The sequence below is a fragment of the Scyliorhinus torazame genome, chromosome 12 (genome assembly GCF_047496885.1).
Source record: "Scyliorhinus torazame isolate Kashiwa2021f chromosome 12, sScyTor2.1, whole genome shotgun sequence".
Taxonomy (NCBI): domain Eukaryota; kingdom Metazoa; phylum Chordata; class Chondrichthyes; order Carcharhiniformes; family Scyliorhinidae; genus Scyliorhinus; species Scyliorhinus torazame.
The window spans coordinates 25,437,782-25,581,960 of NC_092718.1; the positions used below are offsets into that span (position 1 = coordinate 25,437,782).

Below are 144,179 nucleotides of genomic sequence, written 5' to 3' on the forward strand. Positions count from 1 at the left end.
CAGAGTTTAAGAATTACATAATAACAGTTCTAAAAATGTTTTGCATTTTTCATCAACCTATAACATTCTAACGGGACTGTACAGGGTAGATGCAGGAAGGATGTTCCCGATGGTGGGTGTTTCCAGAACCAGGGGGCACAGTCTGAGGATGCGGAGTAGACTATTTAGGACGGTGTTGAGGAGAAATTTCTTCACCCAGAGTGTGGTCGGCCTGTGGAATTTGTTATTACAGGAAATAGTTGAGTCCAAAATATTGTATGGTTTAAAGAAGCAGTTAGAAGTAGCACTTGGGGCAAGGGGAATCAAAGGAGATGGGGGAAAGCGGGAATCGGCTATTGAGTTGGATGTTCAGCCATAATCATAATGAATGGTGGAGCGGGCTTGAAGGGCTAAATGGACTCCTCCTGCTCCTATATTTTCTATGTTTCTAAGTGTCTATAAAAGATGAGTCTTCCTCTAATTTTCTCTTCTCCTTTACTCTACTGGAATGATTGGCTCCACAAGGAGCACCTGCTAACTGACATCATGTAGACTGATTGTCGACGGTCTGTTTGAATAGGCCGAGCTCTCCGACTATGGCGGGGATCTTCAGCTCCCGTTTTCAGGGGATGAGAAGGGTGGAGGGGGTGGAAAATTGCATGGGCGTCCCAAAATGGCGTTTACACTAGTGGGATATCTCCGATCAATTGTCTCCACACCCCACACCCCCTCCCCCCCGTCAATGATGTAACAGGAATCCCAACTTTAAAAGTGAGGATCCTCATTTCACCCTCATTACATTTAAATATCAGTATCAGGCCTTCACACCTGATAGTCCCCATGTTAAATTGCCCATTCGTGTTGGGGTGAGGGCTCGACGATGGGAATCACGACAGAGCCCCTGTGACATGCACCTGGCGAGCAGAATCGACCGGAGGTGCACAGGTAAGTACAGCCTCCAGGGGGAGATGTTCATTCCCGGGCACTGCCCTCTAGCACTTCCCGGCAACTGACCCGGCACCCTTTTAAAAACCAAAGTTGCTGGCGGGATGGGCTCAATCAGTGCCCACCCTATCGGCATTGTGTCAGGGGACCCGCGCCTTCACTTTTTTGTTCGCAAAATGTTTTTTGAAAAACAGTGGGAAAATCTGACAATGCCACCGGTGGGCTACCCTCTGCTTTTCCCACCCAAGATGACACTTTGGCAAAAAATGGGAAAATCCCAACCGATGTGTTCTGCTCTCCTTGGCTGCGATCCAATAATTCTGCACAATTCTTTTCTAGAGCCTCCCTGTGCCCTGCTCTAACGTATCCATTCTCTTGACTGGATTCTTTATCAGTGCGTAAGTGGCACTGATAAAGTGTATACATATGGGTGGGCGCGGGTACATAGATACATAGAAGATAGGAGCAGGAGGAGGCCTTTTGGCCCTTCGTGCCTGCTCCGCCATTTATAACGATCATGGCTGATCATCCAACTCAATAGCCTAATCCTGCTTTTTCCCCATAACCTTTGATCCCATTCTCCCCAAGTGCTATATCCAGCCGCCTCTTGAATATATTCAAAGTTTTAGCATCAACTACTTCCTGTGGTAATGAATTCCACAGGCTCACCACTCTTTGTGTTAAGAAGTGTCTCCTTATCTCTGTCCGAAATGGTTTACCCTGACTCCTCAGGCTGTGACCCCTGGTTCCGGACACACCTATCATTGGTAACATCTTCCCTGCATCTACCCTGTCTAGTCCTGTTAGAATTTTATAAATTTCTATGACCCCCCTCACTCTTCTGAACTCCAGCGAGAACAATCCCAACCTAGTCAATCTCTCCTCATACGACAGTCCCGCTATCCCTGGAATCAGTCTGGTAAACCTTCGCTGCACTTCCTCGAGAGCAAGAACATCCTTCCTCAGAGAAGGAGACCAAAACTGCACACAATATTTCAAGTGCAGCCTCACCAAGGCCCTGTACAATTGCAGCAACACACCCCTGCTTCTATACTCGAAACCTCTTGCAATGAAGGCCAACATACCATTAGCCTTCTTTACCATCTGCTGCACCTGCATGCTTACCTTCAGCGAATGATGCACAAGGACACCCAGGTCCCACTGCACACTCCCCTCTCCCAATTTACAACCATTCAGGTAGTAATCTGCCATCCTGTTTTTGCTTCCAAAATGAATAACCTTGCACTTATTGTTACTTTTGCATCTTTCTTTGGGAGAAGAACCTGTGTCTTCAGTCAGTAACAGGATATGCTGTATGTATGAAGTCATTTCAGTGAGGTACCATGGCTACCTGGATGACATTTCATGTGATACCCATGATACTTCAAAAATCTGTCCAAGAACAATAGCTTTTTTTAATGTTTCATCCAAGGTCACTCCAATGGACATCCTTCCTGTCACTCTAAAATCTAGTTAGCATCAGCAAACTATTCATCCATTAGCGTATCACACTAAACCCAATCCTGGTTTCTCCAGATACCCATACAATGACCAAGAGCAGGAACTCTGGCTGATTTTCCCCTCCTTACAAAGGCGTAATGGGCAGCACAGTAGCATTGTGGATAGCACAATTGCTTCACAGCTCCAGGGTCCCAGGTTCGATTCCGGCTTGGGTCACTGTCTGTGCGGAGTCAGCACATCCTCCCCGTGTGTGCGTGGGTTTCCTCCGGGTGCTCCGGTTTCCTCCCACAGTCCAAAGATGTGCAGGTTAGGTGGATTGGCCATGAAAAATTGCCCTTAGTGTCCAAAATTGCCCTTAGTGTTGGGTGGGGTTACTTGGTTACGGGGATAGGGTGGAGGTGTTGACCTTGGGTAGGGTGCTCTTTCCAAGAGCCGGTGCAGACTCGATGGGCCGAATGGCCTCCTTCTGCACTGTAAATTCTATGTAAAAAAATACCAACTACTAGAACATAGAACATAGAACATAGAACAATACAGCGCAGTACAGGCCCTTCGGCCCACGATGTTGCACCGAAACAAAAGCCATCTAACCTACACTATGCCATTATCATCCATATGTTTATCCAATAAACTTTTAAATGCCCTCAATGTTGGCGAGTTCACTACTGTAGCAGGTAGGGCATTCCACGGCCTCACTACTCTTTGCGTAAAGAACCTACCTCTGACCTCTGTCCTATATCTATTACCCCTCAGTTTAAAGTTATGTCCCCTCGTGCCAGCCATATCCATCCGTGGGAGAAGGCTCTCACTGTCCACCCTATCCAACCCCCTGATCATTTTGTATGCCTCTATTAAGTCTCCTCTTAACCTTCTTCTCTCCAACGAAAACAACCTCAAGTCCATCAGCCTTTCCTCATAAGATTTTCCCTCCATACCAGGCAACATCCTGGTGAATCTCCTCTGCACCCGCTCCAAAGCCTCCACGTCCTTCCTATAATGCGGTGACCAGAACTGTACGCAATACTCCAAATGCGGCCGTACCAGAGTTCTGTACAGCTGCAACATGACCTCCCGACTCCGGAACTCAATCCCTCTACCAATAAAGGCCAACACTCCATAGGCCTTCTTCACAACCCTATCAACCTGGGTGGCAACTTTCAGGGATCTATGTACATGGACACCTAGATCCCTCTGCTCATCCACACTTTCAAGAATTTTACCATTAGCCAAATATTCCGCATTCCTGTTATTCCTTCCAAAGTGAATCACCTCACACTTCTCTACATTAAACTCCATTTGCCACCTCTCAGCCCAGCTCTGCAGCTTATCTATATCCCTCTGTAACCTGCTACATCCTTCCACACTATCGACAACACCACCGACTTTAGTATCGTCTGCAAATTTACTCACCCACCCTTCTGCGCCTTCCTCTAGGTCATTGATAAAAATGACAAACAGCAACGGCCCCAGAACAGATCCTTGTGGTACTCCACTTGTGACTGTACTCCATTCTGAACATTTCCCATCAACCGCCACCCTCTGTCTTCTTTCAGCTAGCCAATTTCTGATCCACATCTCTAAATCTCCCTCAATCCCCAGCCTCCGTATTTTTTGCAATAGCCTACCGTGGGGAACCTTATCAAACGCTTTGCTGAAATCCATATACACCACATCAACTGCTCTACCCTCGTCTACCTGTTCAGTCACCTTCTCAAAGAACTCAATAAGGTTTGTGAGGCATGACCTACCCTTCACAAAGCCATGCTGACTATCCCTGATCATATTATTCCTATCTAGATGATTATAAATCTTGTCTCTTATAATCCCCTCCAAGACTTTACCCACTACAGACGTGAGGCTCACCGGTCTATAGTTGCCGGGGTTGTCTCTGCTCCCCTTTTTGAACAAAGGGACCACATTTGCTGTCCTCCAGTCCTCTGGCACTATTCCTGTAGCCAATGATGACATAAAAATCAAAGCCAAAGGTCCAGCAATCTCTTCCCTGGCCTCCCAGAGAATCCTAGGATAAATCCCATCAGGTCCCGGGGACTTATCTATTTTCAGCCTGTCCAGAATTGCCAACACCTCTTCCCTACGTACCTCAATGCCATTTATTCTATTAGCCTGGGGCTCAGCATTCTCCTCCACAACATTATATTTTTCCTGAGTGAATACTGACGAAAAATATTCATTTAGTATCGCGCCTATCTCTTCAGACTCTACACACAATTTCCCATCCCTGTCCTTGACTGGTCCTACTCTTTCCCTAGTCATTCGCTTATTCCTGACATACCTATAGAAAGCTTTTGGGTTTTCCTTGATCCTTCCTGCCAAATACTTCTCATGTCCCCTCCTTGCTCGTCTTAGCTCTCTCTTTAGATCCTTCCTCGCTACCTTGTAACTATCCATCGCCCCAACCGAAACTTCACACTTCATCTTCACATAGGCCTCCTTCTTCCTCTTAACAAGAGATTCCACTTCCTTGGTAAACCACGGTTCCCTCGTTCGACGCCTTCCTCCCTGCCTGACCGGTACATACTTATCAAGAACACGCAGTAGCTGATCCTTGAATAAGCCCCACTTATCCAGTGTGCCCAACACTTGCAGCCTACTTCTCCACCTTATCCCCCCCAAGTCACGCCTAATGGCATCATAATTGCCCTTCCCCCAGCTATAACTCTTGCCCTGCGGTGTATACTTATCCCTTTCCATCATTAACGTAAACGTCACCGAATTGTGGTCACTGTCCCCAAAGTGCTCTCCTACCTCCAAATCCAACACCTGGCCTGGTTTATTACCCAAAACCAAATCCAACGTGGCCTCGCCTCTTGTTGGCCTGTCAACATATTGTTTCAGGAAACCCTCCTGCACACACTGTACAAAAAACGACCCATCTATTGTACTCGAACTATATCTTTTCCAGTCAATATTTGGAAAGTTAAAGTCTCCCATAATAACTACCCTGTTACTTTCGCTCATATCCAGAATCATCTTCGCCATCCTTTCCTCTACATCCCTAGAACTATTAGGAGGCCTATAAAAAACTCCCAACAGGGTGACCTCTCCTTTCCTGTTTCTAACTTCAGCCCATACTACCTAGGAAGAAGAGTCCCCATCTAGCATCCTCTCTGCCACCGTAATACTGCTCTTGACTAGCAGCGCCACACCTCCCCCTCTTTTGCCTCCTTCTCTGAGCTTACTAAAACACCTAAACCCCGGAACCTGCAACATCCATTCCTGTCCCTGCTCTATCCATGTCTCCGAAATGGCCACAACATCGAAGTCCCAGGTACCAACCCATGCTGCCAGTTCCCCTACCTTGTTTCGTATACTCCTGGCATTGAAGTAGACACACTTCAAACCACCTACCTGAACACTGGCCCCCTCCTGCGACGTCAAATCTGTGCTCCTGACCTCTATACTCTCATTCTCCCTTACCCTAAAACTACAATCCAGGTTCCCGTGCCCCTGCTGCATTAGTTTAAACCCCCCCAAAGAGCACTAACAAATCTCCCCCCCAGGATATTTGTGCCCCTCAGGTTCAGATGTAGACCATCCTGTCTGTAGAGGTCCCACCTTCCCCAGAAAGAGCCCCAGTTATCCAAAAATCTGAATCCCTCCCGCCTGCACCATCCCTGTAGCCACGTGTTTAATTGCTCTCTCTCCCTATTCCTCATCTCACTATCACGTGGCACGGGCAACAACCCAGAGATAACAACTCTGTTTGTTCTAGTTCTGAGCTTCCATCCTAGCTCCCTGAAAGCCTGCCTGACATCCTTGTCCCCTTTCCTACCTATGTCGTTAGTGCCAATGTGGACCACGACTTGGGGCTGCTCCCCCTCCCCCTAAGGACCCGGAAAACACGATACTGTGCCCTCTACTGTTACTCCAACCGAGATCTGTAAACTCTAACACTGCCATCGCGTTCTTTAATACAAGAAAATACTAAAAGAGTCATGTGTTCTTCCAAAAGTTAATCAGAAAATATCTGGGACGGGATTCTCCGCCCCGCTGCGCCACATTTCTGCCCCTACCGGCCGGCGGGATTCTCCGTTACACCGGCCGGTCAATGGGGTTTCAAATTGTGGGGCAGCCCCACGCCGTCGGGAAACCCCGGGCGGCAGCATAACGGAGAATCACGCCGGTGGAGAATCTCGGCCCTGGTCTTCATATTAACCAGGGATTGCCTTTTTAAAAATAAATTTAGAGTACCCAATTCATTTTTTCCAATTAAGGGGCAATTTAGCGTGGCCAATCCACCTACCCAGCACTGTAGCACAAGTGGATAGCACTGTGGCTTCACAGTGCCAGGGTCCTAGGTTCGATTCCCTGCTGGGTCACTGTCTGTGCGGAGTCTGCACGTTCTCCCCGTGCCTGCGTGGGTTTCCTCCGGGTGCTCCGATTTCCTCCCACAGTCCAAAGATGTGCAGGTTAGGTGCATTGGCCATGCTAAATTGCCCTTAGTGTCCAAAAAGGTTAGGAGGGGTTATTGGGTTACGGGGATAGGGTGGAAGTGAGGGCTTAAGTGGGCCGGTGCAGACTCGATGGGCCGAATGGCCTTCTTCTGCACTGTATGTTTTATGTACCCTGCACATCTTTTTTGGGTTGTGGGGGCGAAACCCACGCAAACACGGGGAGAATGTGCAAACTCCACACGGACAGTGACCCAGAGCCGGTATCGAACCCGGGACCTCAGCGCCGTGAGGCAGCAATACTAACCACTCACCAAGGATTGTCTTTCTTGCAGGTTATGAGTGCTCTTAGTCATTTTTACACAGGTAGCTGTGGAGAAGCAATTTCTGTAAAAAAAAAGAATCCGACATTGATGAGTGCATGCTGCTGTTTCTGAGAGCAAAGTGGAAAATTGCTCCATCCTTAGGTGATCTTCACTTCAACAAGCACAAAATTCATACACATATAAATGCGAGAATCAGTTGCACAGCTTGAGATTCTTTGTATGAATTTTTAAATTCAGAAATTTGTTAAGCCGTAGAATAGAAAGTCAAACACTTGTTTTAAACAAACACGATTTAAAAAAAAGATGAGCTACTGCTGCGATGTGGGAGTGATCCGTTGCTTGTTTGAGTGTGTTAAAAAATCTTCTATTCCATTGACTAATCAAATTACTCTTCTCCTCACCCTATGTGCTGATTGCCATTAGGTAATGATCTCTGCTCCTGCAAGACACACTGTTTGATTAATGAAGAGGTAGTCCTCTGCACCTGTATTTTCCTAAAAATAAAGTGAATTCCTTGCTTCCTTGTTTGCTGACTCCATTATCATTGTAATAGTGTGTGTGTGTGTGTGAGTGCATTTAACATTTAATAGGTGAAAGACATTAGAGCAGGGGAGTGGAACATTTCCATTTCAGACAATGTCAACATCAAGCGCTTCTAGGTTAGTTACAGCATGGGTTAGGTGTGAAGTAAAACACCTATACTTTGCTTTAAGTACTCTCAGGTCAAGTATGGCATGTGTTAGATGCAGTGTAAAACGATCTCTGTGCTGTGCTTCAAGCACAATAAATACCTTTTGCTTCATTGGTACGTCCTCTTTCTACTTTCCACATTATTCAGGCTGTCGAATTAATGCCCAGTGACGGACATCGAGCTTACATTCTTACTAAGAATTGGATCGCAACTGCCCCAACCTCAGTTTGCATCATATTCTTAAAGCTAGCCCAGATGATATCCTCATCACATCATGTGCCATGCTAACCTATCAACAGCAATGTTGCATTGAGCTGATCTGGGGAAAAAAAACACACTTTAAAGAAGAAACCTTCAAGATAATCATAAATTCAGTTTCTGGAAATAAATGATACAGTTTAAAAGTTTATTGTTTTTCCTAGTTACTGTTTCGTTATGTAACTTTAAAAATAAAGTGTTCTCCAGAAGGGGATTTACTATTAGCTTGGGTACAGTTCCACAAGCATAGCCACCTCCTCGTAAAATTACGCAAGAGGCCAATCTTACATAGAACATACAGTGCAGAAGGAGGCCATTTGGCCCATCGAGCCTGCACCCCCCTACTTAAGCCCTCACTTCCACCCTATCCCCATAACCCAATAACCTCTCCTAACCTTTTTGGTCACTAAGGGCAATTTATCATGGCCAATCCACCTAACCTGCACGCCTTTTGGGACTTGTGGGAGGAAACCGGAGCACCCAGAGGAAACCCACGCAGACACGGGAGAACGTGCAGACTCCACACTGACAGTGACCCAGCGGGGAATCGAACCTGGGACCCTGGCGCTGTGAAGCCACAGTGCTATCCACTTGTGCTACCATGCTGCCCAATCTATCTTCTAATATCTTCTAATATTACTTTAGATTTTGAGTACTGGCTGATGGTTTTACCATTGAGAGATTACAATTCCTGTCCTCTCCCAATGAGCATACACGGCAATGTTGCAGCAGAGATCAGTGAATACAGTCAGCAATGAAAGCCTAACACAAGGGCAGTAAATCCGATTATGCCACCCTTCCCTTTTACCTGCCTGAGATAGTTAACTCTATCAGGAATTCGGGAATCAAAACCGAGATGCTCGTTTTAAAACAGGCTAGCTTAACCATAACCAGTGTTCCAACCAACTGCTCATCCAGTAGTGGTGTTACTGGTTGAAAGCCAACCATTTTCAATTCAGCCAGCTGCTAGCGATTCAACACAAAGCCTAGTGATAACCCTCAAAACCACCTTCGAGGTAGGGACTGCACAATGCGTAGCCGATCTGGATTCAGCACCTTGTGGATCTTCAGACAAGTTATCCTCAGGGTAGTGGAGAAGATGAAAATTCCTCCACTGCAGATTGTTCATTCAAACAGCTTTGAGCCCTGGGGACACACAACAAAAGAGAATATTAAAAAGGGAGAAACGTGGTCTCTCCAGTATTCTGTATGAGGAGCAACTGAGAAGGGATGATTGATAAGGAGGAAATTTGTTGGTCTTGGCCAGGGGCAGCACACAGAATTTGTGGATTCAAGTCTTATTAACTAGGCGATTGAATGTTATAAATATAAGCAGCAACAGTCGACTAGATTTTTGCCTTTCTAATGTACGTGCAAACCACAAACAGGGCCCAATAATGATAAACTAGCCTAAAGCCTTTCATGGAACTGGAATGTAACTAAAAGCTTGGTCACCTGTCCAATGAATTATTTCTACCTGGGTAGATTGCAGAAGTGCTCACTTTGTGCCAACTCTTTCAAGAAATATAAAGCTTGTTCGATTTGTTTTTACGCATGCCTTATTTTGCTGTATGCTGAGTGACGCCTGCTGAAACAGGATTAGGCTGTATTTGTTATTGCCACCCCTTCCACTCCCCCCCCCCTTCCCCCCACAACCCTCCAGCCTATGGCAAAGCCACCTGTTATCTAAATGAGTCAATGTTCACAATTGCTGCATTTCTATCTGCGCTGACATTCTGCATAATATCCTGTAAGACTCGGGCATCCTTCAAAACACACGGTTGCAATAAAATAGTGACCCAGTTCAGAGTGGCTGCACATGCACATACGCAATCTGGCACCCAAGAGATCCTTTTTGGCAGTTAAAACAAAATGTTATAAGCTTCAGAACACAAAATCCAATAATTGAAAGTTTTCTGCAGCCCAAAAGCCGTTTGTTCCACATTTTGTTCCATACGATTCTGGCATGAGTTCCAGCTCTGCCTCAATAAATGCTTTGAAATATGTCTAGCACTCGGAATTTAATAGGGCAATTAGGCCGTGCTTAAGGATTGGCCTGCGAAGGCGTGGATTCCATTTAGTAGTATGGGTCAGCAGCAGCTTATCGAGTTGTAGACAGACTTGCAAAGAAGCTGTGTGGCATTTTCAACACCACACTTGGACCAGTACCAGCTGCATCTATCTTATCCTGTTTGCCTGCCCTTTCCCCGAATTCTTTTGCATTCTTCTTTCCCAAATGTTCCTCAATACCCTTTTAAATGATGTGACAGTAATCACTTGTGATAAAGTAACTTATGCTTCATTTATTAAATTAAAAATTGAGACCAAATTGAACAGGAGAAATTGAGTTTGATCAACCATGACCTCCCTGAACGTAGAACACACTCAAGGGGCGAAATTAACAAACCACCATTGCTATGTTTCATCAAAGCTTTTGAAGTGGATGCAAGTGAAGTAAGCCGAATAGCTGGTACCATCACAGGTTAACACAGCGGACATCCATCAAACTGAAAGGTGTGCGATTCTTACTGACTGACTTACTGCCTGAAGCATACAGGAGAACAATGTTCCAAAACTGAGGAAACCTCCACCTGGTAGCACTACAACTAGAAAATATTTAGGAACCATATGGTTAGATGGAGAAAATGATGATTATGAGAGGCTGTGCCAACTAATTTAGAGATCAGTTTCAGCTTTGTAGGAAACATGGGAGGCCCAGGTGAAAAGAGTGAAATAAAGACCACACTAAACTTTTAGTATGATCGCTGAATTTTGCTGTACTTCAGTGCTGAAGGGCAGGACATTTTCTTTCTTCCTTTTGTGCAAAGGTAAGGAGTTGATTTCCTCTCCAGTCAGATAGACTAAAGGTGCAATCTACCGGCCTCATCACGCCGGGCGCGAAAGCACGCGGGCCGGTTAGATAGTGGGTGAGGCCAAAATCGGGAACCACGCCGGGCGGTGATTGGTTTCTGATCTAACTGACCCGCTCGTTGGCGAGATCCGGATCCAGTTGCACCTTGGCGAGAAACCAATAATCACCAATTAAGTCCAATCTCCATACCATTAATGGGAAGGACCCCCTATCGAACGGCCGCCCATGGTCTAACCGCCTCCCCAGCGAATGGTCAAGCGGGTTCCGTTCAGTCCGCCTAATTAAAAATGTGAAGCCAGTGCAATGGCTGTTGTGGGGACCGAAGAGGTGAGTAGTCATCTTCGAAATCGGGCAGTCATCCCAATGTGCGGTGTGGTAGGTTGGGCAGGGGAAGGGGGCTCTGTCGCTGGTGTGGGCCACCATCGGTGGGGGTGGGAGGGGGGGGAGTCACGGATGCGCTGGAGGGGTGGTAGGTGGCCCAGCGCCCACGGGCCCGACATTCTACCCCCCGGATTGTGTCTAGCCATAACAGGGGCAGGTCCAGCTGCTGCCTGTCTGTCCTACTGGACATAAAAGTGACAGATTCAGGTCCGTGGTAATATGATGACTTCAACTGACCGAAGAGTGGCACGGTGATGTAAAAGTTAGCACCGCTGCCTCACGGCGCCGAGGACCCGGGTTTGATCCCGGCCCAGGTCAACGTCCATGTGGAGTTTGCACATTCTCCTCATGTCTGTGAGGGTCTCACCCCCACAACCCAAAGATGTAGGTGGATTGGTCTGGCTAAATTTCACCTTAAATGAAAAAGATATGAATTGGGTACTTTAAATTAAAAAAAGAACTCCCACTGACTGTGGGAGTCCCACTGGCTGCTGGCCACACCGCTGAAGGCTATTTCTAATGGGGAATTGGCAATTCTAGTAGTGTGAGCACTTCACAGCTCCCAAGTGGATTCCCATGCGTGCACGTGCCATGTCGCAGATGGTGTGTTGGATGGCACCTTGAGGGATGGCAGGGGATGTGGGGTTGGGTGAGGCCTGTGGGACCCACGGATCCAGGTTGGAAGCCATAGCTGATTGTCAGTCCCTCACCCTTTCCAATTCCTTACAAATATTACATTATGGGTCATGCTGTGGACCCCAGGGAAGCTGCCCTCGCAGTGCTGCTGGCAGGCCAGGCGGCGGCAGCAGCGACGGCAGAGGCCCGAATTGATGGCCCATGTGCAGAGCCCTGCCGCACACCTGGAGGACGCAGCCGCCCATCAGACAAGGGAGGGACCCATAGGGAGAGGCCAGTGACGGCCTACGGTGTCGCTGTTCTTTCGAACTGAGGCCAGACAGCATGTGCCGCAAGAGGCACCACGTGGAGAAGGAGGATACCCACTCTCAGTAGCCTTCAAGGTCACCATGGCCCTGAACCTTTATGCCTCACGATTATACCAGAGCTTTAGCGGGAACTTGTGTAGCATATCCCAGCCAACAGCCCACAAGTGCAGCTGTGAAGTCACCGATGCCTTGTTTGGTCAGGAAGCTAACTATATAAACTCTGGCCTGGACCATTCCCAACAGGATGCCTGGGCAGCAGGATTCTCTGCCATCATCGGGATGCCCCAAGTCAGGGGGCCCAGGTCTAATAGCAGGGAGCCCGGAGGCCTTGGGCCTGGGGAAGGTGGAGGGCAACTGGGGGAGGGATGGGAGCAGCCCAGCCTGCAGTGCGGAAAACCTGACGGAGGCTTGATATGTCTTAGGTGTAATGTGTTTTAATGGTGTACAATAGTGATCCCAGCTGTCCATAGCTTTTAATGGTGCCGCCTCCCCTCCCCCTTTGTGCCCTCTCAGTGATCCTCAATGTGCTCATCCCTCTGTGCTCTGCCGCTACCTCCAGATGTCCCCCCAGGATGAACATCAGATGTGGGGGCAGCCTGCCGCTTATCACATCCTGTAGTCATTGATGCCCCTGGCGGACGTCCTCTGGAGGGCCAAGGGCTGGTGGTCCCCTGCCAACTTGGCAGTGGCTCATGCCTTGCCTTGCCACCCTGTTCCACACGCTGACCCTGTGATGCGCCATTGTCGGGTGGGGCGATGGTCTCGGGAGAGCTGGCAACCACCGTCATCTCCCTGTAGAGGGGCTCCAGATCGGCCTCCAGAACCCCCTCCTCCCAATAGGTACTGTCAACAGGGGTGGTACCAGGGGATTGGAGAGTGGCGAATGTCGTGCCCCTGTTCAAAAAAGGAACTAGGGATAACCCTGGGAATTACAGGCCAGTTAGTCTTACTTCGGTGGTAGGCAAAGTAATGGAAAGGGTACTGAAGGATAGGATTTCTGAGCATCTGGAAAGACACTGCTTGATTAGGGATAGTCAGCACGGATTTGTGAGGGGTAGGTCTTGCCTTACAAATCTTATTGAATTCTTTGAGGAGGTGACCAAGCATGTGGATGAAGGTAAAGCAGTGGATGTAGTGTACATGGATTTTAGTAAGGCATTTGATAAAGTTCCCCATGGTAGGCTTCTGCACAAAGTAAGGAGGCATGGGATAGTGGGAAATTTGGCCAGTTGGATAACGAACTGGCTAACCGATAGAAGTCAGAGAGTGGTGGTGGATGGCAAATATTCAGCCTGGATCCCAGTTACCAGTGGTGTACCGCAGGGATCAGTTCTGGGTCCTCTGCTGTTTGTGATTTTCATTAATGACTTGGATGAGGGAGTTGAAGGGTGGGTCAGTAAATTTGCAGACGATACGAAGATTGGTGGAGTTGTGGATAGTAAGGAGGGCTGTTGTCGACTGCAAAGAGACATAGATAGGATGCAGAGCTGGGCTGAGAAGTGGCAGATGGAGTTTAACCCTGAAAAGTGTGAGGTTGTCCATTTTGGAAGGACAAATATGAATGCGGAATACAGGGTTAACGGTAGAGTTCTTGGCATTGTGGAGGAGCAGAGAGACCTTGGGGTCTATGTTCATACATCTTTGAAAGTTGCCACTCAAGTGGATAGAGCTGTGAAGAAGGCCTATGGTGTGCTCGCGTTCATTAACAGAGGGATTGAATTTAAGAGCCGTGAGGTGATGATACAAAACTTTGGTAAGGCCACATTTGGAGTACTGTGTACAGTTCTGGTCGCCTCATTTTAGGAAGGATGTGGAAGCTCTGGAAAAGGTGCAAAGAAGATTTACCAGAATGTTGCCTGGAATGGAGAGTAGGTCTTACGAGGAAAGGTTGAGGGTGCTAGGCCTTTTCTCATTAGAGCGGAGAAGGATGAGGGGCGACTTGATAGAGGTTTATAAGATGATCAGGGGAATAGATAGAGTAGACAGTCAGAGACTTTTTCCCCAGGTGGAACACACCATTACAAGGGGACATAAATTTAAGGTGAAAGGTGGAAGATATAGGAGGGATATCAGAGGTAGGTTCTTTACCCAGAGAGTAGTGGGGGCATGGAATGCACTGCCTGTGGAAGTAGTTGAGTCGGAAACATTAGTGACCTTCAAGCAGCTGTTGGATAGGTACATGGATTACGGGAAAATGATATAGTGTAGATTTATTTGTTCTTAAGGGCAGCACGGTAGCATTGTGGATAGCACAATTGCTTCACAGATCCATGGTCCCAGGTTCGATTTCGGCTTGGGTCATTGTCTGTGCGGAGTCTGCACGTCCTCCCCGTGTCTGCGTGGGTTTCCTCCGGGTGCTCCGGTTTCCTCCCACAGTCCAAAGATGTGCGGGTTAGGTGAATTAGCCAATGATAAATTGCCCTTAATGTCCAAATTGCCCTTGGTGTTGGGTGGAGGTGTTGAGTTTGGGTAGAGTGCTCTTTCCAAGAGCTGGTGCAGGCTCAGGGGGCTGAATGGCCTCCTTCTGCACTGTAGATTCAATGATAATCTATGATTAATCTAGGACAAAGGTTCGGCACAACATCGTGGGCCGAAGGGCCTGTTCTGTGCTGTATTTTCTATGTTCTATGTTCTATGTACCCAAAGGGCTCTGGGGTTCCCCTTGGGATGGAAGGGCTGCTGGATTGAGCTTGTGCGTCATCTGGCTCTGCCAGCCCTGGCGGCTCCCCAATGTCCGCACCATGGTGTTGATGCCCTTAGCGGTGCCCCTCTGTGAGCGGGCCATGCTCTTCAGTGCCTCGCCAATGTCCACCTTCATCTGGGACACGGTCCTAAGCAACAGGGACATGCTCTGCAGTGTCCCGGCAGGTCCATCTGAGACTGGGACACGTCCCCCAGTATCCGGCACATGCTCCGCAGCACCTTGGCAATGCCCACCTGAGAAGGGGACTCGAACCTGCAATCTTCTGATCCAAAGTCAGACACCTTATCCATTAGGCCACGCAATAAATGAAATGATAACCTCAGCGTGGACACACGGAGAGGATGGATACAAAGTGGGTAGCTTGGAGGCACTCAGAAGCAATATACATGGGCAGATACCGGAGAATGACTTGGTGCTGGTTCCCTGACATGTTCCTGTCTCCTCCCACTTTTTCCAGAGGCTGGTTCTGTGCAGGGTAACCTGAGGGAAATATAATTTTAATAGTATCGCACGACCCCACTCAGAAACCTTGGCTACTCAGAGGAGGTGGTTGCAGAGTGGAAGATGGAAGCAGCATGAAAATAAGATGCAATCAGGACTTCCGGTGGCGTTTGCGAGCGGGTCGGCCACATCGAGAGGCGCTCCCCCCGGTGGCCACTATTTGCGGTGCTTTTGGGAGTTTCCCCGATTCTTCGCGCTCCCCCCCGATTATTGTTGGTCTTTGGGGCCGTCCCGGGCACCAAGCGGGCCTGGTTTGAAAACCGGCGAGGAACCCCGCGCGGGTGTCTGGCGGCTGGTGCTGAGGCGTCGGGCCCAGCACGCGCAGAGGTCAGAGCAGCGGGGGCGGAGCCAAACAGAGGTCGAGGCGTCAGGCCCGAAGCCAGGGCGCGATGTAGGTGAGATGTCCCACATCGGGTGGCCCCCGCCTGGAATGTGGTAAGAAGACTGAAGTCCGGTCCCAGGGGAATTCTGGAGGAATACAAAAAAGAGAAAGAAGTTTTAAAGAAACTTGGTGAAAGTTTTGTTTTCTTTTTAGAAGGAAGAATTTTTGTTTTTCTATTAAAAAAAAACGATTGAAGAAGGGAAGAAGGGTGAAAAAAAAGGAAACATAATAAGTCATTAAAGGATGCGAAAAGCAGCGTCGAAGAGGGGAGGAAACGCATGCTCGCCGTTGAATGAGAGGACCAGCAAAAGTGCTGATAAGATGGCGGATGCCGGACCGCATGGTGGGGCCGCACAACTTACAGTGGAGAAGATGACCGAGGTGATGGCGGTGGAGCTGGAAAAGCAGTTTGCGAGGCACATGGAGGCTTTGAGGAAGGAGACGGCGGTCACATTGAAGTCATTGGTGGAGGATGCAATCGCCCTGGTGAGGGTGGCTGTGCAAAGACATCGGCAGAGGTGAGAGAGCAGGGTGAGAAGATTAAGGAAGTGGAGGAGGACCAGTTCACCTCAATGGGGGACGAGCTACGGAGGGTGGTGGAGGTCAACAGAGGACTCCGAGCAAAGCTCGAGGACTTGGAGAACCGCTCGAGGCGGCACAATCTGAGAATTGTGGGCTTGCCTGAAGGGACAGAGGGCCCAAGGCCAACAGAGTACTTCGCTAAGAAGTTGGCGGAGTTGATGGGGGAGGGTGAGAATCCCTCCCGGTACGAGCTGGACCGAGCTCATCGGTCATAAAGGCTGAAGCCTAAAGTGAATGAGCCGCCAAGAGCAGTAATTATCTGCTTCCTTAAGTACTGCGTGAAGGAGAAGGTGTTAAGCTGGGCGAAGCAGAAGCGCGAGGTGCAGTGGGATGGTGCTGGAGTTCGGATCTACCAGGTCTTGACGGTAGAGTTGGCAAAAAGACGAGCAGCGTTCGGGCGAGTGAAGGTGGCACTGTACAAAAATGGGGTGCGATTTGGCATGGTATACCCGGCGAAGCTGAGGGTGATGTATGATGCCAAAGATTTTTATTTCGAGACAGCGGAGGCGGCTGAGGCGTTCGTGAGGGCAGAAGGCTTGGGACAGACGTGAGGAGCGGAACTGGAAGAGAGTCTGTGGACTGTGATTGGGGAGCTGGAAAATGATTAATGCTATAACTTTCTTTTTACTGACGTGTATTGTAATTTACTTCACTTCACATTGTTACAGAGTTCAAGTTATTGGTTGGGTTGATTGCCATTCTGTGTTGCGACGGTTATATCTTATTTTAGTGAATTGTATGGGTTGGATTGTTGTTTTTGTTTTTTCTTTCTCTGGGACTGGGTGGGAGGGGACGGTATATCTTGGCGGGGGGAGCCACCCGCGCTGGCTAACTAAAGTCAGCTAGTGAATGGAGGTGAGGTGAGAGGAGGGCTGCGGACATTGGAGCCTGGTTAGCAGGTTTCGATGGGCCTACGAGGCGAGCGAGGGGGGGGGGGGAGGGGATTGATGCTGGGAGATGTTTTTTCGAAAGGAAATGTCGGGGGGGGGGGGGCGTTTGGGAGGGGGGGGAAGGTGTTTGATGTAAATAATGGATAGGGGCGGGTCAGGCTCATGGGGCAGGGCCCGTGGTATGATGATGGTGGGAGGGGGTGACAGACCCCCAGTTAGGATAGTCACGTGGAACGTGAGGGGGTTAGGAGGTCCGGTCAAGAGGTCAAGGGTGTTTGCACATCTTAAAAGTTTGAAAGCTGATGTAGCAATGCTGCAGGAGACTCACTTGAGGGTGAAGGACCAGGTGAGACTAAAAAGGGTTGGGTTAGTCAGGTGTTTCACTCTGGATTTGACGGAAGGGCTCGAGGGGTAGCGGTAATGGTCAGCAAACAAGTGCGCTTCTGGATGGAGAAGGTGGTGGCAGATCAGGGGGGTAGATATGTGATTGTGACAGGGGCACTGGAGGGGACGTTAGTGCCGCTGTCAAGTGTTTACGGACCCAACTGGGACGATCTGGGATTCGCAAAGAAGGTGTTTGGGGCCATCCCTGACTTGGACACACACAAACTGATAGTGGGGAGGGACTGGAACTTGGTGCAGGAGACAAGTTTGGACAGGTCACGGCCGCGCTCGCTGGTCCCGTCAGGAGGGGCGAAGGCATTGGCTGGACTAATGGTGGAAATGGTAGGGGTGGACCTTTGGAGGTTTCTGCACCTGAGGGAACGGGAGTACTCGTTTTTCTCAGCAGTCCATAAGGTATACTCGCGGATTGACTTTTTTGTGGTGGGGAAGGCTTTGCTGACTGGGGTTAAGGGGCCGGAATACTCAGCAATTGCAGTGTTCAGATCATGCTCTGCATTGGGTGGATATGGTACTGGAAAAGGGGGTAGCGCAGAGGCCAGGGCGGAAATTAGATGTGGGACGTTTGGGGGACCAAGGGTTATGTGACAAAATTGAAACGGTAATTGGGGAATATGTAGGTTTCAACTGTACGGGTGAGGTGTCGAAGGCAGTTGTCTGGGAGGCTCTAAAGGCGGTGGTGAGGGATGAGGTGATTTTGTTTAAGGCCAGGGTGGACAAAGAGGAGAGGTTGGAGTGGCAGAGGGTAATAGATGAGATGTTGGAGGTAGATAGGAGTTATGCAGAAGATTGGGACCCAGCGAAGTTGGAAAAGAGGAAGGATCTACAGGTGAGCTTTGACCGACTATCTACCAGGAAGGCGGTGCGCCAACTGAGACGAGCAAGGGGTGCAGTTTACGAACATGGAGATAAGGCAGAACATGGAGATATGTTAGCAGGTCAGCTCCAGAGGGAGGCAGCGGTAAGGGAAATTGTTCAGGTGAGGGATAGGGCAGGGAAGTTGGTGGTGGCTGCGGATCTGATTAACAAGGGCTTTGAGGAATTTTATGAGAGGTTGTACAGGTCAGAGCCACCTGGGTGAGACCGGGAGAAAAAGGAATTTCTAGATGGGTTGGAGTACCCGAGGTTAGGGGAGGGGGACAGGGCTACATTAGAAGGAGCGAGAGTGAAGCAGGAGATAAAGGATGTGATTGGCAGTCGGGGAAGGTCACAGGGCCGGATGGGTTTCCGGTGGAATATTATAAAAAATTCAAGGATAAGTTGACACCCCTGATGGTGGGGATGTTTGAAGAGGCGATAGGGAAGGGGTGCTGCCACAAACTTTGGGGCAGGCATCGATTTCCCTGTTGCTAAAAAAAGATAAGGATCCGACAGAGTGTGGGTCGTATAGGCCCATATCACTTCTGAATGTGGACACAAAAATATTGGCGAAGGTACTGGCGGGTGGAGTGCCTCCCAAAGGTGATAGGTGAAGATCAGATGGGGTTCGTGAGAGGGAGGCAGCTCTTTTCGAACATTAGGAGCATATTGAATGTCGTTATGGCACCGGCGGAGGAGAAGGAAACAGAGGTGTTTGTGGCATTGGACGCTGAGAAGGCGTTTGACCGGTAGAATGGGGATACTTGATGGCAGTTCTGGAGCGGTTTGGGATTGAACTAAGATTTGTGAACTGGGTAAAGCTACTATATAAGGAGCCGAGGTCGAATGTCCGCACAAACAACATCAGCTCGAGATACTTTTCTCTCCACCATGGGACTAGGCAGGGATACCCTATGTCCCCCCTGCTGTTTGCACACGCGATTGAGCCGTTGGCCATCGCATTAAGATGTTCAGGGGTATGGAAAGGAATAGAGCGGGGGGGGGGGATAGAGCATAGGGTGCCAATGACTCGCTCTTATACATGTCGGAACCAAGTGTGTCGATAGGGGGAATATTGGAGCTGCTTCGAGTGTTTGGGTCTTTCTCGGGGTACAAACTAAATCTAGACAAGAGTGAGTATTTTGTGGTGTCTCGGTCGATTGTGGGGGCAGGGGTGGGGGGGTGGGGGGGGGGGGCTGCCATTCCGTAGGGCAGGGACTCACTTTAGGTACCTGGGGGTGCAGGTTGGCAGGTTGCCCGGGAGTGGTGGGGGCTCCGCAGGTACAACATTTCTAGTTTGGTGTGGAGAGTGAAAGCTGATCTTGCAAGGTGGGATGGTCTCCCCCTTTCACCGGCGGGTCGGGTACAGGTGGTTAAAATGAACGTGCTGCCGCGATTTCTGTTTATTTTTCAATGCCTGCCGATTTTCGTGCCAAAGGCTTTTTTCAGAGAGATTGAGGGAAGGATTACTTTGTTCATATGGGGAGGGAAGGTGGCCAGAATTAGAAAGGTGCTGCTACAGAGGGGAAGGCAGGCAGGGAGTTTGGGTCTTCCGAACCTGATGTATTACTACTGGGCGGCGAATGTGGAGATGGTGCGGAGCTGGGTCAGAGGGGTTGATTCCCAGTGGGTCAGAATGGAGGAGAGTTTGTGCAGGGGGTTGGGATTGAAGGCGCTAGCAATAGCGCCGCTCCCGTCGGCGCTGGGGAACTACTCAGGGAGTCCGGTCATAATAGCTTCATTGAGAATTTGGAGCCTGTTTCGCCAACACTGCGGGTTGGGGGCAAGGTCAAGAGAAATACCGCTTCGGGGGAACCACAGATTTGAGCCAGGGAAGTGGGATGGAAATTTTCATAAATGGGAGGAGAAGGGGATTAAGACACTAAAAGATTTGTTTCTTAGTGGTCGGTTTGCAGGATTGAAGGAGCTGGAAGCGAAGTATGGGCTGGAGCAGGGGGAAATGTTTAGATACATGCAGGTTCAAGATTTTGACAGAAAGGGGAAACAGAGCTTCCCGGTGGAGCCGGCCTCCACATTGCTGGAGGAGGTGCTGATGACAGGGGGATTGGAGAAGGGGGTAGTGTCGGCGGTTTACGGAGCTATTTTGGAAGAGGAGAAGGCCCCACTGGAAGGGATCAAAGCAAAGTGGGAGGAAGAGTTGGGAGAGGAAATGGGGGAGGGGTTCTGGTGTGAGGTGCTTCTGAGAGTGAATGCCTCCACCTCGGGCGCGAGGTTGGGGCTGATACAGCTGAAGGTGGTATATAGAGCACACATCACAAGGGCGAGGATGAGCCGGCTCTTTGAGGGGGTAAAAGATGTGTGTGAACATTGCGGGGGGGAGGGGGGGGGGGCTCCGCTAATCACGTTCATATGTTTTGGTTCTGTCCAAAGCTAGAGGATTACTGGAAGGAGGTTTTTAGGGTAATTTCTAAATTGGTGCACGTGAAACTGGACCCGCGCTCCCGGGAGGCCATATTCGGGGTGTCGGACCAGCCAGGGTTGGAAATGGGTGTGGAGGCAGATGTTGTAGCCTTCGCCTCGTTGATCGTCCGAAGGCGGATCCTGATAGGTTGGAGAGCAACCTCTCCACCCTGTGCCCTGGCGTGGCGGGGGGACCTGTTAGAATTCTTGACTCTTGAGAAGGTTAAGTTTGAACTGAGAGGAAGGATGGAGACCTTCTACAACTTGTGGGCATTATTCATTATGCACTTTCAAGAACTGGATAACATCGAACATTAGTTGGGGCGTGTGGTGGGAGGGTTGAGGGAAGGGGGGGCGGTGTGTGTTAATGGTGACTATGGGTGATCCCTAATTTCTTGTTGTCATTTGTTTGTGTGAACATGCGGGCCAATGTTTGGGGTTTGGTGGGAGGATGGGATCGTTGTTATTGTTATGGGGATTGACATATTTGTTACTGATTATTGTTTATTGTTGGGTGTAAATTTGGGAGAAAATGTGAAAAAGGAGGAGAATAAAAAATATTTTTAAAAAAAGAAAATAAGATGCAATCTGACCATTTTATAATCGCAAGCTGAGAGCATTCTCCGGTAAAAGCACCTCTTGGAGATTGTTCTCATATGCAATGCTTAGGGTGTCGGTTCCCTCAGCCTTTCCTCTCAGACATTTTGATCCGCCATCTTTTCACCTCAGCAGCACACTGACAGCGTATTGTGTAAAATACTCAACCCATGAGTCACAAGCTGCATGCACAAAAGATTAAACCAATTCGCCTCTGTGAAGGCAACGGAGTGGTGACTGGCCCTCCCTCTTCCTCAACCTTCCCACTGTCCCTAATTGGACAATTAATTTAAACGCTCCCTCCATGGACATAAAGGCATCCCTACCCCCTGTATGCACATGGGCAATACCCTCCTCCCCAAAAGAGGACCCCCCCCCAACATACACTGGGAAACCCCCCAACAGACCTGGGAACCCTTGCATGGTAGGTCCCCAGAGGGGCAGAGTGGGCCCACCCTCCGGCACTGCCCCTACCCTGGCACTGCCACCTTCCTGGACGAGAACCTTGCTTCATTAATGGTGGCGGGGAAGGGGGCCGGAAATAATTGTACCATGCGGTCTTGGCAACGAGATTTAAATTTTTTTTACACTCATGAAATTTTATGCCCACGCCGCCATTTGTGTCTGCAGCAGGCGTGGCAGCAAAATCCCGGCCGGAGTGTTTAGTCAATTATACTTTTAGTCTGGTTGTTACAGTAAAAGTCTTAACATCTGAAACCTTGTTGTATCATCCTTTCAGCTACCAATTGAAAGTTCAAATTTAATTTTAAAACTTAATGGTCTCTACGGAGAGCCTAACAAGCAGGCACTTACTTTGCATGTAAGCTGATCTCAGAGTCCTGGATGTTGACAATGGAAAATTGTTTCTCCTTCTCGTTCTAATATACTTTGCCTTAACAACCACCAAGAAAATTCAGCAGAAACATTTCATTGGGCTAGGACGCTGCTTGGATACCGTGTTTACTTCATGTTTGATTCCCCACTGTGTGTGCACAGATGCAGGACGATTGCTGGTCAATAATTTAGACAGACCTAATAAGTCCTCAGTTGCCCCTTTGACACACAGAGTAATTCTTCAGGACAAAAAACACACAGTACTGAGTAATCTGCATCATATCAGCCAGCTTGTTGCCTCTCTTCTTTTATTTTCTAACAAATCCTCTTGGCCCAAACAGTGATAAATATAAGATGTGCTTTTAAAGACTGACCAATCTAACACTTTGTCGAACCGTGACAGAGAGGGCAAGTTAGAAGACAGATTAAACAGAAAATGGAAGAGAACCGACAGAAAAAATTGAGAGAGAGAGAGAAACAAGAGGCAGATGAGTCAATGAAACAAAATGTCAAATAAGGAAAACAGGACGAATAAGAGAGCTTTATAGGGGGAGGGAGGGAGTTGGAGAGGGAGACACAAAAGGATGTAAAGAACTCATAGCTTGTACTCCAATTCCATGCTGAATGCAGTTCACATCCTCCATCTCATGATGCAGAATAAATTTATTACATCACTTTTAATTACAATGTTTGAACAGTTAATATGTTTCTTTTGTTTGATGGTGCAAATTTGCCAGCTTTTTTAAGGGAGAGAGTGGGAGACAGAGAGATATTGTAGCGGTGTCTGTGACATTGAAGTTACTCGGGAGATTGGGGAGTTAACCTCTTAGAGGCTGACACATTGGGCTGGACTTAATATTCCTGACTCAGCTGGAGGTGCCGCCTCCATGGGGGTGGGGGTGGGGGAGGTGGGGGTGGGGGGGGGGGGGGGGGGGTTGGGGGGGGGTTGGGGGTGGGGGAGGCCCAGAAGGCAATTAACTGGCCAGCTTCGGGCATCCCTGGGATTTATGACCACAGTAGCGGCCACCCTGCATACTGAGAGCTGCTGACCAATCAGAAACATGGGGGACAAGGAGAGGCAGTGGCGTAGTGGTATTGTCACTGGACCATTAATCCAGAGATCCAGAGTAATGCTCTGGGGTCCTGGGTTCAAATCCCATCGTGATGGTGAAATTTGAATTCAATAAAAATTTGCAATTAAAAGTCTACGATGACCAATGAAACCATTGTTGATTGTTGTCAATAAAAAACCATCTCGTTCACTAATGTCCTTCAGGGAAGGAAATCTGCCATCCTTTCCTAGTCTGGCCTCCATGTGACTCCAGACCCACACAGCAATATGGTTGACTCTTAACTGCCCCCCAGTGAAATGGCCTCGGATGCCACTCAGTTCAAGGGCAATAAGGGATGGGCAACAAATGCTGGCCCAGCCAGCAATGCCCAAATCCCAAGAAAAAAATCAAATCTAGCTCTCCATTCATGGTGGCTGCTCTTGGTATTGCTGCAGGGACTTCACCAGGGTCATCGTTGGACTGCCAGACTCAGTGAGTGATGTAGGCAGCCTTCAGGAGCCATGTGGCATGCGAGTGTCCCTTTAAGAAAGGATTTTGTCTTATCACATGGCTTCAGTGATGTCATTTTGTAAGTGGAGCTGTGCAGTGGCTGTGAGGTTTTGGTTTCACTTTCGTTTTGACTGCTGTGAAGTACAGACAGAGAAAATACGTGTTTTGGCCTGTCTCTCTCTATTTTCATTTTAAAGAGTTGTTCCATAAAAAAACCCCATTGATTATAGCTACCTGCTTTGGTAGCTTAAAAGATATAGTTTGCTTTCCGGAAGGGTTTAAACCTGCTGGTGAAACGGGGTCAGAATCTCAGGCAAAGTCAGTCTTATTCAAGTGAGAATGTTGGGCCACGGCCTTGAAAAGGGGTTTTTGGTTTATGGGATTTTGTTTCTGAATTGGAACAGTTAAGGGGAAATTCATTAAGTGTTATACATAGATTACTGTAGCTGTGGGGTGTCTTTATGTTTGTAATTGATAAAATTTCTTGCTGTGTGTTCTTAGAATAAAGCTTATTTTGAAACACACCTGAAGTGAAAGCTCTTGTGCTCATCCTAGCCAAGTTCAACATAAAGGTTGTAGGTCAGGTGGACTTCATAATGTACTTTGGAGTTTCTAAGCCCTGGCCTACAACAAATGCAACTCCCATTTAATCCCTGTGCCACCTCTAAATCCCAGTGGGCTCAGGGATAATTGCTCTTTTGGAACTCATTAATTAGCTTAATTGCCTTCCCGCATCGGATCCTTCTCAGCCTCAACTTAATTGGGGACAATTCTTCTGAAAAATGGGAATCCAATAGCAGGTATTCTCATCCAATTGTCTTTCCCCCCTCCCCCCCCCCCCCCCCCCACCAAAATCATGGCTACTCTGGTGCACTCCACTAAATCCAGCCCATCATGCTTTTCAATTTTGAGGTCTTAACTTGAGAGAACGTCAGTCAATTCTGGTGAGTAGTCCCAATGCTGATCACCAAAATGCTTGTACGTAGCACCTACTTACAATTCTACTGCTGTAAACCTTTCTCTAATAGCTAACTTATGTGAACAGATAAAAATGACACACATCTCCAGAAAAAAGGGGCACAATTCTCAGGCCTCGTTGAGCTCTCACTCAAGCACAACGAGGCGGTGCATAGCGGGAGAGGCCAAAATCGAGACCCGCACTGCGCGCCAAACAGTTTGCGATGCAACCAGCCAGCTCCCATCGGCAAAATCGTGTTCTTGCTGTATTGTGCCGCAAAATCAATGATCACCACTTAAGTCCCATTTCCATACAATCAACGAGAGCAACCCCCATATTCAACAGCTTCCTGTCATTCAGCGGCGTCCCCAGCAAATGGTCACGCTGGCGCCGATTAGTGCTCCTTTTTAAAAACGTGAACCCTGTGGGGAACCAAGGAGATGAGTAGCCATCTTTGCTCACAAGTAAAGAACCCGGGGATTGCCACCCCAGTGCTTGGCGTGGCGGTGGGGGCCCTCTGCAGGGGAGGCAGCACCACACACGCAGCAGCCAACATCCGAACACCCAGGGGATGGGACATAGCTCTGGAGACATGCCCATGACCGGAGGCTAGGTGAGTGCCGCGGAGAGGGCGGGAGGGAGATTTGCCTGGAGATATGGGCAAAGGGTCCGTGGGTCAGCCCACATTGCGGAGGAAAGTGACAGAGGCATCGTATGGTTGTGCCAAAGGTCGTTTAATAATACCCCACTCCCAATGGTGCTGCCCCCTCAACCCTCCCGCAGCCCCCAACTCCCCCTCCCCACCTCCTACCTACCTTCCCACCCCATCCCCACCCCCTCATTGCCTCAGCAGTGCCCACTGTGACAGGGACAAGCTCCGCAGCGCCTCGGTCATGTCCATCTGAGAGCGGGCCATGTCCCGCAGAACCTCATCAAGGTCGGCCTGGTGCTGGGTGACATCCCGCAACAAGTTGGAGATTCTGCCGAGACGCTCAGCCATGACCATCACCAGCTGCGCAACTCCTTGGACACCTTCACTGATGGTGGCGACGTCGTGCACCAGGCTCTCCACTGCACTCGCCAGCCCAGCAGTGTTGGTCTCATTTCCACGCCATCTGCTGCGCCCACAGCCTCTGCGGCTCCTCCAAGCAGCTATGGATCTGCTGGAGTGACGCTGACATCTCCCTCTGAATATCCCGGCCGCTCACCGTCGTCTCCATCAGCTCCAGGTAACTCACTTCCAGAGGCTCAACATCAGGCTGGGACCCAGCTGGGTTCTGGGATTCAGTAGACCTCCAACTGCTGTCTCACCTGGTGGTTCCTGCCTCCACCTGATGTACATCAGCAGCAGTGTGGTGGGCACCAGATCGTGCCCCAGAGTCCTGACCACTAACATTTCCCACCAAGGTGTGGGAATCTGCGCTGTTGGAGGGTGGGGATGACAGCTGTGCCGTGACCACAGTGGCACCCTTGGAGCTCTCCTCCGAGGTGTTCTCCTCGGAGTCAGGAGAGGAGGCCACCCGGGAGGACCTGCAGGAGAATAGACATGTGGTCAGTGGGAGGAATGGGTCAGTCAGTAAAGCAATCACCACTCATGTTTGACAGGTCCTCCGGGTGGAATCCGGTGGTTCCTCACCTCTGCGGCGTCCGCCAACCTCTGAGTGGGTGACTGCCCTGTCCTCGGCCACCCCAGTCACCTCCAGGGCAAGCTCCTCGAAGGAGGTGAAGATTCTCATGTCCGGCACCCCACCGCCAGTCTGGACCCTCTCCCGCCGTTTGTGGGAGAGGCTTGTCTGAGGAGACACGGAGAGGGCAACATTAGACACACGTATGGTGGAAAGGGGTCAGGGAGGGCTGGGGGGTTACTTGGACAGTGGGGGCGGTGGATGCTCCCTGGGGGGTGGGGGAGGGAGGATGGGGAGTGTTGGTGTCTACTCACTCGTGCTGCCCGGTGTAGGTCATTGACCTTCTTCCTACACTGCTGGCCAGTCCCCTTGGTCCTACTGTTGGAACTAACAGCTGCCGCCACCTCATCCTAGGCAGCACTGGCTGCCTTGTGGCTCATCCTCTGGGTTCCCCGGAGGAACAGGACATCCGTCCGGGTCTCCACCCCGCCCAGGAGCCTCCCCAGGTCAGCATCCCCGAATCTTGGGGCCGGTCTCTGATGCACGATCAATGACCACTAAGCGAGGTTGTAGTCCAACTGAAGGCTTTAACAAGCTAGATGTTTCCCCCAGCAGCTCAGGTACAGAATGAAGGCTGCTGGGGTGGCACGGGCTCTTATACCCCACCTTGCAGGGTGGAGCTACCATACAGCTTGACCAATAGGAAACATACTACATCTACCAATGGTGTTCCAGCATTACCAGGTACCGTAATACCTTTACACAGACTGCCACATTCACCCCCTGTTAAAAAAGAGTCCTGATGTGGAGATGCCGCCATTGGACTGGGGTGAGCACAGTAAGAAGTCTTACAACACCAGGTTAAAATCCAACAGGTTTGTTTCGAATCACTAGCTTTCGGAGCGGTGCTCCTTCCTCAGGTGAATGAAGAGGTATGTTCCAGAAACATATATATAGACAAATTCAAAGATGCCAGACAATACTTTGAATGCGAGCATTAGCAGGTGATTAAATCTTTACAGAGCCAGAGATAGGGGTAACCCCAGGTTAAAGAGGTGTGAATTGTATCAAGCCAGAACAGTTCGGTAGGATTTCGCAGGCCAGATGGTGTGCGATGAATGTAATGCGACATGAATCCCAGGTCCCAGTTGAGGCCGCACTCATGTGTGCGGAACTTGGCTATCAGTTTCTGCTCAGCGATTCTGCGTTGTCACGCAAAAGAGTCCGTCGGGGATGGTGGCGTGATATTACAACAAGGTAACGTGGTAGAAATTATAGTTATGGAGGTACCGTAATACCTCCGTACAGCGTTTTGTAACTATTTACAATTCTATTTACTATTTACAATTTATGATTCATAATTAATGATACACTTTAAAATGAAGCAATCAGTCGATCAGGGGCTCTGGTCGTCCTCTGTGATCGCCGGAGCTTCGGTGGTGACTCCGGTGGAGGCTCGGGCGCCTGTGAGTCCGGGGGCGTGGCCTCGATTTCTGTGGCAGCTTCGACACCCCTAGACGGCGCTGGTGGGGAAAACGGTTGACCTGGGAAGGGAGCGTCTGCGGGGTGCGTCGGTGGGTGGGGGGGCCTAGATGGGGCCGACGGAAGGACCGATCCTCCTGTAAGGTGCACTGCTGGGAGGGAGGGTGGGACTGCTGGCTGGGGTGTGCGTGGGGCTCTGGCGGGCGCCAGGTCTCGTAGGGGGACCGTATCTTGTCGGCCGTCGGGGTACGCCACATAGGCATACTGGGGGTTAGCGTGGAGAAGATGGACCCTCTCGACCAACGGGTCCGACTTGTGCGCCCGCACGTGTTTTCGGAGCAGGATGGGTCCAGGAGCTGCCAGCCAGGTCGGGAGCGAGGTCCCAGAGGAGGACTTCCAGGGGAAGACAAGGAGATGTCTGTGAGGTGTTTGGTTGGTTGTGGTACAAAGCAGTGACCGGATGGAGTGGTGGGCATCCGGGAGGACTTCCTGCCAGTGGGAGACTGGGAGATTCCTGGACGGTAGGGCCAGTAGGACAGTCTTCCAGACTGTTCCATTCTCCCTCTCTACCTGTCCGTTACCCCGGGGGGTTGTAACTGGTCTTCCTGCTCAAGGCGATGCTCTTGCTGAGCAGGAATTGACACAGTTCGTCGCTCACAAAGGAGGACCCCCTATCACTATGTATGTAAGCGGGGAACCCGAACAGTGCAAAGATGCTATGGAGGGCCTTGATGACGATGGTTGCGGTCATGTCTGGGCAGGGGATGGCGAATGGGAACCGGGAGTACTCGTCAATCACATTCAGGAAGTACGTGTTGCGGTCGGTGGAGGGGAGGGGGCCTTTGAAGTCCATGCTGAGGCGTTCAAAGGGACAGGAAGCCTTTATCAGGTACACTTTCTCTGGCCGGTAGAAGTGCGGTTTGCACTCTGTGCAGATTTGGCAGTCCCTGGTGGCTGTCCTGACCTCCTCGATGGAGTAGGGCAGGTTGCGGGTCTTGATAAAGTGGAAAAATCGAGTGACCCCTGGGTGGCAGAGGTCCTCGTGGAGGGCTCGGAGGCGGTCCACTTGTGCGTTGGCACATGTGCCGCGGGACAGGGCACCAGGAGGCTCGTTTAGCTTCCTGGGACGATACAAGAGTTCGATCCTCCACCGCAAGATCTTATCGTTTTTTATCTTGCCCCGCTGTGCATTATCGAACATGAAAGCAACCGACCGTTGGTCGGTGAGGAGAGTGAATCTCCTGCCGGCCAGGTAATGCCTCAAATGTCGCACAGCTTCTACTATGGCCTGGGCCTCCTTTTCGACTGAGGAGTGGCGGATTTCGGAAGCATGGAGTGCACAGGAGAAGAAGGCCACGGGTCTGCCCACTTGGTTGAGGGTGGCCGCCAGAGCTACGTCAGATGCGTCGCTCTCGACCTGGAAGGGGAGGGACTCGTCGATGGCATGCATCGTGGCCTTTGCAATGTCTGCTTTGATCCGGCTGAAGGCCTGGCGGGCCTCTATCGACAGGGGAAAAGCTGTGGATTGGATCAGGGGACAGGCCTTGTCCGCATAGTTGGGGACCCACTGGGCATAGTAAGAAAAAATACCCTAGGCAGCGCTTCATGCCTTGGAGCAGTGAGGGAGGGGGAACTCCATAAGGGGGCGCATGCGTTCAGGGTCGGGGCCTATAACTCCATTTCGCACCACGTAGCCAAGGATGGCTAGGCGGTTGGTGCTAAACACGCATTTATCCTTGTTATATGTAAGGTTAAGGATCTTTGCGGTCTGGAGGAATTTTCGAAGGTTGGTGTCGTAGTCCTGCTGGTCGTGGCCGCAGATGGTGACATTAACGAGATACGGGAATGTTGCCCGTAAACCGTACCGGTCATCCATTCGGTCCATCTCGCACTGGAAGACCGAGACCCCGTTGGTGACACCGAAGGGAACCCTTAAGAAGTGATAGAGCTGCCCATCTGCCTCGAAGGCAGTGTATATGCGGTCACTGGTGCGGATGGGGAGCTGGTGGTAGGCGGACTTAAGATCCACCGTGGAGAAGACCTTATAATGCACGATCCTGTTTACCAGGTTGGATATGCGGGGGAGAGGGTACGCGTCCAGCTGCGTAAACCTGTTGATGGTCTGACTGTAGTCGATGACCATCCCATGCTTCTCCCCGGTCTTTACCACCACTACTTGAGCTCTCCAGGGACTGTTGCTGGCTTCAATGACTCCTTCCCTCAGTAACCTTTGGACCTCTGACCTAATAAAGATCTGGTCCTAGGCACTGTACCGTCTGCTCCTGGTGGCGACGGGTTTGCAATCCGGGGTGAAGTTCGCAAACAGGGAAGGCGGATCGACCTTGAGGGTCGCGAGGCCGCAGACAATGAGGGGGGGTATAGGGCCGCCGAATTTGAAAGTTAGACTTTGGAGATTACACTGGAAGTCTAACCTTAGGAGTGTGGCCGCGCAGAGGTGGGGAAGGATGTAGAGCCGGTAATTTTTAAACTCCCTTCCCTGGACTGTGAGCTTTGCTACACAAAACCCCTTTATCTCTACTAAGTGGGAACCGGAGGCCAGGGAGATTTTTTGATTAACTGGGTGGGCGAGGAGAGAACAATGCCTTACCGTGTGGGGTGTATGAAGCTCTCCGTGCTCCCAGAGTCGATTAAACAGGACGTCTCGTGCCTGTTGATTAGTACTGTTGTTGTAGCAGTTGAGAGTGTTCGAGGCCGGGACTGATCCAGGGTCACCGAGGCTAATCTCAGCAGTTGACTGTTCTCTTCGGGCGGTGTGCGGTCAGCCGAGCTGGGGTCCTGGGAGTCCATCCAAGATGACGGCTCTCATTGGTCGCACATGGCTGGGGGTGCACAAAATGGCGGCACCCACCCATCGAACATGACGTCCACGGGACAAGATGGCAGTGCCCGGGGCCGCATGTGGCCCTGGAGTAGGAAGATGGCGGCGCCCGCTGGCCGCACGGGGACCGTGGAGAGGTTTGTGGTAGCAGTCCACATTCGCTGCCGGAGACCGCGGCGACCGCACGGGCCTCGCATCCCACCACGAAATGGCCCTTTTTGCCGCATCCCTTGCAGGTGGATGCGCGGGCCGGGCAGCGCTGCCGGGGGTACTTGGCCGCAAAAGTAGCAGCGGGGCACCCCGAGGTTGCCAGGCCGCCTTGCAGCACAAGCTTGTGGGGGGATGGGGGATGTCTCGGGGTCGGCTGTGGAGGGGTTCCACGCTGCCCAGGGGGCTGCCGCGCGGTTGGGAACGTAAGCACGGGCATTTCTGGAGGCCACATCCAGGGAACCTGCAAGGGCCCGTGCCTCCTTGAGGCCTAGGGTGTCTTTTTCCAGCAATCGCTGGCGGATTTGGGAGGACAGCATACCTGCCACGAAAGCGTCCCGGATCAAGAGTTCTGTGTGGTTGCTCGCTGAATCATGCGGGCAGCTGCAGTTTCTACCCAACACCAGGAGCGCACGGTAGAATTCTTCCAGCGATTCCCCAGGGATTTGTCGCCTCGTTGCTAGCAGATGTCGAGCGTAGACCTGGTTTATCGGGCGAATATAATGTCCTTTTAGCAGCTCTATTGCTGCATTGAAGTCTTCCGCGTCCTCGATGATGGTGTAAATTTCCGGGCTCACCCTCGAGTGCAGGACTTGCATTTTCTGTTCTCCTGTGGGTGTGTTTTCGGCCGTTCCGAGATATCCTTTAAAACACACCAGCCAGCTTGAAGATTGCCGCTGAGTTTGCCGCCTGAGAGCTGAGTTGCAGACACTCCGGCTTGATTCGGAGCTCCATCCTTTTAAATCTAGCTTATTAAATTGATGCACGATCAATGACCACTAAGCGAGGTAGTAGTCCATCTGAAGGCTTTAATAAGCTAGATATTTCCCCCAGCAGCTCAGGTACAGCTTAACCAATAGGAAACATACAATATCTATCAATAGTGTTCCAGCATTACCAGGTACCGTAATACCTCTACACAGACTACCACAGTCTCCTAAGCACCATTGTTGCGAGCTGGCTGGGGTTGGCTGAGCAAGTGCAGCTTAAGTGCTGCTCAACGTTGTTAGAGGGGGGCTGGTGAGCGCGGCCCTGGCGAATCAGCTGGCGAGGCGTTATTTGTGGCGAGACGCCTGTGAGGCCTTGTTAAGTGGACTAATTAACGTTGAATTGCGTTGCCGGTTTTGCTGGAGCGAGCGGCGGGAAGCTCGCGGCGATTCCCGCTCGCTACCACACTTGGACATTTTTTCGGAGGATCACGCCCAAGATGTTCTGGGATATATATGGGTTTTTTTCTCTGTCCGGAATCATGAATGAAGTGTCCAATGGCTCAAGTGGGGCTGGTTTAGCACAGTGGGCTAAATAGCTGGCTTGCAATGCAGAACACTGCCAGCAGCGCAGGTTCAATTCCCATCCTAGCCTCCCCGAACAGGCGCCGGAATGTGGTGACTAGTGGCTAGTAACTTCATTGAAGCCTACTTGTGACAATAAGCGATTATCATTATAAAGTGGTAAATGCACCACCATGGGGTACTAATGAATGAAGACAGTGAAGAAGTTGCATTTATATAGCACCTACAACATAGCACAATGTCCAAGGGCAGTTTCAAACAAAATCTTACACTGAGCCTCACAAGGAGGTACTCGGGAAGGTGTCAAAAACCTTTGTCAAAGAGATGCGTTTCAAGGAGCATCTTAAAGGAGGAGTGAAAGGTAGACACGTTAGGAAAGGAATTACAGAGTTTTGGACCTAAGTCACTGAAGGTATGGCCCCAGTGATGGAGCAAATGAAAACTGGGGATATGCCCATGGCCAGACTTAAATAGTGCAGAGATCTTGGAAGGTGGTAGGGTTGGAGGACATGACAGAGATAGTAGGGGTAGGGTGATGGGGAGATTTGAAAATATCCTAGAGATGTCCCAAACCACTTTACAATTGATCCATTACATTTGAAAAGCAATCACTGTTACTAGGGAGGAAAACATAGCAGCAATGTGCACACAGAAATTAATCTGGGCCTATCCACCCTCTATTACTCATTTCCAAGTCACATTAGAGTCATGCAGCAGATAAGTATTTGAAAAGAAATAAAACAATTACAGGGCTATTGCAACAAAGCAGGACAGTGAGGCTAATTGGACAGGTCTTTGAAAGAGCCAACCCAGGCATGGTGGGCTGAATGGCCTTAAGACCAGAAGACATAGGAGTGGAAGTAAGGCCATTTGGCACATCGAGTCCACTCCACCATTCAATCATGGCTGATTTCAACTCCATTTACCCGCTCTCTCTTCTTCTTCTGCGTTGTAATATTCTACAAATGTATGATTTGGATGCAGCATTTGCGCAAAAGTGATAACTCGGTCTCTGCAAACGTGGTATGTATGTACAAGGTATAAAAAAGTCATGGCTGTGCGGAATATGTGACATTTCTGTAGTTAATCAGTAAAATGTGGAAAGGGAACATTTCTGAATGGAAAATTACATCAACTTTAAAATCAGCCAATTATATTTTTCAAGTGACTTATTTCGAATGGAATGACTGTTCTAAAGCAGAAAGGAAAAGAGGACCTTTTTTTGGCAAAACGATACAATTTTCAAAAATTAAGGAACACACCAATTTTAAAATCAAAAGGCTGTTTCTGAAATGATTGTCAAGCTTTTGACAACGAAACAAGACGTCTCACAAAAGGCATTTGCTAATTCTCTTGGAGATTTGGGTACTGAATACCCAGGGACAAAATGTTTCTTTGTAAATTCTGCTGTCTCTTTACTTCTCCGCTCACTCACATTCTTTCTTAGTCCCCCGCACTTACCATCCACTCACTAACTCTTTTCGACTCCACTCATCCACAGACTTAAAGAACCTTGCTGACACCTCATCTTATCGTCTATTTTTTAAAAAGTATCCATTAGACGAGGGCATCGCTGGCTGGGCCAAACCTAAGTGCCCTTGTCACATGTGGGCTAGACAAGTATGACAGATTCCCTCCCCCAAAGTAACCAATGAACCTTCACGACAATGGTTTCTTGGACATCACCAGATCCCCCCCCCCCCCCCGACAACTCTAGTTTAAAAAAAACTGAATTATGCTGTGGTGGGACTTTAACCCAGGTCCTGTCCATGGGTCTCTGGATTACAAATCCAATGGCAACACCACCATGCCGCCAGCTCCCCACCTTAGAATTTATGTGTAGACTTCAAATAAGTCAACATCCATTTTGTTTGCCTGGCAGAAAGTACAGTATCAGGAAAAACAGATACTTCTCAATTGGTGAAATGGAGGTAGTAATGTGTCCTCAACAGCTGTGCTAGGGCAAATGAATTCACGGAAATGACCTGAGACATAGGTCTCTGTCAGAGACACGAGGCAAATTGTATTTAAGTTTGCGGATGGTACCAAATTTCAGGGATGCAGTAAAGCTTGAGGAAGAATACTGGAGATTAAAGACAGGCAGTTTAGCAGAGTGAGGAGATAAGTGCTGGACACAGAAACTATGACGGTACATTCTTGGAAAAAGTATGGTGAAGGGAAGCATAGTTCAAATAGTAAAATCGTAACAAAAGAATCAAGTTGGCAGCACAGTAGCACACGTGGCTAGCACTCTGGCTTCACAGCGCCAGGGCCCCAGGTTCAATTCAACGCTGGGTCACTGTCTGTGCGGAGTCTGCACGTTCTGCCCGTGTCTGCGTGGGTTTCCTCCGGGTGCTCCGGTTTCCTCCCACAGTCCAAAGACGTGCAGGTTAGGTGGATTGGCCATGCTAAATTGCCCTTTGTGTCCAAAAAGGTTAGGAGGGGTTATTGGGTTATGGGGATAGGGTGGAAGTGAGGGCGTAAGTGGGTCGGTGCAGACTCGATGGACTGAATGGCCTCCTTCTGCACTGTATGTTCTATGTTCTATGATCTAGGAATAATAATATAATAATAATCTTTTATTATCACAAGTAGGCTTACATTAACACTGCAATGAAGTTACTGTGAAAATGCCCTCATTGCCACACTCCTGCGCCTGTTCGGGTACACAGAGGGAGAATTCAGAATGTCCAATTCACCTAACAAGCACGTCTTTCGGGACTTGTGGGAGGAAACCGGAGCACCCGGAGGAAACCCTCGCAGACACGGGGAGAACGTGCAGACTCCGCACCGACAGTGACCCAAGCCGGGAATCGATCTTGGGACCCTGGCCCTGTGAAGCAACAGTGCTAACCACTGTGCTACCGTGCCGCCCATATGCAAATACATTGACCCGCCAGGGCTTGAGGGAGAAAAGGGAAATGGGTTTCAGGGTTTTCTACATACATGGGGCATTGTGCATGAAAGAAAGAAAACAATGTTGAATTTTTACAAGACGTTTATTTGACTGTTGGTGGCGCAGTGGGTTAGCCCTGTTGCTTCACGGCGCCGAGGTCCCAGGTTCGATCCCGACTCTGGGTCACTGTCCATGTGGAGTTTGCACATTCTACCCCGTGTTTGCGTGGGTTTCGCCCCCACAACCCAAAAGATGTGCAGGGTAGGTGAATTGGCCACACTAAATTGCCCCTTAATTGGAAAAAATGAATTGGGTACTCTAAAAAAATTTTTTTAAATAATAAATAAATGCAGGATTATCATGAAAAGAACAGTGAGTTAGGAAAAATGTTTTTAAATATATGGTTATTAGAACGTGAATGTTTTATTACTTGTGGCTACGGAAGCATTAGCTAAAATGTAATTGGCAATTTGAAAAAGGACATTTGAAAGGCTTTGGAGGAAGGGCAGGGAAATGGAATAAGAGGGCTCCAATCTGGAGTCACCGGGTCTTCTTGTATGATGTATCTAATTGTTATGATGACCTATAAAAAATCCTTTTGATCTCACCGTCCAGAAAAAACAACCGGACCACCTTCTCATTTTAGTTTTTAGCTCAGTTTAACCTGTCTCGTGAAAAGCGCTGTACTCTTAATGCTGGAGTGATAATGCTTATTCCTCCCCAGTTACTGCATTGGAGTGCTAACTTAGATGATCTACTTTGGAATGGAGTTCAAATCTGTTAGCTTTTGACCCGGAGAGAAGAGTATTACAGTTGAACACAGTTGACTGCGCACTGGGAATGAGAAAGGGATTGCTACGAGCGTGCAATTTCAGTCAAAATCTTCAATCAGATGGAAACTCATTTGTTTCTTCTGCTTAACGTTGGTCTCTGGAATCTTCTGCGTTTCAGGAGCCAAGGGAAAAAAGCAATGATCGTGAGGAAATTAGAGCTTCAGTTGGATGCATGTATCTGGAGCTGTGAGGCAGACTGGGATTTGTTGTTAAGTCTCAGGTCACAACAACAAAATCACTAGTCTTCCACAAAGCACCAGATGATGTTTGGCTGGAGGTCCTTGTTCCCTCAGCAGCTTGGCTCGGCATTCTGATAGAATATTGACACACAGAGAAAAATCAAGTTGCGAATGAGAGGGTCGGCTGAAGGATTCTACCTCAGGTGACAGCCGTTTATTTCCTTTTTCAGAGAGTTGGTCAGCATCAGATATTGTGGGGGGGGGCAGGGAGAGCATTAATTGTTGTTCCTTTTGGGTTTGTGGGGGGTGGATGAAAAGGTTGGAATACTGTTAACTGTTGTGCATAAATGGTTGTGTTGGTGTTATTCTGGAAAATTGTAAACAAAATCATTTTTTTTTTAAATTGGGGGGGCGGGTTGGGGATATTTTTTGTATGTTGTATGAATCTCGCTGAAGATCTGAATAAAAATATTTATCAGAAAAGATTAGGTGGGATTACGGGGTTAGGGCGGGAGAGAGGGCCTAAGCAGGGTGCTCCTTCAGAGGGTCGGTGCAGACTCCATGGGCCGAACGGCCTCCTTCTACACTGTAGGGGTGGCAAGTGGTTAGCACTGCTGCCTCACAGCTCCAGGGTCCCGGGTTCAATTCTAGCCTCAGGTGACTGTCTGTGTGGAGTTTGCACATTCTCCCCGTGTCTGCGTGGGTTTCGCCTCCACAACCCAAAGATGTGTAGGCTAGGTGGATTGGCCAAGCTAAATTGCCCCTTAAAGTCAAAACGGTTATATGGGGTTACTGGGATGGGTGGCGATGTGGGCTTATGTAGGGCCGGTACAGACTCGATGAGCCGAATGACCTCCTTCTGCACTGTACATTATATGAATCTATGATTCTATGTAGGGATTGTATGATTGGCCAGTAATGTACTGTCCAAAGCAAGACCCGTTCTCTTTGACCTTAAACCATCTGGACTAGTTGAACATTTTTTGACATAATGGAAGCTGAAAGGAACCAACATTCTATGAATTGAATATTTCTCTCCTTATACTTGACGTATTTAATGACTCCTTTATGTAAATGGAATACACACACACCTTGGAGATAAATGATAGACAGACACACACATATACATAATACACAGGACAAGCATCATAGATGTGTGGGTCTGAGAGAGAAATCAATCAGAGTCCTCACACATCATATGATTCAATTGTCTAAGAAGCAGGGGGGAAAAATAGAAAATACTGGACATACTCGGCAAGTCTGGCAGCATCTATGGAGAGAGGAACAGTTAACGCTGCACCTTATTGTCCTTTCATCAGGATTGCTGAGTATTCCAGCATTTCTGTTTTTATTGCAGATTTCAAACATTGCAACATTCCACTTTTCACTCTGAGAAACTGGTTTGAGTGCGCTTGGCATGGGTTGAAGGTAAAATAAAGCATATTTCCTTTAACTAGCCACGTTAAGAATCCCAAGGCCTAATGTTTCCTGTTTGCTCGTTTTGGATATTTTTCAGCTAACCCATGCATGCCAGAGGATGGTTTTACCATCTACCATGGTGGGACTTGAGCCTGGAACCCCAGAGCATTGCTCCAGGTTTAAGGTTTACCAGTTCAGTGATCCAGGCCACAGGAAAAGTGGATCGAGTTGTGATGCACGACCAAACACTACTGAAGCGAGATTGTAGTCCAATTGAAGGCTTTAATGAACAAGTAGTTACCCCAGCAGCTCCGGTACAGAATGACTGCTGTGAGTGAAACACAGACTCTTATGCTCCGCCTGCTGGGTGGAACCAGCAGGCAGGTTCTACCACTCATACTACAGTATAAGGTACATCCCACCGAGGTACCGTGATACCCCTAATATAGCCTACCACAAGCTGTAAAGCAGGAAACCAGTTCTTTACATTCATTAAAAGGTAACAAATACCCTATGCAGGCTGGTGTTGGAGAAAAACAAATGAATTTTCCCCTAAATTTTCACTATAAACATCTAATTTCTAAGTTTATATGTGTTTTAAAACAAAAAGAAGCTTGGAATTTAGAATAAAAACTGAAATGTGTGTGTGGTACCATTAGTTGAGTGTGTCATTGGGAGAAATGTGCTATTGTGTGTTCATCAGCTTCTGTGACCTTGTGTGTGAGTTTGAAGAAAAATGTATTTCATTAGAGGAGGTTTTATTTTCAGAGGCGGTCACCTGAGTCACTGCACTTTCTGCTCTCAGTCTTTTCATTTCAGTCACCACCGACCTGGAAGAGACTGCTGATGAAATGTGGTGAACATCACCCACCTCCATTCTCATTCATCAAAGCAGAATAATATACTGATTGTTCTCCACAACGGAATCCGTCTCCAAATAGCGACCCTTGTATCTTGCGTTTAACAGCTTTGTCATCCAGCGGAATGGGTCCACCTCACTGGCCCCCAAGAGTGCATTGGGTAATTTAGGCCATAGTTGTGCCCCCTGGGCTGAGACTTGAGCCTGCCCCTCCTGCCCAATGCCAATCTCTTCAAAGATGGTGGGATCAGCTTATCGCAGCATCGGTTGGTGATTCAGTGGCACAAATTCCACATGAAACGGGACTGGTTTGAGGGTGGGGGATTGTGGGGCAGGGTTGAGGGGGCTTTAAAGTGCCAAGAATGCCTGAATCTTGGTGGTGCAACTGATAGGTACAAACAATGTTAGACTTAGCGTGAGTCGAATGCCAGGTAGCAATAACGGACAACTTCCGCCTGGCTCTGTGCCAGTAGATCTTCAAGTGGAGGGCCCAAAGCCACCTAAAGAAGGAAGCAGGGCTGAAGAGTATAATTCTATAATTTGAGGACCAGCACTGGAAAAGGCTCCATCGCTAGTAAGGGGCAGGTAGTGTATCCCAGAGTCCATTCCTGTCTCAACACTCAGTTCACTCTCTGTAATTAATACCTACCTGCAGAGAAATAGTCAAAATCCAAGTTTTAAAAATCTTGTAACTGCAGTTGAAATACAGGCTTGCATTGTTCAGAGTCAAGGTCAGCTTGGCAGTGAAACCTTACGCCGGCCTCTCAGCTAGACTGCAAAGGGAGTAAGTCAGATGTTAATGTGAGTGATGGTAAAGACCACCATTTAGATGTCACAATTTAAGACTTGCAAACCAATAGGGGGCAAAGAGGAGGGCGGTATCAAATACAGGTATGACAAGCGCTGCCTGCGCCTTCTCTCCCTCGTTGCCTTTTGTTCTTTTTCCAGCTGTTTTCTTCCTTATGCCCTGCTGGGCTTTTGTTTCTTTCATTTTGTATTTTTGTAGTTTTTGAAGTGCACTAACTTGATTTTTGCAATAAAACCCAATCTCGCACTACCACCTGACCCTCGTCTTTGAAAAATAAGAGATCCTGCACTGCGCAAGTAACCCTTCACGCAACATAGTGATGAAGCGGCATAGTAACTCTGGATACTCTGGGCGGCACGTTAGCACAGTGGTTAGCACTGTTGCTTCACAGCGCCAGGGACCCAGGTTCAATTCCCGGCTTGGGTCACTGTCTATGCGGAGTCTGCACGTTCTCCCTGTGTCTGCGTGGGTTTCCTACAGGTGCTCTGGTTTCCTCCCACAAGTCCCGAAAGATGTGCTGTTCGGAAATTTGGACATTCTGAATTCTCCCTACGTGTCCCAGAACAGGCGCTAGAATGTGGCAACTAGAGGCTTTTCACAGTAACTTCATTGCGGTGTTAATGCAAGCCTACTTGTGACAATAAAGATTATTATTATTGTAAACATCAGCAATTGCTTGCATGCAGCCCCTTCAATTTCACAATGAGGTACCAACAGAGAAAAGAAAAATGACATCAGCTCAGAGGCATCACATTGTCATGTTGCAGGAGAAATTTGTGCCCAATGTCTGTAAGAAGCAGGGGATCAGAGAGGACATTCTGTAACTAACTCAGCACTGCTTTGGAATGGAAACCCACAACTTCCTGACTCAAGAGTTGATGAGTGCTACTGAACATGCCAATCATCTTGATACTCTCTGCCATGTTATTCAATTGCCAAAGCAAATTGAGACACCTCCCCATGATGATTCATACTCTAGCCATTTTGGATGGCAAGCTTATACCCGATACGGTCAGCTACAACTCTGTGGGGCACACAATCTGGAGCATGTTACAAATCCCCACCTATTTATCAAGGCAGGGAAAGAGTAAAAATGAGTGACATAAGAAATGAGAATCTTGGTTGGATGCTGAGGAGTGACTTCATGAAAATTCTGATTTTGGAGTTATTTTATGAATTTATGCTCCGAAGGTGGAACCTCAATTGGCCTCTCGGGGACATCATTGTGGGTAGAATTTGCTGATACATGTATTTGCCCTGAGGACCCGGGTTTGATCCCGTCCCTGGGTCACTGCCTGAGTGGAGTTTGCACATTCTCCCTGTGTCTACATGGGTTTCACCCTCACAACCCAAAGATGTGCAGGTTAGGTGGATTAGCCACGCCACATTGCCCCTTAATTGGAACAAAAGAATTGGGTACTCTAAATTTAAAAAAAACATGTGTTTACTGAGCAAGGCTCCACAGCAGGATTTTTCAGACAAGCAAAAGCTGTGCTAGCAGCAGAACTGCAGACTTCATGGAATGAAAAGCTCATAATTAGAGCGACATTGCTTGAATTCTCTGTTTAAAATTGATTAGTCTTTTCTCTCTCTTACTTTCTTTCCTTCTATCTATCCCTTTATCCCCTCCCTCCTCTTTCCACTCTCTTTCCTCCTATCTCCATTCTCCCTCTATCCCCTGCGTTCCTCACACTCTCTTCTCCTCCTCCCCCACACCCCCTCCCCCCTCCCCCAACCCCTGCAACTCCCTGGTTCTCACTCCATACAAATAGATGCTAGTTATGTGATAGAATCTCTCTTTGGAAAAGAACGTTTGATGAGTCAGTCAGGGTTGTGCACCCAGCAAGAGGCTGATAATGCTGTGTGCGAAGTTGTGACTATTATGAGACAGGGGAAAGTGTTCTTCCAGTTACGGAGGCCGGAGCTGTTCCTTTGCACAGCTGTCTAATTAATGGCACACTTGTGTTTCTGCACCAAGGCAGAAAATTGGCTGACACTCAACGTGTCTTGTTTATTTTGCAGATATTTGCATTGAAGGAAAATATCTAAACCCGCCAGGCTGATCTGTTGATAAATCATTTTAATGGCAGGTAGATAGAAAATGGGCCACAAATGCTTTTTGTGTTCCTCAGCAATTTAGTTGGGAACCTGCTGTTAAAACCCTCAGTTGCCCTGCCTGTGGGCCTGAAATGCTGTAATCTCTCTGCTCACAGTGTGACTGCTTTCACTGCAGATTCCAAAGGCTCGGAATTAAATGGAAATTAAATACATTAAGAGCCACAGGTCAAAGCAAAGGATTAGTCGACTTCTATTAACAGAGGAAGGATAAAGACGCAAAAGCAGTTGGCATTTGGAAAATGAGATGAATTTGAATACACATTTACTGCTGTAATGTATGAATGTTGCTAGATGTGTGACCAGATTTAATGCCACTTTGGGTCAGTTAAAGGGCCAGGCTTACGAATTCACGTCACTTGTTCAGGGCTTATGTTTGCAAATATAACACTGATACGAAGACTAAGGATGAGACTTCCACTTTGACACTGCCCAAACACAAGTATTGGGAAATTGCGCATCCCCAGTCCATGACATTCTGTCCATGGAAAAAGCACTGGTTGCATAATTCCTGGGTATGCGTGTTCAGCACGTGATAAAAGTGGTGTCGTGGAAAATCTCCCCAAATGCCTTGAAGACCAGCTTTCTTCCCCAGTCCTTCGAAAGATATGGGCCCTTACTTGGGATACAGTTCCTCATGATATTCCGGCCTTCCTTCAGGAATATCAGGAGAACATCTGACGGCAGAGACCATTACAGACAAGGCACCTGTCTTCAACTGTGGTGGGTTGTTAGGAGGGAGTATTATCATCTCTGCAATAGGTGTAGCAAAGACACACAAAAAAATGGACCAGGTCACCATTATTTTCCATTCACCATTGGCTGATCTGAACAGAGATTTTGTTGCACTCACTGTTTTCCAAATCCTTTCAGCCAGTGTCAGGGTGACATATGAATCCATTTGCTTGGACTAGTTAAACACAAGAGATGTCTGCTTTTTCTATATAAAAAAGGTACATATATTTATATTATAAATGTAACAACTTGGGGCGGCACGGTGGCGTAGTGGTTAGCACTGCTGCCTCACGGCACTGAGACACCAGGTTCGATCCTGGCTCTGGGTCACTGTCTGTGTTGAGTTTGCACATTCTCCCCCTGTCTGCGTGGGTTTCGCCCCCACAACCTAAAGATGTGCAAGCACATGAGGTTTCGCACAACATCTGTATCGGGGATTAAAATAACACTTAGGCAAAATAATTTGATATCAAGTCAAACAGCTAGCATCTGTTTAAGTCTCCACAGCTACTAGTCCAAATGCCAACCTCTTAACTACGATACAAACAACTGACTTCTGTTGAGTTTCACGTCAGCACTTATGAATAAATGAGCATAAATGCATAACTAAAGGTTTACTTATTCATCTGTAACTCTATTCTCCAGGTCTCCATCCCCCTCCGCAGCCTCTCCCACCCCCAACCACCATCCCCAGTCCCGACCATCCATACTAACATTATTACTCAAATCCTCAGCTCCATTCGCTGTTCCTCCCCACAGGCACTAGCGTCGAAATTCTGTGGTTCTCCTAGTCGCTCACCGTGATTCCAATGGGAGACTGACGGACTCTCAAGACACTGAACAAATGGTTGATTTTCGCCATTTTAAATTTTCCTCTTGGTTGGCGAACTCCTGCCAAAATTAATGGGGGACATTGGGAGCATCACACAGCATGTCCATAGTGCCCTTGGGGTACAATTCTATCACTACCAATTACCTCCCCTTATCTTATTCAAATTACCATTCTTCTTGTGTGAAATCCAAATAGTTATTTGCATGGGGGTTGTCACAATCCAACGTGACTCTGTCCTTGCCAAATTTCCAAATACTTTTCAGGATGGGCTTATAACAAGCGAGCAGGTCCAATAAACATGTCTGATTTTTCCCTCCTAAATCCAATAACACTGAGGTCAATTCTCCTGCGTATCTGAGATGGGCAAAATCGGTAGACCAGGAATCAAAACTGGTTTGTGTGCCTCAATATTGGGCAGTGCGGATTCCATCACTGCCATGGAGGCTCACTTAAGGTTAAGGATGATGTGCAACCTCAGCATTATGCTTGATTTAAGCTTCAGTTCCACCTTCAACCCTTTGTAGAGACTGCCTCCTTAATGGCCTTTCCCATTTTCACCTTCCATAAGCCTCTAGCTATCCAGAGGTCTATACACTCATGCCACAGTCCATGTTTGGTTCTGTTATCCCAGTAGGTTCTGTTTAGGTTCTGTTATCCTCTGCCCTCATTTTCAAATCCTTCCATGAACTTGTGTTCCTTAGTTGGTCCACCTGCGCATATCCTCCATTCCTTGGACTTGTATCTCATTCCCTGTGCCCAGCGGCAGCTGCCTCTTTTGTCATTCTGCCTCTGCCCATCTGGAATTAACTCACCTGCCCAAAAGGGATGGAGCATAAACTGAGGGGGGAATGGACAACCAACAGGCACATGAACAAATGCTCCATGAAAAAAGTATCTTACACACAGCTTCTGATCCTCTGATGTTCGTCTTGGAACCTACCACTTCCAAACTTAAATACAGAGCTTGTACGTTTACCTTTGCCACTATTTCATCCCCCGTTACCATTTCCCGAACCCTCTGTCACAGCGCTTGAGAGATTCTAGGCTGCAGTAACACACTAATGCACAGATCCCTCTGCCCCCTCCTAAGTCTCTTGCAGGCTCTGTAACACTGACACATTCCTGAAGTAGCTCCGTGAAAAATGAATTAAAAAATTACTGAAAAGGTTTTCCAAAAACCATAAAGCACGTTGAAACACAACATTGTGTCACCGATGTTGAACAAAATTAACAGTCGAGTCCTGTTCCCGCAGGAGAAAATCTGCTTGCCAAATCTTTTCCAATGAAGATAGCGACCTTTACTGTTATAAAATCAGTCAAGAAATTTTTTTAATAGGTGAAGACATCAAATAAACAAAGACTCATTTTTATACAGCATCCTAATCATCTCAAAATGCTTCACCCATGTTAAATTATTTCTGACTGCAGATACTGTGTAGGAGGCCAATGCAGCAGCCATTTTGCACACAATGGTATTTTTGCTGACAATTAAACAAATAATATTGCTCAGGACACCTGGAGAACTCCCTACTTTAACCATGACATGGAATGTGTAATATTCACCTGAGCCATCAAAACAAGACAATGAGACTGGTTAATCTCAACAATTTTAAGCAAATGTATTCCCTCAACCTTTGACTGTAAATTGTAAATCTCTTAAAACCGAAGGATGACAAGACTAATTGTCACATTATTTAATTAAAAGTCATTAATGGATTAATTATTGCCTCGATTTTAAAATTCTCGTCCTTGTTTTCAAATCCCTCCATGACCTTAACACCTCCCAATCATTGTAACCTCTTGCAGCTGCACAGCCTTCCAAGATCGCTGCACTCCTTCAGTTTTGCCTCTTGGACATCCCCAATCTTAGTGTCTGTACCATTTGGCAGCCACACCTTCAGCTGCCCAGACCCTAAGCTCTGGTATTTCCTCCCTAGAGGGCGGCACAGTAGTGGTTAGCATTGTTGCTTCACAGCTCCAGGGTCCCAGGTTCGATTCCCGCTTGGGTCACGGTCTGTGCGGAGTCTACATGTTCTCCCCGTGTCTGCGTGGGTTTCGTCCGGGTGCTCCGGTTTCCTCCCACAAGTCCCGAAAGATGTGCTTGTTATGTGAATTAGGCATTCCGAATTCTCCCTCAGTGTAACCAAACAGCTGCTGGAGCGTGGCGACTAGGGGATTTTCACAGTACCTTCATTGCAGTGTTAATGTAAGCCTACTTGTGACAATAATTTTTTTAATAAATTTAGAATACTCAATTCATTTTTTCCAATTAAGGGGCAATTTAGCGTGGCCAATCCACCTACCTGCACATGAAAATGAAAATCACTTATTGTCACAAGTAGGCTTCAATGAAGTTACTGTGAAAAGCCCCTAGTCGCCACATTCCGGCACCTGTTCGGGGAGGCTGGGAATTGAACCGTGCTGCTGGCCTGCTTGGTCTGCTTTAAAAGCCAGCGATTTAGCCCAGTGTGCTAAACCAGCCCCAGCTTTGGGTTGTGGGGGCGAAACCCACGCAGACACGGGGGAGGATGTGCAAACTCCACACGGACAGTGACCCAGAGCTGGGATCGAACCTGGGGCCTCGGCGGCAGCAGGGCTAACCCACTGTGCCACCATGCTGCCCTTACTTGTGACAATAATAAAGATTATTATTATTAGAAACCTCTCATTGCCATAAATTTTCACCTTCAAGATGCTTCTTAAAAAGCTACCTCTTTGAACCATCTTTTGATTATCTGCTCTAATATCGTCTTAAGTAGCTCAGTGTCAAATTTTGTTTTATAATGCTCCAGTTAAGCGGGAGTAAATGTTGTCTTGCATATATGCAGCAGATAAATATCAGTTGTTGATGATTATATTTTGATAATTGGAATGACCATTGCAGCTTTTTCTGCTGAATGAAAATAATTACATCTTCCCTGAAATCCAAGCTTTTAATTCCGAGATAGCAGGCAGGTCAGTAAGAGTCTCTGATGTTTGCATTGATTCTCTCTCTTCTCCAGGCAGTTTTCCAGGAACATTTCTTGGCTTGCTTTCGCAGGCACGTTAATTGCTCTCAGGTGCTATCACACCTTTCACTGTATTGTACATTATCAGGAGGAAGTCATGCCAGGAAATTACTGATTGCACCAATAATGAGGGGCGACTCGGGGCCAGGGAGCATCTGTTTGGCTACACTGTTCAGATGGAATTAAAAGCGGTGACACGGCCTAAATAGCCTGCATCAATATTGAGAGTGGCTGCTCAACTGCTTTCAGATCAGCCTCGCCAGATTCACAGGAAGCTTTACAACAACGATGAGAAATGAAAATTAGAGCGAAACAGTAAACTGTGGGCGCGATTTAGAACATAGAACATAGAACATAGAACAATACAGCGCAGTACAGGCCCTTCGGCCCACGATGTTGCACCGAAACAAAAGCCATCTAACCTACACTATGCCATTATCATCCATATGTTTATCCAATAAACTTTTAAATGCCCTCAATGTTGGCGAGTTCACTACTGTAGCAGGTAGGGCATTCCACGGCCTCACTACTCTTTGCGTAAAGAACCTACCTCTGACCTCTGTCCTCTATCGATTACCCCTCAGTTTAAAGCTATGTCCCCTCGTGCCAGCCATTTCCATCCGCGGGAGAAGGCTCTCACTGTCCACCCTATCTAACACCCTGATCATTTTGTATGCCTCTATTAAGTCTCCTCTTAACCTTCTTCTCTCCAACGAAAACAACCTCAAGTCCATCAGCCTTTCCTCATAAGATTTTCCCTCCATACCAGGCAACATCCTGGTAAATCTCCTCTGCACCCGCTCCAAAGCCTCCACGTCCTTCCTATAATGCGGTGACCAGAACTGTACGCAATACTCCAAATGCGGCCGAACCAGAGTTCTGTACAGCTGCAACATGACCTCCCGACTCCGGAACTCAATCCCTCTACCAATAAAGGCCAACACTCCATAGGCCTTCTTCACAACCCTATCAACCTGGGTGGCAACTTTCAGGGATCTATGTACATGGACACCTAGATCCCTCTGCTCATCCACACTTTCAAGAACTTTACCATTAGCCAAATATTCCGCATTCCTGTTATTCCTTCCAAAGTGAATCACCTCACACTTCTCTACATTAAACTCCATTTGCCACCTCTCAGCCCAGCTCTGCAGCTTATCTATATCCCTCTGTAACCTGCTACATCCTTCCACACTATCGACAACACCACCGACTTTAGTATCGTCTGCAAATTTACTCACCCACCCTTCTGCGCCTTCCTCTAGGTCATTGATAAAAATGACAAACAGCAACGGCCCCAGAACAGATCCTTGTGGTACTCCACTTGTGACTGTACTCCATTCTGAACATTTCCCATCAACCACCACCCTCTGTCTTCTTTCAGCTAGCCAATTTCTGATCCACATCTCTAAATCACCCTCAATCCCCAGCCTCCGTATTTTCTGCAATAGCCTACCGTGGGGAACCTTATCAAACGCTTTGCTGAAATCCATATACACCACATCAACTGCTCTACCCTCATCTACCTGTTCAGTCACCTTCTCAAAGAACTCAATAAGGTTTGTGAGGCATGACCTACCCTTCACAAAGCCATGCTGACTATCTCTGATCATATTATTCCTATCTAGATGATGATAAATCTTGTCTCTTATAATCCCCTCCAAGACTTTACCCACTACAGATGTGAGGCTCACCGGTCTATAGTTGCCGGGGTTGTCTCTGCTCCCCTTTTTGAACAAAGGGACCACATTCGCTGTCCTCCAGTCCTCTGGCACTATTCCTGTAGCCAATGATGACATAAAAATCAAAGCCAAAGGTCCAGCAATCTCTTCCCTGGCCTCCCAGAGAATCCTAGGATAAATCCCATCAGGTCCCGGGGACTTATCTATTTTCAGCCTGTCCAGAATTGCCAACACCTCTTCCCTACGCACCTCAATGCCATCTGTTCTATTAGCCTGCGGCTCAGCATTCTCCTCCACAACATTATCTTTTTCCTGAGTGAATACTGACGAAAAATATTCATTTAGTATCTCGCCTATCTCTTCAGACTCCACACACAATTTCCCATCCCTGTCCTTGACTGGTCCTACTCTTTCCCTAGCCATTCGCTTATTCCTGACATACCGATAGAAAGCTTTTGGGTTTTCCTTGATCCTTCCTGCCAAATACTTCTCATGTCCCCTCCTTGCTCGTCTTAGCTCTCTCTTTAGATCCTTCCTCGCTACCTTGTAACTATCCATCGCCCCAACTGAAACTTCACACCTCATCTTCACATAGGCCTCCTTCTTCCTCTTAACAAGAGATTCCACTTCCTTGGTAAACCACGGTTCCCTCGCTCGACGCCTTCCTCCCTGCCTGACCGGTACATACTTATCAAGAACACGCAGTAGCTGATCCTTGAACAAGCCCCACTTATCCAGTGTGCCCAACACTTGCAGCCTACTTCTCCACCTTATCCCCCCCAAGTCACGTCTAATGGCATCATAATTGCCCTTCCCCCAGCTATAACTCTTGCCCTGCGGTGTATACTTATCCCTTTCCATCATTAACATAAACGTCACCGAATTGTGGTCACTGTCCCCAAAGTGCTCTCCTACCTCCAAATCCAACACCTGGCCTGGTTCATTACCCAAAACCAAATCCAACGTGGCCTCGCCTCTTGTTGGCCTGTCAACATATTGTTTCAGGAAACCCTCCTGCACACACTGTACAAAAAACGACTTGTCTATTGTACTCAAACTATATCTTTTCCAGTCAATATTTGGAAAGTTAAAGTCTCCCATAATAACTACCCTGTTACTTTCGCTCTTATCCAGAATCATCTTCGCCATCCTTTCCTCTACATCCCTAGAACTATTAGGAGGCCTATAAAAAACTCCCAACAGGGTGACCTCTCCTTTCCTGTTTCTAACTTCAGCCCATACTACCTCGGAAGATGAGTCCCCATCTAGCATCCTCTCTGCCACCGTAATACTGCTCTTGACTAGCAGCGCCACACCTCCCCCTCTTTTGCCTCCTTCTCTGAGCTTACTAAAACACCTAAACCCCGGAACCTGCAACATCCATTCCTGTCCCTGCTCTATCCATGTCTCCGAAATGGCCACAACATCGAAGTCCCAGGTACCAACCCATGCTGCCAGTTCCCCTACCTTGTTTCGTATACTCCTGGCATTGAAGTAGACACACTTCAAACCACCTACCTGAACACTGGCCCCCTCCTGCGACGTCAAATCTGTGCTCCTGACTTCTATACTCTCATTCTCCCTTACCCTAAAACTACAATCCAGGTTCCCATGCCCCTGCTGCATTAGTTTAACCCCCCCCCAAAGAGCACTAACAAATCTCCCCCCCAGGATATTTGTGCCCCTCAGGTTCAGATGTAGACCATCCTGTCTGTAGAGGTCCCACCTTCCCCAGAAAGAGCCCCAGTTATCCAGAAATCTGAATCCCTCCCGCCTGCACCATCCCTGTAGCCACGTGTTTAAATGCTCTCTCTCCCTATTCCTCATCTCACTATCACGTGGCACGGGCAACAACCCAGAGATAACAACTCTGTTTGTTCTAGTTCTGAGCTTCCATCCTAGCTCCCTGAAAGCCTGCCTGACATCCTTGTCCCCTTTCCTACCTATGTCGTTAGTGCCAATGTGGACCACGACTTGGGGCTGCTCCCCCTCCCCCTAAGGACCCGGAAAACACGATCCGAGACATCACGTACCCTTGCACCTGGGAGGCAACATACCAAACGTGAGTCTCTCACGCTCCCACAAAATCTCCTATCTGTGCCCCTGACTATAGAGTCCCCAATTACTAATGCTCTGCTCCTCTCCCCCCTTCCCTTCTGAGCAACAGGGACAGACTCCGTGCCAGAGGCCCGTACCCCATGGCTTACCCCTGGTAAGCCGTCCCCCCCACAAGTATCCAAAGCGGTATACTTGTTTCTCAGGTGAACGGCCTCAGGGGATCCCTGCACTGACTGTTTTTTCCCAGTCCCTCTTACAGTTACCTACCTATCTCCAATCTTTGGTGTAACTAATTCCCTGAAGCTGCTATCTATGACCCCTTCTGCCTCCCGAATGATCCGAAGTTCTTCCAACTCCAGCTCCAGTTCCCTAACTCGGTCTTGGAGGAGCTGGAGATGGCAGCACTTCCTGCAGGTAAAATCAGCAGGGACACTAACTGCATCCCTCACCTCAAACATCCTGCAGGAGGAACATTGCACTCCCTTCCCTGCCATTCCTCTAACTTTCTACCAAGATCTGGCTAACAGCTAAATTAAATTTTTTATAAAAAATAATAATATAATAAAATATGGTACTTACCTCACACCAATGGGTTTTATTATTACGTTAGAGGAGGAGGGCGGGTGGGAGACACTACACGTGTAGTGTCTCGGGTTTCCTCTCCACCAGAATTTATTGGTGAGGGTCTTCCCAGACGTCCGCGGGTCGACTTCCTGTTCCCGCCTAAAACACTAATTTAAAAAAAAAAAAAAATTCTCAGCTCCTGCTGAAATTGACTAACCAGCCAGCTCCACTCCCGCCGAAATCGACTGGCCTGCGCCTGCAAAGACAAGTGCTTTTAAAGGACACACTTACCTCCCAGCAACCACTTCCGCACTGCTCCCGCTGAAACTGACTCACCAGCTGATTCTCCCGCCGAAATCGACTGGCCTGCCCTTGCAAAGACAAGTGCTTTTAAAGGACACACTTACCTCCCAGCAACCACTTCCGCACTTCTCCCGCTGAAACTGACTCACCAGCTGATTCTCCCGCCGAAATCGACTGGCCTGCCCCTGCAAAGACAAGTGCTTTTAAAGGACACACTTACCTCCCAGCAACCACTTCCGCACTGCTCCCGCTGAAACTGACTCACCAGCTGATTCTCCCGCCGAAATCGACTGGCCTGCCCCTGCAAAGACAAGTGCTTTTAAAGGACAGACTAACCTCCCAGCAGCCACTTCTGCACTGCTCCCGCTGAAACTGACTCACCAGCTGTTCTCATGCCGAAATCGACTGGCCTGCCCCTGCAAAGACAAGTGCTTTTAAAGGACACACTTACCTCCCAGCAACCACTTCCGCACTGCTCCCGCTGAAACTGACTCACCAGCTGATTCTCCCGCCGAAATCGACTGGATCTCTGCTATTTAACCACCATGTTGCGCCCAGCCCAGATCTGGGCGCGCTGGTTAAATAGCAGAGAAGGCCAGAATCGAGATTTGCTTCGGCCGCGGTTCAGTTTGCCATTTAAGCAGCCCGCTCCTGATGGCGATCACCGGATCTCACCCAAATATGGCGAGCATATCATTAATCCCAATCTCCGGGGGGGGGCCTCCGGAGCGGTCTGGTACGCAATCGGGACCAACTGATCGGCGGGCCGGCCGCTCTGTCGGCTGGCCTCCTTTCTTCTGCCAGCGTGCTTGGATCCATCCGCCATGTTTGTGTGGGGCAGCCTGGGGGAGGACGGCCACCATGCATGCGCTAGTTGGCGCCGGCCCAACTGCGCATGCGCGGGACCCAAGGCTCTGACGCCGCGTTGAGGCCTCGCCCCCATACGCCCCTGCGGGTCTGGGAACGGGCGCTGACGCCGGAGTAAAACACTCCGGTTTTTACTCCGGCGTCGGCACTTAGACTCCCATTGGGAGAATCCCGCCCCCGCCTGTTGCCGAATTCTCCGGCACCAGAGATTCGGCGGGGTGGGAATCGCGCTGCGCCGGTTGGCGGGCCCCCCCCCCCCCCGCGATTGTCCGGCCCGGATGGGCCGAAGTCCCGCAGCTAAAATGCCTGTCCCGCCGGCGTGGATTAAACCACCTACCTTACCGGCGGGACAAGGCGGCGCGGGCGGGCTCCGGGGTCCTGGGGGGGGCGCGGGGCGATCTGGCCCCAGGGGGTGCCCCCACGGTGGCCTGGCCCGCGATCGGAGCCCACCAATCCGCGGGCGGGCCTGTGCCGTGGGGGCACTCTTTTCCTTCCGCCTTCACCATGGTCTCCACCAAGGCGGAGGCGGAAAAGACTCCCTCCACAGCGCATGCGCGGGGATGCCGTGAGCGGCCGCTAACGCTCCTGCGCATGCGCCGCCCGGCAATGTCATTTCCGCGCCAGCTGGCGGGGCGGAAATCAGTCCAGCGCGGGCCTAGCCCCTCAAGGTTAGGGCTCGGCCCCCCAAGATGCGGAGGGTTCCGCACCTTTGGGGCGGCGCGATGCCCGACTGATTTGCGCCGTTTTTGGCGCCAGTCGGCGGACATCGCTCCGATACCGGAGAATTTCGCCCCAGATCCCAGAAATGTTGGAGAATGAAAGGTTTAGTGAGAGGGAAGAACTGAGGGAGATCAACATTAGAAATGGTGCTGGGGAAACTGATGGGATTGAAGGTGGATAAATCCCCAGGGCCTGAGAATCTGCATCCAAGAGTGCTTAAGGAGGTGGCTCTTGAAATAGTGGATGCATCGGTGGTCATTTTCTGGGATTCTATAGACTCTGGAACTGTCCCTGCAGATTGGAGGGTAGCTCACTTCACTCCGATGTTCAAAAAGGGAGGTAGAGAGAAAGCAGGGAATTATAGACCAGTAAGCCTAGCATCGGTAGTGGGGAGAATGCTTGAATCCATTATCAAGGATTTTATAGCAGAACATTTAGAAAGCAGTGGCAGGATCAGTCAGAGTCAGCATGGATTTATGTCATGCTTGACAAATCTGTTGGAATTCTTTGAAGAGGTAACCAGTACAGTCGACAAGGGGGAGCCAGTCGATGTGGTATATTTGGACTTTCAGAAGGCATTTGACAAAGTCCCGCATGAGAGATTATTGTGCAAAATTAAAGCGCATGGGGTTGGGGGAAATGTATTGAGGTGGATAGAAAACTGGTTGGCAGAGAGGAAACAAATAGTAGGGATTAATGGGTCTTTTTCAAATTGGCAGGCAGTAACCAGTGGGGTACCACAGGGATCGGTGCTGGGACCCCAGCTATTCACAATATATATTAATGATTTGAATGAGGGAACAAAATGTAACATCTCAAAGTTTGCAGATGATACCAAATTAGGTGGGAGGGTGAATTGTGACGAGGATGCAGGGATCCTACAGCAAGATCTGGACAGGTTGGGCGATTGGGCAAACCAATGGCAGATGCAGTCTAGTTTGGATCAGTGGGAGGTTATTTATTTTGGAAGCAAAAACAGGATGGCAGATTACTACCTGAATGGTTGTAAATTGGGAGAGGGGAGTGTGCAGTGGGACCTGGGTGTCCTTGTGCACCATTCGTTGAAGGTAAGCATGCAGTAAAGAAGGCTAATGGTATGTTGGCCTTCATTGCAAGAGGTTTCGAGCATAGAGGCAGGGATGTGTTGCTGCAATTGTACAGGGCCTTGTTGAGGCCACACTTGGAGTATTGTGTGCAGTTTTAGTCTCCTTCTCTGAGGAAGGATGTTCTTGCTCTCGACAGAGTGCAGCGAAGGTTTACCAGACTGATTCCAGGGATGGCGGGACAGTCATATGAGGAGAGATTGACTAGGTTGGGATTGTTCTCGCTGGAGTTCAGATGAGGGGGGATCTCATAGAGACTTACAAAATTCTAACAGGACTAGACAGGGTAGATGCAGGGAAGATGTTGCCAATCATAGGTGTGTCCAGAACCAGGGGTCACAGCCTGAGGATTCAGGATAAACCATATCGGCCAGAGATAAGGAGACACTTCGTCACACAAAGAGTGGTGAGCCTGTGGAATTCATTACCACAGGAAGTAGTTGATGCTAAAACTTTGAATATATTCAAGAGGCGGCTGGATATAGCACTTGGAGAGAATGGGATCAAAGGCTGTGGGGAGAAAGCAGGATTAGGCTATTGAGTTGGATGATCAGCCTGATCCTGATGAATGGTGGAGCAGGCTGGAAGGGCCAAAAGGCCTCCTCCTGATCCTATCTTCTATGTATCTATGATTCTATGACTTTGGTTGAGCACTTCACAACTGCAGATTGTGTTGCTACTGGTTCCTGCTGGTGGCTACAGATGCTTGGATGCATCTGTCGCCGGAAAGAAGGACACTTTTTCTAAGATACCTGAGTCCTGGAACACCGGGCTCAGGGGATGTATGAGTCCAGCAGGCAATCCAGTTAAATGCGAAAGGACGCTGTGGGGCCTGGTGCACGACGTTGTTCCAAATGGGCCGCCTGCTAACAGTGTTGAAGAAATGCTTTTGCAGATTGCTGATGATTTTGTTGCTGCTGCGGTGAGTGCTGCATGTAACTCCCACGTCACGGATGCCCTGTATGCCTGGGCCGTAGACCATATCAAATTGGAGCTGGACCAAGCCCACCAAGATGCCCAGGCTGCAGGGTTCTCCACCATCGCCAGGATGGTTCTGGTCCAGGGGATAATTGATGGTGCGCAGGTCATCTTGCGAACACCAGGGCATTAGGGAGTGCCCTTCATTAACAGGAAGGGGTTCTACTCACGGAATGTTCAATGCATGTCCCTTCCACCACCCATTACCTCCACCCCCAACTTCGCCCACCCCGCCCCCGACTGCCCTGTCCCGTCCTTCCAGGGTGTGTGTAACATCACCCCAGGGTGATGAACCTGTGTCGGCACTGTCAGCGGATCAATATACAGGGCAGGAGATTGATGATCACTTTGTTGTTCCTCAGTTTCTGCCAAAGTCTGACTCAGTTCCTGCTGACAGTGGGCTCACACCCATCCTCTGAATGAGGTCTGCATCGGAGGCCATTTGATCTTGGACCACTGTGCCCGAGGGGTGAGGGAGCGGAGGTCAACAGGGGGTGTGTGTGTCGCCAGATCCGCTGTTAAGATTAGCTTGACAGAGATTCCACATGTATCAACTGTGACATGTTTTAACTGTGAACATTTGACATTTCCAATCCCTCTAGCTAAAGATAGTTTCCCCCCCACCCTATCCCCACAACCCGCCAGTGCCCAGTGATCCTCAATTTTCTTGATCTTTCGTGGCCTACTGCTACATCTAGGTGTGTCCCCAGGATGCACATCAGAGGTGGAAGCAGCCAGCTGCTTTTCACGTCCTGTGGCCTGTGGCCCTCTGGAGTGCCTGGAGGTGGAAGGCCCCGGCCGTCTTACCGGCATCACGGGCATCATTCTGCCCACTGCCCTTGAGGTACGCCTGTGTCGGGGGGGGGGGATTGGGAAGAACTGGAGACCGTCATCGTCTCCTTGGTGGCAGGCTCCAGGCTGACCACCAGTGCTTCTTCCTTCCTGACGGTGCCCGTAGGGCCCAGGGGTCTCCATGGGATGGAGGGGCAGCTGGAGTGAGCTCCAAAGGCCTTTGTATCATATGGCTCTGCCAGCCCTGGCAGCTCCGCATTGGCTGCACCATGACTGGCCCATGCTCTGGAGTGCTTCGGCAATGTCCAGCTCCGTCTAGGAGATGTCCCTCATTGATGGCCCGGCCCCATCAGATGGAGATTGCTCGAGAGAATGAACATGTGGTCAGTTTTGGTGGTAACTGGAGAGATATGCAAATATTTGGGAACAGTCATCCCTGTGCTGCTGGGAAGAGGGCGCAGTGATGGCAGGTGGTCAGAGTTGGATAGTCGAGCTGAGATGTTGGATGAATATATGAGTTTTGCAGAATGAGGGAATATTTATACAGGGATTATTCTCAGGAGATTAAATTGGTGACCTGACTCCAGGAGTAGGTAGATGTTCATGGACTTTGTTGGAGGCTTTAATGAACCATTTGAGTGCATAATGGGGTAAGTTGTATCTCAACCATGGAAGGACGGCATTAGAATCAGGATAGATGATACATGCGTTGTGCAGAGTAGGTTTGATGGACTCAATTATTGCCATTCTATTTTATTTTTGTCCAGTTATCTTAAAACCTAAGCACTGAAAATTAACTGCCAATTGATGTGGAGGACAGTGGAAACAATTCTTTAAAAATTAATAACTTTAGACATGAGCAATCACGTAACAAACTGCATTTTACTCAATCTGACTGTACCATCCTGTTCATTCAAGCACTCTAACATACAGCAAGAAAAAATATAACCCCTCTTTCTTCACTTTGTAGAGGGCATCGGATCTGTTTGCTAATTAGTGCCACTCAGTATCCTGCAGGATTCTGGTTAATGTAAGAAAGTTGCAGTCAAAGGCTAATTACCTGAAGCTTCTTCCAGTCATTCATTTAAATCAACAGTCATAAGACCTGTAGCAAACAAGGAAACTCCCCAATTCCCAGAACACTGCCAACACCAGCAAAATAAGAACAAGAGTGTTTAATGATTCTGAACTCAAGGACTTGCTCAACCCTTCCAGGAATGAATTTCTCTGGAACCCTTGTACAAAAAGGATTTCAATCCTTTCCTGTCACCAGTGTCGATTCTGGATAATCATGGAATGAACAGTGTGAGCTTTGCCTTCAGGTTCATTTTTCCTTCAAATAAGTTCCTGCACTGATCTCAGTCAGGGCACTAGATTTGGTTTCCGGAAAGAGAACAATCAGCCAGGATTTATATTCCTGAATCTCCTTTGATCGCATTTGGTCACAGGATTGGACAATTGCGTAGTCGAATGTGTGGCAATGCTTTGATCATGGATATCTCCATCAAGTCTTTTTGGCGGAGCAGTGTGTTAGTGACGACAAACTGGTGTTCCGTACATTTGGTGAGCAGGAGAACGTTTCAAAAACATACTGATTACAGACTGAGAGGGAAGCAAATAGAGGTTTCAGCTTTCTCATCCCTGTCTATAACACAGGGACCGGGAATTTCCATTCCCATCCACTGCCAGGACCTTCCAGTCCCGTTGGAAATCAATGGACCTTTGTTGGCATTCTCAACTGTGGTGTTTCAGATTTTTAAAGTGGTGCAGCTAATTGCTGATTTATGGGCTGCAAACTAAAGTCCAACAGCAGCCGAAACTCCTTTTCAAATCAAGCTTTCACCAGCCATCATTGAGGTTTCCACTGCACCTGCATGGACTGGCTTCAAACTCAGGCTCAGAAGACGACTGCTCCGAATCACCGCAGCAATCCAGGAGACACGAAGATGAAGTCCGGGTCTGGGACGGCGTTCAAAGGGCTCAGTAATGAGTCCTCGCTGGGCGAGCCTCTGCCCGTTACCATGGGAAAACGTACTCCACGAGCTCCATGGGGTGATCGATAAATGATTCCCCGTGGTCCTCATGAGGGTTATCACAACACAGCCTTCTTTTTTGTACATATATTTTTTAATTTTTCCAATTAAGGGGTAACTTATTGATGCCAAACCACCTACCCTGCACATCTTTGGGTTGTGGTTTTGTAAAAAAATAGTTTTAGCAAATTTTCAACAAAACCCCCCTCTTACAGAAAAACAAAAAGCATAAAACACACAGATCAACATCGTACACTTATATCGCAAATTCCCCCAATGTACAACCCCCCATGAAACAATAATAAACACATACCCGCCCCCCCCGCCCCGCCCCCCCCTCCCCCCCTGGGTTGCTGCTGCTGCTGACCACCTCCTAACGTTCTGCTAGAAAGTCTAGGAACGGTTGCCACCGCCTGAAGAACCCTTGCACAGACCCTCGTAAGGCAAACTTTACCCTCTCCAATTTAATGAACCCTGCCATGTCGCTGATCCAGGCTCCTCCGCTTGGGGGCTTTGCATCCTTCCACTGTAGCAGAATCCTCTGCCGGGCTACCAGGGACGCAAAGGCCAGAATACCGGCCTCTTTGCCTCCTGCACTCCCGGTTCGTCCGATACCCCAAATAATGCTAACCCCCAGCTCAGCTTGACCCGGGTGTTCACCACCTTAGACACAGTCCTCGCAAAACCCTTCTAAAACCCATCCAGCACCTGGGCGTGGTTTGCTGGGCTCCCTGAGCACCTCACACACCTGTTCTCTACCCCAAAAAACCTACTCAACCTCGCCTCTGTCATATACGCTCTGTGAAGAACCTTAAATTGTATCAGCCTAAGCCTGGCGCAAGAGGAGGAAGAATTAACCCTACCCAGGGCATCAGCCCACAGACCTTCATCTATCTCCTCCCCAAGCTCCTCCTCCCATTTACCCTTTAGCTCCTCCACCGAGGTCTCCTCCTCTTTCTGCATCTCCTGATAGACCGCTGAGACCTTGCCTTCTCCAACCCACACCCCCGAGAGCACCCTATCTTGAATCTTACGTGCTGGAAGCAGCGGAAATTCCCTCACCTGCCATCTCACGAACGCCCTCACCTGCATGTACCTGAAGGCATTTCCGGGGGGCAGCCCAATTTCTCCTCCAGCGCCCCAAGGCTCGCAAATGTCCCATCTATAAACAGGTCCCCCATTCTTTTAATTTCTGCCCAATGCCAGCTCAGAAAACCCCATTTATTCTCCCCGGGACGAACCGATGGCTCTCTCAAATCGGGAACCAAACCGAGGCCTCTTACCTCACCCCTGTGGCGTCTCCACTGCCCCCAAATTTTGGGTTGTAGGGTTGAGAACCATGCAGACAAGGGGAGAATGTGTAAAGTCCACACAGGATTGAATCCGGGTTCTCGGCACTGTGAGGCAGCAGTGCTAACCACTGCGCCACTGTGCCGCCCTACAACATAGCCTTTTTGACAACACCCACAAACGCCAAATAATAGAGCAGTTTTGTACAAAAGGAATTTTGACGACTTAATGAAACTTCATCACAACTGATTTAAATCTGAATGCTTAGCAAGAGAGAGTGAGAGAAACAGAACGAGAGAGGGACAAAGGACAATGGAGCTGGAGACTGGCAGGTGAGACAGAGGGATTGGCAAGTCAATGTCAAGACAAAGAATGAGACACGGGTGCTCTCACATGAAACAGAGGAAGCAACAAAGATAGACACGCACAGACTGAGAGATAGACATGCACAGAATGAGAGATGGGTGCACACAGAATGAGAGAAACATACTGACAGATGAGACAGAGACAGACGAACAAGAAACAAAAAAGACAGAACTCAATCCCACCTAATTAGTTTGAATGTAAATAATCTGAAACAGTGTTTACCATTGACTGAAAGAAGATTAATTGCATTATTTAAATACATTTACTTGGTTACATTTTGAAAAATTAATAACTCTTACATTTTGAACACATACTTCCATGGCACAAAAGTCTTGAAGGAAGCTCGGTAGCAGCAAATTTGATGGAAATTGAAACTCCTGCACCCACACAACGAGATTGATCCAGAAAGAAAACACTCGTGATGACATACAAATGGCCGCTGGGTAGCGGGATAATTGTACTACAATCTGTGTGGCTCTGAAGCTTCTTTTGTTTGCCTACCAAGTTTTAAATAGAGCATCCCACACACTCTTGCACCTTCTTCATTGCTGTGCACATTGAAATCAAATCTCTTTAACTCGCTTTTCCCTAGGTCGTGTTAAAGTCTTTGCTTCTGACATTGCTGCCTTCCTCATACAATCTGCCTGACTTTAAAACCAATTCAATTTAACACTGCTCCTTGAGTTCTCTCCTATGCTTTTAAAACTTAATGGTGCACTGCACTTTGGGCCTTGATTCTTTACACAGACATCTCGTTATTGTAATGTTTCCTCTCTGGTATTCCAGTTGAAATTCTGTGCAGTGTATCCCACACGGCAGGGTCAGGATGCTACGAGCTGGAAACTGTGCATGATGTGCAAGCTGGTAGAAAGAACATGAGCACTTAATTGGCTCCTAAGGGCACAACCAGTCATCGCTGATGCACTTGCTGCCTTGTTGAGGCTTGTGCAAATTGGTTGGTAAAGGATGGGAAGGACATAGTGCCTAGAACAAAGCATGTCTTAGTTTAAGACAGGCTTGTCCAACCTTTGTTCTCGGGGAGCCACCTTTGCATATTGGCCATCACTCAAGGGGCCGATGAGCAAATTTCAGAAAGACAAGGGGAGGCGATTCTCTGGTCGCATTGCGCCCAGCACAAATCCTGCTATTTCGGAAGAATAGCGGGAGAGCCCCCAACCGAGGTTTGTGTCGGGCGCCGTGTAGTCTGCGATGCTCCCAGCTTGCTACAGCTGATGCAATCTGGTTCACACCCTTTCACGGCATGAATCAGATTAGCATATTTAAGTCATCATTTAAGTATGCTGTGGAGACTGTTTCAAACTGGATTCACCCGGCTCCCGGTATTCTCATCCCCACCAGCGCAGCATGAAGTCTGAGGGAATCACTACTGGTGACCACGCCGGGGACATGGCATGACAGGTTGGCACTGCCAGGATGCCGGGGGGGGGGGACTGTCAGGTTGGCACTGCCATCCGGTGTGGCCTGAAAGGGGCGGGCCTGAAAGGGGCAAGGGCCTGAAATGGGTGATTTTGGGAGTGAATTAACGGTGGGAATGAAGGGAGGGGGCATTTGGTGACCCCATAGCATGGTGTCACTCACCTCGGGGGTTGGGGGAGCTGGTATCAGCGATTGGGAGGAAGGTCTGAAGCCAGCGAGAAGGTTGGTGGGGGGGGGGTTGCTTAAGTCAGACCCATTGGGAGGGCTCCGATGCCAGCTATCCTTGGGGGGGGGGGGGGGGGGGAGGGGGGCTGAACTGGGGCATGGGCAGGCTGGTCAGCCTGGGCCTTGCCTGTCCTGCTGTAAGGTGGGAAGACCAAATTAGCAATTTTACATTCCCACCCCCTCAAACCTCCGCCCCCCCCAACCCCCCACAAACCGCCACTGAATGTAAAGTTTTGCCCTATTTCATATCTGAAAGCATGCTGCTGATAACATCTTTACACATCTTCTGTAACATTCTGTTGGGGGGCTGGACATTCTACTGGCCAGCTCCTGCCATCAATCAGCATTTTCCTCTTTGCTTTTTAAAAGAGGCTTTCCTAGAAAAACCCTTCTGTGCATCATGCGCTTTGGTTCTTTTCTTTGGAAATTGTAAACGTATAATATTCTGTGATAAATTTTTAATTAAATTACATCCGATCTGAGTGAAGTTTGACCCTGGGTTTCTGTTCAGATTGTGCAGACACATCAATGGGAGTCAGCTCCAGATTTTGCCTATCTATATCGTGGTAACATGCAAAAAAGCATGCACCTCCCTGCTACCATCCAGTCTAACTGTCCACACCTCTACTCTTGTTAATTCTGCTCCCTCACGCAGTCAGGCCCAGTATTCTAGTTGGCCAATATCTCCTTGCATTACTGCATAATCCAGCACCCTCAATCTGACAAGCGACTTCACCTGGCTCAACCTTGCTCTGAGCCAAAATATCATAAAGTAGCAAAAACAAAAAGTATTTTAAACAATGCAACTATTTTGGAGGAGTGCTGAGGTTAGTGAGGGGTGGCCTTGAAGTGGCGTGTGCTACCTGCGTTCTGAATACAGCCGCAAAGCTTTTGAACTCCCACACTGCAGATTTTTCTGCGTCTTCTCCCCTCCATCTTTTCCATTGATCTAACATTACCGTTCCTGAAAGACTCACGATTTGCAGGCCTTTACAAATCCCTCGACTGCAGTCATCTTGGCTTCGCCATCTACTTCGCTTCCAGCCAGCGTTGACTCTTGTCTTTCTGTGAGGGAACAAAAGATTCAATATAATGTAGTGTGCACTCTGAAAATGAGAAGACATGGCTTTTGCTGTGCAATGTCTGTGCTGCTGTGAAAGGATTCCCACTCTGTAGGGAGGTGGGAGAGGAAGAACAAAATCAGAAATGCATTGCACAAAGATAAATGAGAGTGGATTAAAACATCTTTGTACAAATTTTTAAAAATGCTCAGGGCCACTGATTACCGGGGCCACATAAATTGAATGACTAGTCACTAAATAAAATGCAATCATCCTGTCCCCTCTGTCTGTCAGAGCCTGGCCACTAACGGTGACGTGAACTGCTTCTCAGCTCTGTCATTGCTCTGTGTTACCCACCACCCCTCCCTTCTCTTTTGGTGCATGGACTCTTACTCAATTGCAACTCCATGAAAACCTTTGGGTGCCCAGGACCAAGGGACCATTATTCAGGTGTCAGCCTAAATGTTCAGAGGTGCGTCATAGTCAGGTCTAATTCTGTCCGGATGGGGGGGAGACGACAGGAATGCACGGTAGGATAGAAATGAACAAAAGGTTTATTACGGGGTACACAAATAACAAAACTACAAGTGCCACCCTCCCTGACCTGCACCCGGGTCAGGGTTTTTATGCTGAGTGGTTCCCCCTTGTTAAAGGGAAACCGCCCCATTTACCAGGGGGGGGGGGGGGGGGTGAGGAGGGGGGGTTCAAACTCAGCTGTGAAAGGGGGCAATCATCGTAAGCACAGTCCTTGGCCCCCAAAGGGTTCATAAAAGTTAGAACCTGCAACCTTTACGATTGGTTATTTCTCTATTCTCACCACCTTGAATTGCTGGCCGATTGAACCTGCACTCATTTCACTCAAGCCGATGGCTGTCTCTGATGTAATTTCTCCCTGCCGTCTATTTTTAAACCACTGCTCAAGAGACTGTCTCCATGGTCAGCACGTTGTGCCAGACCACACAGCACCCGTGAGATAGCAGCTTGACCAATGGAGTCAGCAAAAGCCAACTGCGCCACTTATCTGCAACACAGACAACTAAGCACGGTAGCATTGTGGATAGCACAATTGCTTTACAGCTCCAGGGTCCCAGGTTCGATTCCGGCTTGGGTCACTGTCTGTGCGGAGTCTGCACATCCTCCCCGTGTGCGCGTGGGTTTCCTCCGGCTTCCTCCCACAGTCCAAAGATGTGCAGGTTAGGTGGATTGGCCATGATAAATTGCCCTTAGTGTCCAAAATTGCCCATAGTGTTGGGTGGGGTGACTGGGTTATGGGGATAGGGTGGAGGTGTTGACCTTGGGTAGGGTGCTTTTTCCAAGAGCCGGTGCAGACTCGATGGGCTGAATGGCCTCCTTCTGCATTGTAAATTCTATGATAATCTATGATAATCGATGATAAGCACAAGAATTCTCCTCGACAAGTATCTCCCGACAGGGTTACAATGTATGAGTCATCAAGTTTCGGAGCAAGTTCTTTGTTCGAGGGGTCTAGCTGCGACAGCGAGCTTTGTTTCAATCACCAATACATCAGGCTGCGTACAGCTTTTGTAAGGAATTTTACACTGTTATTTGAATGCTTCTTTAAAAGGTGAAGCACATTGAAAAGAACGTGACAGTTCCTTGTAGCTAAAAATAAAACCTGCTCATCAAATAATTATATTAATTTGCTCAGAACATACAACAGCTCCTTCAGCTGATATATTGCCCCAGCCGGTTCACCAGAAAGAATTGCAAAGTATAAAACATTTGTCTCAACAACCCAGTTGCTCACTGGATAAATGCACCAACATGCCATACTGAGCCATACAGGGGGTGGGGGGGGGGGGGGGGTTGTTACAGATCAGCCATGATCTGAACGAATGCTGCAGCATTCTTGAGAGTTGGAAGGCCTATTTCTGTCCCTATGTTCTTCGGCGAGAGAAGTCCCAAACACTACTTCTTGTCACTGCTGGGCTAGTTAATCTTAGTCATGCCAACTCTGACTCGAAATGTTAACTCTGTTCTTCTCTCTCTACAGAGGCTGCCAAACCTGCTGAGTTTTTCCACTATTCTCTGGTTTTATCCCAGTCAGCTAGGTTGCCACGGCGATTGGTCTCAGTGTCCCCCAATCTAGGAAGAGGGCAAAACCTCCTGTTCCTGATCGCAATCCAGTGCCATCATGCAGGGAGACTGCTTATTGGGTGCCGAGTGAGGACAGGACTGCCCTTGGTTAGACCATAAGACCATAAGACACAGGAGCAGAATTAGGCCACTCGGCCCATCGAGTCTGCTCCGCTATTCAATGGTGGCTGATATTTTTCTCATCCGCATTCTCCTACCTCCTCCCCATTACCCCTGATCCCCTTATCAATCAAGAACCTATCTATCTCTGTCTTAAAGACACTCAGTGATTTGGCCTCCACAGCCTTCTGCAGCAAAGAGTTCCACAGATTCACCACCCTCTGGCTGAAGAAATTCCTCCTCATCTCTGTTTTAAAAGATTGTCCGTTTAGTCTGAGATGGTGTCCTCTGGTTCTAGTTTTTCCTACAAGTGGAAACATCCTCTCCACATCCACTCTATCCAGGCCTCGCAGTATCCTGTAAGTTTCAATAAGATCCCCCCCCTCATCCTTCTAAACTCTGATGCCCCCCCCCCCTCAATAGTTAAAAAGATTATCAGCATGCAGGCTGATACATGAGTATTGGCCAACTGGGAAAGGTTACTTGTACCTTGTCTAATGCCTAACCATTTGCAATGGAGTGTCAGAGGAAAATTAACATTGCCCAGTTATCTCCATCCAAAAAGCAGGATAAATCCATTCTTGACAGCTACCATCCCATCATCTACTCTTCATCATGATGTGGAGATGCCGGTGTTGGACTGAGGTGAGCACAGTAAGAAGTCTGACAACACCAGGTTAAAGTCCAACAGGTTTGTTTCGAATCACTGCTCCATTCACCTGAGGAAGGAGCAGTGCTCCGAAAGCTAGTGATTCAAAATAAACCTGTTGGACTTTAACCTGGTGTTGTAAGACTTCTTACTCTACTCTTAATCATCAGCAAATTTCTGGAAGGTACCGTCAACAGTGCTAATAAGCGACACTTACTCACCAATAACCTGTTCATAATAATAATCGTTATTGTCACAAGTAGGCTTACATTAATACTGCAATTAAGGTGCTGCGAAAAGCCCCTGGTCCCAACATTCTGGCGCCTGTTCGGGTACACAGAGGGAGAATTCAGAATGTTCAATTCATGTATTTTGGGACCTGTGGGAGGAAACCGGAGTACCCGGAGGAAACCCACACAGACACGGGGGAAGAACGTGCAGACTCCGCACAGACAGTGACCCAAGCCGGAATCGAACCTGGGACCCTGGTGCTGTGAAGCGACAGTGCTAACCACTGTGCTACTTTTGCTTCTGCTGGGACTATTTTGCTTCTGGCCCCATTAGAACCTTGAAGCAAACATGGACGAAAGAGCTGCATGTCAGAGAAGAGATGAGAATGACTTCCCTGACATGAAGGCAGCATTTGACTCAGTATGGCACCAAGGAATCCGAGTAAAATATACGACAGTGGAAATTAAGGGGAAATGTCCACTGGCTGGATTCATACTCGGAACAAAAGAAGTAGCGGTGATTGTTGGAGGACATTCATCTCAGTCCCAAGACATCACAACAGGAGTTTTGCAAGGTAGTGTCCTCGACACACCCATCTTCAACTGCATGATCTATGATCTTCCCACCATCATGTGATCAGATGTAGGAATGTTTGTCGATTATTTCAGACAAAATGCAATTCCATTCATAACTTCACAACATTCAAACTTGTCTGATAAGTGGCAAGTAACATTGTTGCCGGGCAAAGACCATTTCCAATGAGAGTCTAACTATCTTACCTTGAGATTTAAACAGCATTTATCATCACTGAATGCCCACCATTAACAATCTGGGCCTTACCATTAATCAGAAACCTTACCAGATGAGCCACATACATTGTGGATAGCACAATTGCTTCACAGCTCCAGGGTCCCAAGTTCGATTCCGGCTTGGGTCACTGTCTGTGCGGAGTCTGCACATCCTCCCCGTGTGTGCGTGGGTTTCCTCCGGGTGCTCCGGTTTCCTCCCACAGTCCAAAGATGTGCAGGTTAGGTGGATTGGCCGTGATAAATTGCCCTTAGTGTCCAAAAGTGCCCTTAGTGTTGGGTGGGGTTACTGGGTTATGGGGATCGGGTGGAGGTGTTGAACTTGGGTGCTCTTTCCAAGAGCTGCTGCAGTCTCGATGGGCCGAATGGCCTCCTTCTGCACTGTAAATTCTATGTTAATCTATGTTAATCTATACCGTGGCCACATGAGCAGGTCAGAGACTTGGTATTCTCTGCCGAGTAGCCAGTACCTCGCGACTCTCCAAAGTATAAGTCGGAGGTGTGATAGAATGCTCTTCACTTGCGACAAAGAATGTAGTTCCAGCAACACTCAAGATACTCACCAGCATCCAGGACAAAGCAATCCTTGACTGGTACCCATTCACTACTTGAAATATTTACTTCATTTCCCCATTGGCACACAGTGGCAGCCATGTGTACCATCTACAAGATGCTCTGCAACAACTTACCATAGCTCCTTTGTTGGCACCTTCCAAGTCCCTGAAGAACAAGGACAACAGACACTTGAGAACCATTTACAAGTTCCCCTTCTAGCCACACACTATCCTCACTTGGAACTATGTCACTGTTCCTTCACTGTCACTTGTCAAAACCCTGAAATTCCCTTCCTAACCGCACAGTGGGGTACCCATATCATGTAGACTGTAGGGGTTCAAGAAAGTAGCTCACCATTACTTTCTCAAGGGCAATTAGGGGTGGGAAATAAATGCTGACCTTACCAGCAGTGGCCACATCCTATAAAATCATAGAATCGTAGAATTTACAGTGCAGAAGGAGGCCATTCAGCCCATCGAGTCTGTGCCAGCCCTTGGAAAGAGCGCCCTACTTAAACCCATGCCTCCACCTTATCCCCATAACCCAGTAACCCCACCTATCCTTTTTGGACACCAAGGGCAATTTAACATGGCCAATCCACCTAACCTGCACTTCTTTGGACTGTGGGAGGAAACCGGAGCACCCGGAGGAAATCCATGCAGACGTGGGGAGAACATGCAGACTCCGCACAGACAATGACCCAAGCTGGGAATCGAACCTGGGACTCTGGAGCTGTGAAGCAACTGTGCTAACGACTGTGTTACCCTGCTGCCCTACGAATGACTAAATAAAATATATCAAAGAGAAAATAATCTCTGCACCCAATTTTAGATGCTTTCACTAACACACAGCTTTGCTTGTAAGAATTTGCCCTCTTGTGAGTGAGATGGGCATCTTGCTTTCTCTCGTACTGTATGCAGGATGAAGCTACATTTGAATGCTGTGCGATGATGCCATCACCAGCAGCTTGGATCCAGTTGCGATGGAAGATTGCCCAGGTCGAGTAGATTGTGTATTCTCCAGAACAGTCGCTGTTTCTGGTGCTCTCTTCCTCCCTGGTTCCTCCCCATAAAGCTCTCTGGAAAGGGAAGCAAAGAGCTCAGTGGTGGGGCTGATGATCTCAGGATTGTGTTTCGTATGAGAATGGGTGCATCACAGTGGGGCTTGCGAAATCAGGTGCCATCACCAGGCAGTTGTTGAGTGACAGCCCCACTGACAATAATGGGTTAAAGCTGCACCTCGTCGTCCTGTAACTGGAGAGAAACGAAATGAAGTGGGCCGCGTGTCACTCGCTGGGTCCTGCGAATTTACTGCAGCTCATTAAACCCACAGAGGTCGGTGAATTGGTAACCATGGCAACAAGTGTTTTTTGCCAGGCAACACACCTTTGTACCTTTGGAAAGTGTTTCTGAAAGCTGCACGGTCCTATTTTCACATAATCATGAATAATTAATTTTTAAATTCAACATATCATAATTGGAGGCAGTAGACCTGGGCACGGATATGCAGAGCTAACGCAACTAAAAGAATAGTTATTAGAAAGAATTATATTTATGCCAACTCTCTGAATGTTAGCACTTGGTAATTATAGTTATTCATGCAGGGGGTGATGACCCGTGCTCTGAGCTCCATTTTACCCAAGTGCTTTCACTTGATAAGTCAATGGAAATTATTTCTGACAGAAGCTGAAATCCTTGCTCTCGCCTCCTGAAGAGAAACAAAAGCATGTAACTTCCTGAAAAAAAACATAAGGAAAGATTCCTGGTCGGGTGGCGGGGGGGGGGGTTCCTGGTCGGGTGGTGGGTGGGGGGGGGGGGGCGGGCGGGTGAACCTCTATAGTGCTGCATCTAGAAAAGCCAAAATTAAAATACCCATTTTTCCACTTTCCTCAGTGTCTCCTGATGTGGATCCATTGTTGTTGATGTTCTCAAAAAATCTCATTGACTCAAAGCAGAATGTCAGAAACTCGAATCTCAGTACCACTTTGGGATTTGACATAGGTTGACCTGATACTAATCAAAGACTATGCCCTCATCTGAAGTGCACAAGCTGCCTGCTCAGCTTTGCAGACCCATTAGTGTTCGAACAAGGGACAGAGAGTACAATCGTCAGGGCTGTTGCCCTCAGTGGGCAGCTTGGGTTCAGAAGCTTTGCAACAGTGCAGAAGTGCATTTGAGAGGAAGCAAGATAGGTACATGAGGGAGAAAGGAGTAGAAAAATATACTGATTGGGGGAGATGGTTTTGGGTAGCGAGGAGGCTTTATGTTGGGCATAAACACCTGTTGAGCTGAATGGTCTTTTTCTGTGCAGTAAATTTTATTTGACCATTACGTTATAAATATAACTAAGAATGAAGATAAAGAGAGAAAGGCGCGTAGAGAGAGAGAAAAGGAAAGGGAGTGACGTGGTAAGACACAGAGATGGAGAAAGAGAGAGACAGTAAACACATAGGTATAGAGAGAAAAACATAGACACCAGCAAGTGATAAAAAGACACGCAGATAAATACACAGGAAGGAGAGAGATTGGCAGATAGATACACGCTTGCACACAGAAGGGGAGAAAGGCAGAGAGGCAAGCATAAACATAAATATAAAAAGAGGGATCAAGCTACACATCGATGGATAGACACATTGGAAAGTCACAATCGCAGGCACACACTGGGAGCGAGAAAGAAACATGTGCTCAGCTGGAGGTGGGTTGGGGAGGGTGTTGTTGAGAGACAAGGATATGGTGAGAGAGAGTCAGACCAATGAGTCACAAAGAAGCACACATACTGTGCTTACCAAGTGCTAACATTCAGAGAGTTGGCATGAATATCATTCTTTTTAATAACTATTCTTTTAGTTGAGTTAACTCTGCATATCTGTGCCTTGGTCTACTGCCTCCAATACACTCTAAGGGAGGTGGTAGAGACAGAAGTAATACATTTACCTCGGAGCTTTTTTTTTTAACCATTTAAAGCCACAGTTGTTGGAGCATGAGCAGTATTGAAAGCACTTTACTGTGCATTCTACAAACTTTTAAAAAATAAATTTAGTGTACCCAATTAATTTTTTCCAATTAAGGGGCCATTTAGCATGTTCCATCCACCTACCTTGCACATCTTTGGGTTGTGGGAGCGAAACCCACGCAAACACGGGGAGAATGTGCAAACTCCACACGGACAGTGACCCCGAGCCGGGATCAAACCTGGGACCTCGGCGCCGTGAGACTGCAGTGCTACCACTGCGCCATAATGCTGCCCCTGCATTCTACAAACTTGACGAATCCCATGAGTTGAGCATCCTTCCATGTCTGCGGTCCATTGTCCAGATTCCCTTTGTTTACATTATACAGAAAGGAAATGGCGGATTCATGCTGCTCACGATTCATTTCCCCCAAGCCCCCATTCCATTGTTTCAGCAATTCTAATGTGAAAACGTGGAGAATTTGTGCAAATGGAGTCAACTAATATTTCACTGAAAAAACAATCGAACAGTAAAGCAACTGGGATCATTGCAAAACTGTGGAATTCCTGATCTTCCCTCAAACTTCCCTGCCGTCTATACTCTTCAGGCTTTTAAAACCCAAACTTGGTGTCACTTGCTTACTTACATTGCCTCTCTCTTACTCACTTGAGTGATGTGCTGCACTTTCCGTTTTAGTCCTTTACTCTTATTTAGTCCCTCCAGGAACTCACCCCGTTCCTATCTCTGTAACCTCCACCTGCCCCACAAAACTCCCAAGGTATCAGCACTCCACCGATTCTGACCTCTTGAACATTCCCAATTTTCATTACATCGCCATTAGCAACTGGCTCCTTGGCTGTCTAGGCCCTAAGCTCGAAAAGTCCCTCCCTATAACCTCACATCCCTCTTCTCCTCCTTTGAGAATGCTCTTAAACCTTCCTCTTTGTGAAACTTTTGGCCACCTGGCTAAATGTTCATTCATATTACTTGCTGTCAAATTTTATTTGTTAATGCTCTCATGTAAGTATCAGGTATATTACTATGTTAAAGGATGTATACATCTCAATGGAAAACAGACGTACATCACCAACTAATCCAACAGCATTTCCAAAAAGAAAATTCAGGTGCCATCTATTTCTCAATCCATTGATTCTTACATTTGCGAATCTTTGTCTCATCTGATTATATTTACAAACTGGGCTCACTTCTCTCACCAGCTCGCATTCCAATAGCCTAAAGAAACACCCTGGATAACGTGACCCAAACTAACACCCATATTTTTGCACCAATTCCAAATACGGCAGCTCAGAAAAGGTGGGGTGCATTTACACCTCTTGTGCATTAAGCCAGGAAAATAAGAAAATTGCTTTCTGAGACATTCATTTCTGCTTTTAAAAGAGGCATCACAATTGCACAGTATAATACAGCGGAGAAACTTGCACTATTAAATAAATGCGTCATCGATGCAGAAAGATTGCCGTGTGCTGGTTGCCAGGCGTTGAGGTTAAGTGGCTCATTTCTTTTATCAGTTGCCTCCCTCTGATAATCCCTGTGAGCTGAACCCTGAAGCACACGTCTCGTCTTTTGTTACAGTGTGCTTGGGGACTCTCAGGGTCAGAGAAACACCAGAAATTGACCAGCTCATTGACAAATGGAAACCTTTTGATAAGAGGGGCAGAACCACTCTCTGATTCAGAGAGAACAACCGGACAATTAACTGGGTTTCCAGTGAATGTGAGTTCAAATCCCGGCAGGGTCTCTTGAACATTTGAATTTCACTTTTTGTAAAATATCTGGAAATAAAATGCTGGTATCAGTAAAACGTGATCATGAAGCTGGTGTATACGGAAGCAAACCTGTCATCCTTACCTGGATTGAGCTTTATGTGACGCCAATCCCAAACCAATGTAGTTGATCCTTTAGTGCCTTCTGAAGTGTTCAAACAAACCACATGATTGGATGGACAATGAATGCTGGCCTTGCCAGTGACACCGGGCTGTTGAGAATTTTTTTTTTAATAAAGAAAACTGGGATGTAAGAGCTGGATAAAGTCATACTCTGAAAAGCATCCCTGGTTCTGAGCTCAGCTGGGGGGACAATTAGTGTGGGCGGCATGGTAGCACAGTGGTTAGCACTGTTGCTTCACAGCATCATGGACCCGAGTTTGATTCGCAGCTTGGGTCACTGTCTGTGTGGAGTTTGCACGTTCTCCCCATGTCTGCGTGGGTTTCCCCCGGGTGCTCCAGTTTCCTCCGACATGTCCCGAAAGACATGCTGTTAGATAATTTGGACATTCTGAATTCTCCCTCCGTGTACCCGAACAGGCGCCAAAATGCGGGGACTAGGGGCTTTTCACAGTAACTTCATTGCAGCGTTAATGTAAGCCTACTTGTTACAACAGTATAGATTATTATTATAGTATCAGTGTCCTTGGGCTGGAGGGAGGAAAATTGAATCAGCCAAGGTTCTCCTGTGTCGCCGTGACCCCTGCTAGAAGTAGGTAGGTTGTTGTTGGAAAAGGACAGGTTCTGGGTCAGCCATGGCGTTGTTCAGCGTTGAATCCCCTCCCCGTGTTTGCTGTCTATGCTGACAAGTGAAAAGCAGCCACGTGGATTGAGGTATCAGAGGGTGACTGCGGATCACCACTTTAACAAGTCAGTGTCTTCAGGGACGGAAGGTGTAAACCTGAGGGAGATAAATTCCTTTTCCTTGCAGGCATCCGCACCTTGTTTTACAGTGCATTTTTTCCCCGAAAGCATAAAATGACAAACAGCCATTGTATATGACGTACAATCTATCCTATCATGGACTCCACCTCAGCCATTTAATCTCTTTCCACGCATCATATGCAATCTAACACAACATGCTGTGTACAATCTACCTTCTCATGCTTTCTGTCCCATCATTTAATTCCTTTCCACAGCCATGTCCAATCTATCCGGCATAGAGTCTGTCCCACCGATTTCATCTGCTGAGGAGAAACACACAATAATTCCCAAATAGATTCAAGCAAAATTCCAGAATATTGGTCCATCCGCCCCATGTTTCCCATAGCTCGGCAGCCAAATAGTGACTACCTTTCCCTGCTCCCAACAGCGATGGGTTTATTATGTCCTGGGGAGTAGTTGATTATTCCGTCAGTATCAATCCCTATAATGTCCCATACCACTCTCACTGCCCTGGTTTCATGCAAAGAGATGTTTTTGTTCAACTTGTTCCCTTAACAGCAACATGTTTACAAATTCTGCTTGGAACTCAGCCCTGTTGCACAAACCAACGTTTTCACAAACAAAAAACCTTTGAAGTCTTGGTCCTCTTTGGTGGCAATGTGGATATTATTATTTCCACAATGCTGCACATTGGTCACCATGCCCAGTAAAATTTACCCATACACTTGCAAACAGGTCATTAGCAGGCAAGTTATGCTGGCTCTCATTTATTCCTTCCCCAGGCAGGGGCTCTGAGGCCAGTTCCAGGGTCCAGAGCAACTGCTGCGTTCAACAAACTCAGTTGTTGGACCTGGGGGTGACTTTTTCCTCAACCATTGATTCACAATTTTATTAGTCCAGTTCGAGTTGCCAATCTTTACCTGTAGTCTTTTCTTGTGGATCCCCTACTTTCGCTATGAGGGAGACACAATTATCGTCACGGTAAAAACAAGTGGAAAAGGAGATCACAGTTGAGACAACGACCGAATCAGTTAACAAGGCAGTCATTCCCTGACAGAAAATATTTCTTTAATTAGAAATATGACATGCGCTGGTGCACGAGGAGGCCAAGTGGTATTAGAGCTGTGACTGAGGTTACCTAGAAACCAAGCAACGATAATTACAGCTCGAAGAGAGGAAAATGACAAAATATATTCAGACTAACCTTTACTGAGAGCATCAAGGGACCTCCTCCTGCCTGTGTGGAGTCAGCTCGGAGAGGCTGTGAGCCTTGAAAGGAGAGACATCTGGTTATAATGGAATCAAACATACCATTTAAAAAAGGTGGGAGGGAAAGATAGACAGATGGACATAGATACAAAAGGGATTCAGAGATATATAGACAGCGGGAAAGAAAAAAAGAAAGGCACATAGAGTGAGAGAATAATGCATACCTGCATACATACAGAAGGGACATGAGAGAGAGCAACAGACACACAAAGAAAGATTGACACAAATGCAAGGATAACAAAAAAGGCATACAGAGAAAGCACAGAAACATAGGTGGAAAGAGTGACAGGCACAAATAAACTCAAGGAGAAAGACACACATAGAGGGAGAAAAAAGAGACAGGAGAATACACACAACCCAGGAGAAAGAGAGAGAGAGAATGAAACGGAGACGAGCAGAGGAAACAGAATAAAAGAAGAAACAAAAGGCAAACAAGAGCGAGGATGTTATTTTAAAGAATGATATGGTTACCTTGGAGACTGATTAAAAACAGTTGCTGTGAATCTGCAATGTTAAACCTGATTGCAGCAATTTTAACTCTTTAAGGCCTGTTGCAGCAGCCTCTGAGAGATTGTGAGACCTGTTGTGGAGGTATGGGGGGGGGGGGGGGGGGGGCAAAATCAGTTGAGATTATTTGGGTCCTCTTGGGGGAGGGGATGATCGTGATGCATGTGAGGAGTTCTGCAGTCAGTCATTACAATTGGCCAGAGTGGCTCAATTTAGGGCTCTTACCTTAATTTGCTTCTTTTTTTGCCATCTCGAAATGTTTAATACAATTGTGGTGGCCAGCTCTGCCCCAAAGAGCCACAGCTGGGACAGGCCCCATTTCTGGGTGCATGGGCCCAAAGCCAAAATTCTGTTCACATTTCTTAGGACTGAGATTAAAAAGAAATTTCTCTACTCAAGGGTTGCGAATCTTTTGGAATTCTCTTCTCCGCAGATCAGTTGATGAGTGTACACAAGACTGTGAGTCGCGTACTTCTGGGCGCTTGATTGAATCAAGGGATATTGGGATGAGATGGGGTAGTGAAGCTGTGGTTTATGTTCAGCCACGATCTTATTGAATTGTAATGGAACCTAACAGCACGCAGAAAATAAATCTCAATCATCTTTAGGATAAAAGGTAATCTGTAGGGGTTAAGAGTGTGGTAAGGGTGTGGTAGAGTAGGTGTGGAGAATGTTTCTCATTTAAAACCAGTTTGATGCGATTGCCATTACAGCTTAAAGGTGGATTTCTCTCTCTGAGCCCTTTGCCAGTTTGGAGTGGTTAGGCATGAATTCCATTTCCACTGCACTGCTCTCCTCACACTTAACTCTCCTATCCCACTCCTTCTTTCATAAACACTCGATGCTCTTGTTCTGAGGTGCTCTCAAGCAAGCTCCAAAAAGAAGCAGAGAAGAAGGAGGAATCACAATCCACCTACTGGTCGAGCCCCTCATTAATAGTCATCGAAAGTTCAGCTCTGAGCTGTATGATCCGTGCAATACCTTCTGATGTTGTACATTGTGTAATATCGACTAAAAACAATCCTTGTACACTTCAACACGTCTGCTGCTTTGAAGTTCTCGCTCTTCATCTTTCCCCCTACTCCCCTCCCATGCTGCCAAAATCTTAACCAACATCCAATAATATTGGTCCCAGTAAACCTGCCACCCTGGTTGGAAGTAAGTCCATCCCTTCAAGCAGGAGCGTGTGTTCACATTCTAATGGGCTGAGTTTTTTTTGGATTGTACAGAGCATCTTGCATGTTCTTCCGTTGCATACACATTGAGCAACATTATTCGCACTCTCTGCACATCTTTAAAAACAATGCCATGAAAGCTCTGGTCAGAACTTGGGAAAAAAACAGTATTGATGGGGTGAGGCCCAAAGAGTCACTAAGCATGGGTAATGTTGAATTTTGTCCCCACAAACTCCAGTTAATGCTATGTAAAGCAGTGAGTGCATCAAACCAGCAGCAATCCTACCAATGGCACTATTTTGTTATAATAGACTTCAGGGGCGAAATTCTCCCCCAACGGCGGGATGCCCGCCGACTGGCGCCAAAGCCGGCGCAAATCAGACGGGCATCGCGCCGGCAAAAAGGTGCGGAAGTCTCCGCATCTTTGGCGGCCTAGCCCCAACATTGAGGGGCTAGGCCGACGCCGGAGGGATTTCCGCCCCGCCAGCTGGCGGAAATGGCGTTTGTTGCCCCGCCAGCTGGCGCGGAAATGCGGCGCATGCGCGGGAGCGTCAGCGGCCGCTGTCAGTTTCCCCGCGCATGCGCGGGAGCGTCAGCGGCCGCCGAAAGTTTCCCGCGCATGCGCAGTGGGGAGAGTCTCTTCCGCCTCCGCCATGGTGGAGGCCGTAGCGGAGGCGGAAGGGAAAGAGTGCCCCCACGGCACAGGCCCGCCCGCGGATCGGTGGGCCCCGATCGCGGGCCAGGCCACCGTGGGGGCACCCCCCGGGGTCAGATCGCCCCGCGCCCCCCCCCAGGACCCCGGAGCCCGCCCACGCTGCCTGGTCCCGCCGGTAAATACCAGGTTTGATTTACGTCGGCGGGACAGGCAGTTTCTGGGCGGGACTTCGGCCCATCCGGGCCGGAGAATCCAGCGGGGGGTCCCGCCAACCGGCGCGGCTGGATTCCCGCCCCCGCCCAATCTCCGGGAGCGGAGACTTCGGCGGGGGCGGGGGCGGGATTCACGGCGGCCAACGGCCATTCTCCGACCCGGCGGGGGGTCGGAGAATGACGCCCCAGATTCCTGTTAACATTCACAAGAACATATTGTCTGTGGTTAAATACATGAAGACTTCAACTTAAAAGCGAGACTGGCCCGGGCTAGGAAAATCATTCTGTTTGTTAAATTTGCTAAGAAAAATAATGTCCCAACAATACTGAAAATAATTTTGGAAAGTCTGCAATTCCAGCTTTAATAAAGAAGCAACAATCATGGTTAATGCCAAATAGGCCTGATATCACTCATGTACATGAGGTTTCCATTCTCTAAAGAGGAAACAGAATTGAAAACTTAGCTGTTCAACTGCAAAGTTAACAGCAAAGTGTCCATTTGATGTAATAGAAGAGTTAGGCTGAGGAGGGCCATGCAGAAAAGCCAGCATGTGGAAATTGAAGAGGGAACAGAAAGAACATTTTGTTTGTTAGCCAGGTATTTGACGTGCAGAGAAATCCATCATACTGCTTAAGGATTGCCACATCAAGCTACCCACAAATCCACATGGATATGGTTGTTATATTCCTGATATTAAACACATATACTCTCTGACCCCAAAAATTACTAAATCCCAAGAGCTTAGGTGCAGGTCAGCAATAGCCAAGGTTTAATAATATCTAAAATGAGCAAGAATATATCCAGAGCATTGGTAAGATTCATACCATTCTAGCTGGGGTTACCTTATCCATTCAGGCATTGGCTCTCTGGTGCTTCCTGTTGAAAAAGCAAACTTTGGAACAAATAGTTTAACTCGACTGACGTCACTATGACAAGTAAGAAGTCTTACAATGCCAGGTTAAAGTCCAACAGGTTTGTTTGGAATCACTAGCTCTCGGAGCGCAGCTCCTTCACCCGATGAAGGAGCTGCGCTCTGAAAATTAGTGATTCCAAATAAACCTGTTGGACTTTAACCTGGTGTTATAAGACTTCTTACTGTGCCCACCCCAGTCCGACGCCAGCATCTCCACATCATGGTCACTGGGAAAACAGCTGTGTTTGATCCAAACACCTGTTGGTTTTATGGCCGCAAGTCCTGGTGCATGTAATATGCTGATATCTGGAATTTGTGCTGGATTTTCTTCCAGAAACACCAGTTTACCCACCATTCGCAGAACCAAGGGGACTCGCACGTCGCTTCTGATGGAAGGCCTGTCACAATTAAGTGCCCTTAGGTTGCCAGGTTTTGAGGAAGTAAACCCTGCAAGAGGCCACAGGTGATCAAGTGTGCTTCGTATTGCAACCAGGGAAACTTGAATTCCGGGCTTCAGAGGGAGGAAACCCTGAACCTGAGAGTTGTCAGCCGATCAGAGGCCAGCATCTCTCCCTTTTGAGCAGCATCACTGGGAGTGCTGGTTGCTGTCAGTCATGCATTGAGGCCCAAACCCAGGGTCAACATTGGATCCTAGGTCACAGATGAGTGAAAATGGAATGGGGGTTATGGGAGGGCTTCGCCAGCAAAGGGATTGGCTGGGGAGGGGGGGAGAGGTGGTTGGAGAAAAGAATAGAGGGTGGCTTTCAGAGTCTCCCACCATAAAGGCCACCACCCCTGCAATGACTTGTCACATAACTGAACACAAAGTGCCTGCGAATGAGGCACCCTCCCTTGAGATCACAGGAAAGCCGGACAGGTTTCCTTCGGGAGGCATGGGAAAGCTGTATGAGTTCAGGAGTCACCACTAAATCCTGGGATAATTGCTCTTATTAATGAGTCCAATTGTCCTCCTGCCGCCACTGGCAGGCAGGATCCCCACATCGAGCCCTGCCTGCCCCCAACTTAATAACTGCCAGTTTTCCCAAAGTCGGGAATCTGGCGCAGGTACTCCTTCCTGATTCTCCTGGCCCCACTCACCACTATACCCTCTCTGACTGGCTCCACTAAATCCAGCCCCTTCCTCTTTCTACTACAGTGGAAGAAGCTCTGAAGCTTAAAATAAATTCAATTGTGCACTGCTTAGCATGTAGCCTCACCTGACGGGAGTTTGGATCACCGCTACTTCCTTTTATGTTACAAGGCTGATTCCCTGATCTGCACTGCTGTTGAATGCAATTTTGTATTGAAATTAAATCCAGTGTCATTAAAAGTAACAAAAAAAACAGTTAACCTCATGTTGGTTTACCTCTGTTAGTCGTACTCAGAGTCAGTATGCTGTGGTCAAAGTCCCAGAACGGGGATATTTCAATGCAGGACTGAGGTACTTACACGTTGTGAGCAGTCCTGTCTTTTGGATGAGTCATTAAATCAAGGCTTTGTCTGTCTGTTCGGGTGATGTTAAAGATCCTAAAGCACGATGCAGAGAAAAGCAGGGTGATGTCCTGATGAATGTTTTCCTCTTATGAACAAAAAGAACTTATCTGATCGTGCTTTCATTTTCATTTTGTATAACTTGCTGCATACAAATTGGCTGCCACGTTGCTTATATAAGAGTGGTGTCTGGCTTCCGGAGTAATTCATTCGTTGTGAAAGATTTTACAAATTTAATTTCAGTCTCGGGCAATTTACGTTGAATTTCCTTTTACCCTCATTACATAATGGTTGGATAATATCCAGGGAACTGTTGATTAAGTGCTGGCACAGTGAACCGCAAGAAGCCAGCAGATGAACTGGAGGCAGTTTTATTTGACTATGTTTCTTGGCAGGCTGAGAGACACAAAACACAGAATGAGGGGGAGCAGCTGAGAAGCAGAGATCTCAATGTTAAACGGTAGGGAGAGCGCATATACAGTAGAAGGGTCCAGAGAAAGGAGAGCACAGGCCAAGAGGACTGAGAAAATACTCCACCACAATATTTGGAAGGATTTACTGGTTCCATGACAGCAACATGCTCGGGATCCAATGTAATAATATTTATCGTCACAAGTAGGCTTACATTAACACTGCAATGAAGTTACTGTGAAAAGCCCCTAGTCGCCACATTCCAGCGCCTGTTCAGGTACACAGAGGGAGAATTCAGAATGTCCAAATCACCTAACAGCCTGTCTTTCAGGACTTGTGGGAGGAAACCGGAGCACCCGAGGAAACCCACACAGACACGGAGAGAACATGCAGACTCTGCACAGTCAGTGACCCAAGCCGGGAATCAAACCTGAAGCAACAAACCCTGCCACCAAATATGGGAGGAATAACTCTTCCAAAGCTGATGGAATCAGCAGTACTGCTGAATTAGCAACACGCACAGTATTAGACAATGAACCATGAAATCACTATATTTTTTATTGTTCAGCGGGCATTGGCATACTGTGGCAAAGGCCAACATTTATTGCCCATCACTAATTGCCCTTGAGAAGGTGATGGTGAGCCGTCTTCTTGAACTGCTGCAGTCCTTGTGGTATGCATACATCCATGGGCTCCCATGCAATGTGCCCCTCACAAGACGTTACAGAAGTAACCAAAGCCATTAATCACACAGTGAACATCTGCAAAAAGACAGGAAAATAAAGTAAAAACCCAGAGGCCACTGGGCTCTTGCCTTACTCTCCATGTGTTTGCATCCTTTCAGTTAATATTTCTCTCCTTATTTATTTTTCCTCTCAAGTTTCCTCTTGCCCAAGCCTGCCTTAATCACCCCAACTCCCTTAAATGTTCCTCTTTCTTATGATATGCAGGCAGTGTACTTGCTAGCTTCTGATTTACTGTATCCTCTCTCCTCCTTTCTCTACTCTGGGTGCTATTCTGCACTTTGATCTTTCATCTGAGTTTCCCAATAGCTGAGGAAAACAAAGAATTCCTATTTCTTTCTAACATGGACATTCTCCTCCTTTTCTTTCAGTTTCATTCCTTGAACTGTGGCAGCACGGTAGCATTGTGGATAGCACAATTGCTTCACAGCTCTAGGGTCCCAGGTTCGATTCCGGCTTGGGTCACTGTCTGTGCGGAGTCTACACATCCTCCCCGTGTGTGCGTGGGTTTTCTCCGGATGCTCCGGTTTCCTCTCACAGTCCAAAGATGTGCAAGTTAGGTTGATTGGTCATGATAAATTGCCCTTAGTGTCCAAAATTGCCCTTAGTGTTGGGCGGGGTTACTGGGTTATGGAGATAGGGTGGAGGTGTTGACCTTGGGGTAGGGTGCTCTTTCCAGGAGCCAGTGCAGACTCGATGGGCCGGGTGGCCTCCTTCTGCACTGTAAATTCTATGAAACTTTCATTGATGCTGACCTATAGCTTCCAGCTACTGCGATCATGTCTTTTGACTTGGGTGGCACGGTGGTGCAGTGGTTAGCACTGCTGCTTCATGGTGCTAACAACCCAGCCCCGGGTCACTGTGTGGAGTTTGCACATTCTCCGCATGTCTGCGTGGGTCCCATCCCCACAAACTCAAAGATGTGCAGGGTAGGTAGAATGGCCATGCTAAATTACCCCTTAATTGGAAAAAAAGAATTGAGTATTCTAAATTTATATTAAAAAATTTTTTAAATTATCCCTTTTGATTTATTATAAATCACCACAATATCACGAGTATTTCTGAAGATCATTGTACTTTGCATTGTATCATAGGCCAAGAAAGCATGTAAATTTCAAAACATAATACAAAAATATTAATAGCATACCATCTGTTCTACATATGATGTTTGTAACACCATAGACCTGATTACATGCAATAAACATAATTTTATCACTTGCTTTTTATATGGTCTGATACAGTTTGTTGTTCAGATATTGTATAAACCAGAAGAATGTGATAACAGGAATAGTCACTGTCTAGAAGGCAGTGAAACTATCCAATAACTGTTACTCATTTTGCAAATCGCTTGATATATAAATCGTTGAGTGTGTGGGGATATAATCACATCCTGATTAAGGCATCAAAGGCCATTTATTCTTCCTAATCATATTCTCCAAATGCAATCTTCATTGAGTCAGGTCAGACTTTTATTACAATTCAGAAATGCTAATACAATCTTCAAAGAGTTCATTGTTAACAAAGTGCTGGCTGTGGATCTGTGTTCAATGCACAAAGAAGATGAATTAAGTTATAATGGTTCTGCCCAGAACTTCAACAGGGTGGTCCTTCAGAGGAACAAATATTGGTGCCAGAGTAATATATTGAAAATGTTATGGACACACAATCATTGCTGTCAACTCAATAATACATTTGCCTCAAATCTCTCAAATGAGGAGTTCAGCGTGAGTTATTCTTTCACAATGCAATTCATTCAGTATGACAAGCTGCATAGGTACATCTGCCGGATATATAAAATAGATAAGAGCTATCTCGTGCAGGAGGGGCAAGAAGGCTGGACACAGGGAATAAGGAAATGCATATGAGGAGTTTTTTTTCTTGAAGTGAAGACATCCAGGTGAAAGGTCAATGCCCGTGGGGCAGCATGCCAGTGATTTTGAAAACTAGTAAATCAGAAAATGAGGGTTGGGTTATGCGAAGCCTGAGTTTAGAAAGGACGCAGAATTTGGGAAGAGAGGAAGTCTAGAAGAGAAGAGAAGTCCCATCGTTTTGAGGCCCAGGGAGAGAAGGAATCAATTTGAGGATGGCGAGGGAGACCTTCTTTCCAGTAGTGAATATGTTTAGAACGAGGAATATTTTGTGGAAGAGTGTGTTAGGATAGTTGAAAGGAGCACTGAATATAGTAGTGTCGATAATATAGCGAGGGGCAATCAGTCATGATGAGAAATGCAAGGTTGAGTGCAGGGAATGAAATGATCAACCAGCCAACCAATTATTGCTGCATACTGGGTTGATAGATGCTGAACTAGCAGAAAAAAGATAGATGGGCTTTTGAATGTTTGGATGCGGAAAGAAGTGATGAGTGTGTAGAAGGATAGATCGATAGATAGAAGGATGGGGGATGAATGGATATCGGAGCAATGCTACCGTGGGCAGCACGGTAGCATTGTGGATAGCACAATTACTTCACAGCTCCAGGGAGATTCGATTCCGGCTTGGGTCACTGTCTGTGCGGTGTCTGCACATCCTCCCCGTGTGTGCGTGGGTTTTCTCCGGGTGCTCTGGTTTCCTCCCACAGTCCAAAGATGTGCAGGTTAGGTGGATGGGCCATGATAAATTGCCCTTAGCATCCAAAATTGTCCTTAGTGTTGGGTGGGGTTACTGGGTTATGGGGATAGGGTGGAGGTGTGGACTTGGGTAGGGTGCTCTTTCCAAGAGCCGGTGCAGACTCTATGGGCCGAATGGCCTTCTTCTGCACTGTAAATTCTATGATGAAACTTGGTGCTGAGAATGGGGACAAGTGAAGTCAGCCCTGGGCGCTGTCCCTAGCCTTCCGGTGCTGAAACTTCGCCTGAAACCCCAGACTTAAGGTGGTAGAGCAACACACAGGCCGCATAACCCGGGGATAACTGCAGCTCAGAAAACTGGGGTAGCTCGGGCTGTAGATTTTGTTTCAAAACTCTTAATTGAATCCTAAAACAATTGTCAGGCCCGCAGTTAACGGCGCGTTACATATTAGTCAATATGATTGGGTGAACTTGACATGGATTCTTCTTGCCTGAATTTGCTTTATCAGATTTTACATAGCTAGGGGCCGGATGGGTGGAGTTTTATGGATCTTTGACGACAAGATACAGCTTCTTGAATATAACTCCATTGCATATATAAAGTGGGCGATGGGAAATACAGGACAATCTTATGTTACATTCCGAACCTCCCTCCCCAAAAATCTCTCGCCCCTGAAGCACACCCACCAGAACCCGTGCACGTTGCCACGCGAGTTCCTAATGCAGCCGAATCTGTGTTGGACTCAAAAGAGATTCAGTTCGATCAGCTCACCCCCAACTCTGATTTTAAGGGTTTTATTATTTATCGAGGGCAATGCACTTGTGGGATTTAGTTGAAAATAGCCAGAGATCCGGCCAGCTTTTTCTCCTTTAACTCAATTAGATTATTTTAAGGATATTGTTCGAAATTCGTTCTAATAAGCGTAATATTACAAATAGACATTGCCACAAAGTTAAAGGTTACAAGACAAATCTACCCAGATAAAATGGTTTACTGGCCAAAGACAAAAAGCATGCAGACGCCGAAAGAGAGATTGATACGGAGAGACAGGCACAAACTCGCAGAGAGCCACGCAGGCATCAAAGGAAATGGTTTAAACATAAAACCAAAGAGAGGCTCATACAGATATCGGGATCACAGATAACATCACCGAGAGAAACATAGACGGACACTGAGAAAGAGAGACCTGTAGATAAGAACAAAGACACACAATCACACACACACATAGCTAGACACCAGAGACACAGATGCAAAGGAAGAAAGACCCACCCAGAAGTCTAAACACTTGAAGACACGGCGACATAGCCAGACACAAGACGCAGAGACCCACATTTGAAACGGTGAGAGATCTAGCCGGTCGTTAGCTCTCATTTGACAGACAAGGACTGCTCCCAGTTGGAGCATCAAGTGTTCCGAGTTGGCCGGTGCATCCTGCTCTGGTATTGAGGCGTGTACATCAGCTGAAGATTCCCAGCACCCCCCCCCCCCCCCCCACACACACACAATATCAGACCCTTGCGAACTGGGTATGTGTCCACGTACATGTCTCTGTGACCCTCTATGCGCCTCTGTTCTCTAATGTTATCAGTTTAAAAAAAACGGTGCCTTTCCATTCGGGGATTGAAATGCCAGGAAAAGTGCAACAAGCTAGCAACTCTGGGATCCTCTCCAAAGAGCCCTGTGACAGGAACAGACAAAATCAGAGGTTCAGTGGCAGAACATTTCGATGGTCACCTTTTCTTCAAGTTTCCTTAACCTCACCCCATTGTTTTTTTTTGCGGGGGTGGGGGGGGGTCGACATCGCTTTGAACCTGCCCTCCATGGTGCAGAGTAAGTGGGAGAAAGTTGAAGAGCTGGAACTGGAATGGACAGAGGTGGAGAGACCTGTTGCTGAGCAGTAGTTCAGGCTGATTCAGGGTATGAGAGTTTAACAATTAAATCGAGGCTTTTCAAAAAAAAAAGGTGCGTTTCTAACAACATTTCTCCCACTCCAACTAACAACATTATACTTTCAGCTGATCATCCGGAAAAAATGCCCCCTCAACCCAGCTAGAATTTCAATTCAACCTCACACGGTTTGAAATAAAATATCTCTGTGAGAGATGGATGATAATGGTTGTTTTAATTCCTGGACGAGTAGCTAACATGTAAGTTTGAAATGTAAAACCCACTCTCTCTAATTTACAGCTGAAAAGGAATTCAAAGATCACAAAAACTGTTTGAAAGCAGGATATGAATCAATCACCCGGACTTTCAATGGACACGTTTAACAAAATCGACATGGAACAATAGTCCTCACCTCCCCCAATACTCTATTCCCTCTTACCGCATTAGAAACAACGGATAATTGCATCTCCTGCTCTTTTCTGTAGCTCGCCGCCCAGTAGCGGTCTCTTGTTGGCGAGTAGAGGCTGACTTCCACACAGTGCGGCTGAGGAAGAATTGAAACCGAGCCCCTACACACACAGCATTGCTGCCTCCTGCTCAGCCTCGCTGTCTGTTTGTCTTTATTATCGGTGACAGGAGTATTCAGCCAGGGGGGGGAGGAACTAGACTGGAGAGAACAGCTTTTATATGTTAAGCTGGAACAATAGGCAGGATTTTTTTTTAAACATCCCCCTCTCCACGCCCCCCCTCCTCCTCCTCCTTCCCTCACCTTTGGGAGGGGGCTTGTCTGAACCCCCCCCCCCACCCACCCCTCCCTCTTTAGCACCCACAGGTGGCCTGACAATTACACTGAAACTCATGGCGTCATCTTAAATGTGGGTTGGGGAGGGGGATCTGATTTTCAGGAGAATATTTGATAAAATGCTGAACATTTCACTTGCATCGTTTGAAGAATGATTTTGTTAAAGCTGTGTGTTGTATCTGTATGTGTGTGTTTGCCAGATAAATGTCTAAACAAATCAACAGAGTGGGGGGGGGGGGGGGGGGGAGGGGGGTGGAGGATTATTTCCAAAGGGTTTTTCACCCTTGTTTTTGATTTTGTTTTAAAAAAATCTACAAAATAAAGCCTGCAATAACCGAATGTAACCCGTTGTATTTAATTGGCAAATGTACTTAATGTAAGGCATTATTGAGTGTTATCCCTCACTAAGGCAGCCAATACGTTCAGGGCAATTCAATATTTATTGAGTGTATCTGTCAGAGGGGAGATACATTTGCCTCAAGCCCCTACAAACTTAGAAGTGTTTATTTTGCCGGAATGACGCAGAAAGCTTGTCCGCTTTATGTTCAATTCTAAGTTCATATTCTAAGGAGAAAACCCCCCACAAGTGTTCGAATTTTATTTTTACAAGCTGCCAGTTGCATCTTTTTAAAAAATCTCTTCGGCAGCCCCTTCCTGCCCACACATCCGGGTGGTACAGGGCTAAATCCGTCTCCAAACATAACACATTTCCAAATAAATTCGTAAAGCCTTTGGGCTAGGTTGTCTGAGCCGAAGTGAGAGATGCTGCCTGGCGCGCATTTGCATCCAGCCCCAGTCACAGCTCAGACACAGCAGAGCTGTGAAAGTACTTTAACAGACCATATCGTATTGGTGTGGGCTGCGTAGAGCTGACTGACCCCTGACCAGTTCCAGTTGATGTAAACCAGTGTTATGTGCTAATTCGATCAATGATCAGGGACAGAAACAGATATGGCAAGTTTCTCAAGTGAAAGCCCGATATTGACCCCCCCCCCCCCCCCTCATTTGTGGGGGGTATGTCTGTGTTCTGGCTGCTTAGTCTCAGCCAGGGGTCTGGGGTGTACTGCAATTCCACCCAGCATCTCTTCGGCGGGAGAGTGGGGAAAATGAGCACATGTTCTCCCTCAGGAATGTTAACCTCACCCACCATTGGGAAACGAACTGGTTTCACACCATCCAGAAATTACTTTCCATTGAAGTCACCCGGCGACCATTCGCTGAAAAATGCATGGGTGGCGAGTTCGGGTCAGAGCAACATAAGATCTCCTTTCCCTCTCCCATATGCTCAGTTTCGCAAATTACCTTTTGACCAAGGGCTCGCTGATGGTTTGAATCTGAGCCTTGAGCATCGCATTGTGCCATTAGACTGCAGTATCAATCAGACTTCATAGCATAGGAACATAAGACCATAAGACACAGGAGCAGAATTAGGCCACTCGGCCCATCGCGTCTGCTCCGCCATTCAATCATGGCTGATATTTTCTCATCCCCATTCTCTTGCCTTCTCCCCATAACCCCTGATCCCCTTATCAATCAAGAACCTATCTATCTCTGTCTTAAAGACACTCAGTGATTTGGCCTCCACAGCCTTCTGCAGCAAAGAGTTCCACAGATTCACCACCCTCTGGCTGAAGAAATTCCTCCTCATCTCTGTTTTAAAGGATCGTCCCTTTAGTCTGAGATGGTGTCCTTTGGTTCTAGATTTTCCTACAAGTGGAATCATCCTCTCCACAACCACTCTATTCAGGCCTCGCAGTATCCTGTAAGTTTCAATAAGATCCCCCCCCCCCCCTCATCCTTCTAAACTCCAATGAGTACAGACACAGAGTCCTCAACCGTTCCTCATACAACAAGTTCTTCATTCCAGGGATCATTCTTGTGAACCTGCTCTGGACCCTTTCCAATGCCAGCACATCCTTCCTTAGATACGGGGCCCAAAACTGCTCACAATACTCCAAATGGGGTCTGACCAGAGACTTATACAGCCTCAGAAGTACATCCCTGGTCCTGTATTCTAGCCCTCTTGACATGAATGCTAACATTGCATTTGACTTCTTAACTGCCGACTGAACCTGCACGTTAACCTTAAGAGAATCGTGAACAAGGACTCCCAAGTCATTTTGTGTTTCTGATTGGCACATGGTGGCATGGTGGTTAGCACCAGGAACCCGAGTACCATTCTGACCTTGAGTATCTATGTGGAGGCTGCATGTTCTCCCCATGTCTGCTTGGGTTTCCTCCGGGTGCTCCGGTTTCTTCCTCTCACTGTCCAAATATGTGCAGGTTAGGTGGATTGGCCATGCTAAATTGTCCCTTAGAGTCCAAATGTTCAGGTGGGTTATGAGGATAGGATGGGGGGGGGGGGGGGGGCTTAGGTTAGGGTGCTCTTTCAGAGGGTGGTGCAAACTCAATGGGCCAAATGGCTTCCATCTGCACTGTAGGGATTCTATGAATGTTGTCACCCCTGCCCTTTTAAATATAAGCAGGAACTCAAGAGCTCATGCACCAAACAGAAGGTGTGTACAGTACAGCAGAGATCGGCCATTCGGCATATCATTGTTTGTACTGCACATAAGGTCCATAAGACCATAAGACATAGGAGCGGAAGTAAGGCCATTCGGCCCATCGAGTCCACTCCACCATTCAATCATGGCTGATTTCAACTCCATTTACCCGCTCTCTCTCCATAGCCCTTAATTCCTCGAGAAATCAAGAATTTATCAACTTCTGTCTTAAAGACACTCAACGTCCCGGCCTCCACCGCCCTCTGTGGCAATGAATTCCACAGACCCACCACTCTCTGGCTGAAGAAATTTCTCCTCATCTCTGTTCTAAAGTGACCCCCTTTTATTCTGAGGCTGTGCCCCCGGGTCCTAGTCTCCCCTGCTAATGGAAACAACTTCCCTACATCCACCCTATCTAAGCCATTCATTATCTTGTAAGTTTCTATTAGATCTCCCCTGAACCTCCTAAACTCCAATGAATATAATCCCAGGATCCTCAGACGTTCATCGTATGTTAGGCCTACCATTCCTGGGATCATCCGTGTGAATCTCCGCTGGACCCGCTCCAGTGCCAGTATGTCCTTCCTGAGGTGTGGGGCCCAAAATTGCTCACAGTATTCTAAATGGGGCCTAACTAATGCTTTATAAAGCTTCAGAAGTACATCCCTGCTTTTATATTCCAAGCATCTTGAGATGAATGACAACATTGCATTTGCTTTCTTAATTACGGACTCAACCTGCAAGTTTACCTTTAGAGAATCCTGGACTAGGACTCCCAAGTCCCTTTGCACTTCAGCATTATGAATTTTGTCACCGTTTAGAAAATAGTTCACGCCTCTATTCTTTTTTCCAAAGTGCAAGACCTCGCACTTGCCCACGTTGAATTTCATCAGCCATTTCTTGGACCACTCTCCTAAACTGTCCAAATCCTTCTGCAGCCTCCCCACCTCCTCCATTATACCTGCCCCTCCACCTATCTTTGTATCATCGGCAAACTTAGCCAGAATGCCCTCAGTCCTGTCATCTAGATCGTTAATATATAAAGAGAACAGCTGTGGCCCCAACACTGAACCCTGCGGGACACCACTCGTCACCGGTTGCCATTCCGAAAAAGAATCTTTTATCCCAACTCTCTGCCTTCTGCCTGACAGCCAATCGTCAATCCATGTTAGTACCTTGCCTCGAATACCATGGGCCCTTATTTTACTCAGCAGTCTCCTGTGAGGCACCTTATCAAAGGCCTTTTGGAAGTCAAGATAGATAACATCGCGCTTCATTCAACAGGATCTGGATATACCTCAATTTCTTTTCTCCCTGGTGTGCTTTATCGAACTTGCTCTGAATGAAACTGAATTCTGTATGATTAGCAGGCAAAAATGTCACTGTATAGATTTGCAACTCAATACCTGTTCCTCCAGGTTTATCTTAAAAATCATTTTTTTTTAGTTCAGTCCATCAAGTTTGATAAATAGCATAAAATCTGACTTGTGAAATCGTCATCATTTCCTATGTGCACAGAATCAGCACATTTCACAGGATGGCACTTGAGGAACTGCAACTGGGCTAAATGCCCCTGAGCTAAAGAGGGTGAAAGTCACCCAATGTCTCTGCTCCTGATCACTATTCCATGTCCCCGGCTGTGACTGCGTGAGGGTGAATATTGATTGAGGAAAGGACACATTTGACTGATCACCCCAGTGGTTAATAGACTGTTAACACTGTCACTCTTGGGTTGATGAGTACCCCATGGAACTATATCTGACCTGTGCTTTCCTGCAGGAAGCAGAGAAGCAGAAACTAAAAGTTTGAAACAGAGAGCTTGTTATAATGTGCGCACTTCATTTACTCTGAATTAATTTCCAAAAGGGCAAAGGGAGCAAACCATGGCAGCATGATGTTTCAGTGTTACTCCTCCACCTGCCACAAGCAACTTGTGTATGTAACACTAACCAGCGCACAGCGTGAGCGCTTCACAGAAACTCACCGTGCTTCTAATTTAATTAAACAGATTAGCCCAACATCTGCTGCAGTATCTCTCCATCTCCAGCCACTTGGGCAGGTGGAGCTGGGGAGGAGGAGGGGGTGGGGGGGGGGGGGGGGGGAGGGGGTGGGGGGGGGGGTGGGGGGTTGTGTTCGGGCCGTAATGTGGGTTTGGCGAATGGCTGCAACATAGGTACACAAAACAATTGTACTTTTGATGCTTAAAATCAGCCATTGTTGAGTATATTTACAGTTTATCTACCCAGCAATAAACACTGAAATATTAGTACTTGAAACATTAATTCATCTTTTCTCTTTTGTCAACTGTAAAGTTCCACTCCATCACTTGAGCATCAAAATCAAGCCTGACCTTGAATATTGTGCACAGTTTTGGGTCTCCTTAGCTAAAATGCTTGCCAGAGAGGGAGTGCAGCGAAGGTTCACCAGGCTAATTCCTAGGTTGGCAGGATTCTCGTATGAGGAGAGATTGGGTCGACCAGGCCTGTTTTCGCTGGAGTTTACAAGAATGAGAGGGTATCTCATTAAAACATATTAAATTATGACAGGACTGGTGGGCACAGCAATGTTGTTTCCTCTGGCTGGGGGGAGGGGGGGGGAGGGGGAGGTGTGGAAAAAGGGGTCACACTCTGAGGATATGGCCATTTAGGATTGATATAAGGAGAAATCTCTTCACACAGAGGGTGGTGAACCGATGGAATTCTCTACCACAGAATGGAGGCCAAGTCAGCGATTATATTTAAGAAGTAAATAGAGAGATTTCTAGACTCTAAACGTGTCAAGAGGTAGGTATGGGGAAAGTGTGGGAGTGTGGTATTGAGATAGAGGATAGGCCATGATCATATTGAATGGAAGAGCAGCCAGAGGGCTGGATGCCTTACTCCTTGCCTCTATTTTCTATATTCTATGAAACCTTGGTGCAATAACCGAGGAAGGGCTCGACTGTGGGTGGTGCTGCCTTTAAGATGAGATGTCAAGCCAAAACCCTAACCTGAATGTGAAAGATCCTATGGCACTATTTTCAAATAAGACCAGCAGAGTGATCTCTGGTGTTGTAACCAGCATTTATTCTTCAATCAAAATTACAAATGATGTGGTGATGCCGGCGTTGGACTGGGGTGAGCAGAGTAAGAAGTCTTACAACACCAGGTTAAAGTCCAACAGGTTTGTTTCGAATCACTAGCTTTTGGAGCACAGCTCCCTCACCTGAGGAAGGAGTTGTGCTCCGAAAGCTAGTGATTCGAAACAACCCTGTTGGACTTTAACCTGGTGTTGTGAGACTTCTTGCTGTACAACATTAGAAAAACAGATTTTCTCTTCATTATCACTTTGCTGTCTGTGGAAATTGCTGTGTGGCAACTGACTGTCATGTTTCCTACCTTGCAAAGTAATTCACTGGCTCTGAAGCACTTTGAAATGTCTCATGGTCATGAAAGGCGCTACATAAATGCAAGTATTTCTTTTAATCTTTTCATTTCTGTTGCTCATAGGCCTCTTATGTCTTTTGAGCATTTTCAGATTGTTAAATAATTTTTATGCGGCATTGGACACCTCTGATGACTCAGGATATTTGTGGGTCCCAGACCTCATACCTGGCGCCAATTCGGGGCAAGCCTCGAGCAGGTGTTGGCATCACTGCATGCAAAGGGTGAAATGTTTGTTTGAGGTACAGATTTTAGACTTACCATTTGTCGCCTTTACCAATATGACAGGTGGTATGCTCCTGGTGTGTCCCTGCCGTGGCTGCCTTCTTGGATACTTTGGTGCCCATTTTATGCCTTCCGAATGGCCGTGGGATCGACCAATATCGAGGCCATTTTGCCCATTTACTGAGACTTAATCTATCCCCTGGCTCGAAGTGTGTAACATTATGAAGTTGGCTCAGGGCTCTGATTGACAGAACAAAAGCTGCAAGCTGTTTCGCAAAATACTGCATGTCAGATTAAATTAATCACTTTCTCAGATGAAACAGGTTGCCCTCGGGTCATCGACGTTACTTTGTTGATTTGTAGCCGATGTTATTTCTCATGGTGCCACAGAGGCAGCTTATTAACACCGGCAGTGCAAGTTACCTGTCAAATACACCTTTCAGTTCAATGCTGACCTGTGCAGTCACGGCAGCTTCCAGATTCCATCTCCAGCCGGTAATGTGTTCGATGATCTCACCTGGGTTTACTTTAAATTGTGAGCATAAGATAAGGAACACCACCCAAAAATCCTGGCGCGTAATTTTCAGATCCCCGGAGGGGGTGGGGGTGGTGGGATATACAGGGTGCCATGCCTGAGTCAGAATGGTGGTGCCCGAGGAGCCACAATATTGGGCCTCAGGCCATGGGCAAGTTGCAGAATGTGAAAGACAACACGCTAGGTGAAGCCTTGCTTAGGATCATGCTGTTGCGATGCCACCAACACTTCTCAAGTATGAAAGGAAGGGGCGCAGCTAGGAGGCACAATTGGTTGCCGAGGCTGGGAGAAATCATTAGCTGAGGGATGAAATCGCTGCCCAGAGAGATGGCCCTGCAGGTTTGGTGTGGGGGGGGAGTTGCAGTGGGGGTGGGGGAGCTGGTTGGTGTTGCTGGAGGCAGTGCTGGCTGAGAAGATGGGGTATAGATATCAGGGGGATGCGCCTATCAGCTGAGGAGATGTTGGGGACACAAATGGAGGATCATTATCCGTAGCCGCTGATGGGCAATACGGGGAGCTGGTAATGTCACTGAACTAGGAACTTAGAGGCCCAGGCTAACACTTTGGAGTCATGATCCCACCACGTTAGCTGGTGAACTTCACTGAGTAAATTAAAAAATATGGAATAGTCTTAATAATGATGACCGTGAAACGATCATCAATTTCATTTGTCATAAAACACCACCTGATTCACTAATGTCTTTTCGGGAAGGAAATCTGCCATCCTTACCTGGTCTGGCCTACATGTGACTCTTAGCTGCCCTCTGAGAACGCTTGGCAAAGCCACTTAGTTCAAGGGTAATCAGGAATAGGTAACAAATGCTGGTCTTGCCTGTGACGCCACTTCCCATGAAATGATTTTTAAAAAAATTAGTAGGTGTGGAGTAGCTGATTAGCAAACAGGGGATTGACAAGCAGTTGATGGGGGTGGGGGATTGGTAGCCGGGAGATGGAGGATGGGATCAGTAGCCAGGAAGCCAGGATGGATGGCGTATGAAAGCGGGTTGGGGAAAGGGGGTGATTAGTTGGTGGCTGAGTTATGGGCAAGGGCGGTTGTGGTCGACCGTGGGGGGGGGTGGGGCGGATTGCAGGGTTGGGGGAGAGACAGTGGACAACATTATTTTAATTCATGTCTCGGAGAAACCCGTCCTGCTTCCCACATTCAGGGAAGCTTGGGGGGCTGGTTTAGCACTAGTGTTGACCTGTTGAATACAGCACATGCCAGTCGGGAGCACTGAGGTTTTTGCAAATCATAAACAGATCCTGCAGCAAGGGCAGGATCCTAATTTAAATCAATCATTGACACCTTTGAATAATTCCAACTGTCACTCCTGATACCAGAACAATCATTGAAGCACTAATTATTGCGATGGAAGGCCTTTAGGGTCTTTCTGAATGGATGCCCTAAGGTGGGTGGTTGGCATCCCCTATCCATTACTCTCCTGTGATTCCAGTGTTGGAAAAATCAGTTGCAGTTCCTGCTCCTCATTGCTAACCAGCGATCTCAGCTGATAACCGTGTGCATGTGGATATCAGGAACAGATAGGATCAAGTGGGAGAATTCGGACCGATATTTCACTTTAATGGTCTCTGGGTTCTGAGGCCAGTGGCAGCAGCTTGACTGTTGTGTGTTAAATCTGGGACCACCCGAAGGCCCCACACTGGGCAACTGAACCTTTGGAATCTTGGTGTAGCTGTCCACTTAAGAATGCAACAAATAGAGACAGCAGAAACATACAGTGTTCCTGCTCTGTCCGACTTTAGTGCAAAGTAATAACAGTGCTGCGGACAACCAAATTCACTTCTTTGTTTTGATGGAAGGAGTTTCATCACTCAGTCAGGTTATTTCGCACAGAACAATGTTTGAGAGTAATTGGAACAGTCTTGCAACTAACTCAATATGGAAACTCGAGCAGACTTCAAGTCTCTACCCATCAGACAGAGTCCTGCAGCACACATAAATGTTCAAGCCAGCAGTAAATTACTTTGAAATGCCATGGTGAGGTCAGTACTTATTTAAATACCATTTCTGTATCCCTTAAACAGCTACAATCGTGTTTAGAAAGAACAAACTGACCATCCGGCCAATGGCTGAATGAAATCAAAACACAACATAACTGAAAGAGAGGGTTCCCTGAAAACTTCACAGATCGATTCGAAACATAAATGGATCCAAAAGACAAAACGTTGCTTGGCAAAATAGAGTTTGAATATCGCTGAAAAGAGACACATATTGCCAAAGCTTTTCATCCTGATTCAGCAGGACAAATGCAAGAATACCAAATTTCGAATGATCACAACAATTTATACCATGGGAGAAAAAAGGTGCTGATTGGTGGATCATTTGAAACTTTCTCTTCTGAAGCCACTCACGTGACTGGGAATGTCTCCATGGAGATGATGGCCGTGCGGTACCTCAGCCAATTAGCCGATGTTCAACTGTGAACCTGACACAGGGGTGACCTGAATGTCAGGATATCAGAGTTGACCCAGCTCTTGCTATATCCCCTGCTGTGCGCACAGATACACTGCCCTGCAATGCTGGCCTGTTGGCAAAATTTCTATTGATTCCTCCACCCCAAGACTCATACGTCCTGGTGTGGAGCCGAAAAACAGTCGCAGCATTTGGGGAACATCAATATTTCAGCTCCACACAAAAGTCTGCTGCCCATTGACTCAAAACTCTGCTGCCATTAACCTAACAAACGCCAGGTCCTGTTCATCCACCACCCCTGTGCTCACCGACCCACACTGGCTCCGCATCCAGCAACATTTTAAAATTCTCATCCTAGTTTTCAAATCCCCCCACTGCCCCATTCCACAAGCAGCCACTCCCTCCAACACCGACGCACAGTTGCAGCCGTGTGTACTATCTACAAGGTTCACTGCAGGAACCCACCAAGTTTCCTTCGACAGCACCTCCCAAATCCACGACCACTGTAGAACCATAGAACCATAGGAAAGTTACACCACAGAAGGAGGCCATTTGGCCCATCTTGTCTATGCCTGCCCAAGGACACACAGTTGCGCACCTGGTCCATAGTCCTGTAGCTTACAGCACTTAAGGTGCAGATCCAGGCACTTTTTAAAAGAGTTTAGGATTTCTGCTTCCACTACCAACTCAGGCGGCTAATTTCATATTTCCACTGCCTTCTGCGCAAAATAGTTCTTCCTCATGTCCCCTCTACACCTTCTGCCACTTATAGAACATAGAACATAGAAAAATACAGCACAGAACAGGTCCTTCGGCCCACGATGTTGTGCCGAACCTTTGTCATTGAATAGATTATCATTGAATTTACAGTGCAGAAGGAGGCCATTCGGCCCATTGAGTCTGCACCAGCTCTTGGAAAGAGCACCCTACCCAAAGTCAACACCTCCATCCAACATGAAGGGCAATTTTGGGCAAAGTCAACACCTCCACCCTATCCCCATAACCCAGTAACCCCACCCAACACTAAGGGCAATTTTGGACACTGAGGGCAATTTATCACGACCAATCAACCTAACTTGCACATCTTTGGACTGTGGGAGGAAACCGGAGCACCCGGAGGAAACCATGCAGACACGGGGAGGATGTGCCGACTCCGCACAGACAGTGACCCAAGCCGGAATCGAACCTGGGACCCTGGAGCTGTGAAGCAATTGTGCTATCTACAATGATACCGTGCTGCCCTTAAGAACAAATAAATCTACACTATATAATTTTACCGTAATCCATGTACCTATCCATAGCTGCTTGAAGGTCCCTAATGTTTCCGACTCAACTACTTCCACAGGCAGTGCATTCCATGCCCCCACTACTCTCTGGGTAAAGAACCAACCTCTGACATCCCCCCTATATCTTCCACCATTCACCTTAAATTTATGTCCCCTTGTAATGGTTTGTTCCACCCGGGGAAAAAGTCTCTGACTGTCTACTCTTATCTATTCCCCTGATCATCTTATAAACATCTATCAAGTCGCCCCTCATCCTTCTCCGTTCTAATGAGAAAAGGCCGAGCACCCTCAACCTTTCCTCGTAATACCTATTCTCCATTCCAGGCAACATCCTGATAAATCTCCTTTGCACCTTTTCCAAAGCTTCCACATCCTTCCTAAAATGAGGCGACCAGAACTGTACACAGTTATCTTGAATCTATGTCCCCTAGTTCTAGAATTCTCCACCTAGGGAAATAATTTTATCTTGCCCACTCTATCACTCCCCCTAATAATGTAGTGCGCAACCATGTAGAAGGACAAGAGTAGCCGATGCCACGGAATCCCACCACCTGGGGGATCCCCTCCAAGTCACTCACCATCTGACTTGGAAATATATTGCTGTTCTTTCACTCTGCCAAATGCCTGGAATTCCCTCTCTATCAGCACGGTGGGTGTACCTACACCTCAGGGACTGCCATGGTTCAAGAAGACAACCCACCACCACCTTCTGAAGGGCAACTAGGGATGGGCAATAAACGCTGGGCTAACCAGCGACGCTCATAACCCGTAAATGAATTTTGAAAAAATCCATGTGACCTCCTCCAGCTCTGCAAACCTCCAAGATTCCTGCACTCCTTCAATTTTGACTTCTTGTGCATCCTGAAATTCACTGCCCCATCTTTGGTAGCCATATCTTCAGCTGCCTCGGCTCTAAATTCGGGAATATGCTGCTAAGCCTCTCTGCCTCTCTACATGTCTCTCCTCCTTTGGAATGCTTGTTAAAATCTACCCCATTGATGACGCTTTTGGTCACATCTCCAACCACCTCCTGCAGCAGTTCAGGATAAAATTTTCTGTCTGATTATGCTCTTGAAAAATCTCTTGGGATATTCACTCAGGAAAACCTCCTCTGCACCAGCCACCCCCAACTCTTTGCGAGCGTGACTACTCTAACCCAACAGGGACGGGTTGCACAACAGGAACAAGAAAACACAAAAGGTTGTCGGAAGTGCACAGTGAGTCTATCAGCCTCTGTGAAGGGACAAGAATCTGGGACGGGATTCTCCGACCCCCCGCCGGGTGGGAGAATCGCCGGGGGCTGGCGTGAATCCCGCCCCCGCTGGTTGCCGAATTCTCCGGCACCGGATATTCGGCGGGGGTGGGAATCGCGCCGCGCTGGTTGGCGGCCCCCCCCCCCCCGGCGATTCTCCGGCCCGCGATGGGCCGAAGTCCCGCTGCTGGAATGCCTGTCCCGCCGGCAAGAATCAAAACACCTCTCTTACCGGCGGGACTAGGTGGCGGGGTGGGCCCCGGGGTCCTGGTGGGGGTGCGGGGCGATCTGGCCCCGGGGGGGGTGCCCCCACGGTGGCCTGGCCCGCGATCGGGGCCCACCGATCCGCGGGCGGGCCTGTGCCATAGGGGCACTCTTTTCCTTCCGCCTTCGCCACGGTCTCCACTATGGCGGAGGCGGAAGAGGACCCCTCCACTGCGCATGTGCGGGGATGCCGTGAGCGGCCACTGACGCTCCCGCGCATGCGCCGCATGGCAAAGTCATTTCCGCGCCAGCTGCCGTGGCACCAAAGGTCTTTCCCGCCAGCTGGCGGGGCGGAAATCAGTCCGGAAATCAAGGTGAGGACTAGGCCCCTCAAGATGCGGAGGATTCCGCACCTTTGGGGCGGCGCGATGCCGGATTGATTCGCGCCGTTTTTGGCGCCGGTCGGCGGACATCGTGCCGATTGCGGAGAATCCCGCCCCAGGTTAGCATTTCAGGTGTGGACTCTCAAACTGATCGGTTGCAGGAAGGAAAACGTTCTGTACTTTAAGATTTCATAAGAACAAAAAGAAATAGGTCCAAGTGTCGACCACTTGGCCCTTCAAGCCTGATCCACTATGCCTGATCTTCGACCTTCACTCCACTTTCCCAGACAAGCCCCATAACCTTCACTTCCCTTTGTATCAATCAAATGCATCGGTCCCAAACTTGAATATATTCAGCAACTGAGCATTCACAACCCTCCAGATTAGAGGATTCCAAAGGTTCACAACCCTTTGTGCAAAGAAATTTCTCCTCGTCTCTGTCTGAAAGGGCCAACCCCTTATCCTGAGAAAATGACAGCCAGTGCGGTTTCTTTTTGATCAGTGCGACTATGACGCTTTCAGATTTTTTTTAAAGCTGCCTTCAAATGTTCTCAGACAGAACAAAGGGATGGAAGGAGCGAAGAAGCAACAAAGGAAGGTAATAAAAATATTGAAAAGAATGAAACAGACAAGGGAAGGAAGGACTCAAAGGGAGGTAGAATAAAGAAGGAAGAGGAGAGAAAATGGCGAGAAGACAGTCCCCTTTAAATTGTAATGAAAGAGTTAATGTTTGGGAGACATGTTGTTCATTTGGCAAAGGATTAACAAACATCATTTGCTGCTGCTTTGAAACTCAAAACCTCTTTAAATAAACAAGTCTCCTGGTCTGGAAGGAGACAATAAAGTAATCATTTCTGATTTACACTCAGTCAGCTACAGATGAAATACCGGCGGCTGCTGAGGAACACATGGTTACCACTACTGATTATCACTGAGGCTCTGGTCCTTTGCACTCAGTAATGTCTTTGATTCAGTTCCTGTGGAAAGGCTGGTACTAAAAGTGAAAGACGTGTGAATTGATGGAAATATGTTACAATGGAGACATAATCGTTTGGTTAATAGAACCCAGATGAAGCAGTGCAGAGATAGCCCCTGGTAAATTGTTAAAAGTGAAGTTCTTTTGGATCTACCTGTTGGTATATTGGGGGTGCTGGTGGTGGTGTGGGGAGGGGGGGTTGACGGTATAGGAGCAGATCCTGGGGTGAGGGGGTGTGGCTGGCAAGGGATGTGATTTTCACATACTGTCATTCCTGGTCTTCTTGTTGCTCTCCCTCAGTGCATAGAAACAATTTATGGTGCAAATGGAGGCCATTCAGCCTGCTTGCACTAGCGTCTCGTCCTCTACCACCCCTTTCAGACAGTGGCTGGGATTTTCCTGTCCTGTCGTGGCGGGAACCACCACGGGAGATTCGGTGACCCAGCCAAAAGCCGATTGATTTTTGGTGGACCGGGTGATCCTGGCAGTGGACTGACCCACGCAGACACGGGGAGAACGCGCAGACTCCCCATGTCTGCGTGGGTTTCCTCCGGGTGCTCCGGTTTCCTCCCACAAGTTCTGAAAGACGTGCTGTTAAGTAATTTGGACGTTCGGAATTCTCCCTCTGTGTACCCGAACAGGAGTGTGGCGACTAGGGGATTTTCACGGTCACTTCATTGCAGTGTTAATGTAAGCCTACTTGTATAATAAAGATTCTTATTATTATATCCCACCCAGTGAGTTCAGGCTCTCACCACCTTCTGGGTGAAAAACGTTCTCCTCAATTCCTCCCTAATGCCCCCGGTTTTGATCTCTCTGTTAAGAGAAATGGGTCCTTCACATCCATTCTATCAAGGCTCCTAATCATTTTCACATTTAAATCTCCCCTCAGCCTCCTGTGTTCTGAAGAAAATGACCCCAGCCTCCTTTTCCATAGCTAAAAGGTGTCATTCCTGCCCCTATTAAAACATCCAAAACACTTTTTCTTGCAATGTTTCCTAATTTCTAACTTACTGATCTCTCAGTGTTGATCTTGACTGCTGGAACAGCATCTCAAGGTGATAAAACAAATGCGTCCGGATTCTCCGTTCTTGAGAGTAAGTGTTGATGCTGGGTACAGGGTGCAGACGTGCATGATGCGTACCTCATGGTCACACACCAGCTGCACATTCATTGAGTGGACCGCCTTTTGGTTTGTGAAGATCGGCCTGTCATCCGAAGGTGCTCGTAAGGTGACATGCATCCCGTCGATCACCCCCTGGACCCGGGGCATCTTTGCTCTGGTGGCGAACCTCGCTGCCCGGGCATCCTGGTAGGCTTGGTCCACATTGAAATGGATGTGTTGTGTCCACTGGGTATCTAGATCTCCGTGACAGCGCGGATGCACCTGTGCACCAAGCTCTGTGAGATCCTGGACAGGTCCCCACTCAGCGCCTGGAAGGACCCCGTGGTGTAAAGGTTCAGGCGACCGTCAACTTGACAGCCACCGGGAGTGGGTGTCCTCCCTCATTCCCCCGCGATGCCAGGTGTGCCATGATCGGTCAGATATAGCGCACTGTCTCCCTGCTCAATCGGAGTCTTCGACAACATGCCCAGTACGGTAGGTCCTCGAATGACTGGTGCTTCTGGCACAAGCGAGGTCTAATGCTCTTTTGCACCCCATCTTCTCCTCCTCTGCCTGTTGGGAGGCCGGCTCTCCATCCTCAGCGGCTGCTTCCAGTTCCTCTGGGGCAAGCTCTGCTCCTGCAGTGTCCTCCTCCTCAAGCAACTCCAGCTTGAACAGCCGCAGGGAATCCCCCAGGGCTGCAGCGACTAGGAGGAAGGCCACCATTGTTGGTTGAATTCCAATATCCATTGCCTGCAGAGGGTGAATGGCAGACAATTTAGCATGATGTGTACACCCTTGCCTAACCAGGTCCAACGGGCTACATGGTGGCCTGGTTGGCATTGTAGGGAACTTCAATTCCGCAAGTACCCCCCCCTGTAATGTTCTTGTCAGATGGCCTGAATTATATTACAAGAACACATGTAGCTAAAGTTATAAACAATTTATCAACATTAACTGTGGTTAAATCTATACAAATCAACAGATGAATAACAGTATGAACATGCACAAGAAACCATTCTCCCAGCTTCCTAGTCAGTCTTCGGAGTCACCTGTTTCTAACATTCACTTATGTACTAATGAGACTCCTAGTGGTCAGTCAGTGAATTACAACACAACGATGATATCACCACACCCCCCATCCCTGCACCCTTGGCCCTGTCCACCGGTGCCCGGCACTATGGGGGCCTCTGGCCCTGGTGCCGGTCCCTGCTGCCAGGTGTGCCATCGGCTGGAAAGGCCCTTGCCAGCAGTATGCTCCGTGGTCCCCGTCTGACCCCCCCCTGTAGGGACTACAGTGGCCGTTGCTCTTGGGCGACCGTGTGATGCCCTGCCAGTGGACGGTGGCTGGTTGAGGGGTGGTAGGTGGAGGGTGGGGTGTGGTGGCTGGAGTGTGTGGGTGGTTCGGGTGGCGGCACCCATACAGTCGGTGGCACTCTGCCGAACTAGGGGCCAAAGTGGGTGATCAGTGGGGGGGCGCAACAAGATGGCTGCCTTGCAGGCCACGGCAATGACGGCCTGTACCTGGACTCTGCCCCAGTCCCGTGGGGGGTTACCCTGGCTCCACGGCCTGACCCCCCTCCCCGAAGCCAGCCCTGGCAGAGGCCCCCCCCGCCCCCCCGCAGCCAACACTGTCATGCCAGTGTCAGGATCGACAGGCACGGTTGTGCCTCTCCGTGTCCTTCCTCCTCTCTCTCCCTCATCAGTCACCGCACCTGTTTCTCGATTTTGAAAAGCACAAGTGAACCTCGCCGTCAGGAATTCCCCCCGGTGGAGGCAGAGAATTGCGGAGGCTCCGGAGAATACTGGGTCGGGCCTGCTAATGATATGCAAACGGCGTTTACTGTACGTGGGGAGTGGAACACATTAACGCTCGCCAGAGAATTGCGATTTGGCGTGAACCTGGCGCCCGCCACGATTTTGGTGTCAAAACCAATTCTCCGCCCATTCGCGTTTCGTGATTCCGGCCTCAGCCAATGAAGAATCCCGCCCATAAAGAACAAAGAACAATGATGTTCTTTTGACAACTGAAGCAGAAATCTGAACCAGTAGAATTGTATCTGAGAGGCATTCTTATTGAGATATATAAGATAATGAAAAAAACAGAAAAAAGTAAATGCAGAATATCCCTTATAAAGTTAAATTGCATGAGAAGAGGACACAATGTCAAAACAGCAAATGCCAAATTTATATTGACAGTGGAAAATTAGCTTTTGAAAAGCATGATTAGGAAGAATAAGAATTGATTGTGTAAAGGAGACAAGACATCTGCATACTTTAGAGAAAAAACTGAATGCTGAACTGGGATATGAAAGCTCAGGAGGCCCGAGAAGGTGAATTAAAATGGCGGTGTATTTTCAGCTAAGAGAAAAGGCCGCTAAGCGGCATCCAGCACAAAGATCCAAATCAGGACTACCGATCATGCCGGTCACACTCTGGGCCAGCTTTTAAAGGTTGATTCTATGAGCCCCACCTGATGGGCGGAAGACCGTATTCTATGAGTCCCACGGGGGGACCATAAGACCATAAAACATAGGAGCAGAATTAGGCCACTCGACCCATCACGTCTGCTCCGCCTTTCAAACATGGCTGATATTTTTCTCTTCCCCATTTTCCTGCCTTTTCCCCATAACCCCTTATTAATCAAGAACCTATCTATCTCTGTCTTAAAGACACTCAGTGATTTGGCCTCCACAGCCTTCTGCGGCAAAGTGTTCCACATATTCACCACCCTCCGGCTAAAGAAATTACTCCTCATCTCTGTATTAAAGGATCGCCCCTTCAGTCTGTCATGGGAGTGTCCCTTTAAGATATGTTTTTGGCTTATCACATGGCTGCAGTGATGTCATTGTGTGGGTGGAGCTGGGCTGTGGCTCTGAGAGTTGGTTTTACTTTTGCTTTGAGTTTCATCTGGTTTTGTTCTGCACAGGTTAAAATAAGTTTTTTTCCTCTATTTGCATTTTAAAAGCTGTTTCCGGACTGCTTGATGACTTGAAAAGAAATAATTGTTTTCTGAAAAAATTCAAACCTGCTGTTTTGGAAAGGAAACAGGAGCATCCATACCAGGTCTTGAGTGCCGTGTGCTGGGCCACCCCATTGAAAAGGATTTTCTAGTTTATGAGATCTTGTTATTAAATTGGAACAGCTAACGGGGGAATTTATTAAGGGTTATACATAGAGTACTGTAGCTGTGTGACGTACTTATGTTGGTAGTGGATTAAAATACTTACTGTGTTTGTTTAAAAAAATGTTAACTAAATTCGTAGAGTAAACTTTGTTTTTTATTAAAAATACTTAAGGCCTCTGTTGAATAACACCTGAAGGGTAGGCCCTTGTGCTCCTCGTAACCAAAATCGATAAACAGTTGTAGGTCAGGTGAACTCCATGATATACTTTGGAGTTTTCTAAATCCTGGCCGTAACAAGTCTGAGATTGTGCCCTCTGGTTCTAGTTTTTCATGCTAGTGGAAACATCCTCTCCACATCCACTCTATCCAGGCCTCACAGTATCCTGTAAGTTTCAATAAGATCCCCCCTCATCTTTCTAAACTCCAACGAGTACAGAGCCAGAGTCCTCAACTGTTCCTCATAGGATAAGCTCTTCATTCCGGGGATCATTCTTATGAAATTCCTCTGGACCCTTCTCAAGGCCAGCACATCCTTCCTTAGATACGGGACCAAAGACTGCTCACAATACACCAAATGGGGTCTGAACGGAGCCTTATACAGCATCACAAGTACAGCATGGGGGGCAGCATGGTAGCATTGTGGATAGCACAATTGCTTCACAGCTCCAGGGTCCCAGGTTCGATTTCGGCTTGGGTCACTGTCTGTGCGGAGTCTGCGCATCCTCCCCGTGTGTGCGTGGGTTTCCTCCGGGTGCTCCGGTTTCCTCCCACAGTCCAAGGATGTGCAGGTTAGGTGGATTGGCCATGATAAATTGCCCTTAGTGTCCAAAATTGCCCTTAGTGTTGGGTGTGGTTACTGGGTTTTGAAAGTAGAATGGAGGTGTTGACCTTGGGTAGGGTGCTCTTTCCAAGAGCCGGTGCAGACTCGATGGGCCGAATGGCCTCCTTCTGCACTGTAAATTCTATGATAATCCCTGTCTTGTATTCTAGCTAACATTGCAATTGCCTTCCTAACTGCCGACTGAACCTGCATGTTAACCTTAAGAGAATCTTGAAGGACTCCTAAGTTCCTTTGTGCTTCTGATTTCCTAAGCATTTCTGCATTTAAAAAATAGTCTATGCCTCCTTTCCTCCTTCCAAAGTGCATAACCTCACACTTTTCCACATTGTATTCCATTTGACACTTCTTTTCCCACTCTCCTAGCCTGTCCAAGCCGTTCTGCATCCCCCCTGCTTCCTCAATACTACCAGTCCCTCTACATATCTTTGTATCATCTGCAAACTTAACAACAGTGCCTTCAGTTCCTTCTTCTAGATCATTAATGTATATTGTGAAAAGTTGTGGTCCCAGCACCGACCCCTGAGGTATACCACTAGTCATCGGCTGCCATCCTGAAAAAGACCCCTTTATTCCCACTCTCTTGTTTCTGCCAGTCAGCCAATCCTCTCTCCAAGCCAGGATCTTACCCTGAACACCATGGGCTCTTAACTTATTTAACAGTCTCCTATGCGGCACCTTGTCAAAGGCCTTCTGGAAATCTAAATAAATCACGTCCACTGGTTCTCCTTTGTCTAACTTCCTTGTTATTTCCTCAAAGAACTCTAACAGATTTGTCAGACATGACCTCCTCCTGACAAAGCCGTGCTGATTCAGTCCTATTTTAACATGCACATCCAAGTACTCCGCGATCTCATCTTTAATAATGGACTCCAAAATCTCGCCAATGACCGAAGTCAGCCTAGCCTATAATTTCCTGTCTTCTGCCTCCCTCCCTTCATAAATTACGGTGTTACATTAGCTACTTTCCAGTCCTCTGGGACCGTTCCTGCCTCATGTGATTTCTGAAAGATCACCAGCAATGCCTCCACAGTCTCCTCAGCTATCTCTTTCAGAACCTGGGGTGGGTAGTCCATCCGGTCCAGATGATTTATCCAGATTCAGACCTTTCAGTTTCCCCAGAACCTTCTCCTTTGTGATCGCCACTGCACTCACTTCTTCCCCGTGATTCTCTTAGAGCTCTGGCATCCCACTGGTGTCTTCCACTGTGAAGACTGATGCAAAGTACCTATTCTGTTCCTCTATCATTTCTTTGTTTCCTATTATTGCTTCTCCAGCCTCATTTTCCAGTGGTCCAATGTCTATTTTTGCCTCTCTCTTCCCTTTTATATATTGAAACAAATTCTTCCTCTCTCCTTCATTTTCTCCCCCCTTATTGCTTTTTTAGTTGTCCTCTGCTCGCTGTTAAAGGCTTCCCAATCCTCTAGCTTCCCACTAATTCTCACCACTTTGTATGCTTTTTCTTTTCCCTTTTATGCCGTCCTTGACATCCCTCATCAGCCTTGGATGCGTGTCCTCCCCTTAGCATGTTTCCTCCTCCTTGGGATGAATTTCTGTTGTGCCTTCCGAATAACCCCCCAAATCTCCTGCCATTGCTGTTCCACTGTTTTCCCTGCTAGGCTCCCTTTCCAATCAACTCTGGCCAGCTCCCCCCTCATGTCTTTGTAGTTATCCTTATTTAATTGTAGTACCGTTACATCTGATTCCAGCTTCTCCCTCTCAAACTGCAGGGTAAATTCTATCATATTGTAGTCACTGCTCCCTAAGGGTTCCTTCACCTTAAGTTCCCTAAACAAGACTGCCTGGCAGCATGGTAGCATTGTGGATAGCACAATTACTTCACAGCTCCGGGGTCCCAGGTTCGATTCCAGGCTTGGGTCACTGTCTGTGCGGAGTCTGCACATTCTCCCCATATGTGCGTGGGTTTCCTCCCACAGTCCAAAGATGTGCAGGTTAGGTGGATTGGCCATGCTAAATTACTCTTAGTGTCCAAAATTGCCCTTAGTGCTGGGTTATGGGGATAGGGCAGAGGTGTGGACCTTGGGTAGAACATAACAACATAAGAACATAAGAACTAGGAGCAGGAGTAGGCCATCTGGCCCCTCAAGCCTGCTCCACCATTCAATGAGATCATGGCTGATCTTTTGTGGACTCAGCTCCACTTTCCGGCCCGAACACCATAACCCTTAATCCCTTTATTCTTCAAAAAACTATCTATCTTGATCTTAAAAACATTTAATGAAGGAGCATCTACTGCTTCACTGGGCAAGGAATTCCATAGATTCACAACCCTTTGGGTGAAGAAGTTCCTCCTAAACTCAGTCCTAAATCTACTTCCCCTTATTTTGAGGCTATGCCCCCTAGTTCTGCTTTCACCCGCCAGTGGAAACAACCTGCCCGTATCTATCCTATCTATTCCCTTCATAATCTTATATGTTTCTATAAGATCCCCCTCATCCTTCTAAATTCCAACGAGTACAGTCCCAGTCTACTCAACCTCTCCTCGTAATCCAACCCCTTCAGCTCTGGGATTAACCTAGTGAATCTCCTCTGCACGCCCTCCAGTGCCAGTACGTCCTTTCTCAAGTAAGGAGACCAAAACTGAACACAATACTCCAGGTGTGGCCTCACTAACACTTTATACAATTGCAGCAGAACCTCCCTAGTCTTAAACTCCATCCCTCTAGCAATGAAGGACAAAATTCCATTTGCCTTCTTAATCACCTGTTGCATCTGAAAACCAACTTTTTGTGACTCATGCACTAGCACACCCAGGTCTCGCTGCACAGCAGCATGTTTTAATATTTTATCATTTAAATAATAATCCCTTTTGCTGTTATTCCTACCAAAATGGATCACCTCACATTTATCAACATTGTATTCCATCTGCCAGACCCTAGCCCATTCACTTAGCCTATCCAAATCCCTCTGCAGGCTTCCAGTATCCTCTGCACTTTTTGCTTTACCACTTATCTTAGTGTCGTCTGCAAACTTGGACACATTGCCCTTCGTCCCCAACTCCAAATCATCTATGTAAATTGTGAACAGTTGTGGGCCCAACACTGATCCCTGAGGGACACCACTAGCTACTGATTGCCAACCAGAGAAACACCCATTAATCCCCACTCTTTGCTTTCTATTAATTAACCAATCCTCTATCCATGCTACTACTTTCCCCTTAATGCCATGCATCTTTGTCTTATGCAACAACCTTTTGTGTGGCACCTTGTCAAAGGCTTTCTGGAAATCCAGATATACCGCATCCATTGGCTCCCCGTTATCTACCGCACTGTTAATGTCCTCAAAAATTTCCACTAAATTAGTTAGGCACGACCTGCCCTTTATGAACCCATGCTGCGTCTGTCCAATGGGACAAATTCCACCCAGATGCCTCGCTATTTCTTCCTTGATGATAGATTCCAGCATCTTCCCTACTACCGAAGTTAAGCTCACTGGCCTATGATTACCCGCTTTCTGCCTACCTCCTTTTTTAAACAGTGGTGTCACGTTTGCTAATTTCCAATCCGCCGGGACCACCCCAGAGTCTAGTGAATTTTGGTAAATTATCACTAGTGCATTTGCAATTTCCCTAGCCATCTCTTTTAGCACTCTGGGATGCATTCCATCAGGTCCAGGAGACTTGTCTACCTTTAGCCCCATTAGCTTGCCCATCACTACCTCCTTGGTGATAACAATCCTCTCAAGGTCCTCACCTGTCATAGCCTCATTTCCATCAGTCACTGGCATGTTATTTGTGTCTTCCACTGTGAAGACTGACCCAAAAAACCTGTTCAGTTCCTCAGCCATTTCCTCATCTCCCATTACTAAATCTCCCTTCTCATCCTCTAAAGGACCAATATTTACCTTAGCCACTCTTTTTTGTTTTATGTATTTGTAGAAACTTTTACTATCTGTTTTTATATTCTGAGCAAGTTTACTCTCATAATCTATCTTACTCTTCTTTATAGCTTTTTTAGTAGCTTTCTGTTGCCCCCTAAAGATTTCCCAGTCCTCTAGTCTCCCACTGATCTTTGCTACTTTGTATGTTTTTTCCTTCAATTTGATACTCTCCCTTATTTCCTTAGATATCCACAGTCGATTTTCCCTATTTTTACCGCCCTTCCTTTTTGTTGGTATAAACCTTTGCTGAGCACTGTGAAAAATCACTTGGAAGGTTCTCCACTGTTTCTCAACTGTTTCACTATAAAGTCTTTGCTCCCAGTCTACCTTAGCTAGTTCTTCTCTCATCCCATTGTAATCTCCTTTGTTTAAGCACAAAACTCTAGTGCTTGATTTTACCTTCTCACCCTCCATCTGTATTTTAAATTCCACCATATTGTGATCGCTCCTTCCGAGAGGATCCCTAACTATGAGATCCTGAATCAATCCTGTCTCTTACACAGGACCAGATCTAGGACTGCTTGTTCCCTCGTAGGTTCCATTACATACTGTTCTAGGAAACTATCGCGGATACATTCTATAAACTCCTCCTCAAGGCTGCCTTGACCGACCTGGTTAAACCAATCGACATGAAGATTAAAATCCCCCATGATAACTGTTGTACCATTTCTACATGCAACAGTTATTTCTTTGTTTATTGCCTGCCCACCATAATGTTACTATTTGGTGGCCTATAGATTACTCCTATCAGTGACTTTTTCGCCTTACTATTCCTGATTTCCACCCAAATGGATTCAACCTTATCCTCCATAGCACCGATGTCATCCCTTACTGTAGGGTGGGGTGCTCTTTCCAAGAGCCGGTGCAGACTCGATGGGCTGAATGGCTCCTTCTGCACTGTAAATTCTATGATGAATTGTATCATTACACATCACCAAATCCAGAATTACCTGTTCCCTAGTAGGCTCTGTCACAAGCTACTCCAAAAAAAATCTCTTAGACATTCACAAATTCCTTTTCTTGGGATCCACTACCAATCAGTTTGTCCCCGTGGGTCTCGTGAGGGTTGTTACCTGGGGGAAGTTGTCAATTTCTCTGGATGGTTAAAGTAAGATGGGCTGAATGGCCTCCCCAATCAATAGCATTTGTTTGTTTTAGACGGTGCACCGGTCGTGAGAGAAGTGGAAAGGGTGAGCTGAGAGAGACAATTGTTACATCAGGGTAGTTACGAAGGCTAAAAATGGGACACCAAACATTGAATTTAAGAAGCAGTGTGCTCTGCTTCACTCTGAACACCCTGCTACATTCGCAGGACAAACAAGAAGACAAGCAGAAATGTGTACTTGTATTTTGTTTTAAGTAGAGCGGCAGGTAAATTGTCGCCACTGCCAATCATTGATGGACTCAGGATGGACCACGGGCTATTTACTGAGCAGGTGATTGTCAAGGGGAGAGGGAGAGAGACAAAAAAAAAGTGTACAATTCTTGGATGCTATAATCAGATTAACCAGGCAACAAAACCAATGAGAAGGTCAACATTACCATCTTACACAGCACAGGGTTTAAAGGTGCAGGAAACAGATGTTCCCCTGTATCAGCGTTACACAAATAAAGGCAGAATGGGTCCTTGTTTGTTTTCGCAAATCATGTGTAATTCATTCTCTAAAGTAACAGTGAACATATGTTTGGTTTAACATGACCAAAGCAGTCCTTTCCTTGCCTCCCCTCCCTCCCCAAGCTCCGCCCCCCCCCCCTCACCCACTGCATTTTGCTCTGATTCAGTTATTTAGCCAGCAGTCAAATCTCTTTCATGTCATTGATTAATCATTTGATAGCTTTGACCTCTCCCCAGCTGCTCCAAGTGGGGCAGTGGTGATACGGAGCTACCTCAGTCATCTGAGCAATTTGGGTAAAGTGGGGGCGGCGGCACGGGGGTGGGGTGGGGGTGGGGGTGGGGGTGGGGGGTGGGGGGAGGCTTGGTTGGGGAGGGTGAGGGGGTTTGCAGATGGGGTTGACAGGAGAAACCATCAGCGAGGGTTCCTGCTCCGGATCACAATACAGTAACCCATGTTTGGGAGTGCAAATGCCCAGGATGTTCGCTGAGGGCATCTCAGGAACTACGCTGTGAGACCCCTTTAAGGACCTTCATCGTTTTTAAGCAAGTGACATTTAAGTCAGCGACTGCAGCCTTCAGATGGAGTCACAATCCAATCTCACACCTGTACATTTTTGAAGGAGTCTCAATGCAGGTCCCCGAGAAACTTCAAGACAGGGGAAATTCCTGAGTTAATAATATTCTGCGGTTTCACAATGATCATTTATTTTATTCGCCCCTTTCTCCGTGAAGGTGCCGGCTGTCACTGATGATTGTACTCCACAGGAAATGGCAAACCTCTGCTACCTACAGCTGCTGCAGTGCGTACCATCTGCAAGATGCTCTGCAGCAACTCACCAAGGCTCCTTCCAAACCCGTGACCGCTACCACCTGGAAGGACAAGAGCAGCAGATACACGGGAACAAACCAACTTCCCCTCCAAGCGACACCCACCATCCTGACTTGGAACTATATCGCTGTTCCTTCACTGTCACTGGGTCAAAATTCAGCGACTTCCTCCCTAACAGCACAGAGGGGGTACCTACACAATGTAGGTGCCAGCGGTTCAAGGAGGCTCACCATTAGCTTCTCAAGGCCAGTTCGGGGTGGGCAACAAATCCTGACCTGGCCACCCACGCCCACATCCCCTGAAAGAATACAACAAAAGTTTGTGGATGAGCCTTGTAGGGAAATTCAAACCAGGGAGAGCATCACACTCTGAGCCGCATCCACCCCCCCCCCGCCCGCCCCCCCCCCCCCCCCGCAACGTTTTGCACGTATGCACACAGGTGATCGGGAGCAAGTGTCAGGTTAGGTAGCCTCAGAAATCGGACATTGTTTGTGTTCCTGTTCCTGTCCAGAATCCAATGCACCCTGTTGGGCATGTTTACAGATGACACCACCGGGTTTGATATAGTGTCCCAAAATGCGCTTCCATACGCAGTGTGGAATCTGCACCCCAGCAAAAACTTCAGGAAAGTGGGAGATACCATTGGAGGGGGGTGGGGGATGGAAAAAAAGCACCTGGTTTGTGGGGAACTGGGTCCAGAGGTGCTTTGTGGGGGATGGTATGTAGGAATGAATCTGGACACCCCTTCTCACTGCATAAGCCACTGATTATTCTGTGAAACACTCACATGACTTCACGTCTGACTTGTGCTCAGGAATATCATTTTCAATTATCAAACGCAGAGTCCCATACAGAAGGCAGCGAGCATAATATCCGAACAGTACGAAGTCTTACAACACCAGGTTAAAGTCCAACAGGTTTGTTTCGATGTCACTAGCTTTCGGAGCGCTGCTCCTTCCTCAGATTCACCTGAGGAAGGAGCAGCGCTCCGAAAGCTAGTGACATCGAAACAAACCTGTTGGACTTTAACCTGGTGTTGTAAGACTTCGTACTGTGCTCACCCCAGTCCAACGCCGGCATCTCCACATCATCAATAATATCCGAAGTTAGACAGTAATTTTCAGAATCCTGGCACGCACTTGGTTAGATTTCTCCAGCTCGAATCGCAGGGTGATAAATGAGAGCTTGGGAAAGATGGATTTATCATTGTGCCTTACCCCCCCCCCCCCCCCCCCGTCACCCCCTCCCCTCCACCCCGAAGCCCCCACCCCCAACCACCCAGATAAACTGCGAGTCTGAGAATCACAATCGGGCCTAATATTGAGAGCGTCCCTGGCCTTTTAGGAAACACAATTACAGGAGAAGGTAATTTACTGTCAGTTGCAGCCTGTGGCTGTTTTCATCTCGTAACGTGATGCTGATGCACGTTATGAATCTCAAATGATGGAAGTTATCAGCATTGCAAACACACTTTGTGGACGGGCTCTCTCCTCAGGGAGGCCTTTCTTTCTTGGATGGGCACGTTGGGAAGATGCACAGGCTCTAGGTGCACCCCTGTCACTCACACCCATTGTATAATACTCCTCACTGGGAGTGTGCATTCATAAAGTCACCTCTTAGATGGTAATCCCTACATCTGCTCATAAACCAACATGGATAGAGTCAGCGGGAAAGAAAGACTATGAAATAGGAAGCTTTTCTCTTCCTGCTATATAAAGGAGGAAGGATTTGCATATTTACATGGCATCTTATTGCCTGCTTTGGAAATAACATACGGAAAATTATTTTGATGTGCTGTAGCCTGTTATGCAAAGCAGGACATATGTGTAAATGAGCAGGAGCAGGCCACTCGGCCCCTCGAGCCTACTCCGCCATTCAATAAGATCATGGCTGATCTGATTGCAACCTCAACCCCAATAAACGCTCACCCCCTTGCTCATCAATAATTTGTCTGGCTCTGCCTTAAAAATATGCAAATATTCTGCTTCCACTTCCATTTTGGGGAAGTGAGTTGCAGAGACTTGCGACCCTCTGAGAGAAAATGTTTTCCCCAACTTTGCTTTAATGGGCGACCCCTTATTTTTAAACAATGACCCCTAATTCTAGATTCTCCCACAAGAGGAAACACCCCCACCACATCCACCTTGTCAATGCCCTCCAGGATCTTAAAGGTTTTGATTAATTTGCCTCGTACTCAAACCTAACTTCTCCAACCCTTCCTCATAAGACAACCCGCCCGTTATTAATATTAATCTAGTAAACCTTCTTTGAACTGCCTCCAATGCATTTGCATCTATCCTTAAATTAGGAGAGTAATACTGTACACAGTACTCCAGATGTGATCTCACCAATGCCCTGTACAATTATGCATAACTTCCCCACTTTTGTAATCAATTCCCCTCACAATAAATGATAACATTCCCCATTTGTAATGCAAGAAACGTGGCAACCAGTTTGCACACAGCAAGACCCTCACAGATAGCGTTGCTAGTTGATGGATAAATATTGACCCCAGGATGAGGGGGAGAAATTGGCCTGTTCTTCATTGAATAATTGAACATTGGAATCATTCACACCCAACGGAGAGGACAGACAGTGCCCTAGTTTAATACCTCATCTAAAAGAAGAGGTATTTGACAGTGCAACACTCATTCAACACTGCTGTTGGCCTAGACCTTTTGCTGTCATTGTTGTTGGGACTTGAAGCTACGGCCTTCAGAGAGGAGAGAGCAACCACTGAGCTATATGCTGCCAACCCTCCAGGATTGGCCTAGAATCTCCAGGAATTGGAAATCATTTTCCAGGACACTGCTGTGTGCAAACCTGGAGGAAAATGGTCATTCTCATTGAACATTTCTCTTTACCAGATATTAAAATACTGAAAATGGGGATAAAAGGCTGTTTGACTGACAGTCAAGCATCATCTAATTAGGCAATTAGTGTATTTTTTTTGCTTTTGCATTGACACAAAAAGGTAGTGTGTCACAAGGATGGATGTGTTGGCTGGCTAATGGCTGGAGCATGGGGGCAAGTCATGATGAAACCTCCAGGAATACATTTAATCACAGTTGGCAAACCTGCCCACAGCGGACACCTCAAGCACCTTTAGATGGATTGGATTGGATTTGTTTATTGTCACGTGTACCGAGGTAGAGTGAAAAGTATTTTTCTGCTAGCAGCTCAACAGATCATTAAGTACATGGGAAGAAAAGGGAATAAAAGAAAATACATAATAGGGCAACACAAGGTATACAATGTAACTACATAAGCACCGGCATCGGATGAAGCATACAGGGTGTAGTATTAATGAGGTCAGTCCATAAGAGAGTCATTTAGGAGTCTGGTAACAATGGGGAAGAAGCTGTTTTTGAGTCTGTTTGTGCGTGTTCTCAGACTTCTGTATCTCCTGCCCGATGGAAGAAGTTGGAAGAGTGAGTAAGCCGGGTGGGAAGGGTCTTTGATTATGCTGCCCACTTTCCCCAGGCAGCGGGAGGTGTAGATGGAGTCAACGGATGGGAGACGGGTTTGTGTGATGGACTGGGTGGTGTTCACGACTCTCTGAAGTTTCTTGCGGTCCTGGGCCGAGCAGTTGCCATCCCAGGCTGTGATGCAGCCAGATAGGATGCTTTCTATGGTGCATCTGTAAAAGTTGGGAAGGGTTAATGTGGACATGCCGAATTTCCTTAGTTTTCTGAGGAAGTATAGGCGCTGTTCTGTTTTCTTGGTGGTAGCGTCGACGTGGGCCGACAAGGACAGATTTTTGGAGATGTGCACCCCTAGGAATTTGAAACTGCTAACCATCTCCACCTCGGCCCCGTTGATGCTGACAGGGGTGTGTACAGTACTTTGCTTCCTGAAGTCAATGACCAGCTCTTTAGTTTTGCTGGCATTGAGGGAGAGATTGTTGTCGCTGCACCACTCCACTAGGTTCTCTATCTCCCTCCTGTATTCTGACTCGTCGTGATTCGAGATCCGGCCCACTTTGGTCGTATCGTCAGCAAACTTGTAGATGGAGTTGGAACCAAGTTTTGCCACGCAGTCGTGTGTGTACAGGGAGTAGAGTAGGGGGCTAAGTACCCAGCCTTGCGGGGCCCGGTATTGAGGACTAGTGTGGAGGAGGTGTTGTTGTTCATTCTTACTGATTGTGGTCTGTTGGTCAGAAAATCGAGGATCCAGTTGCAGAATGGGGAGCCAAGTCCTAGGTTTTTGAGCTTTGATATGAGCGGGATTATGGTGTTGAAGGCGGAGCTGTAGTCAGTAAATAGGAATCTGATGTAGGAGTCCTTGCTCTAGGGATAAGTGTCGGGCCAGGGAAATGGCTTCTGCTGTGGACCGTTTGTGACGGTATGCGAATTGCAGTGGATCAAGGCGTTCTAGGAGTATGGTGGTGATGCGCTTCATGATCAACCTCTCGAAGCACTTCATTACGACTGAAGTCAGGGCCACCGGATGGTAGTCATTGAGGCACGTTGCCTGGTTCTTCTTTGGCACCGGTATGATGGTGGTCTTCTTAAAGCAGGTGGGGACCTCGGAGTGGAGTAGGGACAGGTTAAAATTGTCCGCGAACACCTCTGGCAGCTGGTCCGCGCAGGCTCTGAGTGCATGACCAGGGATCCCGTCCGGGCCCGTCGCCTTCCGAGGGTTCACTTTCAGGAAGGCCGACCTGACTTCGGAAGCTGTGATGGTGGGTAAGGGTGAGTTATGGGCTGCTGGGGCACTCGACAGCGGATTGTTGGTTACCTGCTCGAACCGAGCATAGAATGCATTGAGTGCATCGGGGAGGGGTATGCTGCTGCCGGAGATACTGTTCGGCTTCGCTTTGTAGCCCGTTATGTTGTTTAGTGCTTGCCACAACTGCCGAGAGTATGTCTGTGACTCTAGCTTGGTTTGATATTCTCTCTTGGCATCTCGGATGGCTTTGCTGAGGTCGTACCTGGATTTCTTGTATAGGTCAGGGTTGTCTGACTTGAACGCCTCAGATCTGTCCTTCAGTAGGGAGTCAATCTCGCGATTGAGCCATGGTTTCCGGTTGGGGAACATACGTACTGCTTTTTTTGGCACGCAGTCGCCCACACATTTGCTGATGAAGTCTGTGACGGTGATGGCATACTCATTGAAGTTGGTCGCTGAGTTCTTAAATATGGACCAGTCCACTGTCTTCAAGCAGTCATGTAAGAGCTCTTCTGTCTCCTCGGACCAGCACTGCACGACCTTCTTAGCTGGATTCTTCCGCTTGAGTTTCTGCTTGTGTGCCGGGAGAAGGAGCACCGTCTTATGGTCTGATTTCCCAAAGTGCGGTCGGGGGATGGAATGGTAGGCACCCTTGATTTTTGAGTAGCAGTGGCCAAGAGTGTCGTCACCCCTGGTGGGACAGGAGATGCGCTGGTGGAATTTTGGCAGTACACTCTTGAGGTTGGCCTTGTTGAAGTCTCCGGCCACGATGAACAAGGCCTCCGGGTGTTCTGTTCCGTAGTTGTTTATAACTGTGTACAGTTCGTCCAGCGCCTTCCTCACTTCTGCCTGGGGTGGGATGTAGACCGCTGTGATAATGGCTGAAGTGAATGATGTGTTGGGTGTTCTGGATCACATACAGGTCACCAACACTTGAAGTAGTGCAACACTATTTTATTCAAATGTTAACTATTTAAACATACATGTACTGTGGGTAAATACGACACTAGCTTTAACTATAGACCTTTGCCTTGTCCTAACCAGTTGATGCACTCAGCACATGGTGAATGTCTGTGTTGCAGGCTGTGAGCACTGTGCTCCTAGCTAGCTGCTACTCGAATGAACGGGAACTCTGATGCCCCCTGTCTTTATAGTGCGTGTGCTCTCACTGGTGATTGGCTGCAGTGTTGTGTATGTTGATTTGTCCCACTGTGTGTCCATCAGTGTGTGTCTGCACCATGATATACTGGTGTATATTATGACATCCCCCCTTTTATATAAAACAATGTGCCTGCGTGACAATAAATAGTGTGTGGTGAATGTTCCTGACTACGTGTGTGCGAAATATTTACAGGATTATGTACATAAAACTAAGCTATTTACATGGGAAGGTGTCTGGTGCAGAAAAAACAGTGTGTCACACAAATAACGAGATGAACACTATATACAAACCACTTGAACGATTAAACGGAAGAACAGAACAGACCAGAGAGTCCATTGGTGCACAAAGTTCACAAATTAAGTCTCTGAGGTGGGCGACGAATTCTGGTTGACCGCCTCAAGGGTGGATCCAGAGCCACCGGCTGAGGAGCGGGCTGGACTGCGTCAGAGTGAGGAGGATGCAGAGTAATAGGAATCTCCGCATAGTCCAGGTTAGGGACAACAGGAGGGCGTGGTACTGGCGGAGGATCACGTAGCGAGTGCGGAACGAGACGAAGGGCACGTCGATTACGGCGCAGAATGGAACCATCCGGTAGATGAACCAGGAACGAGCGGGGAGCCACCTGCCGAAGAACCACAGCAGTTGCAGACCAGCCACCATCCGGAAGATGGATGTGGACGTTGTCATCTGGAGCCAGAGAAGGGAGATCAGCTGCACGGGCGTCATGAGCCGCCTTGTGCTGTGCACGAGACAGTTGCATTCGTTGAAGGACCGGAACGTGGTCGAGGTCTGGGACGTGAATGGACGACACCGTTGTCCTCAGGGTGCAACCCATGAGTAGCTGGGCTGACGACAGGCCAGTGGACAGTGGGGCCGAGCGATACGCCAGCAGGGCGAGGTAGAAGTCGGATCCCGCATCGGCAGCCTTGCAGAGGAGCTGTCTGACTATGTGGACGCCGTTCTCCGCTTTGTCATTGGATTGGGGGTACAGGGGACTGGATGTCACATACACAAAGTTGTACCTCCTGGCAAAGTTGGACCATTCCTGGCTTGCGAAGCAGGGGCCATTGTCCGACATCACAGTGAGTGGGATGCTGTGACGAGCAAAGGTGTCCTTACAGGCACGGATGACTGCAGACGATGTGATGTCGTGCAAACGTACCACCTCCGGGTAGTTTGAAAAATAGTCTACTATCAGAACATAGTCCCTGCCCAGCGCATGGAACAGGTCGATGCCGACCTTGGACCAAGGGGACGTGACCAACTCATGGGGTTGTAGGGTCTCACGTGGTTGGGCCGGCTGGAACCGCTGACAGGTGGGGCAGTTGAGCACTGTGTTGGCGATGTCGTCATTGATGCCGGGCCAGTACACTGCCTCTCGGGCCCGTCGGCAGCACTTATCCACGCCAAGATGGCCCTCGTGTAGCTGTTCCAAGACAAGCTGGCGCATGCTGTGCAGGATAACAATGCGGTCCAGCTTCAGGAGGACACCATCGACTACCGCCAGATCGTCTCTGATGTTGTAGAACTGAGGGCATTGGCCCTTGAGCCACCCGTCTGTTAGATGGCGCATGACACGCTGTAGCAGGGGGTCAGCCGCAGTCTCGCAGCGAATTTGGACGAGGCGGTCATCCATGGCCGGTAGATTGGAGGCCACGAAGGCCACATGGGTGTCAACCTGGCAGACGAATCCCGCTGGGTCACACGGGGTGTTGACTGCCCTGGACAGAGCATCGGCTATGATCAGGTCTTTGCCCGGGGTGTATACGAGCTGGAAGTCGTATCGCTGGATTTTGAGCAGAATGCACTGGAGGTGAGGCGTCATGTCGTTCAAGTCTTATTGTATTATATTGACCAGGTTCCTGAGAGCTGTGGTATGAGAGGCGAGGTTAGGGATGAACTTCCCTAGGAGGTTGACCACGCCCAGAAATCGGAGGACCGCCTTCTTGTCCTCTGGCTTTTTCATGGCTGTGATGGCAGCCACCTTGTCCGCATCCGGCCGCACACCCAACTGGGAGATGTGGTCCCCTAGGAACTTGAGTTCCGTCTGGTCGAAGGAGCATTTGGCTCTGTTGAGGCGTAGGCCCTGCTCCCGTATGCATTTGAACACGCGCTGGAGGCGACTGATATGCTCCTGTGGGGTGGTGGACCAAATGATTATGTCGTCGACATAGACGCAAACACCTTCAATGCCTTCCATCATTTGTTCCATGATCCTGTGGAACACTTCTGATGCCGATATGATCCCAAACGGCATCCTGTTGTAACAATATCTGCCAAAAGGGGTATTAAAGGTACACAGTTTCCTGCTGGATCTGTCTCGTTGAATTTGCCAGAATCCTTTTGAGGCGTCAAGTTTGGTGAAGAGCTTGGCGCGAGCCATCTCGCATGTGATCTCTTCGCGCTTGGGGATTGGGTAATGCTCCCTCATTATGTTGCGATTCAGATCCTTTGGATCAATGCAGATTCTGAGCTTGCCGGAAGGCTTTTTTACGCACACCATGGAACTGACCCAGTCGGTTGGTTCCGTAACTCTGGAGGTCACTCCTTGGTCTTGGAGGTCCTGCAGCTGCTGCTTGAGGCGGTCCTTGAGGTGTGCTGGGACTCTGCGAGGTGCATGCACCACAGGCGTGGCGTTCTGTTTGAGTAGGATCTTGTAAGCATATGGGAGCATGCCCATGAGTTCGAAGACGTTGCGGTGCTGGTCGATGATGGCGTTGAGTTGCGCCCTGAAGTCAGCATCCTGGAAGGCAGATGCGTCATCAGGAGAGAGAGAGTGAACTCTTTGAACGAGGTTTAGCAGCTTGCACGCCTGTGTGCCAAGCAGAGAGTCCTTCGAGGAGCCCACGACCTCGAAAGGAAGGATGGCTTTTCGTGACTTGTGCGTCATATCGAGTTGGCATGAGCCGGTAGCAGGAATGATGTTGCCATTGTAGTCCAATAGCTGGCAGGCCGATGGAAGAATGGTTGGTTTGACACAAAGGCTTTGGAAAGCAGACCACGCCATGAGATTGGCGGAGGCACCAGTGTCCAGGCGGAATCGTATTTGGGACCGGTTGACCGTCAGGGTGGCACACCACTCATCGTCTGGATCGATGCTGTATACCAACAGCGGCTGGTGTCTTTGCTTCGGAGACAGCCTGTTTTTCGTTACGACACCGACTCGAAAAGGCGCCTTCGGGTCCTCGGTGTCACTGCTGTGCGGGAGGTCGGAATCGGACTCGGTGACCGTGGGTTGAATTGCCTGAACATTCCTGTGAGGCTGGCTGAAACTATATGAATTGGAAGGCTGAGCTGCTCAACAGCAGGCAGCATAGTGGCCAGGTCTTCCACATCGTAGGCATTGTCGCGATTTTGCGGGGCATTGCCGCTTTAAATGGGCGGTGCCACAGTTGCCGCACGTCGTGACGTCAGCTGCGCATGTGCCGTGCGGTCCTGCGTGGTGCGTGCCTGCGCATTACGTTCCTCCATGTCGCCGTCCCCTCGTTTGGTGCGTACAAGCGCGTGTGTCCGCGAACAGCGCGCGAAATGGCCGCCCTCATCCAGGCTGAGGCCTTGGAGGTGCTCAATCACTTGGACCCGTTCCGCCTCATGGGGACCTTGCGGCGCCGTTTCAGCCGCTTGTATATGGGAGTACCGACTGGTGGCATTTTCATGGAGGACACAGGTCTTGATGGCGGTCGCTAGGGTGAGTTGCTTTACTTTGAGGAGCTGCTGACGTAGGGGGTCCGACTGAACACCGAAAACAATCTGGTCGCGTATCATGGAATCGGAGGTGGGCCCGTAGCTGCAAGATTGCGCAAGGATGCAAAGGTGTGTTAGAAAGGATTGGAAAGGTCCGTCCTTACCCTGCAAACGCTGCTGGAACACGTAGCACTCAAAACTTTCATTCACCTCTACGCTGCAGTGAGTGTCAAATTTGAGGCGAACCGTCTTGAACTTCGTCTTGTCTTCGTCACCTGCAAAGATGAGAGAGTTGAAAATATGGATGGCATGGTCCCCGGCCGTGGAGAGGAGAAGAGCAATCTTTCTGGTGTCCGAGGTGCCCTCCCTGTCCGTGGCTTCGAGGAAGAGCTGGAAGCGCTGTTTGAAAATCTTCCAGTTGGCCCCGAGGTTGCCGGCGATGCGGAGCAGCGGCGGCGGGCTGATGTTGTCCATGTTGCAGGATGACGGAATGCTGGCGGAAGAGGCAGATCACTTGCAGGTAGGTCTAAGAAGTGCTAGTATGCAACCACTCCTGGTATCATGATGTGTTGGGTGTTCTGGATCACATACATGTCACCAACACCTGAAGTAGTGCAACACTATTTTATTGAAAGGTTAACTATTTAAACATACTTGAACTGTGGGTAAATAAGATACTAGCTTTAACTAAAGACCTTTGCCTTGTCCTAACCAGTTGATGCACTCAGCGCATGGTGAATGTCTGTGTTGCAGGCTGTGAGCTCTGTGCTCCTAGCTAGCTGCTACTCGAATGAACGGGAACTCTGATGCCCCCTGTCTTTATAGTGCGTGTGCTCTCACTGATGATTGGCTGCGGTGTTGTGTATGTTGATTGGTCCCACTGTGTGTCCATCAGTGTGTGTCTGCACTATGATATACTGGTGTATATTATGACAGTGAACTCACGTGGAAGATAGTATGGGCGGCCCTTTACAGTCAGGTATTCCAGTTCCGGAGACCAGTAGGTCACCAGGGTCGCCACATCCAAGCACCAGGAGGAGTTGATGAGGAGGCACACCCCTCCACCCTTTGCTTTGCCTGATGACGCAGTGCAGTCCCCCCAGTGAATTGAGAAGGCTTCAGGTTGTATGGCACAGTTTGGTGAGGCGGGTGTGAGCCATGTCTCTGTGAAACAGAGCACACAGCATCTCTTACTTCCCTCTGAGAGGTAAGTCCAGTGTTAAGTTCATCCAGCTTGTTTTCGATCGCTTGGACGTTTACCAGGAGTATGCTGGGGAGAGGGGTCTTGAAACCGCGTTTCAATCTAACCTGCAGACCGCCGCGTTTCCCTCGCTTCCTCGGTCGGCGGCTGTGGCTGGATGATCCTGGGATCCGATGGGAGAAGCCTGACCTTGTGGAAGGTAGGTGGTTGCGTCTGGCGGGGTCCAGGGCGCTTGCGGGGACCAGGGTGGTGGTTACGTTTCCAGGGTCGTGCTGGCAGGGTCCCAGGCGCTGGTTGAGGTAGAGGGGTTGCTAAGGGGGCATGTTTGCGATCCGGATGGGTCTCGGCGTACTGTGGGCACGGGAATACCTTACAGCGCGTTTGGGTCCTCGTGCGGGGTCCATGCCAGTTCAGGGGTCCAGGGTCGTGGGCAGGGGCTTCCTGAGGCAGGTTGGGCTGAGTCCCATGGTCTGCTCCCTCCCTGGGCGCTCCTGGGGTCGGGTCTTGAAGTAGGCCCGGTCGAGCCTCCACATGGATCTGTGTATGTGACAAGAAATTAAACATCTTTGAGTAAGATGAAGTTGGATAGGGGCTCCTATTATGAAGAGTTAGAAAGCAGGTTCACACATACCCGCCACTGTTCCAGTTCACTTTGTTACAATCGTTTTTTTTTTAAATGTATTTAAGGGGTGGGCTTCGCTGGTTAGGGCCATCCCTAATTGCCCCTGAAAAGGTGATGGTGAGCTGCCTCCTTGAACCACTGCAGTCCATGTAGTCTTGGGGCTGTTAGGGACGCAGTTCCAGGATGTTGACCCAGTGACAGTGAAGGTGTGGCGATACGTTTCCAAGTCAGGATGGAGACTGGAGGGGAACCTCTAGGTGATGGTGTTCCTATGTGTCTGTTGCCCTTGTCCTACTAGATGGCAGCGGTCAAAGGCTTGGAAGGTGCTGCCTAAGGAACCTTGGTAAGCTGTTGCCAGTGCATCTTGTCGATGTACACACTGCTGCCAATGTGGGTCGGTGGGGAAGGGAATGAATGTTTGCAACAAATAATCTGGTGGCAGGTGTCCTTTAGGGATGGGGGGAATCAATTCTAAATACCAGCATTTTATTTGACTTATTCGAATGTGCATTCATTTGGCAATTTGTTTTGAACTTAAGACCATTACTTAAATTCAGCTAGGCCCTGGTTATCTTTGAAGCTATTTATCAACTTGACCTTTTGAATACAATGATTCAGTCAGAGGCCTTCAAAGAGAGATAGTCAGGCCTGATAGCTCCTGTGGATGATGGGTAAAAGAAAGGAATTATTAGATAGGAACATTACTTCGGTCATAGTTTTTAGTGCAGCAGTTATCAACTATTAATGTTCAACCGCATGGGAAACTAGTTAAGCTTGGTAATTATTGAAAAGAATGGGCTGCATCATCCTCCCTATACTTATTGCCATCTAACAGCACTGTGCATCCAGCTTGTATTCACAGGACGTTTGATGTCCTATAAACCAAAACTTCAGGAAATGATCTGAATGGCTCCCATGTCCATTATTTTTTTAAATTAATTCATGGGATGTGGGCATCGCAGGCTGAGCCAGCTTTTATTGCCCATCCCTAATTGCCCTTGAGGGAGCAATTAAGAGTCTACCACTTTGCTGTGGGTCCGGAGTCACACGTAGGCCAGACCAGGTAAGGACGGCAGATTTCCTTCCCGAAAGGACTTCCCGGTCAGACACGCGCAGCAAAAAAATGAAACGTTTTGACTTAGATTAAGTTGGATATGGGCTCCTATTATGATGAGATAGAAAGCAGGTTCACACATACCCGCCACTGTTCCAGTTCACTTTGTTACAATCAATTTAAAAAAAAATGTATTCATGGAATGAGTTTGAGAGGGTCCCTCACATGTATTGGTGCAATGGTAAAAGATACTGAGGGAAACGTTTAACAATAAAGCTCGAGAGTGAATAACGATGGGGGAGGAGAGTGGGTTCAGAGGGACAAATGTTTTTTCCATAGTCTCTGACTAGTTTACATTCTTTCTGGGAGTGTAGACTTCAGGTGGGGGCCAAATCGTGATCAGATGTGACATACGTGTAAACACAGTAGTCCCCAAACATTCATGTTTAAGGCTCACACATTGTAAGACATCCCGGGGTTCGGAGGCCACAGATACTTAAATGGGTAGTCTACTCGTCATAAGAAATTTTAAGACCGCTTGTTCAGAAAGAACATTTTTGATAATACAAGCTGGGTTTTTACGACAATCGGCAATGGTTTCATGGTCATTATTAGACTTTTAATTCCAGATTTTATTGAATTCAAATTCCACCATCTGCCGTGGCAGGATTCGAACCCAAGTTCCCAGAACATTACCCTGGGTTCCTGGTTTACTAGTCCAGTGACAATACTGCTATGCCAGCACCTCCACATTGAAGCAAGTACATTGTACACTGTTGGCCCCCCCATCCCTGGAAATAATGCCATAGCTAAAAGCAAGTTACTGCGGATGCTGGAATCTGAAACACAAACAGAAAATACCAGACAATCTCAGCAAATCTGACAGCACCTGTGGAGAGACAAGGGAGCTAACGTTTCAAGTCTGGATGGCCCTTTGTCAAAGCGGAAATAATGCCCCTTGTCACAACGTTGGTAGAATCTCATCAGGACAGAACGAGCATCCCCTAACCTCTACTGGTCAACCAATTCACACCTCGGCAATTGGCAACTTGCAGTGGAGGAAGATCGCTTTAGGAAGGCAAATTAATTATTGCCACTTGGGTGAGGGGCCAGAGGGCATCTGGCGTCTGTGTGAGTCTGTGTCTCTGGGGGAAGGAGAAGAGAGATGGTTGGTAATCACCTTGCTCTGTTTAAAAAAAAACTATCAAGATTACTTGTGACACGTTGCAGATATTGGCGTAGTGTGGATTCAGTAACCATCGAGCAATTTGAATTGAGTTTGCTGCAGAGAGAGGTCACCAGATGGTTGAGGTCAATTTATAATATTCAATGAACATCTGACATCACTGTCTGCTCATTGAGCTTCTTGACAAAATCTCAGTGCAGTAAAATAGCGAATTTGAAAAAAACAGCACAAAGGACTTAATTTCAACGTTTGAGTGGTTTATGCGTCTCTGTGTGTACCACAGTCCATAGGCTGGGTACAGTTTAGTCTATGCTGGCAATGTATGTCTGCGCACACAGGCCTGGTGTGTGTCCATTTACAGGTGGTTCTGTACCACACCTTGTTCACACCTGTCTGGTTTTGGACCAAAGAGAGAACCTGGCAGAGAAATGGTGGCATTTGGAATAAATTGACTTTGGCCTCAGAATCGGAAGCTTGTACAGATCGAAGAGACAGACAAAACGTTACTTAAATCAGGAAAGGATGGACAGCACGGTGGCGCAGTGGTTAGCATTGCTGCCTCACGGCGCCGAGGTCCCAGGTTTGATCCCGGTTCTGGGTCACTGTCCGTGTGGAGTTTGCACATTCACCCCGTGTTTGAACATAGAACATTGAACATTACAGCGCAGTACAGGCCCTTCGGCCCTCGATGTTGCGCCGACCTGTGAAACCACTCTAAAGCCCATCTACACTATTCCCTTATCGTCCATATGTCTATCCTATGACCATTTGAATACCCTTAGTGTTGGCGAGTCCACTACTGTTGCAGGCAGGGCATTCCATGCCCTTACTACTCTCTGAGTAAAGAACCTACCTCTGACATCTGTCCTATATCTATCTCCCCTCAATTTAAAGCTATGTCCCCTCGTGCTAGACATCACCATCCGAGGAAAAAGGTTCTCACTGTCCACCCTATCCAATCCTCTGATCATCTTGTATGCCTCAATTAAGTCACCTCTTAACCTTCTTCTCTCTAATGAAAACAGCCTCAAGTCCCTCAGCCTTTCCTCATAAGATCTTCCCTCCATACCAGGCAACATTCTGGTAAATCTCCTCTGCACCCTTCCAATGCTTCCACATCCTTCCGATAATGCGGCGACCAGAATTGCACGCAATACTCCAAATGCGGCCGCACCAGAGTTTTGTACAACTGCAACATGACCTCATGGCTCCGAAACTCAATCCCTCTACCAATAAAAGCTAACAAACCGTACGCCTTCTTAACAACCCTCTCAACCTGAGTGGTAACTTTCAGGGATTTATGTACATGGACACCGAGATCTCTCTGCTCATCCACACTGCCAAGAATCTTACCATTAGCCCAGTACTCTGTCTTCCTGTTATTTCTTCCAAAATGAATCACCTCACACTTTTCTGCATTAAACTCCATTTGCCACCTCTCAGCCCAGCGCTGCAGCTTATCTATGTCCTTCTGTAACTTGTAACATCCTTCCGCACTGTCCACAACTCCACCGACTTTAGTGTCATCTGCAAATTTACTCACCCATCCTTCTACGCCCTCCTCCAGGTCATTTATAAAAATGAAAAACAGCAGTGGCCCCAAAACAGATCCTTGTGGTACACCACTAGTAACTGGACTCCAGTCTGAACACTTCCCATCAACCACCACCCTTTGTCTTCTTCCAGCTAGCCAATTTCTGATCCAAACTGCTAAATCTCCCTGAATCCCATGCTTCCGTATTTTCTGCAGTAGCCTACCATGGGGAACCTTATCAAATGCTTTACTGAAATCCATATACACCACATCAACTGCTTTACCCTCATCCACCTGTTTGGTCACCTTCTCAAAGAACTCAATAAGGTTTGTGAGGCACGACCTACCCTTCACGAAACCGTGTTGACTCTGTCTAATCAAATTATTCCTTTCCAGATGATTATACATCCTATCTCTTATAAACCTTTCCAAGATTTTGCCCACAACAGAAGTAAGGCTCACTGGTCTATAGTTACCGGGGTTGTCTCTACTCCCCTTCTTGAACAAGGGGACAACATTTGCTATCCTCCAGTCTTCTGGCTCTATTCCTGTTGACAAAGATGACTTAAAGATCAAAGCCATAGGCTCAGCAATCTCCTCCCTAGCTTCCCAGAGAATCCTAGGATAAATCCCATCCGGCCCAGGGGACTTATCTATTTTCACCCTTTCCAGAATTGTTAACACCTCCTCCTTATGAACCTCAAGCCCTTCTAGTCTAGTAGCCTGAATCTCAGTATTCTCCTCGACAACATTGTCTTTTTCATGTGTGAATACTGACGAAAAATATTCATTTAGCACCTCTCCTATCTCCTCAAACTCCAAGCACAACTTCCCACTACTGTCCTTGACTAGCCCTACTCTTACCCTCGTCATTCTTTTATTCCTGACATATCTATAGAAAGCTTTAGGGTTATCCTTCATCCTTGTGGGGGTTTTGCCCCCACAACCCAAAGATGTGCAGAGTAGGTGGATTGGCTGCGCTACAATTGCCCCTTAATTGGAAACAAATGAATTGTGTACTCTAAATTTATTTAAAAAATAAAAAATAAATCAGGAAAGGACAGAAAGATTGAAACAGAGTCTGAGAGGGTCCCTCACATGTATTGGTGCAATGGCAAAAGATACTGAGGGAAACGTTTAACAATAAAACTATAGAGTGAATACAACTGGTATAAGGTTAGGGGAGGAAAGTGGGCTCAAAGGGACCAATGTTTTTTCCTTAGTCTCTGACTATTCTAGATTCTTTCTGGGAGTGTGGACTTCAGGTGAGGGCCAAATCATGCTCAGCTGTAATGCCTTTATAGATATTTGCATAGATAAGGGGGCACACAAGACACCATCTTGGCAGGATTCTCTGATTCCCCCAGCCCCGTGTTTCTCGTGGCGCATCGTTCACTGTCGGCGGGATTCTATACTTCCGCTGCTCGTCAACAGGATTTCCCATTGAAACCACCCCACACCGCCAGGAAACTCATGGGCAGGGGTGTGCTGCTGGCGGGAACTGGGAACCCAACGGCCAGAGAATTCTGGCCCTTAACAACTTAGGAATATCAACATAGCAGCTTGAACAGACGGTTTAAAAACTGTTGCCTTACCGAAAGCTTCTAAGGGGTATTACGTGATGCAGAAAATATCTGTTTATTCAAGACCCCAATTTTGTACAAGAAAAATAATTACTTCAGTGATGTACCAGTGTCCAAAAACAGTGCTGAAGTTGACGTAAGCACAATAGCAAAATTGCATTCATGTAGAGCCTCTAATGGAATAAAATACGCTTCACAGGAGCGTCATTAGACCAAAATTTGACACTGAGCAACATATGGACACATTAGGGTAGGTAAGTGACTGAAAGGTTGGTTAAAGAGGGAGCTTTCAGAGCACATAACACACAGTGGTTGTTTATTAAAAGGTAGAAATTTGCATTGTTTGGTTTATGCTATTTTATGATATCACATGTGCACCTTTTAAACCTTCCCACGCAGCCCAGCTTTAACGCTGTTTCTGAGCTTCTTGTGTTGCAAGCTTCCTTTTAAAAATGAACTTAATTGGATTTGATTCTTGCTGCGAGCTGCTCTGTGTGCCGTGTCAGCTCAGAATACCTCCCGATTGGTGAAAGAAAATCATTCCTTGCAGATGCTTAATGAGAGGAAATACTTGTAAATTGAAAGCTGAAACTGCATCCTCTTCTCGGTTAAGATTATTGAATACACGCTCAGCTATCCCTCGCTCATCTTTGCACTCATTCCCCACTCTCTCTCTCCACAGTTCAAAAATAAATGCTGTCCTCAGACCCATTACTAACATAACCCTGGACTGAGTGCTTGTACCGACCATAAGGTTCAACAAAATCCTTTCAACAATTACATCAGTGGGAAGATATAAGTTTAGAGTCCAAGTGGCTGCTCACGTCACAAGTGTTTGGGGCTCTTCTTTCAGGCTCTTCTCTTGCTTTCATTCACTTAATGCAGGGAGGTGAGTGCAGCTTAAGTGCAGTGGGATGCTCAGGCCATTGTAGGAACAAAATGCTTTTTATTTATAGGGCGTGTGACAGGAGGGGGACCGGTTAAGAGTGTCAGCAGCACACCGTGCCACAAATTACGCAATGCAACGTTCACGCCCAGAAGTCCATCAATAGCCAGTTCTCAGTCTCAGCCAAACTCATAAAATGTGTGTGAAATGGAGAGGGAAATGTGTTATGGATAAACCAGCCCCCGCCCGAAATGGGTCTCACTTCCATGGGTACCAACCACCTTGCTCACTTCACCAGTCTTCTTGTAAACCTTGATGATGTGGTGACCACGCTTGCCTGTGCCCTGCATGAGTTGACCTTGCATCATTCCCAGAGGTTGCCTCACTTAAATAATTTTGCAGCTTGACTGCTTCATGCTCTCTGGGGGTTTGTAGGGGCAGGGCTATTGAGGCCATTGGCGATGGAAGTGGTGCTGGATGCCTGTTTTAAGTCCGCCCGGCTTTGCTGCCACATATGGATTAGAGAACGAGGGAATCTTTCATCATTTGATTACTGGACGCCAAAGAAGAGAAGGGGCAGACATGATGGTGAACCTCTTGGAGGGACAAGGTTGCCCTCCAGTAAGAAAGTCCTTTGTTCTGGAGTAGGCATCCCTTGTGATGCCTTTTACAAAATGGTGCCATGCACTGGGAGTCTCAGAGTAACAATTGTTGTGAGGATGTGCAGTCTAAAAAAAAATAAACAATTTCTTATTCTTCATTTTCTGTCTGGATTTTTAAAAGAACAATAAATTGTAATCTTATTAAGACAGTGGAGCTAGGACAATATGCAACTTGCATTTCACCCAAGTGGGATGAAAATGGAACAGACGCCCCAAATTCCCTGCGGAGTGTGAAAGGCCAAGAGCAGAATGTCTGCTCCTGTCAGTGGCGGGAATCATGGCGTGTGAGGGGCATAAATTTGGCGTGATGGAAAAAGTCAGTTTTCTGCCAACGTAAAATTAGTTTGGAATTTAGTTTTCCTGATTTTGGCGGGTTAAAGGTGAGTTGGGCTTTCCTGCTGATGTATGCCAGGAACCACATTTGCATTGATTTTCATGAATGCTCATTAAAAGGTCAACTCGCTGGAATTTTGTGACCCTCCAATTAAGTGCTCCGTCTTTGTTTCCCAATTGCATAGAAGTGGTGGACACCTGGTAAACTTCAGTTTATCAACAACTTCAAGGAATCTAGGTGCTGCTTTCGTCTATTTTTAAGAGCATTGCTGTGAGTATCAAGGCTGGGTATGGGAGGCAATACTCGTGGGGAAGGAGGAGACAGAGGCAGGACTTGGGAGGGGTTATTGGAAAACAGGTGTGGAGGGTCATATGGAGGCTGGACTGGAGGCTACATATTGCTGTCCTCCAGCTCCTCCATTCCTGGTGGCAAGTCACTTTATGGGTAAACGCTCAGCACATCCTGAATGATAAAGTTGAGCAATGCGCACTACACACTACAACAATCTTTGCAACTATCCCAGGTGCATACTGTAACCTGTCACTGACCTGACCAGGCATCAAAAAAACCAATTGACCTCTACACCAACTGACATGTTGCTACATGCGTGTGGTTGTATTGTCCCTGTGCTTCATTGTTGGCCCTCCAGAATGGTGGCATAAGCCATGTTCTCAATGGGTATCCCTTATCACCCAGTAACCATCCGGTAATTCCTGGTGGTGTTGTCGTGGCCCAGTGAAACATTGAGCTTTCAAGGATGAATAAGTCATGGGCACTTCCCTAATTGTTTGCATTTACACTGAGGATCCTCATTTGTGCATCACTCACTATCATACCCTTTAAAGAATAAAACCCCTTCCTGTTGATGAATGAAAGAGTGTCATTTCTTGGTGCCTTCAATGCTTTATGTGTTCTATCGACAACCCCGGTTACTTTTGGGAAGCCAGCAATCCTGTGGAATGCGATGGATCACTCCATCTTCACGGGGAATGTGTCAAAAATAATAAGTTCCGATGCCATGTCATAAATTGCATTAGTTACCTGGTGAATGCAGGTCCTCGCGGCATTCTGTAAAATGTTCCATAAGTCACTTATGCCATGTTGAAAGGAGCCAGGTGCGAAACAAATTCAGCCCATCATGAGTTTCATGTCCACTGTTAAGGCAGGGTGGCAATGAGAGTTTGGCTTCAGGTCTTCCTTCAACAGTTCACAAAGGGGTCCAATTGCTTACTTGCTGAAACACAGTCTCCTGGCACACATCTCCTCTGACCTAATTTCATACAATGTCCTTTGCCTGCACACGCGACGGGGTGAGTAATTAATTTGCTTCCTCACCAGGCTGACTGCAGCCTGACTCTTCCTCACCAGGCTGACTGTTTCCTGCACCTCCACCAAAGCCTCAAAAGAACCTCTGTGATTTTAGGAATCTAAGCTATTTATTTTTTATTTGTTCATGGAATGTGGGCGTTGCAGGCACGGCCAGCATTTAATGCCTATCTCTAATTGCCCTTGAGGAGGCAGTTTAGAGTCAACCACATTGCTGTGCGTCTGGAGTCACATGCCGACCAGACCAGGTAAGGATGGCAGATTTCCTTCCCTAAAGGACCAGATAGATTTTTACAACAGTCAACAATGGTTTCATGGTCATCATTAGACTTTTAATTCCAGATATTTATTGAATTCAAATTTCACCATCTGCAGTGGCAGGATTCGGACCCGTGTCCCCAGGGCAACACCCTGGGTTTAATAGTCCAGTGACAATGCCACTAGGCCACCGTCTTCCCCAAGTGTAATGTACCAGCGGTGATGGAACATGATTCTAGATTTGGTCTCTACACTGAATTCTGAAATACCTGTCAGAGAGATAATTCACATCAGCTTACATGCGGCTTGCATATGTCAACTAAGTCACTAAACTTTCCTAAAGCATTTGAAGTAATCACTGAGGCTTGTAAGGATCAACATTACATCAGGGAGACTCTTAAACATCATGGGCTGGATTGTCCAAAAATGGGTCTATGTCCCCACGCCGGTGTAAAAATGCTGCCGTTTCACGCCAGACTTTCCTTAACAAAATGAAGACCTTTTCACCTACCTGCAGGGAGCTGGCAGGGTCCCGGAGTGCTACTAGCAGCTTTCGCTGCGGATACGGGCCCCCGCACTTCCGGTTCTGAGTCTTGGTGGCAGTCTCTAGCGGCCGTGCCGAACACGATGGTGGACTCAGCCAGCGGACCTGGACTAACAAAGAAGGTCCCAATGATCTGCCCTGCGTCGCACCATCTAACCCGCCCGATCGCTGCCCTGGCCGCCCATAAGGACCCCCCCGGTACTTGATCCCCCGTTCCCCACCAGTCCGCAGCCGCCACGCGAGAGTCCCGACTGGCCAGACGTTGTTAGAACCATGCCGTTGGGAATTCGGCCGGGCGGGACCGGAGCATCGCTGGGATGGCCTCTGGAAATGGCCTCCCAGCAGCGCCGCGTAAATCGTGTTGTAGCCACCTGGGATGGCCACGTCCCGATTACAAAATGGACACTTTGCAAAGAACGCAGGGAAAATTGGACAATACCGAAAAAGCAAGCAGGTGCAAGGTCTGTCTGTTGATCAGAGCTGTAGCTCTCCGACAAGACCGATACTGCAGAACCATCTACATACTAATGAGCCATCCCTGGGAGCAAAAAGGCAACATTTAGGTAAACAATGCTAAGACAGACACCCTGGCGCCAGAGAAGACTAAAACAAAGCATTGGGGCCAAGTTCAAGGCCCGCCCAAAAGCACGCAAAGCCCTTTTGGGAGAGACCTGCCAAAGCTGTTCCAGATCAAGTAAGTTCTAAGTCAACGCACGCCATGAGATAGACGCTCCTAGTTGCTATCCTGTAAACAGCTCAACCCACAGCCTCAGAACCGAGCAACGGCCATTGTTCCTCTGACTGAGTTGGCACCCGAAGCTAAGTATAGGCTTTTAGTAATAGTGATAGTTTAGGTTGTAGAGTTTTATGCATGAGTATATTTGGCTGTGTGTGTAAATGAATGAGCAATGATTTTGAACTTACTAACTGGTGTATCGAGTCTTTGATCAGTGTTCGGTTTTGAACCTTATGGCGGTATCGAAGGATACCTGGCGACTCTAGAGCGAACGTAATTAGAATTAAGGAAGGCGACCATATTGGCCGCCATCTTCAGAGCCAAATTAAGAGAAACACAATTAGCAACATTTACTGGCGACTCTGACGGGATTCGATTTAAAAGTGGCCTAACCACTCCGAGAGAACCCAAAATTTGAATTGAGAATCCAATTGGAAACAGAAAAACCACAAGCGTAAGAACAGTACTGATCAAGCCTCTGAGATTCGGAAGTGTGTTAATGCATGCGTACTAACAGGGATATAAGGTAAACCTGAGAGATTTTGTTGCATAAAACTGTCGGGAGTTTTGTAGGCCGGAAATTATCGAAGGCCGTACCCATGTTTACATCACCACTTTATCACCCCCTGTTCCAAATTCGGTAGAGAACCCAGATAGAGATAATGGCAATGAAGGCAATGGAACGCCTTATGAACCCCCAGGAATTCGATGTCGCAGCGACCAGTAGAGTAGGACAATGTCCCGTTTGGGAAGATGAGATCAGGAAATATCTCAAAGGGAAAGGATGGCCCCTTTGGAGTAAATTCTGCGCCAATGACGAAACAGGTCCCGGGAATGTAGCCAGTTAAAATGGCTAACTCCCGACTTAGAATGGCCAACCCAGATTTAAAATGGCGAACGGAAAAAGCTGATGGGAAAATCAGCCAACAGGACTAAAACAAGCAGCTGCAGGTAAAACTGTGTATTCGCCTCTGGGAAGGCCAGACAGAAACGATACCTGCAGCCATCAGCATCACAAAACACCAGCCATCTGAATATTAATTAGCAATCCCCGGGAGCAATGTGCAACAAATTAGACAAACAAAGCCAACCCAGACTTTTCGGCGCCAGCAGGAGCCTACACAAAGAGAGGCGAACGACCACCCCAAAACCGCCCATCGATCAAGGAATCGCTCCAGCATTGGAGAATATCGAACCAAATGATTGGGACAAAGTCCAATCACTTGGAACCAGGTACAGGGTCCGCCCCGAAAGGCGGGAAGCCCCTGGGGACTAAAAAAATAGAGTCCAAGTTCAAATCGACCCTTCTTCTCCTCTCTGCCACCCTTCTGCAACCCCTTCTGCAACCCCAATCGTAAGTCTTACTTCAACGCTCGCTACGGGATAGGCGCTCCTAGCTATCGATCTGTGCCAGCTTCGAATCCCGCAGGCTCAGAACCCAAACAAAAGGCCATTCGTTTCCCTGACCTGGTGGGCCATTTCCAAGTTAAGTTTGGCCTGTTAGTTATAGGAAGAAGCTTAGGAGTAGAATTTATGCTAGTTCCACCCCAGTCCAAATGTGATTTACGATGTCCTGAATTCTGATGGAACCTGCACCATGTTTGTTGTATGTTTGTTTGTCAGTGTTAATGTTAAGTGTTGTTTGTAAACTTGAAACTTTTCACGGCCCCACGTCACCACTCCTTTAACGTCCCCTGGCGGTTAATGGAACAAGTTTGTCCCCAGACAACAGTTCAGAGGAACTAGTTTGTCAACAGAAACCAGTTCAGAGGAACTAATTTGTCAACAGAAACCAGTTTAGAGGTACAAGTTTGTCAGCAGACAACAAGGCAACCCCCACAACAACCACATTCTTACCCGTTCTTGCCGGTTGCTCAGGCAGTGGAGAAATGGCACTGGTCTCCGCCCTGCCTGAGGACCCCCCTCTGGTCAGCTACGCTCGGGTAGAGCCCATATGGCATTGATCACTGTCCTACCCGGGGATTCCACCCATTTCTTACCTGCCGTGACCCATAGGCACCCCATTTTGGCTCGTTACGTTCAAAAATTTTTTGTTTGGTTTTGGCAACCCTTAGGTTGCTTCTGTATGCTATTTACATCCTCAAACGCAAGAATGGTAGATCGCACAGGCTGTGAGGCAGCCCGCACTATATCAGCATTTTTCTCGGATGTCTTGTCCCAAATATTTGGTTTAAAAAAAAATGAGGGAGTCACAGATGGTGACCAATTATAAAGGGAAATTGGTAACAACGGACAGACAGACAGGCATACGAGATCTTAAGCAAGATAATAACAGATATTATGCTTGTGTTCACAGAACTCCGGATCCTCAGGAACCCCAGAGGAAGACAAAGAAGACAGAAAGACGGAAAGATGAAGACGACCTCCATCATGTTCACCTGGATCTCAGCGAGATCCCTTCAGTTGTGCGCGGACGCTACCCCCCTGACCCCTACCACACAAGCCGTGAATGATTCCCACCCCCGCAATACACAGAACCCCGAGATAGATAGCCCCGCGACAGCTAACAATACCCCGACCTGGTGTGATACGTTTATCACCTGGTACTCACTTTTGTATGTAGTAGAAGCCCTCTTAATACTGGTGATACTTTGCAGTGTCGTGCAGACACCTAGAGTCAGGGAATGGCGAAAGAGAGCCTACCGCTCTCGCACCCCGGTATACAGGTTTAGGTCCCCCATTTTCGGATTCCACCAAACCCCCGAACCCCTTGACATGAATTAAAGTGCATCCATTTCTCTTTATGTATTCTGTTAAATAAAGAAATGTAAACCTCTGTGTCTGACTGCCAGGCCAGAGAAATTTGTGTGCTGCTATTTTGTACAGTTTAAGATGTTATAGATTATTTTTGGGATTGTTTGAGTGAGGATAGTTATTTGAGGATAGTTAGAGGGTCTAGTTTTTTATTTTTCTGTAATGCATGCATTAACGTCATAGCGCCCCGTAGAGTTTTATAATAATGTATGTATTTAAAATGATTTAGGTAAAATTGTGTTTCATAGGATAGGGGAGAGTAGAGCCTGATTATGGGTGCCCGTTTGGTCAGAGGACGAAGACGACGCAGTAATGTGATCCTTCACGTTTCGCATTGAGGATCACAAGGAGGGAGTGTAGCCATCTGGGATGGCCATGTCTCGATTACAAAATGGACACTTTGCAAAGAACGCAGTGAAAATTGGACAATACGGAAAAAGAAAGCAGGTGCACGGTCTGTCTTGATTAGAGCCGTAGCTCTCAGACAAGACCGATACTGCAGAACCATCTACATACTAATGAGCCATCCCCGGGAACAAAAAGGCAACATTTAGGTAAACAATGCTGAGCCAGACACCCCGGCGCCAGAGAAGACTAAAACAAAGCAAACCAACAGCCACCTAGGACACGCCCAGCAACAGGGAACCCACCCCTCTATTGGAGGAAAATCAATAAGAACGATTGAGAAACGGCCCAATTAATTGGGGCCAAGTTCAAGGCCCGCCCAAAAGCACACAAAGCCCTTTTGGGTATAAAAAGGATTCCCCAAAAGAGAATTGGCCTTGGCTCTCAGCGAGGAGAGACCTGCCAAAGCTGCTCCAGACCAAGTAAGTTCCAAGTCAACGCACGCTACGAGATAGACGCTCCTAGTTGCTATCCTGTAAACAGCTCAATCCAGCAGCCTCAGAACCGAGCAATGGCCATTGTTCCTCTGACTGGGTGGGCACCCGAAGCTACGTACAGGCTTTTAGCAGTAGTGATAGTTTAGTTTGTAGAGTTTATGCATGAGTATATTTGACTGTGTGTAAATAAATGAGCATTGATTTTGAACTTACTAACTGGTGTATCGAGTCTTTGATCAGTATTCGGTTTTGAACCTTGTGGCGGTATCGAAAGATACCTGCCGACTCTTGAGCAAACGTAATTAAACAGAGCCAAATTAAGAAACAGCAGCAAATTGGCAACAGCGCGTGAGCAATTCTCCGGGGCCAGAGAATTGCAGGAGCGGCGCCGGGGCCGATACGATCGTTAAAGTGGGGGCGGGATTCTCTGATCCTGAGGCTAAATGATGACACCGTCGTAAACGCCGTCGCGTTTCTCAATGGCGTCAACATGGCCTCAGGATCAGCAATTCTGGCCCCTACAGGGGGCCAGCAAGGCACTGGAGTGGCCCACACCACTCCAGCTGCCGATCCCGGCATCACCTTGGCGCCACGGGGCCCGCGCATGCACAGTGGGACCGGCGCCAACGTGCGCATGTACAGTGGCTCCCTTCTCCGCGCCGGCCCCGATGCAACATGGCGTAGGGCCGGCGCAGACGAAAGGAGGCACCGAGCGCGACCGGTCGGCCCGCCGATCGGTGGGTCCCGATCGCGGACCAGGCCACAACGGAGGCCCCCCTCTGGGGTCGGAATCCCCTCCCCCCCCACAGGCCGCCCCCGGACCCTTCCACGCCGAGGTCCCGACGGGTAAGACCACACGTGGACGGCGCCGGCGGGACTAGGGTTCTTTGTTATGGCCGCTCGGCCCATCCTGGCCCGAGAAATGGCGGGGGGGGGGGGGGACCTTGTAGAGTGGCCCCTGACCGGCGCCGCACTCACCACGTCGGTGCCAATGACGGCGATTCTCCACAGAGCGGAGAATTGCGACCCGGCGTCAGGGCGCGATTCACGCCGGTGGTGGCGATTCTCCAGCCCGGCCCCGGGCTAAGAGAATCCCGCCCTGGATTCTCCACCCCCCCCCCTGCGCCAAACGTGAATTTGGTGCGGGGCTGCGGAGAATCCAGCACCCCACCTTAAACCAAATATACTTTAACTGAAGCTTATTAGATACACTCTAAACCCACTTTATACATTAATGTACTTTTTAATGAAATTAACAGCTTCATGACAAACCGGAGTATAAAAACATAAGAATATATATATATTTCACTTCATGTGCATTTCAAACGTCTTTGTCTGGATTCTCTGTATGGGAGACTATTGACTGGATTCTCCGTTTTGCCGGCAGTCCAGGGGTTTCCTGACGGCGTGTTGATGCTCCACAATGGGAAACCCCATTGACCAGCCGGAGAAAAGGAGAATCACGCCCCAATGTTCTCCCCCAGATGAATCGCCTCTGATTTGTGCTCACACTGGGAGCAGGAATCCAGAGGTGATTCACTATTCCTTGCCATGCAAATTTATGCATGGTGAGGATTGCGAGGGATTCCCTCGTGAATCCCGTTATCAGCCCGCCATTTTGAGCGGGCGGCCCGATAGTGAGGTCCGGCAGCTGGTCCCCCCTCTCCCCACAATGCAATTCCGCCACCCCCACTCTGGGATTTACTCCACCCTTCGGAGAATCGCGTCCTAACGTCGGGGCGGCGTGGTGCGATTTGCGCCGGTCGCGGGGATTCTCCAACCCGGCCCTGGGCTGAGAGAATCCCGCCCGTCAGAGACCCCCACCAGAGACCCCCCATTACATATATCCCACCAGAGACCCCCAAAGGAGAGCCCCACCACCAGAGATCCTCTTATTACACAGTCCCACCAGAGACCTCCCATAACATAGACCCCACCAAAGATCCCCTATTTCAGAGACCCCACAAGAGACACCCCATTTCACAGACCCTCACCAGAGACTCCCCTAATAGAGAACCCACCAGATAATCCCATAAGAGAGCCCCCCTCCCGAGATCCTCCCATTACAGAGATCCCCACCAGAGAACCACATCATTAAAGAGACCTTGGCCTGGAAGCGAGTGAGCAGTCCAGACAGAGACAGAATCATTGCTTTAAAACTCACCTGTGCCTTAACCTGCTGGATCAGGCAGAGAAAGTAGCAGTTGTAAATTCCTTGAAAGTGAAAACCACATCAGCTGGGTTTAAAGCCCCTCAGATCTTCGATCTGCAAGGCTTTAATTCCCATCAACGTGAAATTAATTTTACTAGGCTGTGATTGACACAGCCAGTTGTCTCGATTGTTTGATTTAATTTCCCTTCAGGCTTGAATGGAGCTCAAGTAGCCTGCTGGCAACTGACCTTTAGCACAGTGGGCTAAGACAGCTGGATTGTAATGCAGAACAAGACCAGCAGCGTGGGTTCAATTCCTGTTCCAGCCTCCCCGAACAGGCACCGGAATGTGGTGATTAGGGGCTTTTCACAGTAACTTCATTGAAGCCTACTTGTGACAATAAGTGATTATTATTATAAGGGCAGCACGGTAGCATTGTGGATAGCACAATTGCTTCACAGCTCCAGGGTCCCAGGTTCGATTCCGGCTTGGGTCACTGTCTGTGTGGAGTCTGCACATCCTCCCCGTGTGTGCGTGGGTTTCCTCCGGGTGCTCCGGTTTACTACCACAGTCCAAAGATGTGCAGGTTAGGTGGATTGGCCATGATAAATTTCGCTTAGTGTCCAAAATTGCCCTTAGTGTTGGGTGGGGTTACTGGGTTATGGGGATAGGGTGGAGGTATTGACCTTGGGTAGGGTGCTCTTTCCAAGAGCCGGTGCAGAGTCGATGGGCCGAATGGCCTCCTTCTGCACTCTAAATTCTCTGAAAAAAAAAAAATTCTATGAACTTACCGCAATGAGTAGAAACACCTAGCCATGAGTACCAGCTCTTGGACCACAACATTAGTCAGTTTGTCAGAAAATGAGCTAAAGCACACCAATTTGCAGAGCTTGAAGAATCACTCATCTGAGATAGAATAATTTGGGGGATCACGAATGATTATTTGAGAAGAAAGCAATAAATATCTGCAGAATAGAGAGAACAAAAAGCCAGCTTAAAGAGATGACCGAAGATGATATGCTGCACATGGTCAAGCAGTTACATGCAGTTAAACAGAAACTGGGGAGAAACAAATAGACAACTTGAAAGTAAAAAGCACAAAACTGCTGTTAAAACATTTAAATGAAGTCACTGTGGAACAGAGCACTTACAATATCCAGCCTACGGAAAGCAGTGTAAGAAGTGTGATAAATTAAATCATTTTGCTAAGATTTGTAAATCAAAGAAAGTGCACATGATTGTAGATGACGACACAGACACTGAAACTGAACTTTTCATTGGTGCAATGGTGCAGTATCAGCAAATTCAGAAGAAAACGAATGGAAAGTTGGTTTAAAAATTGCCAACATGATGGTGAATTTCAAGCTTGACACAGATGCACAAGCAAAAGTAATTCCCATGTGGGGTCACTGTCCGTGTGGAGTTTGCACATTCTCCCCGTGTTTGCGTGGGTTTCACCCCCACAACCCAAAGATGTACAGATTAGGTGGATTGGCGACGCTAAATTGCCCCTTAATTGGAAAAAATGAATTGGGTACTCTAAATTTATTTTAAAAAAGTAATTCCCATAAGCCGGTGTCATAAAATATGAAAAGGAAAACAGCTAACAAAAACAAAAGTGAAACTATTCACTTACATGGTTAAAGGAATTACTGCAGTCACTCAATGCACTCTTAAAGTGAATTGCAATAAACATTCTCGACCACTTTCCTTCACAGTGGAGAAACATGATGCAATGGCCCTTCTTAGAATAAAAGCTTGTGAAAATCTGAAGTTAATCACGAGAATAATGATTGCCATCTCTCATGACATCCTGAGCGAGTACGAAGATGTGTTCCGGGGAATTAGATCCAGGCATCATTTCTAAAGGGATCCCGGTGTAACAAAGTAAGTCACCCCCTCCCCAACCTCCCAGCGTCTCCCTCTGCAACTCCTCCTGGCACTGTCCCTTCACTGTCATGGCCCGGCATATCCCCCGCTCTATTATTGCCACCAAGCCAGGGGTCAATCCTGGTTCAATGAAGAGTGCAGGAGAGCATGCCAGGAGCAACATCAGGCACACCAATAAATGAGGTGTCGACCTGGTGAAGCTACAACACAAGGACTACTTGTGTGTCAAACAGCATAAGCAGCAAGTAATAGAGCTAAGCAATTCCACAACCAACGCATCAGATCTAAACTCTGCAGTCCTGCCACATCCAACCGTGAATGGTGGTGGACAATTAAACAACTCACTGGAGGAGGAGGCTCCACGAATATCTCCATCCTCAATGATGGAGGAGCCCAGCATATATGTGCAAAAGACAAGGCTGAGGCATTCGCAACAATCTTCAGCCAGAAGTGCCGAGTGGATGATCCATCTCGGTCTCTTTCGAAGGTCCCCAGCATCACAGACGTCAGTCTTAAGCCAATATGATTCACTTCACATGATATCAAGAAACGGCTGAAGGCACTGGATACTGCAAAGCCCATGGGCCCTGACAATATTCTGGAAATAGTACTGAAGACTTGTGCTCCAGAACGTGCCTCACCCCTAGCCAAGCTGTTCCAGTACAGCTAGAACACTGGCATCTACCAGGCAATATGGAAAATTGCCCAGGTATGTCCTGTACACAAGATACAGGAGAAATCCAACCCAGCCAATTACCGCCCTATCAGTCTACTCTCCATTATCAGCAAAGTGATGGAAGGCATCATCGACAGCGCTATCAAGTGGCACTTACTCATCATGAAGGAAGATACAGAAATTGCCCCAAAAGTACCAGAGAAAAGGGACCAGTGCAGAGTTTCCCAAGCTGTGTTCTGCAGAACCTCAGACACGCCCAGGAGATCTGTTTTAGCCCAGGCTGTTGTATAACATTTGAAAAGTGCTATAAAACTGCTCATCCAATTAGACTGGATTCTCCCTGCACTGGCTGCTAATAGGTTCACTAGATGTTTTCCCTCGCTGGGGGAGTCCAGAACAAAGAAAAGTACTGCATAGGAACAGGCCCTTCGGCCCTCCAAGCCTGTGCCGACCATGCTGCCCGTCTAAACTAAAATCTTCTCCACTTCCTGGGTCCGTATCCCTCTATTCCCATCCTATTCATGTATTTGTCAAGATGCCCCTTAAATGTCACTATCGTCCCTGCTTCCACCACTTCCTCCGGCAGCGAGTTCCAGGCACCCATTACCCTCTGTTTAAAAAACTTGCCTCGTACATCTTCTCTAAATCTTACCCCTCGCACCTTAAACCTATGCCACCTAGTAATTGACCCCTCTACCCTGGGAAAAAGTCTCTGACTATCCACTCTGTCTATGTCCCTCATAATTCTGTAGACCTCTATCAGGTCGCCCCTCAACCTCCGTCGTTCCAGTGAGAACAAACCAAATTTATTCAACCGCTCCTCATAGCTAATGTCTTCCATACCAGGCAACATCCTGGTAAATCTCTTCTGCACCCTCTCTAAAGCCTCCACATCTTTCTGGTAGTGTGGCGACCAGAATTGAACACTATACTCCAAGTGTGGTCTAAGGTTCTATACAGCTGCAACATGACTTGCCAATTCTTATACTCAATGCCCTAGCCAATGAAGGCAAGCATGCCGTATGCCTCCATGACTACCTTCTCCACCTGTGTTGCCCCTTTCAGTGACCTTTTGGCCTGTACACCTAGATCTCTCTGATCACAGGGGACAGTCTCAGAATAAGGGGGTAGTAAGCCATTTCGGACTGAATTGAGGAAGAATTTGTTCAATCAGAGTGGTGAATTTATAATCTCTGCAAGGACTGTGGAAGCTCAGTCATTGATATGTTCAAGACAGTGGACGATAGATTTTTAGATACGGTGAAGACACCAAGAGATATGGTGTGGGAAATGGCATTTAGAAGATCAGCCATGATCTAGTTGAATGTTGGAAAAGACTCGAGGGGGCGAATGGCCAACTCCTGCTTCTATTTTGTATCTTCCAGTCACTCCTGATGGCAAGCATGTCTATGTGTGTCAGAGTGAGACAGAATCAGACCAGGTGATATCTTGCCCCCATGGCCGAATATCATTGTTCGCATAAAAATGGTCACTTGGATGAAACACTTATGGGCTTTGTACAAGGGTGACGAACTATCCTGTACTTCAAGGGATTGTCCATATTTTTACTGTCCCTTATTTCTAGGACAGCCTGTGGGAGAACGAGCCTGGGAGTCTCAGTGGAGTGAAGGAGTCAGCAGATAGATGATAATGTTGCAACCCCACACAAGTTGTAACTTTGGGTTGCTTTAAACGATACCTCCCTCCCTCTCTTATGACCACTAGGAACCCCCTCATGGCCCAGCTCTCACTCCCAACACTATTGGCCATACAGGTTCACCACACCTCTCATTGTGCCTTAACTCATGCCCCTAAAATTGGTCAACCTAGGTCAAAGTATCCCTTATTTACCTTTGTTAAGAGGGTTTTTTTTCAAATATGTTTATTCAGAATTTTTCAATAAAAATTTTCAACCATTCAACACCCCCCGCCCCCCGTAACAAAAAAAAGAAAAGAAAAGTCGCATAGCAAGACATAAACATATCAATTCAACATAATACAGAACTTTGTACAAAGGGTTCCTCCCGCACATATCGACTTTCCCATGTTTATGTATTTCCTTACTCAAGTGCCCCTAGGAGAAAAAAAACTTCCCCGCCCACCCTTCTACCGTCCCCCCGTCCCCCCCGAAAGAAATGTCCCCCCTCCCCCCTCGGGTTGCTGCTGACCGACCTCCGCGAGATAGTCTAGAAACGGTTGCCACCGCCTGAAGAACCCCTGCGCAGACCCTCTCAAGGCAAACTTTATCCTCTCCAGCTTGATGAACCCTGCCATGTCATTTATTCAGGCTTCCACACTGGGGGGCTTCGCGTCTTTCCACAATAGCAAGATCCTCCGCCGGGCTACCAGGGACGCACAGGCCAGGATACCGGCCTCTTTCGCCTCCTGCACTCCCGGCTCGTCCGTCACTCCAAATAGTGCTAGCCCCCAACTTGGCTTGACCTAGACTTTCACCACCTTAGATAGAGTCTTCGCAACACCCCTCCAAAACCCATCCAGTGCTGGGCACGACCAGAACAGAAGGGCGTGGTTCGCCGGGCTTCCTGAGCACCTCCCACATCTGTCCTCCACCCCAAAGAACCTACTCAGCCTCGCCCCTGTCATATGCGCTCTGTGAATCACCTTAAACTGTATCAGGCTAAGCCTGGCACACGAGGAAGAGGAATTAACCCTACTTAGGGCATCAGCCCACAGACCCTCTTCAATCTCCTCCCCCAACTCCTCCTCCCATTTGCCCTTCAGCTCCTCTACCAAAGCCTCCTCCTCTTCTTTCATCTCCTGGTATATCGCCAACACCTTGCCCTCTCCGACTCATACACCCAAAATCACCCTGTCCTGAATCCCCTGTGCCGGGAGCAATGGGAATTCCCTCACCTGTCGCCTCACAAACACCCTCACTTGCATGTACCTGAAAGCGTTTCCCGGGGGTAGCCCAAACTTCTCCTCCAGCGCCCCTAGGCTCGCAAACGTCCCATCGATGAACAGGTCCCCCATTCTTCTAATCCCTGCCCGATGCCAGCTCTGAAACCCCCCGTCCATCCTTCCTGGGACAAACCGATGGTTTTCTCTGATCGGGGACCACACCGAGGCTCTCATCACACCCTTGTGTCGTCTCCCCTGACCCCAGATCTTTAGCGTTGCCGCCACCACCGGACTCGTGGTGTACCTTGTCGGTGAGAGCGACAGCGGTGCCATCACCAGCACCCCCAGGCTTGTTCCTTTGCAGGACGCCATCTCCAACCTCTTCCATGCCGCCCCCTCTCCCTCCATCACTCACTTACGGATCATCGCCACGTTGGCTGCCCAGTAGTAGCCACCCAGATTCGGCAACGCCAGCTCTCCTCTATCTCTACTACGCTCCAGAAACCCCCTCCTTACCCTCGGGGTCTTGTTCGCCCACACGAACCCTTAATGCTCCTGCCTACCCTCTTAAAAAAGGCCTTGGTGATCACAATTGGAAGGCACTGGAACACAAAAAGAAACCTCGGGAGGCCCATCATTTTAATCGACTGTACTCTGCCCGCGAGCGAGAGTGGCAACATGTCCCATCGTTTGAAGTCCTCCTCCATCTGCTCCACCAGCCGCGTCAAATTAAGTTTATGCAGGGCCCCCCAACTCCTAGCTATTTGGATCCCCAAGTACCGAAAGCTCCTTTCCGCCCTTCTCAACGGTATATCGACTATCCCTCTTCCCTGGATGCACCACGAAGAGCTCACTTTTCCCTACATTGAGCTTATAGCCCGAGAAGTCCCCAAACTCCCTTCGGATCTGCATGACCTCCACTGGATCCGCCACATACAGCAACAGGTCGTCTGCATACAGCGACACGCGATGCTCCTCTCCCCCTCCGACCACACCCCTCCATTTCCTGGACTCCCTTAATGCCATGGCCAAACGTTCAATTGCTAATGCAAACAACAGGGGGGACAGGGGGCACCCCTGCCTCGTCCTTCGATACACCCGAAAATACTCCGACCTCCGCCGATTCGCAACCACACTCGCCACCGGGGCTCTATATAGGAGCTTAACCCAACTGATAAACCCCTCCCCAACACTTCCCAGAGATACTCCCACTCTACTCGGTTAAAGGCCTTCTCCGCGTCCATAGCTGCCACTATCTCCGCCTCTCCCTCCACCGATGGCATCATTATCATGTTTAGGAGCCTCCGTACATTGGTGTTTAGCTGCCTGCCCTTTATGAATCACGTCTGGTCCTCATGAATCACCCTTGGGACACGGCCCTTGATCCTCGTAGCCAGCACTTTTGCCAGCAACTTAGCATCCACGTTAAGGAGTGAAATCGGCCTATACGACCCACATTGCAGTGGGTCCTTATCCCGCTTCAGGATCAAAGAGATCATCGCCTCAGACATTGTCGGGGGCAGGGTCCCCCCCCTCCCTTGCCTCACTGAAAGTCCTCACCAGCAACGGGGCTAACAGATCTACGTACTTCCTATAGAACTCAACCGGGAACCCATCCGGTCCCGGGGCCTTTCCCGCCTGCATGCTCCCTAGTCCTGTAATCAGCTCCTCCAACCCAATTGGCGCCCCCAAACCAGCCACCTCCTGCTCCTTCACCCTCGGGAACCTCAATTGGTCCAAAAAACATTGCATCCCCTCTTCCCCCGCTGAGGGCTAGGATCTGTACAGCTCCTCATAGAAGGCCTTAAATGCCTCATTTACTTTCACCGCACTCCGCATCGTAGTTCCCCTTCCATCCTTGACTCCATCTCCCTCGCTGCCATCCTCTTATGGAGCTGATGTGCCAGCATCCGGCTCGCCTTCTCCCCATACTCATACGTCGCCCCCTGTGCTTTCCTCCACTGTGCCTCTGCCTTCCCTGTGGTCAACAGGTCAAACTCCGTCTGGAGACTTCGTCTCTCCGAGTAGTCCCGCTTCAGGGGCCTCTGCATATCTCCTGTCCACCCTTAAAATCTCCCCCACTAACCTCTCCCTTTCCCTGCCCTCCCTCTTCTCCCTGTGACCCCTGATGGAGATTAACTCTCCCCTGACCACCGCCTTCAGCGCCTCCCATACTACCCCCACCTGCACCTCCCAGTTGTCGTTGGCCTCCAAATACCTTTCAATGCACCCCCGCACCCTCCTGCACACCTCCTCATCTGCCAGTAGTCCCACATCCAAACGCCACAACGGGCGTTGGTCCCTCTCCTCTCCCAACTCCAGTTCCACCCAGTGCGGGTCGTGGTCTGAGATGGCTGTGGCCGAGTACTCCGTTCCCTCCACTATCGGGATCAGCGCCCTGCTCAGAACAAAAAAATCTATCCTGGAGTAGGCTTTGTGTACGTGGGATAATAAAGAAAATTCTCTGGCCAAAGGTCTGGCAAATCTCCACGGATCCACTCCCCCCATCTGGTCCATAAACCCCCTAAGCACCTTGGCCGCAGCCGGTCTCTTTCCGGTCCTAGATCTGGAACAATCTAATGCTGGGTTCAACACCGTGTTAAAATCCCCCCCTCATTATCAAGC

The 144,179-nt window shown here is 48.0% G+C and overlaps 1 long non-coding RNA gene across 3 annotated transcripts; it reads right to left on the reverse strand.

Moving 5' to 3' along the window:
- Window positions 1-8,199: 8,199 nt before the first annotated feature.
- LOC140387457 (uncharacterized) lies at window positions 8,200-84,126 on the reverse strand. Of its 3 annotated transcripts, none has more exons than XR_011933876.1 (5): window positions 83,917-84,126; window positions 72,850-72,914; window positions 71,858-71,944; window positions 61,485-61,572; window positions 8,200-9,218 (listed from the first exon to the last, which is right to left on the reverse strand). It is a non-coding gene; the product is annotated as an uncharacterized lncRNA (long non-coding RNA). The 3 variants fall into 3 exon arrangements; XR_011933874.1 differs by having other exon boundaries at window positions 71,858-71,947; XR_011933875.1 differs by lacking the exon at window positions 83,917-84,126 and adding an exon at window positions 76,289-76,402 and having other exon boundaries at window positions 71,858-71,947.
- Window positions 84,127-144,179: the final 60,053 nt, after the last annotated feature.